Raw genomic sequence first — 144,179 nt, forward strand, 5'->3', positions numbered from 1 at the left:
TAAGTTTATAGAAACAGAAAGAATGGTAGTTGCCAGGGGCTGGGGACAGAGGAATGGGAAGTTGTTTAATGGGCATAATTTCAGTTTCAAAGTAAGGAGAAAGATTGGTTGCACCACAATACGGATATGCTTAATACTACTGTATACCTAAAAATGATTAAGGTGGCAAATTTTATGTGTTTCACCATAATTTTTAAATTTAAACTGAATTAAAAAATAGGTGCCCAAGGTGCAGACTGACTAGGAAGCTCACTCTCCATTGTTAAGGAATTTGTGGCATAGTTTAGAGTCATGTTCCATGTGTTTGGATGTTTGGACCAGATCTCCATTTCAGCTTTGGAAATAGAGTCAGGGTCCCCGGCCACAGGCACTTTGTGCTGCTTCCAGGAAAGTTCTCTAACATTCCTGGAAGGAAGGATGGGACTCTCATTCAATTGTCCTATTCCTTGTTCTCCCCAAGTCTTCCTTATTAAGACATAGCCCTCTACAGGAAGTTTTATTTGTTTTGTTTTGTTTTTTAAGGGAAGAAGGGGATCTCTCTTTCTCTTTCTTGAAATGTGACCTGTAGTTCTTTATGGTAGATTGGTTTTTTTTTCATCACGGAGCTTCTCTGTCCCCATATTCCCACGGAGGGTTTCCTCTCTTTTGGAGGATATTAGGGCCAGTGTGAACAGTAAGATTCCATAAAGAATGTCATTCTCTTTGCCTGGTTTCTGCTCCTGTGCTATACCTTTCCTGTTCATCAGTATTCACACCTTCATTCTTCATCCAGATTACTACAGTTTGCTGTAAGTAATTGTAAAAGAAATGAAACAGTGAGTCATCTAGTCCAATGGGACAGTGTGTAAACACATGAGGAATTCATCTATTTAATGTCTTCTTTCAATTTGGTATAATTATTGCTGAAAAAATTTCATGACTGTTAGAACTCATGAAGACAATATATGTTAGAACCTCTTTACTGCAATTGACCTGCCAATAGTGCAAGTTGCCCAAGAACTCTATATGCAGATGGCATTGAAGTAAGAGCATTCTTTTTGGAACTGAGCCCTTAACTGATACTTAGTTCCTGATCACAAAGTATCTGTTCCTGATAGTTAGTGGCAGAATTGAATTGTAAGACACATGGTCAGTGTTAGAGAATTGAGGCTGGTTATTGGAAAGCCACGTATTTTTTCACTCTTTGATTAATGCAGTAGCCTCCAAGTCCACTACAGTCCTCTCAGGTTTCGTAATTCACAGAACTCAGGAAAGAGCTATATTTTATTTATTATAAACTATAGTTTATAATAAACTATAGTCATAAGTACAGTTTGTTGAAATTATAAACTACATGTGGAAGATGAACATCTAGGTGAAGGGGTATATATAGAAAGGAGAGGAGAAAGGGTGCATAGTTTCCAAGCTCTCTGTGGGCACACCACCATCCAGCACATCCCTGTGTCCACTAACCTGGAAGTTCCCTGAACCCTATTCAGGGTTTTATGTAGGGTTTCATTACATAAGCACACCTGATTAAGTCATTAGCTACTGGTGATTAAACTTAATCACTATTGCCTCTCCCATCTCTGGAAGTTAGTGTGGGAGATGGGTGAAAGTTCTAACCCTCCAACTATTATAAGAGTTGATTTCTGTGGCTACCAGTTGCCATCTTAAAGCTATCTAGAGGCTTCACCATGAGTCACATAATTAGCATAAACTCTGGTACGGTCAAAAGGGTCTCTTTATGGACAACAAAAGAGTCTTATCACTCAGAAATCTCCAAGGTATTTAGAAGCTCTGTACTAGGAAAAAGATCAAATAGATGTTTTCTAGTTATATCACAGGCTACCCCCTGGTCTTTGATCATGGATCCCTGATGGCAAAAAAACAAAACAAAACAAAAAAAAAAACACATATCTGAGCAACCTATGAAAAGTAGATGTGGGACAGGACCCCTCATAGCATAAGAATCATACCTGCCTGAACAACATTTGGAGAAGTCAGTGTAGGATAGGGGAGGAGCTTCTAACTCAGTTTCTTAATACTTCTATGACTATCACTATCAGTATTATTACCAACAATGAAAGTATAAGACAATATTGCATTATGGTAGATGTAACCTGGCACATTACTAGAGCCTCATTCAGCCATCAGTAATTCCACTAGTCCACATTATATTGTATGGAAATGTCTCCCAGAATGAAGTCACTCTGGTTTGTAAGCTTCCGTTTTTCCTGTCTGATTCCAAAAGTAGGAGTGGTCTCAGAAACAGACAGCTTCACCCTTTCAGGTATCTGGTATAATTGAAAAAAAAAAAGTATTTCTTGCTCTGAACCTGTTTCCAGGTGTATTATTGGCTTCCTCCATTTCCTATTCATTCCTTTACTCTCATCTACTATTCCACTTTCTTTCCATTTGTACCCTGACTTTCCCCCTTTTGGTAGGCACATCAGTTTCAGTCACTGTGCTGGACTAGACTGCAGACAGAAACATTAGTTTGGCAAATACCTCCTCCTTAGTCCATGTCCATTCACATAGAGTAGGGTTACATAGCTATAGGAGTAGTGGACAATTTTTATTGTTAGGCAGTGTATCTGCATATAATGTTAATCAGGCCCTCAGCAATGCTGATGTGAAGTTTCAAAGTTTCTTGTGTAGGAATAATCCTTCTAACACTTGCAGTTGCATCCCTGGTCCTGTAACCTTTAAATAGGAAAAATAAAGTTGAATAATGTGGGAAAGAAAGAAATATAAGTCATCTTCCTTGTGGGAAAAATTGCAGTCGTAAAAGCATTGCCCCCCACTCCCTCTCAGAATATCTCCCAGTATATCTACCTATTGAGGACACTCCCTCAGCCATTCTTGAGTGTGAACACATACTTTTGAAGACATGTAAGGCAGCCCTTCTTGTCTTTATCTTCTGTTTTATACAAGCCATGTTTCAATTATCTGTGCAATTCTCTATTCAAATATTACTATAAGACTGTCTGTCTCTATTCATTGTGCTGTAAAGTATGTTCCTTGGCTGAATAAATGCCAACTTGGTATTCCAAACTGGTGCAAGATCTCCTCCAGTTCTTTTATAGCATTCTGAGCATTTGCATCTATCATTTGGTAAGAAAAGCCCAGTCCTTTTAGTGTCTATACCTGCCTAGACCCACTGATAAGGGTTAGAAATGTAGCTCAGTGGCAGAGCACTTGCTTTGCGTGCAGGAGGTCCTGGGTTTGATCCCCAGCATCAGGAGGAAAAAAAAGGCCTATTGGTAGCCACAATCAGTCCCACTTAACAGCTGTATTCTGGGCCTTCTCTCAGGAAACTGGCCACATAGCCATCTTCAGTCTTGGTCTCTCTTGTTGACAGGACAATTTTTAGCAGTATTTTGTGCCTGAGAAGAACAAGAGGAATAGATCTAAATTTAACTCATTTCTGCAATGCTTACATATCCCACTTCATTTGGGTCATTTCATAGACCCAGGTGGCCACATCAAGCAAGCACATAGTGATATTCACCGGTAAATTCCAGTTACCTTCTGAACCGATAAGTGGGTTTTTTCTTTTTTCTTTTTTTTTTTTTTTTAAGAAAAGGGTCTTATTATGTTTCCTAGGCTGGTCTCAAACTCCTGAGCTCAAGTGATTCCCCCTGCCTTAGCCTCCCAAGTAGGGACTACAGGTGTGCACCACCATACCCAGCTTAAAAATGGGTTCTTTTTATGAGCATCAAATATATATTTTAATATATCTCAAAAATCCCAAATGGTGATTTTCATATGGGTATCCCTTTGGTAGACCAGTTTTCTATTTATTCTTCTCTGCCTGACCCTATGGCTGGGCCACTGGTTACCATTCAAGATTCAGCAAAACCCTAAATGTAGAGGCTTTAAAAAAAAATCATTGTTCAATTCTTCTATCACTGCTAGGAAAATGGCATGTAATTCAGCCCACCAAGTTGTTTGTTTTTACTTTCTTTGAATAAGGTGATGATCTTCCAAACAGTTCACCTTGGAACTGCTATTCATAATTAAGCAACTCTTTGCTGGTCAGTTGAGATCTGTTTAGAGGGCACTAGCTATAGAATATAACCTGGCAGCATTTCATGATATAACAAACTCAGTCATAGGGGAAGAGTCTTTGTTCATAAGTCCACTGAGTAACTCTACATCCCTTCAGGAGAATATTCCTATTGTGACACAATAAGAAATATATATGTGGTCTCTGCCCCCAGTTGCTGACAGTAACTAACATGTGAGAAATGCTAGAAGCATCTTTTGTGCTAATATTTGGTCTTTGACCTTGGTTCCTGACACAATGCTCCTAAATACTTGGAATTTTCTGGGTGATGAATGACCTTTGCTCTAATGAAGTAACTCTTGGTAAGCTTCTGATAGCTTTGGGAAGAGCAGTCACCAGAAGGATCAATCCATGATTAGAACCTTGGTACTTCCTCCAGGAAGGAAAAAGGGTCTATAGATTATCAGTTGTGCTTATGTCATGAAGATTCCATAAGAATGCAGGAAAGATGGCACACCCCAACTCCACAAAAGCACAGAAGTTTCTGTACTCAGGACCCATATGGACCTTCCCTATATATTTCTTCAAGTGCTTGCTCATCTGTATCCTTCATAATATTCTTTATAACAAATGTGTGTTCTTGATTTCCATAAACCATCATAGATTATTCAACCTGATAGGGAGTTGTGGGAATCCCCAATTTGTCACCAAGTCTGACAGAAGTGTGTGTAAACCTAGGGATCTACAGCCACAAGTTGTTGGCAGTCTTGTGGAAACAAGCTCTTTATAGCTCTTAATCTGTGAAGTTTGCACTAACTCCAGAAAATGTCATAATTGAATTGTAGGACACCCACTTGGTATCTGAAGAATTGAGTGGGAAATTTCCCTCATATTTGGTAGCAGAATGTTGAATGTAGAGAAAACAAAGTCTGCTTTTCCATTTATCTGGACATTTCCATCTCCCTTTTCTTATGGAACTCTTCTGGGCACTGTCCTTTCCATTATCACATTCCTTCAACATTACCCAACACATCAGCATTACTTCAGGTTTCAAGATTATTTTGTATTTAAAAATTGTTTAGCAGTGGTAACATATCCATAACATGAATTTCACAATCTTAACCATTTTTAAGTATTCAGTTTAGTAGTGGTGTTGTACAACTAATCCTCAAAACTTTTTCATTCTACAAAAATGAAACTCTATAATCATTACCAGTCCCACTAGCTTCTGGCAGCCACTATTTTCTGTTTCTATGAGTTAAGCTTATGCCACAGGTAACAAAATTATTCTGCAATTGTGTTTTTGTGACTTGCGTATTTCACTTAGCACAATGTCCTTAAGATTTAACAACATTGTAGATGTGTCAGAATTTTCTTCTTCTTAAGGGTGAATTGTATGTGCATGCCAGGTTTTTAAATCCACTTATCAGTAGACACTTTGTTTGCTTTCACTTTTTGGCTACTGTGAGTAATGCTGGTATGAACACAGAATACAAATATCTGAGACCCTGGTTTCAAATCTTTTGGTTATATGTCCATAAATGGGATCATATGTAATTCTATTTCTAATTTTTTGAAGAACTGCCATGCCATTTCCATAGTGGCCACTTCATTTTACATTTCTACCAACAATACACAAAGGTTACACAGGGTTACTTTAATAGTAACCCTGATAATGGGTGTGAAGTGATGATTATCAAACTTTCCCAGCGCTGTTTCAATTAATTTTCAACTAACTACCTCAAGTGCAAATTCCCTAGTCCAAAATTCCAGTAGTTATTGCTGGGGGTGCCTGCAGGCTTTTGTCACGTGCCCTAATCTGTTAGTTACCGTGAACTCCCATGAGACACAAATGGCTTGCTTGAAAACTGTCCTAAGAGAATTCACCAAACTTTAGTCTGGCTTCCACCCATACTAGACCTTGTCTGTAAAGGTAACTCAAGTCCTTACTCCAGGTTCAAGAAAACATATTACCCAAATTGCAAAATGTATGCTTCAACCCATGCTGTCAAACTATTTTCAGTAATTTCCTACTTAACCCCCTCCTGTATTTTAACATTTCCCACAGTCCCTTTAGTCTTTTTCTCTTTTTTGGTTTCCTTCTCATTTCCCCATAGCACTTTTATTGTTCTTCAATAAACTTTTAAAAATCTGATTGGAGGTATAGCTCAAGTGGTAGAATGCTTCATTTACAAGCATGAAGCCTTAAGTTCAAACCGCAGTCCCACAAAAACAAAAAACCTTTGTTTTTGAGCTCAGTTTATATTAAGTGTATACTTAAATCTTTCTTGCCACCTTTAACAAGTGTTGAGTGCTGGGACTCAGATCTAGGTCAGAACCATTACTGGACCCATGGATGTGACAGCTGGATGCCTCAGCAAGCCTTCTATCCCTGGGCTTCTTTGCCCATTTGAGAATCTGATAGTAAGTTCAACTCCTAATGCAGTGCTCCTTTTGAGTGCACTCGTAAAGTTAGAATAAAGTCATAAGCTATTTTGTTGAGTACAGTTAGATTATGTAAGGTACCACTAGTTTTGAATATGGGAACTAATCCTTCCTCTCAAACCTGGAAGACTATACTCTTTCCCACTATAGCCCTAATATTATCTATTCATTCTCACAAGCAAAATTTATAATGATGACTATTGAATTGTAATGGCCTTCTAGAGCATTCCCAAACTGGTCTACCCAAGAGGAACCCTGGAACAAGAGATGAAAAATTTCAGATACACAATGGTCCCTTTACTTTGCCTGATAAGAGGAAGCCTATAAGTAGCTCAATCTCTGGCCTATTTCTCCCTCCTAAGAGTTCAAGGAAGTATGAAAGATCTAAACCTCTAATTGCTAGGTTGACTTCTCAGGTAATAAGTTCCCATTCTGAAGCTATCCAAGGGACTCCAGAAGTCAGGGGCCCGATAAGAAATATATTGAGGTCAGGGCCAAAAGGACTTTTCTGACTGATTAGATGGGAGGTGGGCATTGTGAGAGCTTGAGGAAACAAGAATCACTCCCCAAAGTGGAATCGGCTCATATGTTCATCAAAAGGAATACAGAAAAAAATCATGGAAAAGTCATACAAAGAACATTAAAATATTAGATAAAAAAAGAGTATATACCACTGATTATGGATAAATCTCAGAAATATGCTGAATGACATAAGCAAAAAACAGTTCATTCTGTAGGATTACATTTATATAAAGTTTAAGAACTTGTAAGCATACCTCCTTATAATTCACAGGTCAAAGAAGAAATAATGAAAATGATAAAATGTTAGGAACAGAACAATGAAAACCCCATATATAATAGCATAGGACATGCTGTTAACCAGTATACAGAAATAAGTTTTAATCTTGGATTTAGCAGTTATAAAATTTTTTAAAAAAATTTTTTATTAGGATATATTCATAGTGACAATTCCAATTAGACTTATCTTGTACATTATTTACATTGACCCCATTGACTCTCTCCCCCTCAATCCCCTCCCCACCTCACTTATAGCAATTGTAAGTTTCTTAGTTCTGTTTCATATAGGTATGTGAAGTCCAGCTACCATATACTGTCACCTTAATCTCCTTCCTTCATCCTCCCCCCCCCACAGTATTATCCCCTCACAGTGTTTCTATTTTACATCTTGGTTTTTGTTATTAATATTTAAGTTGATGTTCAAAGGGGTGTCTCAATGTATGCCCACAGTGGGTATACTTTACTTTGCTCTGTTCAACCCCTTCCGTTACTTTCCTTACCATCTACCCCTCATTTTTCAACAAAGAAATACTTAAAAAATTTTTTTAATGTGCTAAGTCTAAAAAATGTGCTCTGTCTAAAAAATCAGAATATAATACAAACTGTAAAGAATAGGGAAAAAGAAATTAAAGACAATAGTAGCAAATAAAATAAAAACAGATGATCAGAAAAGCTGAAAACTGGTTGTTCACAAAAGAACAGGAAGATAAAATAAAACCAAGAAAAGGGGAAGGAAAAAGGAGGGGGAGAGCAGAGAAGAGAGAGAGAAAGAGAAAGGGGGTTGGGGGGAGAGAAGAAAGAGAGAGAGGGAGGGAAGGAAGGAAGGATGGATGGAAGGAAGGTGAGAGACACAAAACCAGGACACAGGTATAAATAAAATAAATTTAAAATTTTAAACGAAAATGTCTGCCTTCTTAGAAAAGAGTATCTTACAAAAACCAGAGGAAATAAAAAAAATGTGGCTAGACTCAAAACGAAAATAAATTGATTCACTAGTTAAATGTACTCAAAACACCAGCCCAGATGGTGCTATAGACAAAAATCTTTTCAGCTCAGTATGGGAAAAAATTAAATAGGCAAATACTCTTTATGCTTAGACATGTAAAATTTCTATGAGAAAACTACAGTCATCAGTGTTTTCTGTTGTTGCGGTACTGGGATTTGAACTCAGGGCTTTCACCTTGAGCCACTCCGCCAGCCCTTTTTTGTGATGGGTTTTTTCGAGATAGGGTCTCAGGAACTATTTGTCTGGGCTGGCTTTGAACAGAGATCGTACTGATTGCTGCCTCCTGAGTAGCTGGGATCACAGGCGTGAGCCGCCAGCACCCGGTCATTCATCAGTTTTTTAGAAAAGAATACATCCTAAACAGGTGGGTTTACCTTGAAAAAAATCATGTTTTAGTAATAACATTCCGTTATTGTAATCCATCAGATGAACTGATGTGATGCACTTAACATTAACATCCGTTCATGCATGCTAAAGTTAAAACCAACCTCATAAAAATGCATTTTCACTTTCAACTTTTCGCACTGCCATAAACCAGCAAAACACATAGGAATACACATCTATACGCACACAAACTTGCCACGATTAACTTTTCACCCTAATAGTCTTTTAAAAATTTATACATTTTTTTCTTAACACGCGTTATAGTAAAGAAAAACTGGATTTAGATGTTAGATCTCGCTTATCTCTCCCCTTCTTTCCATTCGCAGCGCTCAAGGGGCGGGAATGGAGTTAAATCGCTCGGCCGGGAAGCTTGGGTTTGCCAGCAGCGCTCAAGTGCTCTGCGCTTCTGCCTTTATTTTGTCTAAAAGGCGACTTCCGTGCTCCACCTCTATTTTAAAAGGGAGTTTGAATACAACGTTATGAACCCCCTAACCCGCTAAAGGATGAAAAACTAGAGAAAATGGGACAGAAGTAAAAAACAATAACGCGTTCCAACAACGGTTGCCCGATTCTGGCTGCAGCGATCAGCACCCTCCTCACCTCAACATCCCCAGCGAACTCTTCTCCTCCTTTGGCAAGTGCAAAAAAAAAAAAAAAAAGAATTATATATATATTTCTACTGAACTTTACGTCCAAACATCGTTCTTAACCTTTTAAACCATTACTTATTTCGTTTTTCCATTACTCATTTTTCTGTTTGAGAACAGTTTGCGTAGCCAGCATTGGAGCTTTTGTCCGCCGTCCAGGTTTTGTTAGCGGCAGCGCTTCCAGCGCACGTTAAGGCGGTGTCAGGTTACGCGGTGAGAGTCCAGAACTGCGGCGGTCCCCAAACCGACTTTGCCGACGGCGACCGCGCCGCGGGTCGCCAACCAATCACAGCGGGTGTGGCTGCGGGCGGCGGGGCGCCCCGGAGGCCCCGCAGGAAGCGTTCGGCCTGCGCTAGGGGGCGCCGCGGTTCCAGACGCTGCGACGCGACGCCCGACCGGTAGGAGGCGCCCTCGGCGAGCAGTCTCGCAAGCCGAACACACCGCTTCTCCGCCGTCACCGACAGACCGACAGACCGTCCGACCGAGCCACCGCCGACATGGTTGAAGCCGATCGTCCCGGGAAGCTCTTCATCGGGGGGCTCAACCCCGAAACCGACGAGAAAGCCCTCGAGACGGCGTTTGGCAAGTATGGTCGCATCACCGAGGTGCTCCTGATGAAAGACCGAGAAACGTCCAAGTCCCGGGGCTTCGCGTTCGTCACCTTCGAGAGCCCCGCAGACGCCAAGGCCGCCGCCCGCGACATGAACGGCAAGTCCCTGGATGGTAAGGCCATCAAGGTGGCCCAGGCCACCAAGCCGGCATTCGAGAGCAGCCGGCGCGGGCCGCCGCTGCCCCGCAGCCGCGGTCGCCCGAGAGGCCTGCGTGGGTCTCGCGGGGGAGGCGGCGGCGGCCCGCGGCGACCCCCGTCCCAGGGCGGGTCCACCGACGATGGCAGCTACGTGGGGGATTTCGACCTGCGGCCCTCCCGGGCCCCGATGCCCCTGAAGCGCGGGCCGCCGCGTAGGGCCGGGCCTCCGCCCAAGAGGGCCGCGCCGTCGGGCCCGGCGCGCAGCGGAGGCGCGGGGATGCGGGGGCGAGACGGCTATGCGGGCCCGCCGCGCCGGGAGCCGCCGCCCCCGCGCCGCGACCCCTACCTGGGCCCGCGGGAGGAGGGCTACTCGCCCCGCGACAGCTATTCGAGCCGCGACTACCTGGGCGCCCGCGATCCCCGCGATTTTGCGCCCTCGCCCCGAGAGTACGCTTATCGCGACTACGGCCACTCCAGCGCGCGGGACGACTGTCCGTCCAGAGGCTACTGCGACCGCGACGGCTACGGGGGGCGCGACCGCGACTACGCGGATCACCCAAGCGGAGGCTCCTATCGCGACCCCTTCGAGAGCTACGGGGACCCGCGCGGCGCCGGTCCGGCCCGGGGCCCCCCGCCATCCTATGGCGGTGGCCGCTACGACGACTATCGCGGCTGCTCGCCCGAAGCCTATGGCGGCGGCCGCGACGGCTATGGGGGCGGCCGTGGCGACCGCTACTCGGGGGGCCGAAACCGGTCCTTGGAGAGGGGGTGCCCGCCCCCGCGCGATTCCTACAGCCGGTCCGGCCGCCGGGAGCCCCCCCGGGGCGGAGGCCGCCTGGGGAGCCGCTCGGAGAGAGGGGGCGGCCGGAGCCGCTACTGAGCGGACAGGCTTGGGACAAAGTCGCCTTGAGAGAAGCGGATGGAGAGAGGGGTCTGTGTGGTGGCTGCCCAAGGACTGGCGCACAGAAGAGTTGTTCTTAACCGTTTAAGAATTGCCTGTTAACTTCCTCTCCGTTTTTATGCTTTTGGGAGGAAAAAAAGTTAAAACTCGTTTAATTTCATTTTGGAATTGTTAAAAAGTTTCTTTCAACAAGCTCGTGTTTAAAGTATGACTTGAACCTGCGTACTAGTCTTCTTGTATTCTGAAATAGAAATTCTCCTAAAGGCTTCCCTTCTAAACTGTCCTGACAGCCAACCACCAGTGGCTTACATCTATAATCCTAGCTACTCAGGAGGCAGAGATCAGGAGGACCGCGCTTCAAAGCCAGCCAGGGCAAATAGTTCTCTAGACTCTTATCTCGAAAATACCCAACACATAGAAGGGCTGGTGGAGTGGCTCAAGTAGTAGAGCACCTCCCTACCAAGTGTGAGGCCCAGAGTTCAACCACCACCACCAAAAAAAAAAAATTGTCCTACAGATGAGGCAGACAGTTCTTCCACAAACATCTGCCTTCCTAACGTGGAAAATGGATCATTCTTCCCATTCAAACCAACTAGAGTTTTGGGAGAAGAGTGGGCGGGATTGGTGTGTGCTACTCAATTTCAGGATTTCCAGGGTGCCTTTCAATCTGAATCTCGGTATTCTCAGTATTAAAAAACTACCCAGCAACAACAAAAATCACTTAGATGCTTCTGTAAAGAAAGTTCTAGTCAGTCTAAAAAAGCAAATGGATAATGCTGGCCTTTTCGGGGTTTTTGGCCATTTTTTGGGAGGAGATCTGCAGAATCTCCTGTCCCCATCCCCAAATATTATATATGATTTGATCAACGAAGGAATACAAAATTAAATGTTTGGCCAACCAACCACAAGCTGGAAAACAAAACAAAAAAACCTCAAAACATCAGTTGATAGCATTTCCTTTCACCACTAGCAAGTTATTAAGAAACAAGTAGAAAATAATGCCGGTGGTGGATTTGGGGATCATTTGGGAGTGACTTCCATTCCAACTCCAAGATACTGGTTCTGGTGGAAAAAAGTTGGGCTTCTTCACTTGGGGTGGAGGAATTCACATGTGAGCAGCAGCTCAGGAGCAAAGGTCAGACAATCCCTGAAAAAACATCTGAAGATGTCAAACTGGTGTGAAGGGGCATGGTCTTCTGTCCACAAAGGCAAGTGGTTGGGTTGAGTTCAGGGGGGAGCAGGGTTTGAGCGGAGGACGTTCATAGCTGCTGCTTCCAACATGCTTCAGGAGGGACATAACAGTCTCCTCTTTTTGCCCCAAACTTAGGGCAAGAAATACCTTTTCCCGTCAGAATCTGGAATTGCCTTGTTTATCTAAGAGAAAGGTGTAGAACCTATGTGCAGTGTAATAGTTGCTGGAGAAAACATAAACACCTGAACAACAACAAAAAGTACTTAGAGATCTGAATGCAGCACTCTTAACATACATAATTCAAAAAACATGGTTTTTGTGACAAAACAAAGTAGATGAATTAAAGGATAGGCCACACTAGTGGCCCAGAAGATCAAATTGAAGAAATAAATTTTTATAATTGAGGAATGAATCTAGCAAAAAATGCTTAAGACTTTTATGGGAAAAATTAATTTTAATTAAAGGACATAAAAGAAGAACTAAATCAATGGAAATTGAGATGATTGTTCATGGTTGAGAAGACTTTGTTGTAACTATTCTCAACCTCACCAAATTTGGAAAAGCAATATGACTTCAAATGAAGTTTGTTTTTTTTTTTCATACAGTTCCCCTCCCCTCTTTCCTATTATTGATCGGTGATGGAATATTAAATAACAGATTTGAAACCAACCACAAAACAATAGCTTCATTTAACTACCAAGAAATTATTAAGAAACAGGTATTTTCTAAAAGACAATAATGGAAGATATAGCTAATCCTAAAGTTTACATGGTGGAATAAAGAGCAAGAAGAATCAAAGCAAAACAGAGAAACAATTAGGAGTCACCCTATCAGATATCAAGATTTATTATAAACTCTAATAATCTAATCTGTATAATAATATCAACAGACAAGGATAGATCAGTAGACTAAAATTGTGAGCCTAGAAATAGGCCCACTTATAGATGAAAACATGTGTGACAGAATGTGTAAAAGTCAAGGGTGAAGTAATGGACTTTAAAAAAATAGCTTGTCTCTTTGCAAAAAGATAAAATGAGATTCTTAGCACATGCAAAAATACGTCTAGGTGGTTTCAGAGCATAAAGAGGAAAGTTTTTGAAACTTTCTTTAGAAGAAAATAAAGAAGAAATGCATTCACCACACTGAGGTAGAGAATTCCTTTTTAAGATGTAAAAAGCACAAACCTTGAAGGAAAATGTTGACAAACATTTCCATGTTAAGATGTGATTAAAAGATACTATTAAAATGAAATGTCAGATAAATTGGACGAATATATTTACATTCCAAAAGAATGTTTAGAAATCAATAAGAAAGGAAAATATACCAAGAAAAAAAGCGGGTGAGAGAAAGAACTCATACCTTCCTGGTAGGTGTATGAATTGATACAATCACTTTGGAATAATTTTGACAATGTCTAGTAAAATTGGAGGGTGCATACCTTATGACCCAGAAATTTCATTTCACGAACAGGACCTATGGCTGGTGGAATGCCGCAAGTGGTAAGAGTGCCTGCCTGCAAATGTGAGGCCCTGAGTTCAAACCCTAGTGCCTCAAAACAACAACAAAAAACCAGGACCTATAGAGACTTGCACATATACACAAGGAGATAGGCACAAATTGGTCTTCATAGCACTGTAAATATTAAAAAAGTATAAACAGCCCAACAGGAGTGGATCCATTGAGGTTAATGAAGTTCAATATAGAAGCTTAATGTGAATCAACCAGATCAGCATGTTATCAACATGGGTAAGTATCAAAATATTTGGTAAAAAAAAAAAAAACACATTGCATAAATACAGTGAAGAAGAACAAAAATATGATTGTAGCAATATACAAAATCAAAATATATTTAGCATGAGGAGGAAAGCAAGGAGATGGGATAAGGAGGAGTGGGTTTTAGCTGAATCTAATATTGTATTTCTTTAAAAGTGACAGATCTTAAGCAAAAATGACAGTTTTTAGTGGTCTTTATATTGGTAATTCTTATTCTATAAATTCAAAATATTTCATAATAGAAATTTTAATTTGAAAAAAAGCTTAACACAGCACCTGGCATGTAATAGTCACTCAAAAATGTTTATTATTCTGAAGATCAGATACAGCACTGATCTTGACAATGATTTTCCCTCCTAGCTTTGTTCTCTCATGAATGTAGGAAATGCTTTACTTTATTTGACTCAATTTCTAGAACTTTTCCACCCCAGACTGTATTTACATCTAGCTTAACATAACCTCAATGGTATAATTTGCATATCTGAGAACCAAAGACTAGTAACTAGGAAGTTGCAGTTTTTCTCTTTGATGCTTAATTTGGAAGCATAATAGTAATGAAAAACTTAGTAGAGTTAATATTAAGGCTCTTTCTGCTTAATAATATCAAAGCTATTGAAAACTTTAAATAAGGTGTAAACATTTGGAAATAAAAGACTTACTGAAATTTAATGAGCTCAAGAGATTGTAGTTTCTTTCCTGCAAATTAAAACTTGTGGGAAAATATGAAAGTGATCTACTAAATTGAGAACTCTTCTTTATAATCACTTTTATATCTGGTGTTTCCTAGGACTTGCCCACTGAGTAAATTTTAGCATTTTGTATCTCAACCAAAATCTTCACATTTTCTATTTTGAGCCTTTCTCAGCCTACTCCTGAGATCCCATCTCCTCCTTATTTCTTCCCACTCGATGATGGTTCCAAGAGCAATTCAAACCCTCCATGGGCAACTGACAAAATTACTGAGGTATTTCCCCACTAGGTGAAACTTAAACATATTTTATTTTTGATTACAATGGAATCCTACCGTGGCTCCTGGGCTATCTAAAGAGAACCTGAGGAAGATAGAATTCTTTTTTTCCAAAAGAGCAATAGTTCCCTTCCTTGCTTTGCCTCAGGCTAGGTGAGATGGAGACTTTCTTGGCTGTATTCCTCTTAAGTGGAGCCTCATTATGTGGTTTCAATACCTTTTAGCTTCTTCTTTAAAGGCAATTTCTTTCTTTTCCTCCTCAGAATGTTCCTCTGTAGGGGCAGTTGCTTGGTTTCTCATAACTCTTTCCTCTGTGTGGCATTTTTAAGAACTCACCAAGGAGAATCCAGGCTGTGTTGCTTTTGCTGTACACATCTTCCCAAATCTACTAGTTTTGTTTGCAGTTAAGTTGATTCTGAAGTGCATTTCTTTTATAGTGCAACTTCTAAGAATGAGTTAAAAATGATTCTGAGTCTAAATATTTGTAAGTAACATTGAACATGGTTATCCAGTGTAAAAAAGTAACTTTAGAGGAACTGCAGAGTAATGACCTTATTGAATACATCCCACTATCATATTTATTGAAATTTTCAAGTAGAGTAAAAAATATGAGGACCTAGTATGAAATTTTTAGAGAACAACAGGAGAACTAGTACAGCTTCCCTGTTTTGTTTGGAGGCTGCTTGTTTACTAGATAGTAAATCATTTGCCCTATGTAAAAATACTTATTCTGTTATTTATGTTGCTTAGGAAATTTTTATATTTATACTCTTATATTCAGTTTTTTCATATGCTAAATAATGATAAATTATTTCATAAGACTTAATAAAGTTTAAGTAAGATGATGCATATAAAGTACCCAGCACAGTGCTCCAGAATTTATCATTTCAATTCCCATTTCCGTACTAGAAGTCTTCAGAAAAGTTCAACTTGAGAGGCTTATTGTATTTACTAAAACTGTACTCAGCTTGAAATCTTAGAGTCAGATGGGAGTCTTTGAAACTACTACTTATTTTCTGCTGTCTCTGCTTTTCCCACCCCTTGACAGCAAGGGAAATAAAAAAACTTTCATCAGCAGGGTCTTAACCAGTCTGAAGTGAGTCCATTCTTAAGTAGTCTGAAGTGTCATTATCATGGCATGATTCTTTCAAATATAGTAGTGTTTGAAGTTATTATTCTTTGGCATCATTGGCTTAGACCCAACTAGTACAGGGCCTGGGTTTTAGAAAGTGTGGCTATTATTGTTTACAATTTACTCAGGGCCTGGTACACCTAGGGAAGTCCCTGAGTTACAGTAGAATGTGATTTAAAATAATATGAGATCTGGTAGAGCTTAATTCAAATCATGTATCCACTGTTATTGCTTTCTGCTTTGTGTATCTTACCTATAAAATAGGGACAAGAATGCCCACTTCATGCATTTGTCCATTCATCTGTTTACTCATTGAGTCTAAGTTTGAACAAATATTTGTGTAGTTCCCACCAGGTGTCAAGTACTCTGTTACTATCATGCCATCAATGCAAACAGCAAAGTAGCACACACACTTGTTTACTAGATTCACATTCACTAAGGCAGATTCACAGAGACAGAGCAGTAGCAATTGCTATTTTGTAAGTAATCTAAGGGAATGCACAGAGATTTAGCAGGATTGAGAGAAGAGCTCATACATTTGAACTGTGGGCTTTTGAGTTGTATAATATGGAAAGTGCCAGCTCCTACTCTGGAACAATTAGGGATTAGAGCAATATAGCATCATGTTATGGTGAAGTTCTAGCTATAACCCTCTGTCACTCAATACCCACAGTTAGGGATTGGAAGGAGTTACAGCCTTGGCAATAACATTACCGGTACTTCAGACCATTTAAAAATGAAGACACTGAGCCTCTTGGTGGAGGTTTTTGGCCAGCCTACCTTTTGAGACCCAGAGTAGGCAGAGGGAGTACAATGTAAATTAGGGCTGTGAAGAAGGTATTACTGTTAATAACACATGTTCTAAGGTGTTGGGGAAGTGAGGTCAAAGTGTTGCAATTGAAGCTGTATGACATAGCAAACTTGTGGCAGGGTTTGCTACACAAGCATTTATGATTGGGAGCACCCTACCATATCTGTGGGGGCAACTGGTCCAGGTAGTGCAGTTGACCATGAATGATTACCTTAAAAAACAGGTCTAACTGGTTTCTAGTGAACTTTGCAAAAGCCAATCCTTTTCTGGGAGGCCAAATTGCTCGGGATTAGTTTTGGGTAAGTTCATCCTTACCTCTTATTTAAGCAATGGAGGCATATTTTAAACAAAAGTAGACATTATTAATCCTCAAATGGATTATTCTTCAAAAAGAAAGATAGACTTTGGTTAAATTATCATACAAAAATGTAAAATTTTAACTTATAGTTAACTATGAATGAGTACTCTAAGATATGGTAGTAACGGTTTAATACAGGACATCGAAGAATGCAACCTTAAGGAAGTGATCTATATGAAGGATGAGTTAAGTACTAGATTACTATTAATGAGAATATATAAAAATGTAGCACATAGCAAGCTCTCGTTGAATGAAGACTTTTTATTGCTATTCTCTTGACATCAAGATAGTTTTTGCTGAGAATCTATATAGGTGAGGATATAGGAATGCAGGTGACTTACTAACAGATATTAATTCAAGAGCATACTTTGATGTTGATTTCCAGGAAAGTGAAAATGAGGAATGCCAAAATACAAAGCAACAAATAAGAATATGAATCAGTTTAAGGTCAAACTTACACAAAAAAGGGAGTAGGTAAAGTGTAGAAGCTAGGAAGACATCATATGGTTGGGTTAATGACCTACAATGAACTGTGAGTATAGCAATGACCCCTTTAAAGCCTCAGAGCCAGATGCACAGAGAAAATCACTTTTTAATTTTCTGGTACTAAAGTTTGAACTCAGGACCTTGCAATTGCTAAGCGGGTGCTCTACCACTTGAGCCGTGTACCGCCCCTCCAAGCCCTTTTGTTCAGAACCAGACTCAAACTATGATCCTCCTACTTACAGCCTTCTAAGTAGCTAAGATCACAAGTGTGTGTCACCTCACCTGGCTTGTTGCTTGAGATAGGGTCTCGTTAACTCTTTCCCCTTGCTGGCTTCAAACCAAAACTCTTTCCTCTATCTCTATATCCCTTATAGTTGAGATTTTTAAGCAGGAAGCACTGCACCTGGTGAGAAAGTCATTTTCTGAAGGTGTCAGTGCTATTTAAACCTGAGATGAGCTAGACATTCTTTATCCTAAGGCACCCACGGTTTTGTGTGGGTAACAATTGCTTTGCATCAAACTACCTGAATAACACACACACACACACACACACACACACACACACACACACACACACACACACACACACAAATGCTATGAAATAGACATGGGCAATGTGTTAGTGAATGAATTAATTCCAATTAGGGAAAGAGTTTCCAGAGAATGTGAAATTTGAGACTTTTCCCTGAAACCAGGAAGCTCCTCTGTAGTGCCTGTTACCTATTTAAACACATCTAGATTTGCTTATTTCTATTTGTAGTTAATTTTAGAAAAGTCCTCATCTTTGTGGGTTTTATTTCGTATCTTTGCTAACTTAGAACTCATTGCCAGTTGGAAGCCTTTGAAATGTCTGAAGACTGGAGCGGTGATCTGAGGTGAACTTAATTATAGTATTCCTGGAACCTGAAAGATGGACAAGAGAGGCAGAGATCTATCTCATATATAATAAGGCTGACATTATTTTGCTCTAAATTGCCAGAGTGGCTTAAGAATCTGAGAGGCAGTGTGGAGCCAAAAGTGCTTCCTGACAGTGACCAAAGTTATCCTATGAAAATAGTCCCACTAGATGTCACCAAAAGCTTAAACATTGCAGCTACAGGTTTCCTTCCTGTCCCTGCACCCTAGGACTTGGGCTCCATGGCCTGGGGCTTTGGGCTAGTAGGGTGTGTTGTGTTTTCCTTCTGGATATGAGGAGAATGAAATAGAAATAACTGGAAATCTTCTAATCAGATGCTGAGCATTTTTGTCAGTTGGAAATACAGAAGCATATGTGAGCACACCTAAGTATTCAAATTGATAGGGAAAGATAGATAACTTGTGCTGATTGAATTGGCTAACACTTTGAAAAGCATATGAAATAGTAGTCATATATATAATCTTATTATATACTAAAATGAGTTCCAAGTGCATTAAATTTTTTCTTAGGTAAGATTTTAATTTATTTAAACAATTGTGGCAAAATAAATATAACAAAATATACCATCTTAAATGGACAACTTCAGTGGCATTAAGTAACATTCACATTGTTGTGCTACCACAATTCATCCTGCACAACTGTGGATTAACCTTTTAAATGTAAAAAATACAAATAACGAAAAGTTTAGAATATTCAGATGTGTTTTTATATAATCAAGTTTGGGAAAACTTTTCTAAACCCAGCAAAAATATCAAAACTTTCATATTGATAACATTTAATTTCTATCTTTAGATAAACAAGTTGATTAATTATTATATGCATGAATGATTTATTACCTGCTCATCTCCATATAGCTATAGAACTGTGGTCCCTGTTTCTTTGCTGGCTATCAGCCAGGGCTGCTCTCAGTTTATAGAAATTTGCAGTTCCTTGCCACATGTCTCTCAAGCCTTTCACAATATGGCAGCTTACTTCTTCAAAGCCAGTTAGAGCGAATCTTCTTTCCAGGCTGTTAATGCAGTCTTACATATCATCCTGTACCAACACAATCACTTTTGTTATATAATATAACTCTTTCAAGGGAGTACACATCCCATGGATGTTTATCATATGAAAAAAACCATGAAATATGCATTAGAAGATGATATTAAAACTTTGGATAAGAATAGGGATTTTGTGGATATTTGTTACGTAAGGCATAGATTATCATTTTACTCTGTTTTTTAAATAAAGTATAAATTCACATAGGCACATTATCACTCTAAAGAAGCTGTTCAGTTTTTTAAAAAGTGGTTATATACTTGGGATAACTAACAAAATATTAGTGGAAATTAGGTAGTCACTTAGTATGCTTAGCCTAATCTTCAAACTCAAAAATAAGGGGTTCAAAGGGTTTAGTATAATAATTGACTTAACAGATTCCAGGTTTTATTTCAGGTTCTAATGCTAGTAATAGAAATAACTAATATTTATGAGTGATTGCTTTGAGCAGACAATGAGATAATATACCTAATTTAGTATGTACCATTTTTATATCCATATTACAGATAAGAAGACTTAGGCCTAGAGAAGGTAAGTAATTTTCTCAGGGTTCAAATAATAGAAATTTTGTAGAGTAATGATTTTAATCTGACTAATTGACCTCTAGAGTATGAGGTTTTAGTTCACTATTCTGCCTAAAAGTCATCTGTGCTAGACAAGCCATAGTATAAGAGCCCAGCTCTCTATTTTATGATGTCAGTCCAAGTGAGTCAGTTCTCACCCTGAAGTTCTAGGGAAAACTCATTCTGGGAGTATTCTTTTCCTATTAATAAGCATTTATGTTTTAGAATTACAGAGAAACATTTAATAAGAAGTATATTAAAATTAGTATGTATATTAAGAAAGATAAAACCCACACAATACCTAGTTTTACCCAATGCATTAATATCCTTTAATAATTCACACTTTTTGCTTCCTACATGGAAACAATAATGGGTGGGGTAAGAAGATATCTTGGAATCTTGGATAGCTGCTATAGCATTCTTTGTTGGGTCTGACCTATTCTTAATGACTTTTATCATTAACTTCTTTATAGTTATCACCTTATCCATCATCCCTGACAGCTGTTTTGAACTGAGAAATATCGTGGTGAATCTTGAAGTGGTACTGGTAGGTATGTTTAAAAACATAGTGTTTCTTAATAGGATAATGAAACCCATTAAGATTGTTTGAAGTGGGGGATAAGAAAATAATGGAGTGAATTTGATCAAAGTACATTGTATGCATGAATGGAAATATCACAATGAAACTCTTTTGTACAATTAATATATGTTAGTGAGAGAGGGGGGATATTGTTTCTGATTATCAAATCCAGAGTCAAGTTCAGCTTTGTTAGAGTCTGGGGGCATACAAATTTCATGTAGTCTGCTTTCTGGTAACAGTTGTCTGGATGTAATTTAAAGTTAAATTCTTCTCAGTGGTCCATATTTGAATTCAACTATGCCATCATTTTAGTCTTCCAACTATAGAACTTTATAGGCATCTTTAACTCTTGACTTCTATCTGGTATGAAATTGTAAGCTATTGAGATATCCTAAACTTCTTCATTGCATGATAGCATATTTGTATGTCGCTATCTTATTTTTCAAGTAACATCTAGATACATAATAGGATGTTGTCTCTAGTCTTGAGTTTGTGCCAGGGAACTCAATCATTACATCATTATTGTTTCTGTGTTTTTATCTCATTACCGAGGCCATGCATAGACAGTGTATGATTTTTGGGGGGCTGTAAATGTAGCTCAATTGGTAAATTGCTTGCCAAGTATGCATGAAAGCCCTGGGTTTAATCACTAGCAGTGCAAGAGAATACATATGTATGTATATATATATATACATACATATATCCTTTTATTCAGTCTGGAAATTGTTACAAGCTTTTGTCTCCAGACCTTATTCTGTATTTGAGTGGGATTTTATAATTTTCTACAGTAGATACCATAATGGATAAATGCCTCTACCCAAACTAGAGACCTGGAGATATTTCTATAGCATTTTCAATTGGGGGGAGACCTTCTTGGGATAGTAATCACTCTGGGCATTTAACTGTGGGAATACAATTCCACTTTTCAACAGAATCTTTTCTCAGGTTCAAATTTTGTTTTTTCTTCCCTTTTCCTTTTTGGCAGTACTGGGGTTTGAACTCAGTACCTCATTACTGGTTAGGCAGGCACTCTACCACTTGAGCCACACCTTCAGCCTCAATTCCACTTTTCAGATGCTCAGTGGTTTCCAAGAAAATGTCCAACTCACCAAGGTAGAATGAAGGGGCCAGGGCTTTTGACAGGGAGTCTATATGTGCTATGGTTATCTTTAGTCTTTTGTTCACTCATTTAGTAAAGGTTAGTTCAACACTTATTGCCTGAGCATGATCCAGAGGTTGAAGTACAGATATGAAATACTAATTGTGGTCTCTACCTCTTAGTATTTAGTATTTATTTAGTTTGTTTCTTAGCCCAGTGGGAAAGAAAAACACAAACTAGCAATTGCAATTCTACTCACACACAAGAGTACAAATGAAAACACTTCACATTGGCAGCAAAAACAAGTTTTTTCCTCTGTAATAGAAGAAAAATTGAAAACTAAAAATGAACCTAAAAAGAAGGCAGAAGTGATGTAGGATCTTGAAAAAGCTGTTGTGTTTCCTCTTTTATGTGTAGTGAAATCTTTTTGACATGGAACTCCAAAAACACATTGTAACAGTGAGTTGAAAAAGCAGTCATAAATATTATGAACATTTTGATATACTAAAATTACAAACTAAGAAGATTAGTTTTCACCAAATGGATTTATGGCCTCAGTAATAACATTGCTCTATCTTTATTATTTCCACTGGAGTAAACAATCCACATGTAACTAATATATTTGGATTAAATATCTGTGCTTCATTTGTTTTGGGAAGGATTAGCAACAAAGCTCAATTTATGAACCTTGGGGGAGGGGTATGCTTTTCAGAAACACTTACCTGGTTTTATACTCCTACATTTTATGAACAACCATGCTTTTAGGCCCACAATGATACCCAGGAGAGATGGATTTAACCAGGCCTCAGCTCTGTAAGGGTACAAGTGCTGACTAACTGGAATAATATCTGTAAAATTATCAGTGGAGCAGTATCCAGTCTAGGGCTAGCACTGTGACAGCAAACACTCTTTCTGGCACTGTGTAAGGTCAGGAAGTGTTCCCTCCTCATCATTTTGGATGGCTCTTTCCCTGGCCTCAGATTGTTTCTGACATAGATCAGTACTTGGCTGTAAGTATGCTAGGTGGATCCTCTGCAGAAGTGAAGTTTTTGTGTAGCCTCTTCTCTCTAGGATGCTGGCATGCATATAGTGGTAGTCTTCCTCCCTCTGGAGTCTTGTCTCTGTCCTCAACACAAGCCTGTGTTCCTCCTCCCTGACTTCAGTAAAATAGACATTTTAATAGAAAAATATGCATTTTAGAAATAGATTCCATAATAAATAAGATGTATAGTGTAATAATTGTGTAAATATGATAAATCTATGAAAATTTAAATCTATGAATTCTCTAAAACACATTTTGTTTGAATTTTAAATAGACTAAATCATAGGAGAATATTTTGGAAGATGGACAGTTTCTAAGTTCATTTTACAAACCAGTATAAAGTTGCTGCCAAAACTTGACAAAGATATAAAAACATGAAAATTATAAATGCTTTTTAGCCATGAATAGATGAAAATATATTCTCAAAAACAATGAGTTGAACCATGCAGCATATTTAGAGTATCATATTATGAAAAACAGGAATGTTGTTTTATAGAATCTATAATATAATCTTTTATATAAGTAGACCAAAAGAGAAAAAACCACATAACCATCTCCAAAGACTTCCACGAAGCATTAATAAAAATTAGCATATATTTTTGACCCAAACTCTTAGTAAACCAAAAATACAACAAAGCAAAATGTGTCTGTCTCAAGGTATTGGTCCATAGCATTCTTAATAGTAAAACAGAAAGAATTTGATTGAAGTAAGAAATACTGGTCTAAAATGTTAGCAAATGAAAGAGGCTAATTAAAAAGGAATTAAAGGAGGAGATGAAATTTAATTATTTGCTGACAACCTGATTACTCATTGATTTACTTGTTTAAAAGTAAGAAAGGATTCATACTGTCATTGTGAAGTATGAAGCATTTTTTTTACCTCCCTGATTTTTCAAACAGAGAATTCCTCCATTTTCCCTTTGCAGTTTTGAAGGAAATCAAACTTTTATAATTTATTGTTTTGTGTTTGGCAGCTTCTCTATCAAAAATAACTAGTGACAGTTGCATTCAATTCCATTAGGATATTTTATAATTTTCTATGCTAAGTTTTGTTTGTTTTCAATGGTTCCTGCCATTTTTTTTTTTACCATCTTCTCTTTTATTAAGTTTTAGATTTTTAAAATTTCATTTTGTGGTCAGATAAAGTGGTTAAATAATATAAAATATTGTATTTATCCATGTGGTAACTTTAAAATTTTTCTTTTTCTTTTAACATATTAGTTGTCTTCTCCATATCTAGTGACCACTATTCTGTTGTGTATTTCTACAAGGTTGACTCATTGGTTTCCCTACATAAGTAAGAATGTGTGGTATTTGTCTTTCTGGTTTTTTTCACTCAACATAATGAACTCCAGTTCCATCCATGTTTCTGTAAATGACAGGAATTCATTCTTTTTTATGGTTGAGTAGTAGTCTATTGTGTAAATATACTACATTTTCTTTATCCATTCATCCGTTAAAGGGCATCTGGATTGATTCCATTTTGGCTGTTGTGAATAGTGCTACAATAAACATGGAATGCAAATATCTTTTTCATAAAAAGATTTCATTTCTTTATGGGTACATACCAAGTAGTGGAATTGCAGATCATATGGTAGTTCTGTTTTTAGTCTTTTGAGGAGTCTCCATACTGTTTTCCACAGTGGCTGTTCTAAGTTACATTCTCATGATAACTTTTAAGAATAGAAATATGGTTGATAGATTTTCTGAGTTCTCATATAGTTGGGCATGTCTCTCAGTGGATTCTCAGGTGAATGTTTACAACCAGATAGAAAATGTTGGTATGTCCATTGTTTTCAACATTCTATAACCAATACCAATTTGTCTTCTAGCATGTTTAATTATGGAGCAGAAATCTGAGACCAGCAGACTGTATTCTTCCTTTGTTGTTTACTTTTTTCTTTTTCCTCAAATGCCGGTAGAATTTATATTTTAATCCTTAAAATTTATGAGTTTTATGAAGACATTCCCTTTAAAAATTGCATTTGCTTGTGAATAAATGCATTTCACCTTGAAAATTCAAGCAGTTCTTTATTCCCAGGCATGTCTTTAACTTCTTTGATTTTGATTTTCTTCTGTTGGTTCCTCTTTTAGGAATGTTTTTAACATCAAGTTTTCATATTCTTGATTTATCTTCAAAATCTCTAATATTTTCTTTCATTGGACTATATTGAGCCATTTTCTTAGAATGTTAATGTTTTTTGTGTGTGGGGGGGTTGTTGAACTTAGGGCCTTGGGCTTGCTAGATAGGTGCTCTATCACTTGAGCTATATTCAGCCCTCTTTGCATTAGGTAGTTTTCAATTAGGGTCTTGCCATTTATTTCCAGGCCAGTTGCATCACTGTACTCCTATTTATGCTTCCCAAGTAGCTGGGATGAAAGGTGTGTTCCATTGTGCCCAACTCTTACTGATTGAGATGGGGTCTCACAAACTTTATGCCCAGACTTGCCTTGAACCTCAGTTGGCTTATCGCTACCTCCCAAGTAGGTAGAATTACAGGCATGAGCTGCTATGCCTGGCAGAAGTTTAGTTTTTCTTGAACTTGTGTTCAGTTTGTTATCTCACTTTTTTTCTCATGGGAAATCTGTTATTTGCTGACTCCATTAAAAAAATTCAACAATAATACTTTCCAGACTTTGGAAAATGTCTCCTGATCTTATATTGTGCTTTTATCATAATTATCTATTCTAGTTTTTATTTTTTTGAGGTGCTAGAGTTTGAACTCAGGGCCTATATCTTGAGCCACTCCACCAGCCCCTTTTTTATGATGGCTTTTTTCAAGATAGGGTCTCAAGAACTATTTTCCCAGGCTGGCTTTGAACTGTGAGCCTCCTGATCTCTATATCCTGAGTAGCTAGGATTATAAGAATGAGCCAGTGGCACCTAGCTTTATTCTAGTTTTATAACACATAATGACCCTCCAAAATCTTGTTGAGTGTGTGACTTGTAGATTTTCTAATGAGTTTTCTTTTATGGCACTAAGTCAGTTCCTTTGGGGTGGCCAGTGGGAGGGACATTGCTTGGAGTTGTCAGCACCATGCCTTTTTCACTGAATACGCTGTAGTTCACTTTTCTTTTCTGTTTTTTTTTATTGTTGTTGTCACTGTCATTGTATCTACTGAGGGATAGCTTAGTTTTATCTGTAGGGAAGCAAGTTAACTTTTGTCAAGAACTGTGTTGGTTCTTTTTAAATACTTAAAATCACTGACAAACAATAGGAGATAGTTTAGAATTTTTCGAGTTTTAAATTGCTATTTTAGAAATCCAGAAATCTACAAAGAAAATTAAAACTACAGGGGCTGCCAGAGTAGGAAGTGTTATTTTGGAGCTCAAAGCTAGGTTTCCACATTTATTGTGACAATTCAAGTTAGCAGGCCATGCACTCTGCCTTTTCTTTCTCTTCCTCTCCTGTCATCTGTCTCCTCTTAGTATTTTTTTTGGTATTGGTTTATTTTTAATTTTTAAAATGTCTCATGTAACAGTATAAAATTATTTGTACAATTTAGAGAAAAAGTATAATATGAGTAATCACTAACTAGATCAGCCTAACGAAATCTCCTATTACCTCTCCCCAGCCACAACTTCTCTCACGCTACTGGAGGTACCACTTTCCTGACTTTTGGGACTTGAACTCAGGGCCTAGCACTTGGTAGGCAAGCACTCACTCCACCACTGAGCCATGCCCCAACTCATTTTGCTTTTCGTTTATTTTTCAGATAGGGTTGTACACTTTTGTCCAGATCAGTCTCAGACTATGAAACTTCTACCTTTGCCTTCCCAGCAACTGGGATTGAAGCACGAGTTTGTAATCCCAGCTTCTTTTTGAGATAGGGTCTTGCTGACTTTTCACCTGGGCTGGCCTTGAATCACAGTCCTACTGTCTGCTCCCAAGCAGCTGGGATTTCAGGCGTGGTCATCGCACCCAGCTGTTTTTCTTTATATTTTTATAACCTAACTATATTCTTAAATAATCTATAGTTTTACCAGATTTTATAATTTTATATGAAAGAAATTATATCATATGCATTTTTTGTGACTTTCTTCTTTGGACCAATACTGCATTTGTGAGATTTATCCCTTTTTCCTTTTTTGAATAACAGTTTTATTAAAAATAGTTATTCAGTTGACTCTTGTGTATTTTAGGAAGACAATCATAGTTTGTGAAATACCCCTTTTTGTCTCTCTTTTATTGTATTTGTATTTCTGTTTAGAGTTTTCTTTCCTGAAAAAGGGCACGAATCAAAATTTTTACTAGTAGCAGTGATGTTAAGAATCTTCACTAACTTTACCACAGTGTTTAGCAGGATTACCACTAGTGGTTCTGGGGTTTGAACTCAGGGCCTTGCGCTTGCTAGGCAGGTGCTCCACCACCTGAGCCACTCCACCAAGCCATTTACTTTATTCTTAGTTTGCTAAAAAGTAGTGTTTTTTTTTTTAAATTGTTTTAGCCAGGAATAGTTGTTGAACATTAACAATTGCTTATGGGACATTTATAATCAGGTCATATGTTATCCTTTAAGTTGACATTGTAGAAATTTCTTCAGATAAACCTTCAGAACTTGATGTATTATTTTTAATGTTTTACTAATATTGATTTATGTTGTTTTCATCTGCTGTCTTTTAAAAGACTAATCTGCACTTTGGTTTTTTGTTTTTTTCCTTTTCTAATTTAGGTGTTAGGTCATGTTAACTGTACAATGCTTCTTTTCCACTGTGAATTGCTTGCATATTACATGATAATTTCCATGCAATACTTCAAAGACTCAATAGACAAATTACTAGAATATGAGGATTAAGCAATATTGCTGGATATTAACTTACAGAAATATGTACCATACTTCCTAATGGGCAATTGTTAGTTCTAGAAAATAAAAAATGAGATAACAGTAGAGTAATACCAAGAAACATAAATTATATGGAAAACAACCTAACAAAGTCTTCTCAAGACCCTTCAGTAGAACAATAATAAAAGCTATATGAGGACCTAAAGAAACTTCATATGCCTTAACATTGTGGATGTCCAAACTTTCTTCAAGGTAACCCATAAATGAAATAAAATTTTAACAGACTTTTTAAGGAACTCAACATATATAGTCTCTATATGTATATGTATAATATACATTAATATCTTCTCAGGTTTTTATTTTTTAATAAAAACTGTAAAAAATAATGAGTTTCATTATGACATTTTCTTACATGTATACAATGTACTTTGATCATATTCACTTCCCCATCACCCTCTCTTGTCTTCCTCCCTCCTCTTTTGGTCCTCCTTGTAAACAGTCCCCCCTTTATGGTCATGTCTTTTTTTTGTTTGTTTTTAGATATAGCTTCCACATGTGAAATAAAACATGTTAGATTTGTCTTTCTGAATCTGGTTTATTTTGCTTAATATGATGATCTCATGCAAATTTACTCTAATTTCATTCTTCTTTATAATTTCACTCTTCTTTATAGCTGAATAATACTTTATTATGGATATATACCATGATTTCTTCATTCACCCATCCATTGATGGGAACCTAGGCTGATTCCATAACTTGGCCTTTGTGAATAGTGCCACAATGAACTTGGATATGCAGATACCTCTATTGGATGCTGACTTTAATTCTTTTGAGTATATGCCCAGGAATGGGACTGCAGGATTATATGGTACTTGTTTGTATTTTTAATTTTCTGAGGAACCTCCATGCTGATTTCTTTTTTTTCCTTTATTGTTGTGCTGGGTGGGGGTACATTGTGGCATTTACAAAGGTTCTTACAATGTATCAAATATAGCATACTTGAATTCACCCCTTATACCTCTCTCCTTCATTCTCCTTCCTCAATTCCTGGAACAGTTTCAACAAGTATCATTTTTGCATTTACATACATGTTCACATATTATTTACACCATATTCATCCTTCTGTCCTCTTTCCCTGCCACCTTTTCACCGGTAACAACCCCCACTCCCAAGCAGAAGCTGTTCTGCTCTCCTGTTCTCTGATTTTGTAGAAGAAAAAAGATCAAAAATAAAAAAAAAAAAAACATGGTGGCTTTGCTAGTTTGAGATAAAGATAGCTACACAAGAAGTTTCCTTGTGTTGTTTCCATGCATATATGTATTACAACCCAACTGGTTCATCTCCTCTAATCCTCTTCATTCCCCCTAGTCTCCTTCTCATGGTGTCCCCAGTTTCAGATTTCTATATTCATTCTGTACAGAGAGCACATCAACCACATTCAAGTTTTTAGTTTCCTTCCCTTGCCCTATTCCTCCTGTATGAGACCTTTCCTTACTGTAACCATGTCACATAATATTACTACATTTGCTTTAAGTCTATATTTAGCACATGAGAGAGAACTTGTATCTTTTGGCCTTCTGAGCCCGACTAACTTTACATACGATGAACTGTAAATAAACAAGCCAGCCAGAGAAGGCAGGAGTGGCGGCACCCGCCCGGCAACCCTGGAGAGGGGAAATCTTATAACAGTGGCTTTCATGTGGAAAGCTCCACTGGAGAGTGGGGGAGGGCCACTCTCATGCAAAAAAGATGGCGATTGTAAAAGGTGGGTAGGGCTGTATAGTGGAGAAAACAAAAGGGATATGCATCCAGGAGAACTCTAAATAAACAAAGCCTGCAGCAGCAGCTGGCTGACAGTAGGAGGCAGGTGAGCCGCAGCCTCAGATAGACATTCACAAAGCTGTCTCCAGACTCCTCTTTTCTTTTTTTTTCTCTTCCTTTGATGAGACAACAACACTGGATGCTCAAGGACTAACTAAAACTGTATTGCATTTGAACTTGGGATTTTGTTTGTTTGTTTTTGTTTTTTTCCCTTTTGATGAGAAAATGACAGAACTACTTCACAGACACTGAGAAAGTCTTCAGGACTGGAGACTGAAGGACTAACACCAAAATTATTAAGACTGAACTTTATTGTGTTTGAACTTGTGCTTTCTTTGTCTTTTCATTTTCATTATCCTCTCTCTGTCTCTCTAAAGCCTGTTTAGCTTACTGTTGATTAGTATACTATCTCTCCATGTTTATTTCTTTGGCTCTGTTTTTTGTTTGTTTGGTTGGTTGGTTGGTTGGGTTTTTTTGTTTGTTTGTTTTGTTTTGTTTTTCCCTTTTCCTTTACCTTCTTTGCTTTCCCTCTCTTCTCACCCTTCCATTTTAGATATCACCATTGTTATTATTACAAGCTAGACAATACTGAATTACACACAGTATAGGAACAGTAAAAATAGCAAGGGCAATGATGGGAAGATGGAAAAAGGGGGAAATCATTTTCCCCACCAATAATAAATTAGTACAGGAACCAGAGGGAAATGAAGAAATCAGATACCCATTGATGAAATAAAAGAGGAAATTAAAAGGTTCCTGGAACTCAATGAAAATGAAAACACAACCTACCGGAACCTATGGAACAGGGGAAAGGCAGTCCTGAGAGGAAAGTTTATAGCCATGAGTGCATATATTAAAAAGACTGAGAGATCTCAAACCAATGACTTAATGCTACATCTCAAACTCCTAGAAAAACAAGAACAAGCAAACCCCAAAATAAACAGAAGGAGAGAAATAATAAAAATAAGAGCTGAAATCAATGAAATAGAAACCAAAAAAAACCATACAAAGAATTAATGAAACAAAAAGTTGGTTCTTTGAAAAAATAAACAAGATCAATAGACTCCTGGCAAACCTGACTAAAACGAGGAGAGAAAAAACTCAAATCAGTAAAATCAGGAATGCAAAAGGGGAGATAACAATAAACACCATGGAAGTCCAGGAAATCATCAGAGACTACTTTGAGAACCTATATTCAAATAAATTTGAAGATCTTGAAGAAATGGACATATTTCTAGATACTTATGATCATCCAAAACTGAACTGAGAGGACATTAATCACCTGAATAGATCTATAACACAAAACGAAATTGAAGCAGCAATCAAGAGTCTCCCAAAAAAGAAAAGTCCAGGACCTGATGGATTCTCTGCTGAATTCTATCAGATCTTTAAGGAAGAACTAATACCAACCCTCCTTAAACTGTTCCACAAAATAAAAAGGGAAGGAGAACTGACTAACACATTTTATGAAGCCAGTATTACACTCATCCCAAAACCAGAAAAAGACACCTCTAAAAAGAACTATAGGGCAATCTCCTTAATGAACATTGATGCAAAAGTCCTTAATAAAATAATGGCAAACCAAATTCAACAACACATCAAAAAGATCATTCACCACGACTAAGTAGGTTTCATCCCAAGAACGCAGGGGTGGTCCAACACATGAAAATCAATAAATGTAATAAACCACATTAACAGAAGCAAAGATAAAAACCACTTGATCATCTCAATAGATTCAGAAAAAGCCTTTGATAAGATCCAACACCATTTCATGATAAAAGGTATAAGAAAACTAGGAATAGAAGGAAAATACCTCAACATTATAAAAGCTATATAGACAAACCTACAGCCAGCATTATACTTAATGGTGAAAAACTGAAATTATTCCCTCTAAAATCAGGAATGAGACAAGGATGCCCACTATCTCCACTCCTATTCAACATAGTACTGGAATTCCTAGCCAGAGCAATTAGGCAAGAAGAAGGAATAAAAGGAATACAAATAGGTAAAGATACTGTCAAAACATCCCTATTTGCAGACGATATGATCCGATACCTTAAAGACCAAAAAAAAACTACTCAAAAGCTCCTAGACACCCATCAACAGCTATAGCAAGGTAGCAGGATATAAAATCAACATAGAAAAATCATTAGCATTTCTATATGCTAATAATGAGCAAACTGAGAAAGAATATATGAAAACAATACCATTTACAATACCCTCAAAAAAATAAATACCTAGGTGTAAACTTAACAAAGAATATGAATGACCTCTACAAAGAAAACTATAAACTTCTGAAGAAAGAGATTGAGGAAGACTATAGAAAGTGGAGAGATCTCCCATGCTCATAGATTGGTAGAATCAACATAGTAAAAATGTCTATACTCCCAAAAGTAATCTACATTTTTAATGCAATTCCCATCAAAATCCCAATGACATTCATCAATGTCTACCATTAAATTTGTATGGAAACACAGGCGGCCACGAATAGCCAAGGCAATACTCAGTCAAAAGAACAATGCTGGAGGTATCACGATACCTGACTTCAAACTATATTACAAAGCAACAGCAATAAAAACAGCATGGTACTGGCACAAAAACAGACATGAACACTAGTACAACAGACTAGAAGACCAGGATATGAAGCCACACAACTATAACCAACTTATCTTTGACAGAGGCACTAAAAATATATGAGAGAGAAAAGACAGCCTCTTCAACAAAAACTGCTGGGAAAACTGGTTAGCAGTCTGCAAAAAACTAAAACTACATCCATGTTTATCACCCTATACCAATATTAACTCAAAATGGATCAAGGATCTTAATATCAGACCCCAAACTCTAAAGTTGATACAGGAAAGAGTAGGAATACTTTGGAACTAATAGGTATATGCAAAGACTTTCTCAGTGGAACCCCAGCAGCACAGCAACTAAGAGATAGCATAGATAAATGGGACTTTATAAAACTAAAAAGCTTCTGCTCAACAAAAGAAATGGTCTCTAAACTGAAGAGACCATCCACACAGTGGGAGAAAATATTTGCCAGCTACACATCAGACAAAGGACTGATAACCAGAATATACAGGGAACTCAAAAAACTAAATTCTCCCAAAATTAATGAACCAATAAAGAAATGGGCAAGTGAACTAAACAGAACTATCTCAAAAGAAGAAATTCAAATGGCCAAAAACATGAAAAAATGCTCACCATCTCTATCAAAAAAGGAAATGCAAATTAAAACTACACTAAGATTCCACCTCACCCCTGTTAGAATAGCCATCATCAGCAACACCACTAACAACAGGTGTTGGCAAGGATATGGGGAAAAAGGAACCATTTTACACTACTGGTGGGAATGTAAACTAGTACAACCACTCAGAAAAAATGTGGAGAAGTCTTAAAAATCTAAACATAGATCTACCATATGATCCAGCAATACCACTCCTGGGGATATACCCAAAAGAATGTGACACAGGTTACTCCAGAGGCACCTGCACACCCATGTTTATTGCAGCACTATTCACAATAGCCAAGTTATGGAAACAGCCAAGATGACCCACTACTGACGAATGGATTAAGAAAATGTGGTATTTATACACAATGGAATTTTATGCAGCCATGAAGGAAGTATGAAATGCTATCATTCGCAAGTAAATGGATGGAACTGGGGAACATAATTCTGAGTGAGGTTAGCCTGGCCCAAAAGACCAAAAATCGTATGTTCTTCCTCATATTCGGACTTTAGATCAAGGGCAAACACAGCAAGGGGACTGGACTTTGATCACATGATAAAGCGAGAGCATACAAGGGAGATATGAGGATAGGTAAGACACCCAAAAAACTAGATAGCATTTGTTGCCCTCAATGCAGGGAAACTAATGCAGATACTTTAAAGTGACAGACGCCAATAGGAGAATGGGACCAGGAACTAGAGAAAAGGTTAGTTTGAGAAGAATTAATTTAGAAGGTAATACACATGCACAGGAAATCAATGCGAGTTAAGTCCCTGTATAGCTATCCTTATCTCAACTAGCAAAAACCCTTGGTTCTTCCTATTATTGCTTATATTCTCTCTTCAACAAAATTAGAGATAAGGGCAAAATAGTTTCTGCCTCTTAGTGAGGGGGTGGGGGAAGTAGGAGGGGGCGAGGGGAAGGGGGGAGAAATGACCCAAACATTGTATGCATATATGAATAAAAGAAAAAAATAAATTTTTAAAAAATGGATTGTTTCATGAAGGCCTAGAGCAAAAGAGATTTTTGTGTCTAATGGTTGTTTTACCTTATCCTAAATGTAAAGTTAAAAAAAGAAAATTAGAGCTGGGCACCAATGACTCACATCTGTAATCCTAGCTACTTGGGAGGCTGAGATGGGGAGGATCATGATTTAAGACCAGCCCAGAAAAATAGTTCACAAGACCCCATCTCCAAAATGACCAAAGCAAAATGGACTGGTTGTGTGGCTCATGTGATAGAGCACCTGCTTTGCAAGCTCAAAGCCCTGAGTTCAAATCCCAGCCCCACCCCGCAAAAATAATATTTCTCTGCATAATGTCAACAGTCATGTATGACTGAAATTTATGTGATTCTTAAACTGAATTTTATAGATGCAATGACATCAGGTAGATATATCCTAATTAACTCACCATAAAATCAACAAAATTATTGAAGATGTTAACCCTGGATGAGGTCATTGGATCAGTGGGCCTTCCTTTTCTCTACTAGACTGTTGTTAGAGATGACATGTCTGTCATTAGCCATCTACAATGCACAGACAGCTGTAGTCTTGCTACACATACAATGATTGTCCAAATATTCCCAAATTCCTTCTGGGATGAGCAAAAATAATGGATTCAATGAGCTCCCTTGAACAAGATACTCATAAAGCACTATAAAAAGGAAGATTTTATCACTATTAAAGGCAAAATGCAAGGTTTTTGTGAAACCACAGAGAAGACACCTCTGATGGCAGACTTGGAAAGATCTCCCGTGCAGGTGTTGTTGTTTATTTTTTTTCAGGTAGACCATGATATATTGACGTATGTATTGCTGTGGTACAACAATGAGGAATTCCTAAGAACAAAGAAATGTTTGAGTTGCAGCCACTGTCTGCTCTAGCCACTTTTTGACAACTCTTCTCTGCTTCTAGGTAAGGGACAGGAATTAGTAAAATGACCAGGTTCTTAAGCAATCACACCAAACATAAATCAGAAAACATTGTTATGCAGTTCCGTAGAAGCCTGTGGGGCACATGATTAATGAACAAAGCACTGGAACAAATAGCAAAATCTCTAAAATTATTCCAGCCAGCTCTATCCTTTAGTAGCTGTTTCTATATATTAAAATTATTTGGCTGCTTCCCAGTCTCCTTCCTTCTTTGGTTTTTAAGAGTGTATTAAAAACCACAGCATTGCGTTGAAGGCAGTCTTAGTTTCAGTGATTCGTAACTGGTCACCTATGCTAATAATGTAGAGAGGCTGAGCACTACAAGAAGTTTTACAAGTTTATAAGGCAAAGACTGAAGAACTCCTAGTGGCAGAGGGTACTTGGGCAAGTGTTTTGAAGCCTAAGCCTCAAGTTTTTAATTGATGACGCAGAGGCATCTCAACAGCAGTTCCAGTGTGAAGTCAAGAAGTAGCACATCCATTAACAAATGAGAGCCATCAGGTACACACCTTGGGTCACACATTGGTTTCTTGTTAAGACTGATGAAGTAGGGCAAAAAAAACCATGTTGAACGCCATGTCACTTACTTTCTTCACTTTTCTTGTGGAAGGTAACAAATGCGCCCACGTGTTGTTCTACATCTTTAATAAAAATGCTCCATTTATTTAGAATCTCTAAGAAAAGAAGTTTCATGTACTGACATTTTATAAGAACCTCTGTGGGGTCCAGATCCAGTGCAGCTTGCCCTCTAGAGAAAGCAAGGATGCCCAAAAACAACAACAACAACAACAAAAAATACCAGTGGAGAAGAACTAATCCAAAGGTCACTGTAAATTGCTAAGGAAGGGAGGACAGGTCACAGTATGGTTACATCCATATCTCCACATCCAAGAAGCATCCAATGGGCTGCCATGCCAGTAGACGCTTCAGAGCAGCAACTGGAATGAGTTCATAATTAATGAGAGCAAGAAATATCCTCTTTCTCAGGGATGAATTTTCATGGATGTGAATCAAGAACATTCACCTGGGATTTGTGTGTCAAGTCATGAAGAGGTCTCCCATTTCTGCTTTCCTTTACCTTGTGTGTTTGGACTAAAATAGCCAGGATTTTCTGATTTGAGGCAAAATATATCTGTTTCTACACACCTTAAAGCACACAAAGTCTACCAGTTTCTTCTTTAGGAAGACTGGATGAGGGTGAATTGGAATTTGGTCACATAAGAGGAACCCACCAAGTTTACCTGCATGATCTGGCTGCATGAATGCTGTTATAGACATGTGGGGAAACAGAGCCAAGGAATCACAATGAGTCCCTCGGAGGTGGATGGTGTTTCCTTGAAAATAAACTCCATGCATGTCGGTGTCCGTGCCCATTCCAATCAAATGCCAAGAAACCCTGTCATTTTTGCACATGCTCAGGCCTGGCTGGTTGCCATATATATAGCCATTGATAGCTGAGTAGAAGGGAGAAGACAGTCAGAGCCACTGTAATTAGGCAGACATACTGAAACACACTATCATGCTGGGAGATTACCAGCGTGTTCGGGGAGGAGATTTCAAGTATGTGCACTGTGTACAGAATATCCTCGTTATTAGAGAATAAATGCTACTAGGGAAATAGGTCAATGAATGTAAAAGAGTGACCAAAATTATGAATAATAAAATATATTAAAATTGTAAATTTTAACACATATGCAAGGACATTAATTCTAAGTATAAATAGGGAATAAGTTAGATTGTTTTCATGCACAATTTTTCTGATAGAATTATTTCATGGTACCATGTGAGGCCCTGTCTCTTTGACTTTGTTGGTTTTTTTTCCTCTCACCCCATGAAAGCAAGACTGAAGTTAGAACTTAGTTTATAATTAATGTGCAACTTGAACTCAGCTACATTATTTTCCCTGAATGTTGCTTTTAAAAATGACATATTAAAATGAATTTCACACTGGCACATCAGATTGGTGCTGAATTTGATGTGGTCCATCTAGTTGTTTTATATCTTCTATATAAGGGCCTCTGATGATAAATTTCTTTCACAATTTGGCTTCCCAACTAAGAAAGTACTACGTTTTTTCATTTCTAGCTTAATTTCTCTTTTTTACAGTCTATTAAGAAGTTCAGAAACAAATTCTATCCAGACATAGCAAAGCTTTTCTTAGAAGGTGATATTAAATGCATTGCTCCCTGCTTTCTACTGGTCCAAGAGGTGGCTCTTGGAACTGAGCATCAGGGACCATGAAAATCTATGATCTGGTTGCTGTGGGTCACTTGTAACCTTGAACTTTTTGGACTTTCTCAGTTGGGAGAGAGTTTGGGGCTATGTTTTATTCTTCTGCAATGTTTTACAAGGCAGTAAATAGGTGCTATGTTTAGTTTTTAAACATGCAGTTTTGCACCTGTTACCTTACAACACTTGCTTTAGTACTTTTGTCCAACATACTGTTTCACAGACACTGAGTTTGGCTTCTTGCTCAGAATTCTGCCACCTTAGGTAATTGTCCAAGACCAACTATCCTTTTAGTCACAACCAATTACTAGGTGGCTTATGATTGTAACACTTGACATAAAGAGAGACAGGGAGAGAGAATTAAGTACTTCCAAATGAAGATCTGGGATCGGAATGGCTAGTATTTTGACAAATTAAGAGCAGTCACTCATACTACTTAATCCGTGATACTTTGCTGTGTAAGATTATTTCCTATTATCTCTTGGTTTATCAGACTGGATGTTATGAAAATCCCAAGGGAGGTATTTGTCAGTAATTTTCTACGTTTCTGATGTACTGTGATTTTGCTACTTCAAATTTTGTTTTGTTTCATTTAAGGCTGATAAAGTGTTTTGAAAGTAAAAATTAAGTTTCCCAACATCTCTGGGAGATACTCCGTGAACCTGAAAATAGAAATAACTTACTTTGTGACCAAGAGCAATACCCAGGAAACCAAAATTAAAATAGTTAAGATATCACAAACATTTTACAAGCAACACAAAGGGGAAACTATTTAACATACCATGCATTCTGTTGGATTTCACGAACTCTTTCTCTTCCTTGTCAACACTGGAGGGACGCCAAATAAACTTCTGAATGTTTTCATCAAAATACCCACTCAGATTCTCATCAAAGACTGTGAACAATAGGTAAAATTCCTTGTCTATTCCTTTCTACAGAGAAGAAAGAAACATACATAAAAAACTTGAAGGAATTCATAGCACTGTTGCACTTTCAAAGTTCATACAAAGTAAATCACATTTCCATGTAGAACTCTGAAGATTCCAGAATCAAAGTAAGACACAGCAGAATGAGACCCACAGAGTCCCAGCTATAGCAAACAGAAATGCTATAATCCAGGGTGGGGTTTAGTTACTTTGGAAATTTAAATCGTAAGTTAAAAAATAATATCCTCATTATGAAGTCAATTTCAAGAGGAAGAGACATTGATCCTATAACTGACTCTTCATCACTAGCTAACCTCTAGCCAAATTGCTGGTCCCTCCCACATACAACACTGACAACAACTTGGTGGCATTGATGACCTACCTGTGTCCCATCAGCATTGAGAACACCCTTTTTATGGACTAGCAAAGGTCCCACAAGGCCAGCACTGGTGTCCTCGATTGCCTTAACTGCCGAGAAGTAAAGGTAGGTCAAACAAGAGGCATCATCATCCGTTGGGCTGACACTTACAGGTACTGTCCACCTGTATGTGAAGGTTTCACCTGGCTTAACATGTGCCCCTGGTTTCAGAAATCCTGAGGAAACAAGTGAATTTGTTACTGAAAGCAACATCCCAGTCTTGTCAGACTAGGTCTCCAGCCCTGGCCTGCTCTCTGATGCTGACACATTTTGCAGAAGGAAATTGTCTTCTCATACATATTCCACCAGTGGAGGCCACTGCTGTTGTATGAGATAGAAGCTGAAATCAAAGGATTAATTGTAGATTGTACAACTAGCAGCATTAGCAAATGTTAAGAGTGATAGTACTCCATTCAACAATTAAATGCAAGTCCAATAAGATATCATTGAGTGCCTTTTATGTGAAATGTATTATACTTAGTCCTGCAGAAAATACTCCCAAGAGTTAAATAAGAACCCTATCTTTAAAGAGTTTCAAATCTGGGAGACTGGGAGCTTGAACAAGCAAATAATCTAAATAACTACAAGACAGAGGAGGGAAGTGAATGTCCAAGGTTACAAAGCTGTTAATAGCAAATCCGGATATAAGCTCAGGTCTGTCTGACTTAGAAAACTGCAATTAATTCTCATTTTGTATTACCAAAGAACATATTGAATCTCTCTTACTGGAGAAGGCCACAGATTCTTTTTGCATCATGCCCTATGCTTTGCAAAAAATGCGCCCAATATGTTTTCTTACTGATCAAAGTTTTCTTTATTGACCAAAGTCAATTATGCTCCCAAAAAGGATACATCAAGAAACCCTTTTGAACACTGACTCTGTAATTAATAATGAAAGACAGGACTGTAAAATAGGTACAGGTGGGGGTGGGGGGATACTTATGGGAGGAAGGAGGTGAGGAGGAGATGAAGGTGTGGGATATTGTTGATGGGCTGCATATACATATGGGAAATAGAACAATGAAACCTCTTGCAATTGCTTTAAGTGGGGAGGGAATGAGTTTGAGGTGGAGCAATGTTGGGGGTGATCTAACCAATGTACAATGTAAGCCTATTCAGAATTGTCCAAAGAATACTCCTTATACAACAAATATATCCCAATAAAAATGAAAAAAATAAGTTTTCTGAGCTGAAAAATGAAGACAGACATTTTGGCTGGGCCTGGTATTCTTTCTGCATTCTGCCCCAACCCACATACACACACACAGTCATTCTGAGCTTTTTGACTGAGGAAGAGAACACAGGTACAGGAGGCACTGCAACAGGAGAGTATGAGAATGGGCCTGGGGAGTGAGAATTGTCCTTCCATTTCTTCCTTCTCCTTTCCCTTGCCATTACCACAAGGCATAATCCTGACTGGGCCTGGCCTCACACTAGGGCTTGAGGAAGGATCTCAGCTGGCCGTGATGTCCAGTGCAGCAATGGAGATAGGTACAGAAGAACCAGGAGTTTCCCAAGAGCAGCATCATGAAAGAAAGGATAGTTCCTGCCGCCAAAAGCCAAAGCTTCCACTCCTGTGCAGAGAGAAGTTATGCTCCCTGCTCTGTGAGGGAGAGAGGCTGTATATGGTCGTCAGCCAACAATACAGATCTTTTTAAAATTATCATGTTCTTGTTGTACTGGGGATACATTGTGACATTTACAAAAGTGCTTACAATGTATCTTAGTTAAATTCACCCCCTTTATCATTCTCCTTTATATCATTTATATCATTCTCCTCACCCATTCTGAGAACAGTTTCAACAGGTCTCATTTTTCCATTTTCATAATGAGTACATGTTTCCACCATATTCACCATTCTACACCCTTTCCTTATATCCTCCCCATCCCACTGAAACCAACCTCCAGACAGGACCTATTTTACCTTCCTGTTCTTTGTTTTTTTAAAAAAAAGATGTTTTTGTTTGTTTAAGATGCTATCCAGGATGTTTCATTGTGACATTTCCATGTATATATGTATTATAACCTGAATTGGTTCATCTCCTCCATTTTTCTCCTTTTCACCTTAGTCCCCTTCTTATAGTGATTTCAACAGGTTTAAAAATTCTATATTCATTTTGTATAGAAAGTTCATCAACCATATTCACCTTCTTTACTTCCGTCTTTTACCCTCCCTCTTCTGTTAGTGACCTCCCCTTAGCATGACCTGTGTTTCATTCTTGTCCTTCATCGTTTAGTTATCTGTTCATTGTTCACTGGGATTTTGCCTTGATATTATACCTGTACATGCATTGTACTTAAGTCAGTGTAACCCCCACCACTGCTCTTCCTTACCCTTTTCCCCTATCCTGTGTTGTTTAACAGTTTTCAGTGTTTCCTTGTGTCTTGTTCCTACACAGATGTGATGTACTTCATTATTGTTGATATCTTTGTTTCCTTCTTTTCCTCCTCCCCTGGTCTCCTCTACCAGTGTCTCAGTTTTGGATATGTGCTCTGTATTTATGTGTATATATACATTTAGTATATGTATATATTTTACATATACATACATATTACATATATATGTGTGTAAAAGGTTGCTTATAATTGTATTGGGCCTAGATTCCACACCTGAGAGAAAGCATAAGACCTTTGGCTTGCTGAACCTGGCTAACTTCACTTAAGATGATGTTCTCCAGTTCCATCCATTTACCTGCAAATGACAAAATTTTATTCTTCTTTATGGCTGAATAAAATCCCATTGCATATAAATACCATATTTCCTTAATGTAATCATCATTTATGGGGCATCTTGGCTATCTCCATAGCTTAGCTATTTTGAATAATGCTGCAATAAATATAGGTGGTGCAGGTGTCTTTATTATTACCTGACATATATTTCTTTGAATATATTCTTAGGAGTGCTGATTGCTAGGATCATATGGCAGTTCTATTTTTAGTTTTTTGAGGAGCCTTCATACTGTTTTCCACAGTGGTTATAATAATTTACATTCCCACCAACAGTGTATGAGGGTTCCTTTTTCCCCACATCCTCGCCAACATTTATTGTTGTTTGAGCTCTTGATGATAGTCATTCTAACAAGAGTGAGGTGGGGTCTTTATGTGGTTTTGATTTCCGTTTCACTTGTGGCCAGGAATGTTGATTTTTAGCCATTTGGACTTCTTCCTTCAAAAGAGCTCTTTTCAGTTCATTTGCCCATTTCTTCATTGGGTCATTGATTTTTTTGGAGTTTAGTTTATTGAACTCCCTGTATATTCTGGCTATCAATCCCTTGTCAGATGTATAGCTGGCAAAATTCTTGTCCCATTCTGTGGGCTGCCTCTTCAATCTGGTGACCATTTCCTTTGTTGTACAGAACATTTTAAATTTCATATAATCCCATTTGTCAATCTTTTCTCTTAGTTGGCGAGCCATTTGAGTTCTATTTAGGAAGTCATTACCTTACGCCTATTAATTCCAGTGTATTTCCTACACTAGCTTCAAGGTTTTGAGTCTTATGTTAAGATACCTAATCCACTTTGTGTTGACATTTGTATAGAATGAGAGACAAGGATTTAGTTTCAGCTTTTTGCATGCAGATATAGTTTTCCCAGCAACATTTGTTGTCTTTTCTCCATCTTATGTTTTGTGTGCCTTCGTCAAAAATCAGGTGGGTGTAGTTGTGTGGATTCTATTCTGTTCCATCAGTCTTGATGTCTGTTTCTGTGCCAGTACCATGCTGTTTTTATTGCTATGGCCCCATAGAATAGTTTGAAGTCGGGTATTGTGATACTTCCAGCATTGCTCTTTTTGCTCAGTATTGCTTGGATATTTGCAATCTTTTGTGCTTACAAATGGACTTTAGGGTTGAATTTTTCAATCTCTGTGATGAATGTCATTGGAATTTTGATAGGGATTGCATTGAACATGTGGATTGATTCTGGTAGTATAGCACTTTTCACAATGTTGATTCACAATATTAATTCCATGTGCATCTTCTGTAGTCTTCTTCAATTTCTTTCTTCAATGGCTTATAGTTTTCATTATAGAGATCTTTCACTTCCTTTATTAAATTAATTCCTAAATATTTTATTTTTTGTAAATGGAATTGCTTTCCTGTATTCAGTCTGTTCATTGTTTGCAAATAGAAAGGCTACTGATTTTTGTAAATTGATTTTATATCCTGCTACTTTGCTGAAAGTATACTAAATAAATATGTGATGGTAGTATACAGAGCAAAGACTATGTGTAAGATTTAACAAAATCTTGTTAACAAAACATTGGAAATGAGGTTTTCCCCTCAGCTGTCACCAGCAGAATCTTGTGCAACTTGCAGCAGAAAGGCTCTCCATTTTAGAGAAGTGGAAGTAGTCACTTTGAGTTTACTACTTTGCTGAGGGGAAAGGAAAGAATTAACCTATCCTAAGAACCTGCTATGGGCCTGATCCTTTCTGCATTCTTTCTATCCCTTTCCAAAGCCCTATGAAGTGCATGCTATTCAGGAAGTTAAAATAATTGATCACATTCTCAGAGTTGGGAAGGGAAACCACCAGGACTTGAACCTGTCTAGTTTTTAGTCTTTTCCTCACTCATCCTCTTCCCTTCCTAAGCTCAGGCTGAGACTTACCATCTATATTTGGGGCTGCATCAGATGCTTTATCATAGAGCACACCATGGAGCAAAATGCTGTAGGCTTTGTCAGCTTTGTTGGCAAAGGTCACCAGCAGGGTATCACCCACCTCTGCTTTGATAACTGGACCTGTAAATTTTGAAATGGGAGAGAAGTGGATGAAAAGAGACAAAAAGAAGTAAATAGGAGCAGAAGTATCATTGCATCAAAATGTGTACTCCCAGGTGAAATATCTTCCCCTCCAAAATATAAGGATGGTTTTACTGCACCAAGAATTTCAAGATGGACTTCTGTCCCAGAGGGTCTCTTTCTTCGAGTAAAAGTTGCATCAACATACTCCACATAATGAGCTTTCCAACACTGTCCTCCTATTCTGTTTTCCCCTTGTGTGAAGTAGACTGCAGCATCACTGTGAAAGACAGGAGCCTAGCTGAGAATAATCCTAACACATCCATAAATACATTAATTATGGAGTCTCATCTTGTTATCTATCCCACTTACCCCCTGAAGTCCCCAGCTTCAACAAAGATCCCAAGGGAGAGTCAACCAGCCTTAAATGTCTGCAGAAGCTGGATAGGGCTCAAGATCATTTCTCTCATGGCCATTATACCTCTTTCCCCAGAGTTCAGCAACCAAAGAAGTCACAGGTAAACTCCTTACTTACCAATATTGGAGTCCCAGAATGGTGTCCTACAAAGTAATAAAGAGCTAACTTGTTTCTTTGTAGAAAAAGCATTCCTCTATCACTTGCTGATGTCAATATGAATAAGCTCTGCATACAGTAAGTTGTTGGTTTTTTTTTTTTCCCTCCCTGGTGTGGGGTTTTAACTCAAAGTTTTACATCTGCTAGGCAGGTTTTCTACCACACAAGACTTGACCCCCCCCCCCAGCCCTTTTCACTTTAGTTATTTTTCAGGTAGTGTTTCACTTTTCTTGACTGGGCTGGCCTAGACTTATACTCCTATTTTATACTTCCTGTGCAGCTGGGATGACAGGTATACACCACCATGCCCAGCTTTTTCATTGCGATGCACTCTCACTAACTTTTTTGCCCTGGCAGGCCTGGAACCAAATTTCTCCTGATCTCTACTTCCCAAGAAGCTAGGATTACAGGTGTGAGCCTCCACTCCTGGTATAGCAAGCTTTTTTATATCTGGAATGATTAAGGAATGGAATGTCTAGTGAATCAAATAGTTTAATTAATGGAGGCTTATAAGCCATATACATGAAGTAACAAATTTTAAAGATGTAAACTATAATAACATAACATATGACTAATACTATCTCTCTACTGTCTTATTTCCACCAATGGTAAGTTCACTCTTGTAATCACACAGACTGTCTTTCTGCTCTATTTCCATCTCATTCACCATTACATTGTAAATTTTTTGTACTCTTCCTTTTCAGCACTCTTTCTACATCTTTTCTTTTCCTCACTTTTCAATACTACAACTCCAGTTGGTACCCTTATCACCTGGGTTTAGAACATTGGGACTGTACAATTAGCACAATCTACACCCTCTATCTCACACTGGCTCAATTTAATTTCTTTTCCCAGAATAAACACTACTACAACATTATTATCTGCAATGGTCATGGTCATTGTCATTTACCTGTCCCCAAATTTTCAATTGTTTCCAATTGCCAATCAAACAAGGTTCAAAAGCATTAAAGGACTCTTCAATTGAAACCCAGTTCATCCCAATCCTCAACCTATTGCTCTGTGCAAGTCCTCATTCCCTATGCAAGTGCTCCACTCAATCATTCTGACCTGAACAATCTCTCTGATATAACAGGAGCTTTGCATTAACCCCTGCATCCAATATTTCACTCTCTTTACTATTCACTTCCATAAATTTTGTCACTCTTGAAGATTCTGCTTCAATTCCTCTTCCCTGGCTATCTTTGCTATCTCTGAAGACCCAGAGAATTCACTGACTCTTACTCATAACTTGTAAAGTTATTTCTCTCTCCTGTGCACAGTTAATTTCTCTACATAGGGGCAGGAACAATGTCCTAGACATCTTTGTATCCCTCATGCTAGCTAATGCATTCTGTTTTCATATATCACATTAAATATCAGTTGAATATAGTCTAATCTTTTATATTTCAGAAGGCACTTCAGAATTCTAGAAGGCATCATTTTAAAATCTAGTTCTCACACTGACCAATAATGAAAGTTGACTTCAAAGAGTTTTTCATATATGGTTCCCACAAGTTCTCTAGGAAAGGTTCAAGTGCTTTACTTTGGTGGAAGAATGTATGTATATATGTATTATGTATGTATGAAATGAAGAACGTATGAAATGAAGAAACTAAGTGTGTCTTATTGTTGATCACAAATACAGTTTAGAAAGGATCCTGGGAAAAGAGTGATCATTTTTAGTATCCCATTGTTTCATGCACTCATAGACATCATAGTATGTGATTACTTAAACAACAACATTACACTCATCAGAGCAGGGCCCAGAGTACCAGTGAGGTCACAGGGAAAGTCAACAGCATGCCTCTCTAGAGAGGGTCTTAGAAATACCAGGGTGCTTACCTGCGAGAGGCATCTAAGGGAAGACCGATGAATTTATCATAACCTAAAGGACCATAATCCCAAAGAATTTTTTCAGCTGCTATAAAGTAGCGCCTCTGCTGCCCATTCATCTTGGGGTGAAGAATGTCACTTTTGCAGTTACCAACATTGTATTGCCCCAGCATGCCAGCTGCAGAACCACAAACCAGGGAGTAAATGAAACCACAGGAAAAGATCAACAGATTTGTCTTCATGAACATTTAAGACTTTTATACAGAAAATTGTCTATAACAAAGTTACAAACAAAAGATCAGCTGTGGGGAGGAAGAAATTTTGTAGCATATATGACAAAGGATTTATATGTGAATCACTTGGGTTGCAGCTCATTGGTGTGGTGCTTGCATGAGGCCATGAGTTCAATCCCCAGCATCATCGGGAGGGCAAAAGGAGAGGGCACAGGGGAGGGGAATTATGATAAAAGTATTTTATGTCCATGTATGAAAATAGAATAATGAAATCTATTAAAATTGTAAAAAGGTGGGGCTAAGAATAAGTAATAATGGGGCAAACCTGATCAAAGTACATTACATGCATGTATGGAAATATTACAATGAAACCTTTGTGCAATCAATACATACTAATTAAAAATCAGTAACAAGAAGAAAAAAGGTACATCTCTAATAGAAAATTAACAAGGAACATAAATGGATTATTCACAAAAGAAATAATATTAGCCAATAAACAAATGAAAAGTATTTCAACCTTAATACCTTAATTACAGCCAAACAGAACTGCTATTCATTGATCAGATGACTGATAAAAACTACAAAGGATTAACAATTCTCAGTGTTGTCAGATAAGTGGAGGGAGGGGTATGCTTACACATGTGGGTGGAACAGTAATAAGTTCTTTAAAAAATTTGAGCAGTGTGTGTCCACAGCTGTAAAAAACTTGGACTCTGATCCAGGAATTCCAAATCTACTTTTCCTAAGGAAATGTTCAGATGGAAGTGCAAGCATATATATAAACTGTTTAGAATAGCAAAAAATGGAGAAAAATTGTTAAGCAATAGATGTTGGGTAAATAATGTGGACACTGGAATCATTAACAGTACTTCGATATCACTGTCATGATATTGTTCTGATATATTAAGGAGTGGGAGAAGTAAGCACAGAGCAGTATTAACAGACTGGTTTTATAAATGACATACTTATATATAAAGGTGTGGGAAACAGTGAAGGAGCTTACTCATGAAAATACGATGCCAACATCTCTAAATGTGATTATTGATTTTTAAAATCAAATTAGACATTTTCTAACTTTTATGACTTTTTTCTGAGGATATACAGTTCAGGAAGCACATTAACTTATGTTCACAAACCACTGACCAAACTCGGCAACTTAATAGTCTCAAATGGTTGCTATTGTCTTGTTTTTAAATCTAGATATGGAATTCCTAGTCAAAAAATTTCTTCCTAAATTTATCAGCATGAGGCCCCTTAAGAACAGGAGCCTTGTTTTGTTCATCCTTGTCATCTCAAACTCATATTTGGGACATAACTGACCAACTTCTGAGCTGAATTTAGTTTAACTGGAATAACCCAGCTGACTAATGCTAAGATTGGTTGCATAAGGTTGATAGGAATAAGAATGTGTTATTGAAGATCCCTGAACAGTTGGATCGCTGTATGTGAGTGACTGTGTATAGTTAGAGATATCCAAATTTAATCAGACATTATTTGTCCTGTGTCAATCTCACTGGTACATTTTTTTCTCTCCCTGCTTTTCTCCCATCTTAGATCTGACACTTTATATGTCATATAATGCTGCCGATGCTTCTTAGCTAGCATTTTCCCCACAGAATCCTTTCTGCACACATACGTCTTATTTATTTTTCCAAACCACTATACTGATTATGGTATGCCACTAGTGTGCCAAGGGATCTAAGACTCACAAATGCCTTTTAGACACAGTCACGCCTCCTTAGCTTAACCAGTCTTTCCACCAACACACATTTCAGACTTCAGTATGTTTTCAAAGAGGAATAATCCACTGAGGGCTGAAAACATGAGGGCCCAGTCTGCCTCCTTAGGCTTCTCCCTCATCACTCCTCTGGGATGAACCTTATGGTCCAGCTAAGTAAGGACCTATTCTGTGCAGTCTTAAAGAACCAGGACTGAGTTATTCAACAGGCATTTAAGTCAAGACATGTATCTCACCCATCTTTCGTGGGCATGAAGAATGCTATATATCAATGAATTTTTTCTTAAAACAAGGAAGAACATTCTAATAGAGCAGTCTAGAGAAGAGCTAAGCTGATACAATTACTCACATGAAATTCAAAAACTGGATGGAGAATTGACGCTGACTATCTAAACAGACTTTTCCAGTGCTAAAATTTTATTCTATATACAGTTACCCAAAGAGAACATGTGCTTTTCTCAATTTACATTTCTTCCTCTGCCTGGAAACCTTTCTTCCTTCTTTTCTTCATCTATTCAAATCCTACTCACATTTTAAGGTCCAGTTTAGGATTCAACTCCTCAGGAAGCCCCAGATCCTCTATAGTAGTGAGTATAATGTCCACAGAAAATTGATCTCATGCCTGCATTTTACTCATTTTGTGTCTACTAGATTGTTGGCTCTTTGAAGGTGTCATCATTTTTTTAATCTTCCCATTTTGTTCATAGGGACATGATTAACAAATATCTGTGGGCAATATACCAACTAAAAGAATGTTCTGTTTTCCTATATATTTAATTAAGCATCATATATATACCAAACAGCAAGCAATGAACAAGCACCAGTGACTGGTATAATTGTGCCATTCTAAGCAGCTCCACACTGGTCTTTGTTCTTTATACCTTGTAGATGGTCACTGACTCGGCAGGTTATCATCCATTTTCCAGAATTCTCAACTATCATTTCTGCCGTGAGGAAGGTAGCTGGGAACAGGCTGACAACATCAGTCCCATGCCCTCTGCTGATGAAGGTGTTACCATAAAAATAGATGGAATGGATGTCTATCTCATTCCCCATTCCAAACAGATGCCAGGACACAGATTCACCAACACACATTTCAGGATCAGGAAAGTTTCCAAAAAGGAATCCATTGAGGGCTAAAAACAGAAACACACTAGGGGCAATGACTCTCCTACAGAGGTGAACAGGACCAAAACATTGGTAATACTGGAAAACCAAAGGAGATCATTGGTTATAATGTTTTTTTGGAGATATTCCAGCTCTTAAAAAGTAGTATGGACAGAAAGGAAATAAAAACTTTGACTTGGTTTTATTTATTTATTTATTTTTGAGACAAAAACACTCAGTAGAAGTAAAGATCAAGCCAGACATGTTGCTACATATCTGTAATCCCAGCACTCAGGTGGTTGAAGCAGGAGGACCACAAGTTCCAGATGAGCCTTGGCTATACTACATAGTAAGACCCCCATCTCAAAAAAGCAAACAAACTAAACTAAAAGAAGGAGAGGGAGAAGGATGGAGAGGGAAAGGGGAAAGAGGAGGACAAAAGGGAAGAGAAGAGGGAGGAGGAGGAAAAAGAGGAGATTGGCACACATTGAGAGCTGCATGTGAGCATAATTTTAAGGTCAGAAGAAGATCGAGTGCTGCTCACACTTCCAGGATGTCTCAGTCAGCTCCCATCCTATTCCTTTATTTGTATATCTACGGTCCACACCAGATCTGTGTTCCTCAGAACTGGAAACTGTCTTGCTCATCTAATGGCTATCAGGATGTAGCAGAAAAGCTGGACTATAGTATCCACTTAATTTAATGACAGACGCATGCAGCAGAATGATAAAAGAAAGGGTCTAATTTGAGGGCACTATGAGAGATGTTTATATTTTGTTAACTTAAAAAGTAAAACGATAAAACAGTTTTTACTAGATGTTGCCAGGACTCCTTCCCTTTCTTATATGATTTCATGACAACATTCAGGCTGACTCAGTAAAGATGATTCTGAGATAGACAAGCAAAAAACGAATGAACTGGGAGGTTTACATTAAAGATTTCCTTTTTGTCCACTAGAACTATCTAGGAAAAAAGTGGAAAGAGACCACTTAATCCCCACATCCTAAAATGCTACATTAAACCCCACTCTGCAAAACTGGCACGCTAAGTTTTCTGTTTCAATTGTCAGTGTAACTATAGAGATTTCACTATTTTGTACAGATGCAAGGTCTGGTGTACAACGGATGTTCAATAAGTGTTGTTGGTTTAAAGAATGTCTGGGAACACAACATAACAAACTCACAAGTATGTACTGAAACCCTACTTGTATAGTTTGGTATTACAACCTTGCGCATCGTACTCAGTTTGGCTTGTCCTCTCTCAGATTTGTTTAGGTTCCAGCATGTGTTATGCTTTATTTATAACTTAGTGACAACAGTCACTAAGTTATACATCTTGCAAAACCAGGTTCAACATGCCTCCCTCATAGTACCTTATGCCATGGTATAAAAACATGGCACGTATTTGAGAGCATGAGAGATACTCACCATGCATTTTGTTGCTTCTCTGAAATACAGCATCATCTTTGTCTACTGAATCTGGATCAGTGCAGAAATGTCTGATATTTTCATCAAAGTACCAGCTTTGATTCTCATCCACGAGAGTAAACATTATAATGAACTCTCTATCCACATCAGTCCTTGTCTCTGAATATCTGTTTAGCATACCTATTGGGCACATTCAAGAGACTAGATTAAAAAGTTCAAGGTGAACTAAATCAAAGTGATCTTTCCTTTCTGCCAATGATGTTGGGCAGGCCTGAAATTTGTCAAGAACACAAATATATATAGACAATCCATAACTCACAATATAAAGCAGCAGAGGGCTTTGATGGAAATGACAGAACTATCGAAAAGCAAAGTCATAAAACAGAAATTTTCACAAGTGCAGACCTGGAAAACCTGGCCATTCCTCAAGGGAGTAGATTTTATTGACAGCACAGACACACTAAATCAGTTAAAAGTGAGTAAAAAGAAACTAATTAGGTAAAATAACGAAGCAAAAGCAACCCCTAATAATTTTACTAAAATTTTCACTTTCCTACATATAGTGTTAAGGAATGCTATGTTATAAAACATAAATGATGTGTGTTTCAGAATGCTGGTATGATTCTTAAACAAAATGTGAATTATTAAGCCCCCAATATGGTGTCAGATTGATACCACATTACAAGAACTTTCCTAATCCTAAAGAAAGTTTAGAGGACACATATTCTGTATGGAGTATGGAACGAAGGAAGGAAACACACTACACACTAGTTACCTGAGAATAGACTCCTGAGGACTGGGAGTTGCCTTACCTTCCTTACACACCAGCAAGGGTCCAATTAGCCCAGAGCAGATATCCCTAGGGGCATCGATGTGCGAATGGTACACCCAGGTCAGGCAGTTGGCATCTGCAGGAGCAGGTGCATATTCCTCTGTCACTGGCCAGACATAGGTATAGTTTTTGCCAGGAGGAACCTGTCATCATCCTTGTTCCTGCCAGATGTTCCATCTGGGTATAAGGCTCCTTCCAAGAAAAAAATATAATATAATTAAAACACTGAGATCTCATGCTACAGTGGAGAAATCCAAAGTTTCAGAGTCAAACATTAATGAACGTAAGTGTACTTTGCTGTGGGACTCAAGGCAAAGTTAATTGAAATGTCCTGTTTCCCATAATTAAAACTGGAATGTTGATATCTACCCCACAGGGACATGAGAACTGAATGAGGCAATGTATATAGAGTGATTCACACAGAAACAAGGTCTTTTTTCCCCATTCAGTAACAGAATCAGGTTCTTAAGTTCTCATAATAAAGGCTCTTTCTGATAAGCTGACCACACAAATCAAGAGAATTTCAATTCACCTTACTTGACATTATCTCAAGAAGGGAGAAAGAAACTGCAGAAGAATAACAAGCACTTCTTGGGGACTCATTAAATTTTCAGCACCCATGGGGATCTCATCAGAGACAGACAGGAAGGTTAAGGCATTCTTCCTGCTTCCAGGGGATTTTAAAGTTCTGTGGAGGCAGACCATGATATGCATTATGAATACATGGGAGGACAGAAGAATAAAGCAGAGTGGTTTGTGGAATGTAATTTTGGGTCAAGATATAAAGGATATCCAAGAGGAGATGTGTACTGTACAAGGTGGAAAGTCTACCGCAGAGTGGGTAGGGAAAGTGGGCGGAGCACTCCCACAGTCTCTTTCATAACCTAAGAGTCTTATGCAAGGTTTTTCAATTAAGAAAAATTACTGCTAGAAATAGCGTGAAAACCACCTAAATAGAAGGCAGGTGACCAATCTGTGCATATTATAATTATAAGAAGCTTCAAAATGGAAGTAGGATTTGAGGGTTCTCAAAGAATGGGGAAGAGTTACACTTAATAAAAAGAAGGCAAAAGGGACTAGAGGGAGGTGATCATGGATACACTCCAGGTCCATTCGCCATTCATTCTCTCTCACATTTGCCACTCATTCATTCATTTGACAGCATGAATTGAATATAGGACCCATGCTAATGAATGAGGTAGGCATTAGGAATACAAAATCAAATAAGACAGTAAGTGCCAGGGTAGCTGAGGTAAGCCTAAGCAAAGATATGACCAAAAATCTAAAATTACCTTTTTAACAAATTCTACTCTGAAAACATAATTTGATGATTAGAGAAGGATTTCAGAAGAAAACAATAGTTAAGCTACTACCGTCTGCCAAGTATAGTGGTCATTTTGTATATATTACCACATTTACTCTTTAAAGCAACTCAATATGGTAGGTATTAATATTCAATTCACAGAATAACAGGCTAGCATGTGGCTGAGCCAGATTAGAATCTATTTATGCCTGACTTATCTTCAAAATTATTGAGAATAGGGCTGGGATGTAGCTCGGTGGTACAGCGCTTGCCTAGCATGCGTGAGGCCCTGGGTTCGATCCCAGCACCAAAAAAGAAAAGACAAAAAAAAAAAAACCTCTCCCCAAAATTATTGCGAATAGAGTGTATGGACCATTTGTATACTCGTTGACCTAACTTACTTCTTTTAGATATTAACTTTTAATAACTTTTATTCAAAAAAGAATATAAATAATTTCCCACATTAAGCTCACATGCTACATAATACCTCAAGTAAGAAATACCAGTATAAAGTCAGAGAAAACATAAATGTAAGAGACAGGAATCATTTCAATGATTAAATCCCTTCTATATTAACTGTAGCTCTGAATTTCTGGTAATATTTAGGTTATATTGTTAGATATAAGGTTAATATTTACTAAGTTAATATAATTGGGTTAATAGTTTCTTAGTCCATAAAAATAAACTTACCAATTCCTTGAGAGGAACTTTTTGCTAATGCTAAGTTCTAAGAGTATTTTCAAAAATATTATTATATACACATTATTTAATACTATGATTTATATATTCGGTGTTTTTGAGAATAATTTCTAAAAATGCAAAAGCATTCTTCTAAAAATATTTTGACATTGTCTCTGAATGCAAGGTGAGAATATTTTTATTCAAAATTAAACTAATACTGGTTTTGCTGCTTTCTAACTTGATAAATGATGTTACTTGATAGAGGAAAACAAAGGAGAAATCCAGAAGGCTACCTTCTATCTGTAAAATTCAAACAACATTTTTTAAAAAAATCCTTATGCTATCTGAACTCTAGCAGCATTTGATATTTTAAGTTCCCTCTGTCCCTAAATAATTCCTGTGACATCTCCCTGTCCTCTGGGCCACTCTTCTGCAGTTTGGTTTTCTAGTTCTTTCTCCGCTATCTGCTGTCCATTGTGAGAAATCCTCAAGGTAACAATGTTGGCTCCTTCCTTCCATGCCCAGTGCCTCCTTCCTGCTTGACGGCACAGTCACTACAGTGCCACCAATCAGTCTCACACCCATGGCTCCCACTTTTATCTTCACTCTCCTCTCTGAGCTTTGTGCTGATACCTGTCTTTTTGCATTTACACTTGAAAATACCAAATGATTTGAATTGCCACCTTTTCCAGGAGCATTACCTCTCTCCTCTACCAAGCCTGGTCCTCAACCACTGTCTCCTCTCTAGCTGAAAGGCACCACCAGTATTCAATGCCACAGTCAGAAATAAAGACAAAATTCTTATCTTCCTCTTCTTCTTCTTTCCTAATTTCCACACCACCAAAAGCCCTGTTCTTGCTTTTCCTCAAATTCATCCATTTCTGTCCATCACCACATAGACCACGTCTTGCTTCTTCTCAAATTCTTCCATTTCTGTCCATTACCACCATCTTAGCCCTCATCAAAACCGCAATCATCTCTCACATGAGCTTTCTCAGTAACCTCCCAGCTAGCTTCCCTGCTTCTCTTGCCTCTCTGATCCATTTTCCACCAAAATTTATCCTTTCAAATCTCAAATCCAATTTTATTTTTCCCTATTAAAATCATTCCATGGCTTCTTATCAGTGTAGAGATCAAAGTCAAAAGCATTTAATGTGGATTTCAACATGCAACAGTAGCTGGCTCAAGCAATCTTGAACTCCCTGGACTAGATCAGTTTTCTAAATTTCATTCCCACAGAGAGAAGGGCATCAGTCAACAGTCACACTCACAGCCACTGAAATTAGACTGCCTAGAATCAAATCCTATCTCATTGCTTATTAGCAAGGTTACCTGACAATTTCCTTCTTTTCTACGAGTCTTAGCTTCTTATGTATAAGATGATGATAATTACAATATCTACCTCATAGATTTGTGAAGACTTATATGATATAGTATCTATAAAGCACTGTCACAGTGCCTGGAATATAGTAACAATTCAATAAACATTGCCTATTATTTACTGATAGCACTGCCTTAAGTTTTTAATTATATATGAAATTTTTAACTACATACACACACATATATATAGGCACACACCTATATATCGTGTACGTAATTACTTGATCAATTTACATCTCCTGTGTTAGTAAATTCCATGAAAGCAAGTACCAAGTGTCTTCATGCTCATAATTGTACCCATAGAATCTACCTTGGTGCCTGGTACAGTGGGTACTCAATATACATCTGTTGAATAAAATAATAAATGAGTCATTATCTTATACTATCCTTATTCATAGCCCAGTGAATAAATGTATGACTTGGAAGCTTCTGAATAGATAGATAGATAGATGATAGACAGATGATAGATAGACAGATGATAGATAGATGATAGATAGATAGATAGATAGATAGATAGATAGATAGAGATAGAGGCTGAGGACTGGGAATTAGGGGACTTGACTTGAAGCTTCAATTGATAGAACTCATTTTACTACTTTGATTATATAATAGAAATCAATACAAATAGCAGTTGTTCTAGAGATTTTTTACTGAGTTGGCTTTGGAAATCATTGATACTTATTGTTGAAATGAGCCCCATACAAATTCTTGGTACTGTTTTTCAAGATGAAGAATATCATTTGAGAATATTAAGAAAAAGTGATTTGGGGTAGATAGCTTATTAAGTTGTTATGAAAGCTATTCCAAGAAAGAAGTTTGATGAAGGTTTTAAACAATAGTAACTTTAGAAATCTAAGACAATAAGGCACTATTCAGTGGTTGTATATGTTCCAGGATATGTGAGCTTTTAAGAATTGTAATATACAAGGCTGTGGATGTAGGTCAATAGTAATGTGCTTGCCTAGTACACCCAGGCCCTGAATTTGATCCCCATACACACACACACACACACACACACACACACACAGTAAGTAAAAATTTCTACCCATCAGATTTGAGAATTTTGAGCATTTAATGGTTTGGGAAGAAATAAGCTGACTCACAAACAAATGACAGAAGAGTAAGATATGCAAAAATTTTAAGGACAACTTGTCAATTCCTATTCAAAAAAGGTATATGAAATAACCAGAAATGTTACTCTTAAGAATTTGTGTGATACCACTTTTAAATTCTTGCATTTTAGTCAGAAGCTACCATTTTTATGGATGTTAGCAGTTTATCGACCTGATATTTGTGAATGGTCTGTTTGGGAAGGTAAAATTATGTAATGCAGTTCTCAAAACAGGAGCACTGTTAATAAAAATTTCCTTTTCTCTTTTTTTTTAACTGTGTGATGCTCCTCAAATTAATGGCAATTTATGGCAAATTAATGCTGCTGAATTTCCAAAGTGTACCATTTTTTACTATGCTTTAAATAAATAGAAAATAATTCTGCTACTGATCTTCAATTTTGCCATTCATGCTTTTATATTCCACTCAAGATTCCACTTTGCAAGTGTGAGAGTGTCTAAGTTTTGAATGGTACATGCCATTTCTGGAAAATGTATATGGAAGCTAACTATTGCTTTGTACAAATGATGACCCCCTTGTTCTAAGAAGAAATGCATCTAGGAGCAGTTGTTTGGCAATGTAGGAAGCAAGCACTAGCTTGCTTTTTATTGGCATTTTTAAAATGGTTAATGTAAGCAAAGCTGAACTGTAAATCTTCATTCAGGGATATGTATTAAGATTATGGAAGGTGTATAAACTATTGGTGGGGAGAAAGTGGGTTTCGTTAGGTTAATCTTCTATGACCCTATGATCCACTCTTTCCTTGAAGGATTTTGAAAAGTGGAAATATCAGTTTGTTGCATTTCCCCTGTTGTTTTTAAAGGAACAAATCCCAAGTCCTACAAATGGCTTGTACTGGACTTTTATGATTGAATTAAAGATTGTTAAACATGAAGAAAGGAATTTATCTGAGAAACACACTTGAAAATGCTTTTCAAAATATATAATGTGGAAATAACCTAAATAATAATTATGTATCTGTGCAGAAAGTACAGAACAGCATTATAGCTTAATCCCCTCTATGTAAATGAACAAAGAAATACATGTTCATAGACATAAACACTCACATGTGGTAATATTTGTATAGGAAAACTTCTAAGAAAGATTGATTACATGAGAAAATTGTTCAAATTAAATAAGAAATTTTTATGTATGGAATTGTTTGCCTTTGGTGTAAGAGATGAAAGAAAGTGGCCTTTTCTTTTTTATGTCTCTCTGAATCTTAATAATTTCTAACCATATTTATATACTACTTTTTCTTTTTTACCTTGAACTAATTTAAACGAGGAAATCAGATTGCATGTCATTTCCCCCTTCTTTATTCTTTTCTAAAATTTAAAAACCAATCAAATTTATTTTAAGATAGTCCAGCCAGGTGTTGGTGTCTCACGCCTGTAATCCTAGCTACTCAGGAGGCAGAGATCAGGAGAATTACGGGCTGAAGCCATCCCAGGCAAATAGTTCCATGAGACCCTATCTCAAAAATACCTAACACAAAAAGGACTAGTGAAGTGGTTCAAAGTGAAGGCCCTGAGTTCAAGCCCCAGTACCCCCCCAAAAAAAAACCAGTCCTGATACTTAAACATATTTCTTGTAGAATTCAAGAAAATGCTAGTTAATGATAATTAAATGAAAAAAATATAGAGAAATCTCACAGTGACCATACAGTAGCTGCTCAGTTAATGTCAGTCCCTTTCACTCATCCACTTCTGCGTTCTATTCTCTTCTCTTCGGTGTAGCCAACTGATAGAGCACTTACCCTAACATGCACAAGGCCCTGGGTTCAATCCCCAGTGCAGCAACAATTAAACAAAAAACTGTGAAACTGAATACTATAAATTTTTTAACAACTCACTTCACTACTCTGGAAATTGAATAAAGTGTCCAACGTTTGTGTTTGAGAAACCACTGAACATGGCTAAGAGCAGGATTTTATGGCATTCCTGCCTAGGGTTGTTCCTGTCCCACCTTTCCCCTACCCTCAGTTTGAGGGGCAAGGTGGTTTGGCCAAAATGGTCTGGAACAAGGTCTAGCCATTTTGTTGCCATGGTTAAAGGAGGAACATTTGCTTTGTGGTGAACATTGCCTGCGCACTGCAATGTTATTGTAGAAGTGATGATCTTCAGGGTAAGGGACCAGGAAGGAGCAATAGTTTGGTCCTGTTAGCCTGAAGTCATAGCAATGGTTGGAGCAAGAGTATTCCTGGCTGAGGCTGTGTGCATCCAGAGGAGAGAGAAAGGGTCCAGCAGAAAGTAAAAGTGAAGGAAGGCAGATGAAAACAGCTAAATTTTGCATGCATTCTCTCCCTATCCACAGATCCACTGACAGAAAACAGAAGACTTACTGGCTCAAAATTCTTAAGCACAATCTCTATACATCATCATTTGCTCACCACTGAGCTAAGCACAGATAAGAATATCCCCCTCAAAAGTTTATAGCCATGAGTGCATATATTAAAAAGACTGAAAGATCCCAAATCAATGACCTAATGATACATCTCAAACTCCTAGAAAAACAAGAACAAGCAAATGCCAAAACAAATAGATGGAGAGAAATAATAAAAATAAGAGCTGAAATCAATGAAATAGAAACCAAAAAAAACCATACAAAGAATTAATAAAACAAAAAGTTGGTTCTTTAAAAAAAAAAAAAAACAAGATCGATAGACCCCTGGCAAACCTGACTAATATGAGGAGAGAAAAAACCCAAATTAGTAGAATCAGGAATGCAAAAGGGGAGATAACAACAAACACCATGGAAGTCCAGGAAATCATCAGAGACTACTTTAAGAACCTATATTCAAATAAATTTGAAAATCTTAAAGAAATGGACAGATTTCTAGATACATATGATCATCCAAAACTGAATAAGAGGAAATTAATCACCTGAATAGACCTATAACACAAAATGAAATTGAAGCAGCAATCAAGAGTCTCCCCTAAAAGAAAAGTCCAGGACCTGATGGATTCTCTGCTGAATTCTATCAGACCTTTAAAGAAGAACTGATACCAACCCTCCTTAAACTGTTCCACGAAATAGAAAGGGAAGGAAAACTGCCAAACACATTTTATGAAGCTAGTATTACACTTATCCCAAAACCAGGCAAAGACACCTCCAAAAAGGAGAACTATAGGCCAATCTCCTTAATGAACATTGATGCAAAAATCCTCAACAAAATAATGGCAAACCAAATTCAACAACACATCGAAAAGATTATTCATCACGACCAAGTAGGCTTCATCCCAGGAATGCAGGGGTGGTTCAACATACGAAAATCAATAAATGTAATAAACCACATTAATAGAAGCAAAGACAAAAACCACTTGATCATCTCAATAGATGCAGAAAAAGCCTTTGATAAGATCCAACATCATTTCATGATAAAAGCTCTAAGAAAACTAGGAATAGAAGGAAAATACCTCAACATTATAAAAGCTATATATGACAAACCTACAGCCAGCATTATACGTAACGGAGAAAAACTGAAACCATTCCCTCTAAAATCAGGAACCAGACAAGGATGCTCACTATCTCCACTCCTATTCAACATAGTACTGGAATTCCTAGCCAGAGCAATTAGGCAAGAAGAAGGAATAAAAGGAATACAAATAGGTAAAGAAACTGTCAAAATATCCCTATTTGCAGACGACATGATCCTATACCTTAAAGGCCCAAAAAATTCTACTCAGAAGCTTCTAGACATCATCAATAGCTATAGCAAGGTAGCAGGATATAAAATCAACATAGAAAAATCATTAGCATTTCTATACACTAACAATGAGCAAACGGAAAAAGAATGTATGAAAACAATTCCATTTACAATAGCCTCAAAAAAAACCAACTACCTAGGAGTAAACCTAACAAAAGATGTGAAAGACCTCTACAAGGAAAACTATACACTTCTGAAGAAAGAGAATGAGGAAGACTATAGAAAGTGGAGAGATCTCCCATGCTCATGGATTGGTAGAATCAACATAGTAAAAATGTCTATATTCCCAAAAGTAATCTACATGTTTAATGCAATTCCCATCAAAATTCCAATGACATTCATTAAAGAGATTGAAAAATCTACTGTTAAATTTATATGGAAACACAAGAGGCCACGAATAGCCAAGGCAATACTCAGTCAAAAGAACAATGCAGGAGGTATCACAATACCTGACTTCAAACTATATTACAAAGCAATAACAATAAAAACAGCATGGTACTGGCACAAAAACAGACATGAACACCAGTGGAACAAAAGAGAGGACCCAGATATGAAGCCACACAACTACAACCAACTTGTCTTTGACAAAGGAGCTAAAAATATACAATGGAGAAATAGCAGCCTCTTCAACAAAAACTGCTGGGAAAACTGGTTAGCAGTCTGCAAAAAACTGAAACTAGATCCATGTATATCACCCTATACCAATATTAACTCAAAATGGATCCAGGATCTTAATATCAGACCCTAAACTCAAAAGTTGATAAAGGAAAGAGTAGGAACTACTCTGGAGTTAGTAGGTATAGGTAAGAACTTTCTCAACGAAACCCCAGCAGCACAGCAACTAAGATAGCATAGATAAATGGGATCTCATAAAGCTAAAAAGCTTCTGTTCATCAAAAGAAATGGTCTCTAAACTGAAGAGAACACCCACAGAGTGGGAGAAAATATTTGCCAGCTATACATCAGACAAAGGAATGATAACCAGACTATATAGGGAACTTAAAAAACTAAATTCTCCCAAAACTAATGAACCAATAAAGAAATGGGCAAGTGAACTAAACAGAACTTTCTCAAAAGAAGAAATTCAAATGGCCAAAAAAACACATGAAAAAATGCTCACCATGTCTAGCAATAAAGGAAATGCAAATTAAAACCACACTAAGATTATACCTCACCCCTGTTAGAATAGCCATCATCAGCAACACCACCAACAACAGGTGTTGGCGAGGATGCGGTAAGAAAGGAACCCTCTTACACTGTTGGTGGGAATGTAGACTAGTACAACCACTCTGGAAAAAAATTTGGAGGCTACTTAAAAAGCTGGACATCAATCTACCATTTGATCCAGCAATACCACTCTTGGGGATACACCCAAAAGACTGTGACACAGGTTACTCCAGAGGCACCTGCACACCCATGTTTACTGCGGCACTATTCACAATAGCCAAGTTATGGAAACAGCCAAGATGCCCCAACACTGATGAATGGATCAAGAAAATGTGGTATCTATACACGATGGAATTTTATGCAGCCATGAAGAAGAACGAAATGTTATCATTCGCTGGTAAATGGATGGAATTGGAGAACATCATTCTGAGTGAGGTTAGCATGGCCCAAAAGACCAAAAATCGTATTTTCTCCCTCATATGCGGACATTAGATCAAGGGCAAACACAACAAGGGGATTGGACTTTAAGCACATGATAAAAGCGAGAGCACACAAGGGAGGGGTGAGGATAGGTAAGACACCTAAAAAATTAGCTAGCATTTGTTGCCCTCAACACAGAGAAACTAAAGCAGATACCTTAAAAGCAACTGAGGCCAATAGGAGAAGGGGACCAGGAACTAAAGAAAAGGTTAGATCAAAAAGAATTTATCTAGAAGGTAACACACATGCACTGGAAATTAATGTGAGTCAATTCCCAGTATAGCTATCTTTATCTCAACTAGCAAAAACCCTTGTTCCTTCCTATTATTGCTTCTACTCTCTCTTCAATAAATTAGAGATAAGGGCAAAATAGTTTCTGCTGGGTATTGAGGGGGTGGGGGGGAGATGGAGGGGATGGAGTGGGTGGTAATGGAGGGGGTTGGGGCAGGGGGTGAAATGACCCAAGCATTGTATGCACATATGAATAATAAAACAATAAAAATAAAAAATAAATAAATAAAATAAAATTTGGAGTTATGACATTTAAAAGTGCAATAAATGAAATAAAATACTAAGGAGCTTTACAACAGAGTCAAATGGCAAAATAATCAGTGAACTAGAATATAGATCGATAGAAATTATCCTACCTAAATAGACAGAAAAACTTGAAGGAACTGTGGGACAACACATGTCTTAAAACATGTTTAACAACTGTCCACAGGAAGAGAGGAGAGCAAAAAGGGAATGAAAAAATATGTGAAGAAATAATGGCCAAAATTTGATGGACAACATTAATGTACACATGAAGGAAGCCTAGTGAACTACAATTTAATAAATACATAGATATCCACAAATAGATTTAGCTTTGGCAAACTTTGAAAAGAAGAGATAATATTGAAACCTGAAACAGAAAAACAAACAAACAAAAAATTCATCACATACAAGAAACCATCAACATGATTAATGGTTGACGTGCCATTGGAACATTGGAGACCCAAAGACAATGGGATAATATACTCAGCGTGTTGGAGGAGAAATGTCAGCCATGAACACTATATCCAGAAAATTATCCTTCAAAAATAAAAGCAAGATAAAGACATTCTAAGTAAATAAAATTAGCAAGTGTTTTGCTGGCCAACTTTCCTTCCAAAGAATATTAAAGTCCTCCAGAATAAAAGGAAATGATACCAGAAAGTAAGTTGGATCCACAGGAAGAAATGAAAAGTACTAGAAATGGTAAATACAAGAGTTAATATAAAATGTTCTATAAACACATTTTTCCTTACTTCTCTTAACTTCTTTAAAAGTCATAAGAAAGTATAAAGCACTAAGTATAACACTGTCTATCTCACAAAGGAGTACCTTAAAAGCAACTGAGGCCAACTGGAGAAGGGGACCAGGAACTAGAGAAAAGGTCAGATCAAAAAGAATTAACCTAGAAGGTAACACACATGCACAGGAAATCAATGCGAGTCAACTCCCTGTATAGCTATCCTTTATCTCAACTAGCAAAAACCCTTGTTCCTTCCTATTATTGCTTCTACGCTCTCTTCAACAAAATTAGAGATAAGGGCAAAATAGTTTCTGTCGGGTATTGAGGGGGTGCGGGGGAGAGGGAGGGGGTGGAGTGGGTGATAAGGGAGGGGTTGGAGTGGGTGGAAAGGAGGGGGTGGGGGCAAGGGGGAGAAATGACCCAAGCATTGTATGCACATATGAATAATAAAACAATAAAAATTTAAAAAAGAGCTTTATTGGAGCAAAGCTTATATATTTTACCAGAATTTAATTGGTAAAAATATGAACTATATTATGGTAAGTGAAGATGCCTATTACAATTCCTAGACCAAATAAGGAAAGAATATGTAAGTTTCAAAAAATCAGCAGAACAATTAAAATAGCACACTAAAAATATAAGAAGGCAGTAAAGAAGGACCAGAGGAACAAAAAAGACAGAAGCATAAAGGACGATAATTAGTCAAATGACAAATGTAAATCCAAATAGAAGTATGTTAAATTGAACAGTCTAAAGACTCAATCAAGCTGGGTCCAGTGACTCATGTCTATAATCCTAGGCTCATGGGAGGCTGAGATCAGGAGGATGGCTGTTTGAGCCCAGCCCAGACAAATAATTCTAGAGACACCCTCTCTAAAATAATCAGAACAAAATGGAATGGAGGCATGGCTCAAGCAGTAGCACACCTGTTCTTCAAGCACATAGCCCTGAGTTCAAACTCCGGTACCACCAGAAAAAAAAAGCAACAACCAACTACAATAATTACAGATTTCCATTCCTCATTTTCAATTGTTGATAAAAGCTAGACAGAAAATCAGGAAGGATCCAGAGGACTTGAACAACACTGTGAACCTAGTCTACCAAACTGACATCAGAACATTTCACCCAATCACTTCAGAACTTCAGAATAAACCTTCTTTACAAGAGCACATAGGCCATTCTCCAGGATAGACATAAAATCAGCCTCAACAAATTTAACAGGATTGATATTTACATTTAATTTAATTACAATAGAATTAAATTAGATATCATCTACAGAAAGAAATCTTGGAAATCATCCAAATATTTGCAAGTAAAACAACACATGCCTAATAACCCATGAGTCAAAGAAGAAACCACAAGGGCAATTGTAAAACAGTTGGCATGAATTAAAATGAAGATAAAACATGTCAAAACCTATGAGATGCAAGTAAAACAATGAAGTCACATCTTCCAGCACCTACAATAGAAGTAAGAAGAGTCTCAGATCAATAAGCTTTCACTTGGTGGTACTGGGGTTTGAAATTGGGGCCTCACACTTGCTAGGCAGGCACTCTACAACCCAACCCACTCCCCCAGCCCTCGAGATAGGGTCTCATGAACTACTGGCCCAAGTTGGCTTGGAACACTGATCCTCCTGATCTCTGCCTTCTGAGTAGCTAGGATTACAGGTGTGGGCCACTGGTATCCAGCAATAAACTTTAAGAAACTAGAAAAGTGTCTACTTTAAGAAACTAGAAAAAGAAGAGGAAACAACTACAAATCAAACAGAATAAAGAAAAAAATGATAGTGATTGGAGCATAAATCAATGAAAGAAAATATTAAAATATATAAAATAGATGGAAACATAGTTTGTTCTTTGTAAAGATCAACAAAATTGAAAAACCTTTGTCTAGACTAAGCAAGCAAGAACGAGAAGGTGCACAAATCACCAAAGTCAGGGACAAAAGAGGGGATGTAATTAACAATATAAAAATCAAACAGTGCCTAAGGGAGTATTAGAAACAAATTAGTGTCACAATGTTAGACAATAGAGATGAAACTGACAAATTACTAGGCGCGTTTTCTTAAAAAACTGACTCAAAAAGGAAAACTTTCTAGTTCATTCTATGAGGGAAGAGTAACAACTTTAGATCAAGACATCACAAAAAAACTACAAATATTCCATATGAATGTAGACATAAAAATTCTTAGCAAAATGTTAGCAAATCAAATCCAGAAACATTAAAAAAGTATCATACACCATGACCAAGTGAGATTTATCCCATTATTTCAATGTTGCAAACCAATTAATTTAATATAACATACAAATAGATTTGTGCATAAATTCATGATCAGCTCAATGGAGGCAGAAACACATTCAACAAGATCCAGTAATTAAGTAAAAACTCTCACAAGGGCGGGTGGAGTGGCTCAAGTGATAAGAGCGCCTGCCTGGTAAGGTGAGGCCCTGAGATCAAACTCCAGTGCACCACAAAAAAAAAAAAAAAAAAAAGAAAAGAAAAGAAAAACTCTCAACAAACCAGAAATTAAAGGCAATGTCCTCAATCTGGTAGAAGGTAACTAAGAAAACACCAACTCATGTCATAATTAATGGAGGAAATCCAAATGCTTTCTTTCCAAAACTAAGAATAAGACAAGGATGTCCGCTCTTTCCACTATGATTAGGTATTGCCTGAAGGTTCTAACCAGAATAGCAAGACAAAAGAAAATATTTTAAAGTATACAGATTGGTAAGGGAAAAGTAAAAGCGTCTTTATTAAAGATGACTCTATGCATAGAAAATCCCAAGGAATCCACTAAACACCCACTAGTAAACAAGGTTAACAAGACAGTAAGATAGGAGATCAACACTCAAAATAAACTATATTTTTATATACTAGCAACAAAAACTCCAAAAATGAAATAAAAAAGGCTAACTTTGAAACACACGTAACAAAAAACGCAAATCGTAAACATTAAAACTAAGGCACGGCCGCCAAGGGAGGAGGAAGGGGGCGGCGGGGGCGAGGCGAGGTGTGGGCGGGGGAAAGGGGTTTGGGCGCGGGGACGGGGGCCGCGGGTGTGGAGGGCGGGAGAGGAGGCGCCCGAACGCCACAAGAGCATCACGGGGCCGTGCGACCTGGTGTGGCGGCTGCTGCACGCGCCGCTCCGCCCGCACCGCACGCTCAGCTCCCGGCTCCGCGTCCGCTGCGGCGCCTGGAACCCGCTCTGGCGGCGCTGCTGTGGCGCCGCCTCCGCTGCGGTCCTAGCGCCGCTCGGCTTCACGCTCCGCAAACCGCCGGCCGTCGGCAGGAACCGTGGTCACCAGCGGCAGCCTCGCGGGGTCCGGGTCCCGCTGCCGCCCACCCGCGGCTGCGCTGGCGCGCGGACGGTTGTTCCCTGCAGAAGCTGCCTGGGCGCAGGGGCCTGATCGTCACCGAGCAGGAGCAGGAGCCCAGCTTCTCGGACATCGCCAGCCTCGTGGTGTGGTGTATGGCGTGGGGATCTCCTACGTTAGCGTCTACGACCACCAAGGTATTTTCAAAAAAAATAATTCTAGACTGATGGATGAAATTTTAAACCAACAGCAGGAACTTTGGGGCCTGGATTGTTCCAAATACTCAACAGAGTTTGCAAATAGTAATGACAAAGATGATCAAGTTTTAAATTGCCATTCAGCAGTAAAGGTGCTGTCCGCAGAAGATGGAAAAGCAGATATTGTGAGAGCTGCTCAGGACTTTTGCCAGTTAGTAGCCCAGCAGCACAAGGAATCAGCAGATTTGGATGTAGATATGTTAGACAATTTACTTCGTTCAAATGGTTTTCCTGATCCTGATTTAGTATTGAAGTTTGGTCCTGTGGACAGCACATTAGGCTTTCTTCCTTGGCAAATCAGATTGACTGAAATTATCTCTTTGCCTTCCCACCTAAACATCAGTTATGAGACTTTTTCTCTGCCCTTCGTCAGTATGCAGCCTGTGAACAGCGTTTGGGAACGTAACGATCACTGGTTGTGTAATTTGATTTCAGGCTTTAGAGAAAAGGACCCAAGTGACTCTGATGTTTACAAAGCACCCATGAAACCCTGTACACACTTTATTCATATTCCTCATAATTTATCAGCAAACAAAAAGTGTCTTACTTGAGAGTGACTGAGAGAGAGAGAGAGAGAGAGAGAGAGAGAGAGAGTGTGTGCATGTGTGTATATGAAAATAAACTTACAAATGTGGGGACAATTGGAAAATGCAGTACATAAACCTATAACTTGGAGCAATTAGCAGCAATGTTTTAGGAGCTGAGATTTCAGACTTAAAGGCTTCAACTCTACTACTTCCCTGTTTTTGTGGGGAGTGGAGGGAGTGATTAGAGCTGTTTGGGGAGGGGAATACTTTCTGTAGGTTTTCCCCAAAAGCAAGAAACATAAAATGTTAAGTTTAGATTAAGAACTAAAAAGCTATCAGGTGCCTCTGAAAGTGGCTGAGTCCTTTTATGATACCATCCAATTTTTAAAACCCCGTTTTATAAATAAGCACTGAGGCCTGGAATTATAAGGCAAGCAAATTCTCCTCCCTTATTATGAAAAATCTACACTGGCCCTATTTTTTTTTCTAAACTTTTGGTAAAGACGTAATGAGAATACTTTGATTTGGGCTCAAGTGGGAGACTTCTAATGACGATTTTATATTTGAAGAGCTCCACACTCAGCATATCTCAATGCTCAAAAAGCCCAACTAAAAGAATCCAAACCAAAATCAGCCAACTTAGCCTTAACACACACTTCTTTTCTTTTTTTGAATATTGTTAATCAATATAAACAATGTATATAGAATTTCCTTTTCTGAGAACCTGATTATCTGTCATTTTATTCTCTTGTGTGAATTGGGCATTTCATACATTTATCTAATTTATTGTTATTGGCATATATTAAATTGTTCATTCTACTTCCACACATGCACATAATGTACTTTGATTGTATTCACCCCTCTATGACCCTTTCTTATGGGTGACTCTGCCAACAGGGGGCAGGTTCCACTCTATTCCAATCTGTGTTGCTGTGTATGTCCACACAGCAATGCAGAAGTGGCCCCGCTGACTAATACAGCAATACCATATTTGTCATGGAAATCAGGTGGTCTTTTCTGGTGGCTCTGCCTTGCCATTGTTTGCTGAATTCTTTGAACTTGGAGATGAGTTAGTGCATTTTTGGCCAAGGGAAACCATTGCGAAGCTGAAGCTAGAACTATAGCAACTTTAGCTGGTGGTTTGGTGCAAACTCACCCCCCAGGGAGTTATTTCAGTTTTCTTGAATTTGTTGAGACTTTTTATGTGTCCTAAAATATGATCTATTTTGGAGAAAGTTCCACGAGCTATAGAAAAAATATGTATTGCCTGGTTGTTGGGTGAATACTCTGTAGACATCTATTATGTCCATTCAGCTAACCTGTGCAGAAGCGCTGATGTTTCTTTGTTGATCTTTCGTCTGGATGACCTATCTATCGGTGACAGTGGGGTACTCAGGTGTCCCACTATCATCACTGTGTTCGGGTCTATCTGTGCTCTTAGGCCCTTTAGAGTTTTTTAATGAAGATGGTTACCCCTATGTTTGGTGCACATATGTGAAGAATTGATATTTCCTCTTAATGAAATGTTCCTTTCATTAATACGAAGTGACCTTCATTGTCTCTTCTGACTGATTTTAGTCTGAAGTCTACCTTGTCAGATATGAGTATAGCTACTCCAGTCATTTATGGGGTCTATTTTTAGTTCTTTATATGTTCTGGAATATCAATTTCCTGTCAGATGAACATCTGACAAAGATTTTTCTCCTGTTCTATATACTGTTTCTTCATTCTGTTGATTGCTTTTTTTTTTTGCTGTACAAAAGCTTTTTGATTTGATACAGTCCCATTTGTCAGTTCTTGCTGTTATTTCCTAAGCTATTAGAGTCCTACTCAGAAAGTCATTGCCTATGCCTGCATCTTGAAGTATTTCCCCTGTATTTTCCTGTAGTATTTTCTAACTTTCAGGCCTGACATTAAAGTCTTTGATGCATTTTGAATTTGTTTTTGTGCAGGGTGAAATCTAGTTTCAGTCTCTTGTGTGTAGATATCCAGTTTTCTTAGCATCATTTGTTAAAGAGTCTGTCTTTCTTCAATGTGTGTTTCTGGCATTCTATAAAGAAGTAAATGTCAGTATATGTTTGTACTTATTCCTGGGTCTTCTATTTCATTGGTCTATGTGTCTGTTTTTGTGCTAGTACCATGCTGTTTTTGTTTCTATGACTCTGTAGTATAATTTGAAGTCAGGTATTGTGATACCTCCAGCATTGCTCTTCTTACTCAGGATAGCTTTGGCTGTTTAAGGTCTTTTATGTTTCCATATGAATTTTAGGATTCTATTTTTCAATTTATGTGAATAATGACATGGAATTTTGATGGAGATTTTATTGAATTGTATAATCACTTTTGGTAATATGGCCAATTTCACATTTACTCTGCTGATACATGAACATGGGCGGTCTTTCCATCTTGTAGTGTCTTCTTTAGTTTCTTTCTTTGGTACTTTATAGTTTTCATTGTAAGATGTCTTTAACATCTCTGGCTATGTTTTGCCTAGGAATTTTTTTTTTAGGCTATTGTGCATAGAATTACATTCCTGACTTCCTTTTCAGTGAGTTCATCATTGGTGTGTATAGACAAGCTACTGATTTTTGTATGTTGGTTTTGTATCCTGCTACTTTGTTGAACATGTGCATCAGATCTTCAAGTCTTCTACTGAATTCTTTAGAATCTTTTAAGTGTAAGATTATATTATCTGCAAACAGAGATAGTTTTACTTCTTCCTATACTATTTGTATCTCTTTTGTTTCTTTTGCTTGCCTTATCATTCTGGCTAAGGATTCAAGCACTAATGGAATAAGAGTGATGATAGTGGACACCCTTGTCCCATTTTGGACATTAGAGGAAATGCTTTCAGTTTTTCCCCATTTTGTATAATGCTGGTTATACATTTGTCACATATATAGGCTTTATTATATCGAAACATTAACCTTCTGTTCCTAGTTTCTATAGAGCTTTACCATAAGAGGTATTGAATTGTGACAAGGCTAGTTCTACATCTATTCAAATGATTATGTGACTTTTGTCCTTGCTTCTGAATTACATGTATTCTGTATTATTTGCTGTATCATGTTTACCAATTTGTGTATGTTAAACCATCTTGCATTCCAGGAATTAAGACAACTTGATCATGATGTATGATCTTCTTCATGTGCTGCTGAGTCCCATTTGTAGGTGTTTTATTTTGCATTTTTGCATTTATATTCATCAAGAAAATTGATGTAGCCTTCCACTATTATTGTGTTGGAGTTTATGGGTGCTTTTATGTCTAATAGTGCTTGTTTTATGAAATTGAGTGTGTTGACACTTGATGCATTTATGTTTACAATTGGATATGTCCTCTTCATGGATTGCTCCCTTTAGAAGTGACCTTCTTTGTCTCTTCTGACTGATTTTGATTTAGAGTCTGCTTTTTCAGGTATAAGAATAGCTACTCCTGCTTGCTTTCAGGCTCCATTTGCTTGGAATATCTTTTTCCCACCTTTCACTTTAACACATGCCTGTTTCCTTCCAGTCAATTTTACTTTAAATAAAGTGAAAAAAACCAAATTGCTTGGATTTCAATGAAGTCATCAAAGTTGTGTACAATGAACGTCAATTATTTACACACTCAGCAAGTCTTAAATCTGCCCCATGAAACATTAACTTTTGTTCTGTGCTATCCTGAAGACTTGCACATTTTATTTAGATAATTTAACATTTTAATGATGTGTGTTATCTACGATGTAGCAATTCTTTGGTACTATTTTTATAGGATCTCAATTATCCTACAGGCTCACCATTTCCCCAAGAGGAGCTTTTGTTCTGTTTTAGATGTTCACATAAATTAAAAATCTTTAACAAATATTAATATGAAGGGAGGTGACACAGAATGAAACATATACAGTCTAGTTACCCCTCTGTGTATTTAGAAATTACTTCCTTCTTCAAAGTATTTGCACCAGAAAGCTCAGTCTGTCCTGCTTAATAATCAGTATTACAGGTTTAAATCATCAGAACCTTGGCAAGACCTTAATATTTCAAAATAATTAACAACTACTTCTAGGGGCAAGTGATGTTACTGAGTTATGACAAATTTATTATCATGAGGGAAGACAAGTATAGACAACCTTTTTAAAAATGTCCCAACCACTGCTTCTCAATATAGAAAGATTAAAACTACATGTGGTTTATCATACAACAAATGTATATTTATCCCCTCAAATTTCCCTAATTACTTTCATTAGAAGAGAATTTTTAAGGAAAGGACTTAGCACTTTACAGCATTTAGTTTTCCTATAAAATACTCAGTATCTTAAATATACTTCTTTTTTCTTGTAATGCCAACACTGGCGTCACAGTTTGTAGGACTTAGAGGAAGACAACCTACCCAAAGCTAGTCTAAACAATGCCTTTGACAGAATAACAAGTATTCAAGTTTAAAACTAGAGCCCTACCTTTAAACTAGGGTGTTAATGAGGACTTCCTCATAACAGCCTTTATCAATGACACCATGACATATTTTCTGCATTTTCCACTATGTAAGAACTAAAAATAAAAAAAAACTGGTGTTCTGTTAGAGCCAGAAGTGGTCTCTGTATCTGGGCCATCATCTGACTGGTGACTATAACAAGGAGATTGAGCTAGGAGGCACATGAGGTAGTACTGTGAGCATCAGAATTGTAACATTTGAGTTCTTTCTATAGTCTACTGATCTGGCTGCTTACTGTCCTGCTTCCAAATAGACTTTTCACCTTCTCTGATTTCAATGTAGTCTTTAAACTGGGCCCTGCCCTTGCATTTATCACATGATTCCAGGTTTTTGTTTTGTTTTCTGCTGTTTTTTTCTTTTTTGTTTTGTTTTGTTTTATGTTGTTTTTGATCCCACTGACAACTTCTGTCACCTTCACCAGCAGGACACAGTCATTGCCTCTCCCGAACAAATTTCATGCAATCTAAAATGGATCTGGAAGTCCTTTTCATAACATTTATGGTAAGTGAATCAAGAACTGGAGGACTTGGCAAATTCAGCATCTTTCTATACTTCTCTGTATATTTTGTTTTGAAGGCCAAATATATTTTCCTTTGGGCAGTAGTGACACCAGATGTCTCATAATAGTAATCTGTGACATGAAGAGCTGTTTCTGTTTTCCTTCTTCCAAGATGTGAGGAGTCACGCCAACCATATGGAGGGAATCAGAGGGTCCGTATAGGAGCACTTAGGGAAAACAGCCGAGTGAATAGATAATTTCAGGGCTGGAGGTGTATCTCAGTGGCAGGGCACTCATCTAGCATGTGTGAGGCCAGTTCTGAAGGCTGGGGAATCCAAGATTAGAGTGCAGCATGGCTGACCCACGTGAGGGCTCTCTTTTGGACTACAGACTGCAGACTTCTCCCATGCAGAGCTCTTGCTGAGCACTGGAGCCCCACCACAGATCCAGTGACAGATCACAGTGAGAGCACTGTGCCAGGGTTGATCAATTCTTCAGGATCCTTTCTTAGCAACACTGCAAGGCATGTTCTAACTCTCCTGCTATCTCTAGACTTAGCCTGCTACATTTGCCTCTATGCTGTCCTGGAAATAAATGATTGATATTATTACTATAAGTTATTAGTAGGACATATTTTATATACTAAATACTTGTAATCATTACTAATGATAGTAAACTTGACTAATTGTTTCATAAGAATCCTTATAGGGTAATGAATTTGTCCGTGTGCCCTCAAGAAATAAAAATTGAGTTTTCCAGGGATAGTATGTTTATAATTAGTAAAATTTTAAAGTAAATAAGAGAATCTATGCTCTATTGCTTTCATCATGTAGTTCTTACCTCTCCTAGGTTTTATGTTCTCACAAGACCTAGGTTCCCTCTAATGGTCATATTTGTTTACAAATGAGTTCCTAGAAATCAAGTTCACCCAGAAATCAAGTGTGACCTGCCACCTGGGGGACAAGAAGAGGGCATGACCTCTCAAATGCAGGGCCTCCTTTTACCCAGGAGTACTAGAATTTAAAAAGTCAAAGTGCAATCCAAATTCCTCTTGACTAATCTTTGGGAAAGTAGCCAAAAGAAATCATAAAACATGCATTAATGATGATTCAATAACTTCATGGCTGCAATGACGAGACTTTCATACTTCACTCTTCTTGATCCAGAAGAATAAAAGTTACATATGAACACTAGATTGATCTGGCACCAGAGGTGAGCGATAACCTGCAGTTCATCTAATTCAATGGTACACTTAATTTTCTGTTCCCTTTACACATCCTGCCAAAGGAACATGTCTCCCAGCCCCACTGGGCTCAACCATGAGAGTCCCATCTCACAGTTCACGGGCAAAGCTGGAGAAGAAGGCCCCATCATCTGTTCTTTTCTGAGGCACTATATATTTTTCCTTAATTTCTTATTTAATTAATTATCTAGTTTAGTAAAAGAAGATTATTATATATATATGTGTATTTTGTACACTGGGGAGTACATTATGATATTTACAAAAGTTCTTACAGTGTATCATAGTTGAATTCACCCCACCATCATTCTCCTTTAAAACAGAGCCAGACCTGGTGGAAGTCTAGAATCCCAGCACTCAGGAGGCTGAGACAGATGGATCACAAGTTCAAGGCAAGCCTGAGCAAGATCCTATCTCAAAAAAAAATCCAAAACAGTGACTGATAAGAGCAAAATTATTATTATTATTTTGCAGTACTGGAGTTTAAACTCAGGTCCTTATACTTGCTAGCCAGGCATTCTACCACTTGAGCCAAGTCTCCAGCCTTTTTTGCTTTTGTTATTTTTTGAATAAAGTCTCCTGATCTTATCTCCACCTCCTGAATAGCTGGGATTACAAGTGTGCCTATTGCACCCCATTACAAAATTGCTATTTCTGAAGTATTGCATTTCCAGTGTTGATTCTGAAAGTGACCCAACAGAACTGCTATTCAAATATGAAGAACTATACATGTGTTTATCTCTGCTTCCTCCTGGGAACTCCCTCTAAAAATATAGTAAAATAAATTAAAAATTCAAAAGAAGCAGAGATGAAATCACAGAGTATGTCAATGTCAATGTATGTGGGAGAGATGGAAAGCAAAACGGGTTATGGGAGTCACTTGAAAGGGAGATAGCTGAACTCTATAAAGACCTATGGTGGACACCAATGTGAATCTCACAGAGCCTGACCACACACCATGATGAGGCTCAGGAAGTAGAGTCATCTGGTTTGAATGATGAGGATGAAGGAAGACCTGAAAACACCTAGTGGATCCAGCATTCCATAGGACATTGCAACCACCTGGCAGACAAGAGTAAAGAGAGGATGGAGGATCACACATGTGGTGTTCTTGTGGGCCATGCCTGGAGGAGCAGGCTCTACTGGAGGAGTTTAGTCACAGGCCCATACCTTCCCATAAGGGAGGCTGGGAAAGGTAGTCTAGCTTTGTGTCCAGGAGGAAAAAAGAACTCTTGCAAAGTTCTGGCAGTGATTACACCACTTGCATGTTCACTACTCCGTCTCAGTACTCTAGTGTGGGCTGCTCACTGAATTCTAGAATCATGAAGCATTACTGCTCAGATAGCTTACTCTTGGGTGTTTAATCATAATATCATAGGACTGGGTGGAGGCTCAAGTGGTAGAGCACTTCTGCCTAGCAAATGAGAGACCGTGAGTTCAAACCTCAGTGTGACAAAAGAAAAAGAAAGATGCATTGGTTATAAAAAAAAAGCACCCATCCCCCAGTCACCCTGATAAAATCTTTTTTTAAATATTAATTGTTTTATTATTCATATGTGCATACAATGCTTGGGTCATTTCTCCCCCCTGCCCCCACCACCTCCCTTACCACCCACTCCGCCCCCTCCCTCTCCCCCCACCCCCTCAATACCCAGCAGAAACTATTTTGCCCTTATCTCTAATTTTGTTGTAGAGAGAGTATAAGCAATAATAGGAAGGACCAAGGGTTTTTGCTGGTTGAGATAAGGATAGCTATACAGGGCATTGACTCGCATTGATTTCCTGTGCGTGTGTGTGTTACCTTCTAGGTTAATTCTTTTTGATCTAACCTTTTCTCTAGTTCCTGGTCCCCTTTTCCTATTGGCCTCAGTTGATTTTAAAGTATCTGCTTTAGTTTATCTGCGTTAAGGGCAACAAATGCTAGCTAATTTTTTTAGGTGTCTTACCTATCCTCACCCCTCCCTTGTGTGCTAAAGCTTTTATCATGTGCTCAAAGTCCAATCCCCTTGTTGTGTTTGCCCTTGATCTAATGTCCGCATATAAGGAAGAACATATGATTTTTGGTCTTTAGGACCAGGCTAACCTCACTCAGAATGATGTTCTCCAATTTTATCCATTTACCAGCGAATGATAACATTTCATTCTTCTTCATGGCTGCATAAAATTCCATTGTGTATAGATACCACATTTTCTTAATCCATTCGTCAGTGGTGGGGCATCTTGGCTGTTTCCATAATTTGGCTATTGTGAATAGGGCTGCAATAAACATGGGTGTGCAGGTGCCTCTGGAGTAACCTGTGTCACAGTCTTTTGGGTATATCCCCAAGAGTGGTATTGCTGGATCAAATGGTAGATTGATGTCCAGCTTTTTAAGTAGCCTCCAATTTTTTTTCCAGAGTGGTTGTACTAGTTTACATTCCCACCAACAGTGTAAGAGGGTTCCTTTCTTACCGCATCCTCGCCAACACCTGTTGTTGGTGGTGTTGCTAATGATGGCTATTCTAACAGGGGTGAGGTGGAATCTTGGTGTGGTTTTAATTTGCATTTCCTTTATTGCTAGAGATGGTGAGCATTTTTTCATGTGTTTTTTGGCCATTTGAATTTCTTCTTTTGAGAAAGTTCTGTTTAGTTCACTTGCCCATTTCTTTATTGGTTCATTAGTTTTGGGAGAATTTATTTTTTTAAGTTCCCTATATAGTCTGGTTATCATTCCTTTGTCTGATGTGTAGCTGACAAATATTTTCTCCCACTCTGTGGGTGTTCTCTTCAGTTTAGAGACCATTTCTTTTGATGAACAGAAGCTTTTTAGCTTTATGAGGTCCCATTTATCTATGCTATCTCTTAGTTGTTGTGCTGCTGGGGTTCCATTGAGAAAGTTCTTACCTATACCTACTAACTCCAGAGTATTTCCTACTCTTTCCTGCATCAACTTTAGAGTTTGGGGTCTGATATTAAGATCCTTGATCCATTTTGAGTTAATATTGGCATAGGGTGATATACATGGATCTAGTTTCAGTTTTTTGCAGACTGTTAACCAGATTTCCCAGCAGTTTTTGTTGAAGAGGCTGCTTTTTCTCCATCATATATTTGTAGTGCCTTTGTCAAAGACAAGTTGGTTATAGCTGTGTGGCTTCATATCTGGGTCCTCTCTTCTGTTCCACTGGTCTTCATGTCTGTTTTTGTGCCAGTACCATGCTGTTTTTATTGTTATTGCTTTGTAATATAGTTTGAAGTCAGGTATTGTGATACCTCTTCAGCATTGTTCTTTTGACTGAGTATTGCCTTGGCTATTTGTGGCCTCTTGTGTTTCCATATAAATTTAACAGTAGATTTTTCAATCTCTTTAATGAATGTCATTGGAATTTTGATGGGAATTGCATTAAACATGTAGATTACTTTTGGGAATATAGACATTTTTACTATGTTGATTCTACCAATCCATGAGCATGGGAGATCTCTCCACTTTCTATAGTCTTCCTCAATCTCTTTCTTCAGAAGTTTATAGTTTTCCTTGTAGAGGTCCCTTCACATCTTTTGTTAGGTTTACACCTAGGTATTTGATTTTTTTGAGGCTATTGTAAATGGAATTGTTTTTATACATTCTTTTTCAGTTTGTTCATTATTAGTGTATAGAAATGGTAATGATTTTTCTATGTTGATTTTATGTCCTGCTACCTTGTTGTAGCTATTGATGATGTCTAGAAGCTTCTGAGTAGAGTTTTTTGGGTCTTTAAGGTATAGGATCATGTCATCTGCAAATAGGGATATTTTGACAGTTTCTTTACCTATTTGTATTCCTTTTATTCCTTCTTCTTGCCTAATTGCTCTGGCTAGGAATTCCAGTACTATGTTGAATAGGAGTGGAGCTAGTGGGCATCCTTGTCTGGTTCCTGATTTTAGAGGGAATGGTTTCAGTTTTTCTCTGTTAAGTATAATGCTGGCTGTAGGTTTGTCATATATAGCTTTTATAATGTTGAGGTACTTTCCTTCTATTCCTAGTTTTCTTAGAGCTTTTTTCATGAAATGATGTTGGATATTATCAAAGGCTTTTTCTGCATCTATTGAGATGATCAAGTGGCTTTTGTCTTTGCTTCTGTTATCGTGGTTTATTACGTTTATTGATTTTTGTATGTTGAACCACCCCTGCATTCCTGGGATGAAGCCTACTTGGTCGTGGTGAATAATATTTTTGATGTGTTGTTGAATTTGGTTTGCCATTATTTTGTTGAGGATTTTTGCATCAATGTTCATTAAGGAGATTGGCCTATTGTTCTCCTTTTTGGAGGTGTCTTTGCCTGGTTTTGGGATAAGTGTAATATTGGCTTCATAAAATGTGTTAGGCAGTTTTCCTTCCCTTTCTGTTTCATGGAACAGTTTAAGGAGGGTTGGTATCAGTTCTTCTTTAAAGGTCTGATAGAATTTATCAGAGAATCCATCAGGTTCTGGACTTTTCTTTTAGGGGAGACTCTTGATTGCTGCTTCAATTTCATTTTGTGTTATAGGTCTATTCAGGTGATTAATTTCCTCTTGGTTCAGTTTTGGATGATCATATGTGTCTAGAAATCTGTCCATTTCTTTAAGATTTTCAAATTTATTTGAATATAGGTTCTCAAAGTAGTCTCTGATGATTTCCTGGACTTCCATGGTGTTTGTTGTTATCTCCCCTTTAACATTCCTGATTCTACTAATTTGGGTTTTTTCTCTCCTCATTTTAGTGAGGTTTGCCAGGGGTCTGTTTAAATGTGGGCTTGGGGACTTAGCCCAAGTGATAGAGCATCTGCCTAGAAAGCACAAGCCCTGAGTTGAAACCTCAGCACAGCAAAATAATGATAATAATAGCAATAATAATTTAAATGCTATGTCCAGAAATTCAGAACAAAATAGAGGCATTAGGTTAAAGGAGTGACTTCAAACCTGGTGCAGTTTTTTCATAATCAAGGCACTTGCAACAAAACCGACTGTGATTTTATGCAGAAGGGCTTTAGTCAGAATTGTTCAAAGGGAGCAGGCTGCCACAGAGCCCAGGCTTTCCTGCTGTTGGCCCTGTCTGCCATTTCATCAGCAAATACCAATTGTATGCTTCAGGGAGGGGACAGGACAGTCCTTCCCTTTGCATCATAACCACTTGGACTTTATCTTTTCTTCCCACCAGCTCCAGAGATCAGTGGTGGCCTCAGGAGAAAAGCAGTTACAAGTGGAGTACTGCATCAGCAAAAGGTAAGAAGGGCCCTTCTTTGCAGAGGACCTGCCTGCTGCCTCACTCAGGTTTGGGGCACAGCTGACTGCCTGGTTAGCAAGGGCTATCAGTGATGGTCGAAGATGCTGTTAGAGAACCTGTAGTTAATGTCTATACCTTCTCTCTGTCTCTGTCTCCCTCTGTCTCTCTCTCTATCTTTTTTTTAAAACAGGGTCTTGCTATGTTGCCCAGGCTGGCCTTGAGCTCTCAATCCTCCTGTCTCTGCCTCCTGAGTGCTAGGATTATAGGCATGTACCACCAAGTCTGACACATACATTCCTTTCTAAGAGGGAGAAGTTTCCACTCCCATCACCCCAGTCTTCCATGGATTGTTATATCATCTGAGGAATTAACTAATTAATTAATTAGAGAAAGACTTGAAAAAACTCAAAACCAGAACATAAGCATCTAGTTGTTCTCCTAACCAGAACTGCTCTTCCAAAGATTACAGTCCTCTCACATTCAGAATTTGACTTCCGTAAAGTCCACCCACTTCCTGACTCATATGCAAAGCATGACTTGACAAGGCCCAGGCAAGAGGGAGGCATGAACTCCCTGGACATGACAGCTGGGCCAGAAGATTAGTTCCTTGTGAGCACCTGGCTTTATCCTTTCTCTCCATCCCTGACTCCCCGCCCCCCTCCCTGCCAGCCTTTTGCTTGCGTGGTGAGGACAGGACTGGGGAGATAGTGAAGGAGAACTGTCCATCAAAGCCATGGGAGACAGCGTCTCTATCCCTGGGGAGAGGCCAGATCTGATGGGGTTGGTCTGGGTCATCTGGGAAGTGTGGTGAGAGAGGAAAGCTTTGATTCAGAATCATTTTAGCTGACGTTATTTGGTCTGGTAAAGTTGGGGATCTTTCATATTGGGAGTTTTTCTGTAAATTTGGGGAGGTCTATATAACCTCAGCTTTATTGTTTTTTTTCTAACCTTTCTGAAATTCTAGTGTGATAGAGAAAAGTCAACCTTCTATTTAGATGCGTGCTTTTAGGGAGTAAGCAGTTTCTTCAGTTTTCAGATCAAACTACCTCCTCCTTCTCCCCTCATATCACTCCTCAGTCCTTTGACTTTTGGTTCTGTCCTCATAACTTCACTGGAAATGGTCTCTCAAAATGTCACCAGGGGCTTAGTGCTATACAGGTACATGCCTGTATAGCACTCAGGAGATGGAGGCAGAGGATTGCAAGTTCGAGGCCAACTTGAGCTACAGAACAAGTTCAAAGCCAGTGTGGGTTATATAGTAAGACCTTGTCTCAATAAAAGCAAAACAAATAAACAAAAGGTCACCAGGGAACTCTGATATGCCAGGTCATTTTCTTGCTCACGTGCCTCCACTGACTATCCATTACCACGTCCTAGGCTATTTTCTGTTGCAATAACTGAATACCACAGGATGGGTAATTTATAAAGAACAGAGGTTCATTTAGCTTATGGTTCTGCAGGCTGGGAAGTTTAAGAGCCCCTGGTCAGGGCCTTCTTCCTGCATCATAACATGGCAGAAAGCATTGCATGGAGAGACAGAGAGTGAGTGTGCTAGTTCAGGTCTCTCTTCTTAGAAAGCTGCTGATGACAGTATGGCAGCCTCATTTCCCCCCAGATCCATTAACATATGAATTTGGGGATGAAGTTTCCAACACGTGGACTTCTGAGGACACATTTAAACAATAAAGAAAAATTCAGATTCCTCCCTTGGGCTCCTCATCTTTCCACCTCATGCACTGAGCCTACTCTTCCAGAACTTTCTCCCATTACTTCTGTCACAGACCAGATGCATCAGCATTTGCACATGTTATTTATTGCCACACCCCTATGTTTGTGCTTGGCTGTTTAGGCCCAAATACTCCTGCCTCTTCCATCATTGAAATTTTTACCCTTCAAAATTTTGCTTAAATGTTGCCATCTTACCTCAGTGTCCGGCAGAATTCACTTCTCCTTCCTATGTGCTCCTCAGCACTGTCAAGTCTATTTTTCATTTTTTCACTCTAATATTTACTTAGTTATATTTGTGTTTCTTCTCCCACGTAGTCCATGAGCATTGCCTTGGATGTCTTTGCGAACTAGTAAGTTGCATGTACTCCATGCGGAGGAATGAACAAATGAACCCATCACTTAAACAGAAAAGAAGTGGTCTTCTGCTAGCAGACCCGGCCTCTCTTCCCTCAGAGGCTCATGGTCTTCCCAGGAGGGCCAATGGCTTTATTTGGGGAATACATCCTCATTTCCCAGAGACCTCATTTCTGACTCCAAAGTTTCCACTTCAGGAATTCAGGAAGAAACTGGGCTGTGCTCTGGCCTTTGACTGTTCTGGTTTGCACAGAGTGGAGCCAAGGAGCAGAGAATCTCCTGGGTTTCACAGTGATCAGTAATGTATGCTTACAAACATCTCCATAAGCGTTTCTCTTACAATTTTCACAAGGCTGTGACTTAGATCTTATCGTCGCTCCCATTTTATAGATGAGTACACTGACCCTTAGATTAGAGGTTAAGTACCTGACAGGACTAGTCTTACTTCTTTACCTCCCTCCCACCCTCCTTCCTTCCTTCCTTCTTTCTTTCTTTCTTTTTTTTTTTTTTTTCCTTTTGAGACAGGTTCTCACTGTGCTGCCCAGTCTGGCTCCAAACTCCTGAGCTCAAGTGATCCTCCTGCAGCCTCCTCCCAGGTAGCTGGGGTCCAAGTGTGCATGCTGAAATTTAATTACTTCACATCTCAAGCTTACTCCATTGCACTTGCCTCCCTCTGCTGCAGACAGCTTTAGAACATAGCAGTTTTAGGGTCATTGAGTCATGAGCCGGTGTGCTGTGAACTTCCACTCTGTAGCCTCAGCATCTAGCACAGGCCTCACAGTTAGTGGACCTTGGAGAAGGTTGAGTAAATGAATGTGTGACTGTTGACACAGAGGACCAGGTGGACTAGGCACACCAGACGTGAGTGATGAGGGATTCATGGCTGCCTGCCTCCTCCCTCTTTTCCTCCCTTCCTTCCTCTGACAGTTGACATGACTCATTTGTTCGTTTGTTCGTTCATTCATTCATTCATTCATGCACAGACATCAGGTAGTCATTTCTCACGTCAAATCACTTATGCACCAATCTGTGTTTTAGTGCCTGGCTGAAGGACACCGTTGACCCAATACTGGGGACCCTTGACCACCGCATTGCTGTCATCACAGGCCTTGATGTCCAGTCTCCCCATGCAGAGTATCTCCAGGTGGTGAACTACGGGATCGGAGGACACTATGAGCCCCACTTCGACCATGCAACGGTAACCATGGGGTCTCCTAGGTAGAGGGCCAGTGCGTTGTTTATTTCTCTGAGGCAAAACTGTTACAGGTTTCTCAGGGAAACTAAGGGAACCCTAGCACAAAGGTTCTTATTCTAGGAATATCTGAAAGCTTTGCTTTCAGCCGATTGCTGCTGCTTTATCTTCCTATCTGCCACATCTCCCCCTCCAGAATTTGCTAGTGGGGGAAGAATGTGCCTGTGATGGAATTACCTCTCCCACTTCACTTTGCGGATGTACCAGTAAGGATTGTCCTCCCCTCAGTTCCTCTCCTTTCTTCATGATCTCAACTGCCCACTTTTGTTGACAATACCAAATTTTGTTTTTTGTAAAAAGACCCTACCAAGAAGGTGGACAGAATCAAAGCACAATAGATGCATGTAGGGAAACATCACAGGGAAACTCATTAAGTCATACAGTTAATGTGCCTTAATAATTATAATAAAAATGAGAAAAGGACTTGCGGTATATAGATAGGCACAAACATACAAAAAGATGCTCAACACCAAGAATCAGAAAAGAAAAAAGACCTCCCCAAAATTGATAGGTTCAGTCCCAACTTTATCAAAACTGCAAAAGGCTTATTATTTTTTTTTTTTAGAAATTAACAAGCTGATCCTAAAATGAATATGGAAATGCAAAGGATCTAGAACAGCCAAACAATTTTGAAAGAGAATTACAAACTTGGAGAACACAAACTCCCTAATCTCAAAGCTTAGTATAGAGCTAAGAGAATCAAAGCAGTATAATACTGATCCAAGGATAGACGTGTAGATTGATGGAACAGAATGGAGAATCCAGAAATAAATTCACATGTTGGTGGTCAGTTGTTTTGTTGACAAAGTGCCAGGGAAATTTAGTGAAGAAAATATGGTCTTTTCAACAAATGGTTCTGGAACAATTCGATAATCTACTTGTAAAATAATGGCAATAACTGTACAACCATTTCTCATGCCATTTATGACAAATAATGCAAAATAGATCATAGACCTAAATGTAAAATACAAAACTATAAAACTTCTGGAAGAAAACAAGTAGAAAAATATTTTTTTAGTAATGGGGCTTGAACTCAGGGCCTCACACTTGGTAGGCAAGCCCTCTGTCTCTTGAACCACCCCTCCAGTCCTTTTTAGTGTTTTTCAGATAGAGTCTTGTGTTTTTGCCCAGGTGGCCTCAGACTGAGATCCTCCTACCTTTGCCTCTGGAGTAGCTGGGATTACAGTTGTGCACCATTCCACCCTGTTGATTTTTGAGATAAAATCTCATTGACTTTTTACCTGGGCTGCCTCCAACTTCAATCCTCCTGTTTCTACTTCCCAAGTAGCTGGGATTATAAGTGTGTACCACAACAGCCAGCCAAGAGAAATTCTTTATGACCACAGGTTAGTGTCTTATTAGATAAGACACCAAAACATAATCCATAAATGAAGAAAATGTAATAAATTGGACCTCATCAGAATTTAAATCCTTTGCTTGTCAAAAACACCATTAGAAAATGAAAATCTGTCTCAGATTTCAGCACTGAGGCTGAGGTAGGAGGACCTCCAGCTCAAGGGCAGCCTGGGCTACATTTGTAAATCATACATTAAAGGACTATATGAATAAAAAAATACATAAAAGGACTTATATCCAAAGCAGATGTACAACTTTTATAACTCAGTAATATGACAAACAAGTCAGATATTTTTAAATGGGAAAAAGATTGTTTGATTAAGCACTTGAAAGAAGATAAATAGGTGGCAAATAAGCAAATGAAAAGACTCAACATCTTCAGGGAAATGCAAATTAAAACTGCAATGAAATAGCATGGCGCTTCTGTTAGAACAGCGAAACTAAAAACGGTGGAGCATACCAAACGTTGCTGAAGAGAGGGAGAAACTGAACCTCTCAGACACTACTGAGGAATGTAAAATAGTACAGCCATGTTGGAAAAGAGTTTGGCAATTTCTTACAAAGTTAAAGCTATAACTACGTATGATCCAGCCATTTTGATCCCAGGTATTTTACTCAAGAGAAAAGAAAATATACTGCCTATGCAAAAACTTGCACATGCTGGTGGAGTGGCTCAAGTGGTAGAGCACCTGCCTAGCAAGTGTGAGGCCCTGAGTTCAAACCCCAGTACCACCAAAAAAAAAAAAGGCAAAATATTTGCACATGAATGTTTATAGTAGCTTTATTTGTAATACCTAAGATTTAGAAAGAGCCCAATCCCATCCACAGGTGAATGGACAAGTTTTGACACATCTGCACAATGGAATACTTACTACTCAGCGGTGTGGACTGCTGCTACACCTAATGACATAGACGTATTGTCACACATTAATGTGCTGGTCCACTTGCATACAGTCTGCAAGCGAAAGGAGCCAGGGACAAAAGTCTAACTACTTTATGATTCTATTTATAGGCAAAACTATAGAGATAAAAAGTAGATAAATGGGTTGCCCAGGATTGTACAGGTATTGACTACAAACTAGAACAAAGGAACTTATCGAACAGATGGAAATGTTCTAAAACTGGACTGTAGGGATGGTAGAACTTTGCTGAAATTCATCAAATTGTACACTTATGATGGGCAAATTTTGTGGTATGGAAATTATATTTCAGATTGTCGCACAACAAAAAAGAAAATAGTGTATCTCTCTGAAAAATAGTTGGAAGTCCAATCTTATGATTTGATATAATTTTAACAGAAAAATTATGTATAATATTTTATACATTAATGTATTTGTTCCATAAAGAACACAAAGGTTTAATATAGCGCTTTCACTACTAACAAGTAGTTCTGTTTGATTAGTACACAATTCATTATTTGTGTATCTAATAAATTAGTGCCTAATAAAGAAGTATACTGAATACTTGTCAGCAAAATTCAGCATATACTCCACTCGGTGTATCAGGGCTATACCATATCCCTTCTTGTACTAATGGTGGGATCGTGGCTGTCACTCTTGTGCCATCTGCATAAAACAATGATGTGTTCTATTTTTGTCTCAGTCGCCAAGCAGCCCCCTCTACAGGATGAAGTCTGGGAACCGAGTTGCTACATTTATGATCTATGTGAGTCTTGCTGTGGACGGACCAAGCTTCTTACTTCCTGACTACTTATGTCTCTTTTATTTAATGGTTTTCAAAGCAATTTCAAATATTGATTTAATCTGGTACTGAGCGTGAAAATCTCTAGGAATTTTGTGAATTTCAGAGAGTGTCGTTAGGCACTGTAGGACACATAAAGGAACACAGGCCAGGCTTTCCAACCTCAAACAGCTTACAGTGTGCAGGCATGAATATGACCTTGCTGTCAGCAGTGGGTTATGATGGGAAGTGGGGTTACTTTGAAGGCCAAGAGACAGGAAGAGGATACAAGAGTTTCTCTCTGAGATCCTACAACCTAGTCAGTGTTGAAAAGCATGGACCTGTAAGTTTTGCTGTGGAGCTAGGACAGAAAGAAATGAGGCAGCTCAGACTGAAGGACAGGGACACCTACCAAGAAATTCAGTATGTCCCTCTGATACATAATGAAAGCTCTCTTCCTATCACCCCAAAAAATCTTCAGTAAAATCTCCACTATACTCCCTTAAAGAAAATAATGAAACAATAAATTGGCCTCCTCTCTTGATTCCTGGCCTGGTTCTACAGGATGTGTTCCCAGTCTTTATTGTCTCACCTGTCCCTTTCACTTCAGGTCACATGAGTTTATTTCCTTCTCCACAAACAAGCTATAATTCCAGTCATCTGTCACTTAGGAGAGATTATTAGAAGCACTCACTTACTAGAAGAGATTTAATTACTGTTAACTGAAGGATAAACATGGCAACATGAGGGCTCTGAATAACGACCAAAGATGAAGCCCTGGTTTCAGGCTCACTAGAGTGGCAGACACCACCCCCCACCCAGGGCTTCCTCTTCTCTCAGGGCTGGATCTGGTCTGTTCAGTACACCAAGAAATGACAGTCGGAGGCCAGTGTTCTATGTCATCTCTATGCCAGCAGGTCCAATGCGAATCTCTAAGTGGCTCAGTTTTGTGCTTCCTACAGAACTGGAGGCTGTCATTTACAATTGTGTCTGGCCTCCTGGTGGCCATTCTGATAGGCATAGAGGGATCGCTGAAGTCAGGTGTCTAGGCAGGGAGCACATTTCAGATCTGCCATTGGTTGCATCACCGGTCAGCCAAGTTAACAAGAGGTCACACGAAGTAAAGAATGTAGCTATCAACTACAAAATACAAGTATCTAGGAGCACAATATATTTCTGTTTATCCCCCAGTGTCTCCTATGACTGGTTCCCTGGTTACAGGGTCCAGTTACTACAGCAAAGGCAGGATGGGAACTCAGTAAAGAACATATATGTAGGCTGCCGGGCGCTGGTGGCTCACACCTGTAATCCTAGCTACTCAGGAGGCAGAGATCAGGAGGCAGATTACAGTTTGAGGCCAGCCTGGGCAAATGAAAAAACCCTTCACAAAAAAAGGCTGGCAGAGTGGCTCAAGGTGGAGGCCCTGAGCTCAAAACCCCAGTACTGCACGCGCGCGCACACACACACACACACACACACACACACGAACATGCACGTACGTTTGGTTTTTAAGCATTTGAGACACTGTGGAATGGAATGCACTTGATTTAGGAGTCAGTCAGCTTCATTTGCTACAAATTTCATCAATTATTTGAGCTCATTTTCTTGCCCTACACTTCCTCACAGGGTTGTCATGAAGATCTGATGAGATAATGAAGGGCGATGAAACTCTGGAAAGTTTCAACTTTTTGTTCCTATCATTGTGTCCCACCAAGCAAGTAAAGGACCCCATCAGGGGGAATCGGTGTCATGGTACCTAGGAAGTGCTTGGTGATGTCTAATTCTTTCATTTTCAGGTTGCATAAAGACCATCAAAGATTTCTAAAGGCAACTGTTGAAGTTTGTTTGAAACAAATGATATTGTAGGGAGAAAATAATCTTTAAGAGGTGCAGAGAATTGAGTTGAAATCAGGTTAGTGGTTTTCAGACTGGACATAAGATCCAGTCCTCGTATGAAATAGTGAGAGGTTCTCAGAGGGAGGATTCTCTTCCTCCCACCGTCACAGCCATGCCTTCCTCATGAGCTCCATGGCATGCTGAGTCAGATACTCTTTTTAATTTGTTAGTGAGTCATTCCTTTCCATTACATTGTAAAACCACAGGGAAAGGATTGCAGGATTACGCAACAGGAAGAGGGGGCTTAGAAGAAAACCATCCAGTTTCTTATTGACCAAAACCATCACTGCCTTCTCCAGGTTCTGAATCCCCAAGTCAGTTCACTTCCCTCTAACCAATGCCAACAACCTAACTCCTGTAGTTTTTGCTCTAAAACACAAGTGGGTATGGTTTTATTGCCACAAGATTAAACATGAACCTTCTGGTAGTGGGGTAAAACTAGTTCTTCCTTGTCATAGTCTGGTGAGAAAATAACTTAGCAGTATGTATCAAAAGTATTAAATTTATGCACACCCTTATGACCTAATAATACTAACACTAGGGCTCCTTCCTCTGAAAACAAAGGAAATGCAAAAATAATTTCCTTCATTAAGATGTTCAGCACAGTGTTGTTTATAATAGTAAATATTGGGAAATGACCTAAATGTTCAACAGTGTAGCATGACAGCTTTGAGCAGGCACTCTAGCCAGATCGCACTGGCTTGGCTCAAATCTGGCTTTGTCATGGAAGAGTTAATGTGACCTTTTGTAAAGCAGTTAATCTCTCTAGTCTTGATTTTCCCATTTTTAAAATGTGAGTGATAACAATCTTAATTCACAGGATTTTTGTGAGGCGTGGGTGAGATAATATGTTTGTAAGGACTACATAAATGTCTACTATAAGTGCCAAATATTACTCATTAAATTCCAGTGATTACTGTGTAAACTAAAAATGTTTTTTTCTGGATTGTAAGATGATGTGTGATACTACTTTTTAATATGTTCCTATGTTTTAAAAATCCATATGGCTATTATGTATTTCTTTGACAACCAGAAAAAAACTTCATATTAAGAAAACATCCAAAACCCAATAATATTCCCACAGTGAAAGTCCTGAGCTTAGAGGGGACCTGAGTGATCTGGGGAACCTGCCATCAGGTGCACTGAGCTGTTCCTTTGATGCCGGTCTTTCAAAACAAATCGTTGTAGTCTAAACTTGTTTCCAAGTCATAAGTCATGAACCATTAGTTGGTAGTGAGATTGATTAGATGTGGTCAGCATTTTAGAAAACTGAACTAAAATAGAACAAAATGAAATAGGAAACATCAGGGATAGCTCATGTAGGAAAAATGTCTTATGAAAGGGCTGTGTGTGGGTGTGTGTGTGCTGGATTATGATGTGAAATGTATTTCTCTATGAGGGTCTCAATTAGAGTTTGAATCTACTTATTGTTGCCCTTGATAAAGATGTTAGCAGGAAGGAAGAAGAAAGAAGGAATTCCAAAATCTTGTCCTGAAGGCAAGGCACCAGTGCCATGGTGGAGGCTCTCTGAATTCTGAAGTTGGATGATTGTCTTTTAAGTATTGCTCCCAGAGTTTAAATAGGGGAGCATAGGAGGGAGTCTATGCAGAAATGACCTCAGACAACAGGTTTATGAGCACCTGACAGAGTAGGGACAGCAGCAGCTATTTTAACTCTGGCTTCTTCCTCCTGCACTGTAGCTGAGCTCGGTGGAAGCTGGAGGAGCCACGGCCTTCATCTATGCCAACTTTAGCATGCCTGTGGTTAAGGTGAGTGGGGCCCAGTCCCAGAAGATGGGGCTTATGCATGGAACTAACTCCCTACCCTTCACACTATCTGCTCATGAGCTGATACCTGGGAGAGGGGATAAAAAAGAGGTTACAAGTAGATGATGACATGCTTGTCTTCGCTGTTACAACAGAGCTTTTCAAAGGTAAGATCTCTGATACGCCTTCGGCTCCTCCACAGCAGCTAGTTCCCACAGCATCAGTTCCATCCACACTGAAAGCTAGGGCACTGAGGGTATAGAGAAAGACCCAGAACCTTTTCCACAGGGCCTCACTGAGAATAACAGTCAGTAACTATGCACCACAGGAAGAGCTATGGAAAAAACAGATCAGAAGAGAACCATGTGACAAGCAATGTGTTTAATGCATGAGTATTTCCCACAAGTTTCAGATCAGTCAAACTCCTGACAGCCCTTACTTAGTTCAGGAACGAAAGGCAGAGGAATAAGAAAGATCATGCCTATAAAGCACTTAGCACAGTGCCTGGCACATCCTAAGCATCCAATAAGCAAACACCATTGTCTGTGAGGGCCTAGGGGTTTGGCGTCTCGTCTAGGTTTGGAAACACAGGCTTCATTACCTTGGGTTTGGTCTTGTCTAATGGCCAAATTTAAAGTAAATCTATAGGAAGTAGATAGGACCAAAAAAAGCAGTGCACAGCAGGGGACGAACACAGAGGATTTGCAGTTAGAACACCTTGGCTTGAGTCTAAACTTTGCTCCCTAGTACCATGATTTCAAGGCCCCAAGTGTCAACTTGTTTGCTTGGACTGAAGGAGGACTATGATGATGCCGGCTCTCTAGGGGTTGGCAGCAAGTGCTTAAAGGAGCAAAAGCTGCTGAACTAGCAACGTACTCAGTTGTGTGAGGATTATCTTGTTCCAACTCATGGGTACCGCTGGGCATCTGTCCTAAGGGATCCCATGACACCCAAGCTCACCTTTCTTCTAGCACTCATTGCACTTATCCTGTCCTGGTCTCCTTTATGTCTGTCTCTCTTGAGCTCTCAACAGCAGAACTGGATATGATTTGGCTGCATGGCCAGGACCTGGAGCAGAGCAGGCCCTCAGTCAGTGAGCTATGCCTGCGTGAGTGAATAGCCACTTATGTCATCTGTGCCATTTTATGTGTGCTTTGCCCTGAACTGCGTGGAAAGTTTTGTTGAATGGCTTACATGCTTTGTCCTTAGTCACGCACTTCCCAAGAGAAGACATTCTAGACTGAGTCTCACCAGGGCTGGGCCTTCTTGTTTTCAGAACGCAGCACTGTTTTGGTGGAATCTGCATAGGAATGGTGAGGGAGATGACGACACACTTCATGCTGGCTGTCCTGTCCTAGTGGGAGATAAGTGGGGTAAGGCCTGCCCTTCTAGGTGAAGAAATGCAGTGAGGGGTGCAGAGAAAAGTGAAATCAGGAGTAGGTGGGAAACAGAACAGCTCTCCCCCCTCCCGCCCCGCCCCGCATTCCGAAGGCTTCATTGTAATGCTGTTACATTGATCACATCATCAACGGAGTTCCCACAACAGTTTGGGAGCCCATGAAGAGCCAGGGTCCTATCATAGAGCAGGTGTCCTGACCTGACCAGAGAGGCCTTGACTCCTGGGCACAGCAGATGTTGTTCTGCTCCAAGGAGAGAACCAGAGATCCCCCACTGCTGCCATCTAGTGCCTCTCCAGTAGGAGGCGGTCCAATAAGGAAGCGATGGATAAGCAGCTGATGAACGTGACTGTGGTGTGTGTGTGTGCGTGTCCATCCCAGAGCACTTAGCTCTGAAGACAGAGGGGAAGTGGAAGAGGACTCATGCTGAGATGGATGCTGCCAGTTTGAAAATTAGTTTACAGTCGATGTCATCTAGAAAATCTCCAAGAGGTATTTAACTTTGTTAGAAGAAATAGCATGTAGTCCACAGTGGGGTCAGGACTAGGCCAGGCAAATGAGCGGCTGGGTGCCGGAGTTTAGAAGGTGCTCACTCCCCACCTCATCCCCAGCAAGTGAGGGAGCCTGAGCAAGCGGGTGCCCAGCCCTGGAGCCGGCCACCAGCTGACCCCTGCTCTCTCCCCTCTCCCAGTGGCCAGCAAGTGGATCCACGAATATGGACAGGAATTCCGCAGACCCTGTAGCTCCAGGTCTGAAGACTGAAGTGTTGGCGGGGAGCAGCTGTGAAATCCTGGGGCCAGGGAAGGAGAGGAGGGAGAGAACCACTTCCTGGAAGAAGGCCCTGTCAGCATTGCTCCTTGCAAATGGGAGGCAGAGAGTTCTTTACCAGGCCCCCTGAGGATTATTTACATTTTCATCTGCTCCGAGAGTCAAGTCAGAGTAGAATAGACAATTCAAAGGAGGGGCGGTAGGTCTGAGAGAAGTTTCTGGAGCTTAGACACTCTGTTGGAAGTAGAACTTATTGGCAGTCTCTGGGTTTGGTCAATGGGGTTTTGCCACTTTGATATTCGACAACAGGGACCCAGTAGTGGCAGTGAGGACACCTGCAGGAGGGGCTAGCTCAGCCCCCGTGACTTTAAGCCCTTCTCCCTCCTGACTTCCACTGCACCCGGGGCAGTGATCATGTCTGTGCCCCACAGTACATCACATGAAGATTTTTTTAAAATAAAAATAACCTTTTTCTTTTTATATGATCATTTTTTAACACAGTCATTAAAAATGTTTACTAATCCTTTCCCCACTCAGAATATGCTTACATTGTAACGTTGGGTGGAAAGTAGATTATAACATTTTATTAGTTGTGTTCTCTCAGTCTGACTCACCTCCTGCTCCCCGCTCAGCTCACCACATTCCAGCTGCTGACATTCTCTTTGCTCCTCAGAGTCACTGTGTTCCACACTCCCACCTCTCAGGCCTTCTCATTGGCTGTCCTCCCTGTCCCCACAGCCCAGCTCTGTTCCTTCCACTCTTTGCTCAGTGTCCCTTTAGAGGGGCCTTCCCTGTCCACCTACCTTCCCGCCACTTTGTATTATTAACTGATTTCATTCATTTTCTTCTTGACACACACCTGAATTGAAATGACTCCATTCCTTTGTTGTCTTCCTTGCAGGTGAGTGCTCTGGGGTGCCCACTACTTTGTAAATGCCTCTATTACAACCCCCAGTGCAATGAATTTCAACATTTGTTTATTTGCCAGGCTGCTTGCACTAGTCCTGTGCTCAGAGTCCTGGTGGAATTCCCAGAGGGTCTGTTTCAAGTAAGTAGGCATTCAGCGTTTTTGCAAAGGCATCCTTTGAGTTGCATTGTGGATGGGAATTTGTACAGAGTCTAATGAGGAATCTTTCCCAGCAGTAGGAGGAGAGCTGTGGCTGCAGCAATAGGTCACAGTGATATTTGAGCGCTGGTGCCAAGGTAACCCTGAGGCTACTGGGATGTGGGGTGTGTCTTGCTGACAAAGAATCCACACAGTGAAAGGACTGGGTGGTTACACTGATGTTGACTTTGCCCCTTTCCTCCGTGGGATCCCCACAGCTCAGCTTCCTAGAGCTCAGTGGCCCCTAGAAAGGGCTCCTGCATTCTGATATCCAGCTTCCCCAAGCATTGCCAAGCATGGTCACATCCCTGAGTGTGCCAGGATTCTGGAAATTTTCCTAAATGACTTACCTACCCAACCCGCCTCCTCCAGCTCCAGAGGAATGGGCCTGAGATACAACACTACTGCGTGCAGCAAAACTGCTTCCCTTTCTTCTGAGTCCAGACTACTCAGAATGACAGGACGTATGAGCCAATCATAGCAATACCATGCATGTGAGCTTACTGAGATGGCACTGCTTCAAGGATTTCATGCATTAGTTATGGACCCCAAGGGGTGGAAGCAGTTATTATCCCCACTTTATACACAAGGTGACAGAGCAAGGACCCAAGGTCCCACAGTCTGCCTTGAAACTTGTGCACTCAACACATACGCTTTAACAGTGTCTGAGGTGCCGCAATTATCAAACAACTTAACCAGGTAACTGAAACCCAGGAGCATGTGATTGCAGACTAAGCAACAGCTGCTTATTGAGCACTTTCCAGGAGCAGGCCCAGGGCTCAGCTGGGGTTGGGGGTACGGAGGGGTTCAGGGCACAGTCCTTGGGAGCTAAGCCAGTAGGAGGATGAGACAAAAATGTTTCGTAAGTTGCAGCATTGAAGCACAGCAAGAAAATGTTTCATGCAAGAAAATATGAATTATCACTCAGAGGAAGGGAGTCACTGATTTGGGGTAATCTATTTTCTGCTACTACAACAAAATACTTGAGGCTGGTTATTTTATAAAGAACAGGCTTACTTAGCTCCCAGTTCTGGGGGCTCAAGGGCATGGCAATAGCATCAGCTAGGACCTGCTGAAGGCCTGATGGAAGATGATATCATTATGGCAGGAGTGTGCATAGGGAGAGATCACAGGGCGAGGCAGGAAGTCAAAGAGAAATTCAGGGCTCAGGCTTGCTCTTTTGTACCACCACTCTCTGGAGAACCAACCAGGGTCCCACAAGAACTACAGAAATTCCTTCCAAGGTCACCCTCAGTGACCTACTTACTTCCTACTAGGTTTCACCTCTTAAAGGTCCCATCACGTCATAGTGTCACCACACTGGGGACTGAGCTTCCAAGGCATGAATCCTTGGTGACACACTCAAACTATAGCACTGAGCAAGCCTCATTTGTTTATTCTAATTGCACTAACTGAGTGCCTACTCAGTGCCAGGCCTTTGCTGGCATTCGGTATAGAGAGGGTAACTAGACATTTACCTTATCAGACCCTCAAACCATCACAGGACCATGTAGCGGTGAGTGGAGATCTGATGAGAGGGCACTGGGACCCAACAGGCTTCATGGGAAGGGAGGAGGGCTGTGAGCAAGTCTTGAAGATGGGAGGCTCCACAGAGGTCAGGAAGGAGGGCCAGGCTAGGCCTGCGATAGGGGGACCGCCTGTCCCCTGAACTATGAATGATAACACCTTACTTCTGGCCAGGATATTGGTTTTCCAAACCCCTTTTCACTCCTTCTCCTGAACCTCACCTGCCTAGGGAGGAAAGCAGAGCAAGTGCTGTGGAAAGTGAGGTCTGATGGTCAGCAACTCACCAGGGTGACACAGCAGAGCCGGGGCAAGACACCTCCCCCTTGGTGTCCCTCCCCAGCGTCCTTCCCACTTAGTGCTTTCAAAGCCAAGTCCCTCCACCACACCACAGCTAAAGTAACAAGGCCTCATTCTTTTATGTTTGCACCAGTCTCCATGTCCTCTGAAAGTCTGACTAGTCCAGTAGAAAGTGGTGTGTGGCTTCAGGGTCCCACCAGGGCGTAGTGGGTAGGTAACTAATTCTAAATAGGACTAAATGCTAAGAGGCAGCTCAGGTAGTGTTTGTCCAGCATCCCCAAGGCCCTGAGCTGGATCCCCAACACTGCGGGGTGGGGTGGGAGGTGAGACTGACTATGGCTTGGGCATTGCTTGTTTATAATTTTGTTTTTCCTGCCTTGCACTATTCTAACAGCCTTGTCCAACCTGGACTCTTGGCCTTTCACTGCACATCCCTTGCAAGACTCACTCCAGTTACTAGTCTTTACATTCATGACTGTTATCATTAGTGATCCTGTCATCTTTTACTATAGACCAGACACTATGCTAAGAACTTAGGAGTACTTATTTCCTTTTTCACAATGCAATAAGCACTAGTATGTCTGTTATACATGAAATTGAGGCAGAGAAAGTAAAACTGGCCTGAGGTCACATAGCTATAAAGTAGCAAAATTTAGATCTGTCACCAAAGATAGGCAGCCCTCCCTTGCCTGTATCCTGTTATCTTTGCTCACATTGTAATGTCTTTTGGAGTCAAAAATTTTAAGGAGCAGCCTGCAACATCTTACCAGTGTTGAAGAGGTCTATCCAGTGTGCCTCTGCTGCCTACTGGCCAAGAACCTGTCACATGGAGATATTTGTCAAATACACGAATGAATCATTTTAGTTCCACAAACACACCTTGCTGGGTGCTTCATGAGAATCCAAATAAGTGAGGTGGCCCACTCATTGTCCTTGAGACAAAAGTCACTCATCCCCAAATGTTAGAACAGGGAAGGGGACATGATGGAGAGGAAAGCTGCAGTGCTCTTCCTAAGGGTTGTGGGGCCAGAGAGGGCTGAGAGGGCTTCTCTGCTGGAGCCCCAGGAGCACAATGTGTGCCAGTAGGGGGAAAAGGGCAGGGCCACCCCGCCCATCTCCCTTTACACACAGGGGGCAGAGAAAGTTGTCTGGGAGAAGGAAGCAATAGGGTGTTGACTCTGGGAACTCCTGTCCAGCAACACCAAGAGCAGCACAAACTACCCTTTCATGGCACCACTCAAAAGAGTGCCCTGTTTGGGGACCTGGCTAAAGCCAGGAAAAGCCAAAGGAGCCTGTGTGTAGGGGTGGATGGGGAGAGAGGGACATTTGTTGCAGTTGCTGTGTACACAGCAGATCTATGAAATCAGTTAAAAGTAGGGGAGGGGGTAAACATTCGTGCCACTCTGCTAGTTCTGCAATGCCCCATGTCATTCCCAAGCATTATTATCCCTTTTGGCACAGGAGGAAAGTGGGACTCAAAAGAATGATTTCCCTGAGCAGAGCCAGAATCTTGGAGCTAGGAAGGTTCCTCCACCTCCAGCCCCCGACCAGTGATTTCCAGACTTTCTCTTTCTTGTTTTGAAATCCTGTTTTCCCCATTCGGGAACAAGAGCCAGTCTTTTTCCCTCATTGTCCTCATGCTGCATCCTCTAGATTCACTTTCTGGTACAGGATCCCTCTCATTCAGTACCTGATCTGCCTCTTCCCCTATGGTTTGAGTGACAGGAGGGCTTTCCAGTCCCTGTAAGGGATGCATTTGCATTTGAAATAGGAATCTTGGTGAAATAAAGCATTCTCTCAAAAGAATGAAGGGCTATAGATGAATTCTAGGCACCAGGATAGCTGGGTCAGTGTTTTTGGCCAAGGGTTTCAGGGCATGATTCAGAGGTGCAGAGACAACTTTACAGGTACCCTGCTTAAAGTTCACCACACTTTCAGAAGAGGCACAGCTATAAGACATAACCACCAGGTTCCTGCTCATCTGCTTGTCACCTATAGCCACCTCCCCTGGCCAGAAGGGGGAAGTGACTTGTCCATAATTCCAGTGTATCAGAGCCAAGGTGCCCTGGTTTAGAGGCCTGAGCTCTTTCCAAAGCCCCATAGATGTTTCTGGGAACAGGAGCACAGTGGGTAAATGCTGGCAGAAACCCTCTATGAGCACTGTCATTCATTCGACTAAGTCCCACCGATGGTGCCTCTGTGCCACGTCTTTGCTGCAGGTGGAGATTTTACGATGACTGACTCTCCATTACTGAGCTCCTAGAAAAACCCCGCCCCCCAACAATCATTGAAATCATTGTGAGAATATTGACATATGTGAAAATAGTGAAGAGAAACAACATCCAGGCTGGCATGGTGGCTCATGCCTGTAATTCCAGCTACTCCAGAGACAGAGATTTGGAAGATCATGGTTCAAGGTCAGCTTGGGCAAAAACTGGAGACCCTATTCCAAAACTAATGAAAGCAAAAATAGCTGGGGTCATGACTCAAGTAGAGCACCCACCTAACAAGCAAGAAGTCAAGTTCAAACCCCATACCACCAAAACAAACAAAAAGAGAAACAAAATTCTACAGAAGTCACAAGAGACACGGTTGTATCTTCATGTGATGGGGCCCATGCGACATTTAATTTGAACCTTTAATGATAAGACGTGTGTCTGTGTTATGCAGGTGTGGGAATTTCTTGGCGTGAATCACTGGTGTGTGGCTCCTGAGATTAACATTTCTCCAACTCTATATTATTTATTTTTGTCGGTACTAGGGATTGAACTCAAGGCTAGGCAGGTTCTCTACCATTTGACCCATGACCTCAGCCCTTTTTGCTTTTAGTTTGTTTTTCAGATAGGGTCTTGTGCTTTTGCCTAGCCTGGCCTTGAACTGTGATGGTCCTGATATCTGCCTCCCAAATGGCTGGGGTTACAGGCATGCACCACCATGCATGGCTCTCTGGCTTGTTTTCTCAGATAGGGTCTTGATAACTTTTTGCCTGAGCTGGCCTTAAACTGCAGTCCTCATATGTCTACCTCCTGAGTAGCTGGGATTACAGCCATGAGCCACCACCCAGCCCCTTCCAGCTCTTAAACAATCCAAACCATTTCTTTTGATAAACCTACAATTTTCTTTAGTCCTGGAAATTCAGGTATGTCACCATATGAGAGATTTTATCTAAATGTATGTTTTACAATGTTTTTGAAAAACAGGCTTTTCCCTAATGAGCAAATAAAAAATTATATCAAGTAAGAATTACCCCATGATGCGCTCCAGGTTCTGGGGCACCAGAATCTGTTTTTGACTCTTGCTGTAAAACAGAGTTCGCCCTGGAGGAAAAAGGTCATCCTGCTGCCTCTCCTTCGTCAATTCTTTGGGAGCCCCCCCAGTGCCTGGGGCTACAGATCTCCTTCCCTTTCCAGCTTCTCAGCCCTTCTGTCTCTTATGATTGTAGATGCGGCAGGCAGAGCAGGCCCCAGTGCCCAAGCCAGTAGCACCAGCCCGTATGTCCAACTCTTCAACTCTGAAGCCCTTGGTGGGTGCTCTGCCCAAGGTCACCACATTCACTCTCCCTCCACATCACTGTCTTGGAATGCAAAAATTAGAGAAACACAATGACATACCACTTCGCACTTGGTAGATAATTTTAATAGGAAAGTAACAAGTATTTTTGGAGAGGTTTGTAGAAATTGGAGTTCTCATGCATTGCTGGTGGGAATACAAGAGTGCAGTCACTATGGAAGCCTGTTTGCAGTTTCTCAAAAAAATAAGACCTAGTGTAGGGTGCAGTGGTTCACACCTGTAATCCTAGCTACTAAAGAGGTAGAGATCAGAAGGATAGTGGTTTAAGGACAGCCCAGGCAAACATTTAGCAAGACCCTATCTCAACCAACAAAAAAGCTGGGTGTGTGGTGCTTGCCTGTCATCACAGCTAAGCAGGAAGCAAAAACAGGAGGATCACAGTCCAGGAAGGTTTGGACCTAAAAGCAAGACACTATTCAAAAACTAACTAAAGCAAAAAGGGCTGGCGATGTGGCTCAAGTGGCAGAGCGCCTGCCTAGCAAGCAAAAGCAAGGCTTGAAATTCAAACCCCAATACCGCAAAAAAGAAAAACAAAAGTAAACATAAAATTACCACATGGCCCGGTAGGTTTCACTCCTAGGTATATCTGTCTGGTAGGATGGAAGCAGTCTCTTGAACAGGAATCTGTACACAGTGACATTACTCACAGTAGCCAAAAGGTGGAAGCAATCCAAGAATCATAAAATATGATATATGTATACAATGGAGTAATAGTCAACTATGAAAAGGAATGGAGTTTTGATATATGCTGCAACATGGATGGACATTGCAAACATGCTCAGTGAAATAGCCAGGCATGGAGCATAATCGCATGATTATACTGCTAAGACGTATCTAGAATTGGCAAATTCAAAGACACACAAAGCTGAATAGAGGTTCTCAGGAATGGAGGGGTGAGGAGGAAGAGGAAATTACTGTTTAATGGGTACCACAGCATTGATCATGTTACTTATATCCTACAGAACTGTACTTTTTTTGTGTGGTACTGGGGCTTGAACTCAGGGCCTACACCTTGAGCTCTCCACCAGCCCTTTTATGTGATGGTTTTTTTTTTTTTTTTTTTTTGAGATAGGGTGTCATGAACAAATTGGCCAGGGCTGGCTTCAAACTTTGATCTTCCTGATCTCTGCCTCCTTAGTAGCTACTTTTACAGGCGTGAGGCACCGGCACCCAGCAGGAATTATATGTTTTTACATGATCAAAATAATAAGCATTATGTTTTATATATTTTTAATTTTTTTGGTGGGACTGGGATTTGAACTCAGGGCTTTGTGCTTGCAAAGCAGGTGCCCTATTGCTGGAGTCTCACCTTCAGCTCACTTTGCTGTTGTTATTTTGGAGTTGGGGGGATCTCAAAAACTATTTGCCTGGGGTTGGCCTCAAACCTCCATCCTCACAATCTCATCCTCCCAAGTAGCTACGATTACAGCATAAGCCTCTGGTGCCTGGCTTTTTTTTTTTTTTTTTTTTTTTTTACATATTTTACCAGTAACCTGCCCCCTCCACCCCCCCAAAAAAATTCCTCCTCCTGAGCTAGAGAAGGATTTAAGAGTACTGTGCAGCACTGGGCCCCAAGTGCACGCCAACTTCAACTAACTGCTTAAAAGCAGCACCACTAAATAGGGCTAGGAAAAGGAAGCTAATGGGCCTTGGATTGATGGGATAAGTAGAGGGACATATGGCCTTGGATCAGAGGCTTTTGCTTTAGTTTCCCATTTGAATTCCCAATCAGGATAAATACTCCTCTTGTCTTAGCACCGTGGCATTTACTGTTTTTCCTTTACTCAGGAAGCATGTTTCCTGCACTTCAAACACATACGTTTCACTTAACCCTAACAATACCTTGTGAATTAAGCATTATCACTCTTTTTAGAATGATGAACTAGAAGTTCTGAAAGTGATGTGCCCAAGGTCACCTGGCTGGTAAGAAGCAGGCTGCACTGCACTGGGAGTGTGTCTCCTGTCACCAGGCCCCAGTCTTCTATGTACCTGCCTTACTCCCCTCTCTCCCCCCACCCATCTCTCTGGCGTGGCTAGGGACTGACAGGCACACACTGGTCTGGAAGTCACGGCCTGTGCTCTAGTCCAGATGGTTCTGCTGGGTGGCCTTGGGAAAATCTCTGTCAAAACTGCCCTTCCACGATCTATAGGATGTTGCTGTTGACCTGCCTGCCCTGCCAAGTTTGAAAGTGAAATGCTTTATAAATGGCACATCTATAGTGTCGGTTATCTTAAGCTTACTCCTGATCACTCATCAATAAGTGGCATGAACATCAATCATTGGGAAAAACCTTTGTCCCTCCACTCAGTTAACTACTCAGGTCATCCACTTGGAAGGCCAACCACTTGACCATGCTCAGGTTCCACCTGGCTACAGGCTGGAGTTTTTTTTTTTTCATTTTTCTTTTATTATTCATATGTGCATACAAGGCTTGGTTCATTTCTCCCCCCAGCCCCCACCCCCTCCCTTACCACCCACTCCACCCCCTCCCTCTCCCCTCCCCCAATACCCAGCAGAAACTATTTTGCCCTTATTTCTAATTTTGTTGTAGAGAGAGTATAAGCAATAATAGGAAGGAACAAGGGTTTTTGCTGGTTGAGATAAGGATAGCTATACAGGGCATTGACTCACATTGATTTCCTGTGCGTGGGTGTTACTTTCTAGGTTAATTCTTTTTGATCTAACCTTTTCTCTAGTACCTGTTCCCCTTTTCCTATTGGCCTCAGTTGCTTTAAGGTATCTGCTTTAGTTTCTCTGCGTTAAGGGCAACAAATGCTAGCTAGTTTTTTAGGTGTCTTACCTATCCTCACCCCTCCCTTGTGTGCTCTTGCTTTTATCATGTGCTCATAGTCCAATCCCCTTGTTATGTTTGCCCTTGATCTAATGTCCACATATGAAGGAGAACATACGATTTTTGGTCTTTTGGGCCAGGCTGACCTCACTCAGAATGATGTTCTCCAATTCCATCCATTTACCAGTGAATGATAACATTTCATTCTTCTTCATGGCTGCATAAAATTACATTGTGTATGGATACCACATTTTCTTAATCCATTCATCAGTGGTGGGGCATCTTGGCTGTTTCCATAACTTGGCTATTGTGAATAGTGCCGCAATAAACATGGATGTGCAGGTCAGGCTGGAGTTTTTTTAGCAAACAGCTGAGAGAGGAAGCCAGCACAAGGAATAATGATGCCCAGGAGTTTCCTTAACTAGCTGAGCCCTGTACCCACAGGAGAGTGTATTGACTCTGGCTGCTGACAGGTGACTGGCTGAAGCAGGACAAGAGGTGGCTCCAAGACCGCAAACAAAACTGTGCAGGAATGAGTAGGACTGCCTTATTTCCCTCTGCTGCTATTACGGGCTTTCTCCTTGTGTTTCCCTTGTTAAAGTCTAAGTTTAACTCCCGACCCCCAGGACTAATGGCAGACCCCACAAGCCAACTTAATGGTCTTTGACTCCTCTCTCCAAATACAGCTTCTGCCTTGTTCACTCTATCTCCAAAATAACTGAGACCACCCCTTTCTCTCACCTTTGTGGGCTCTGTCATAGTTTAATATACCCTTGTCTTTACCTGGACTCTAGTGCCCATCAACCCATGCATACAGGTTACCACGTGACTTTCCTTAAAAACAAAACAAAACAAAACCAAAAACCTGATCCTGTTACATCCCTGACTACTGTAACTTCTGGAAACCCATTCTTCCCTCTCAAGGCCTTTATGCTCCAACTCTTGCATCTCCTCTCCTGCTCATCTCCTGTCTCAGCCTATTATCCAGCCATAGTAATCTTCTTACCAGTTCTGAACTAACTCTCAAGTCTCCAAGGCTTGTCTCTGCTGTTCCCTCTATGCAAAATGAACTATCTTCACCAGTTCAAGGTTCAACTTGAATGCTACTTCTGCAAAACCTTCCCAATCCTTTTCCAAAGAGGTTGTTTCTCCCATAACCTTTATAACACTTTGGTCACTATTTCTATAACGGTCTCATTAGACTGTAAGGTTTTGTTTTGTGTTTTCTGGTACTGGGGATTGAACTCAGGGCCTTGTGCCTGCTAGTCTCCAGCCCTTTTGTTTTTGGTTTGCTTTTCCGATAGGGTCTTACTGAGTTTTGCTTGGGCCAGCCTCAGATGGAGCTCCTCCTACCTCTGCCTCTTGAGTAGCTAGGATCACACCATGATTCTAGCTTGGTATGTCCCACCATGCCAAGCGTGTTTCTGAAATAGGGTCGCATTTTGTCTGGGCCAGCTGTGAACCACCATCTATGATCTTCCTATCACTACTTCCCAAGTAACTGGAATTACAGACATGCCCACCATACCCAAACCTTATTAATTTAATTTTAAGGGACTCATTATTTACCTCTCCAATATCTCAATAGATGCTTGGCACAGAAGAGGTGCTCACATTTGCTTAATCAGTGAGTCATGAGTACTCATTAGAGATTCATAAGTGAACTCGAGAATGGTCCCTTTCTTCTGCCTTGGTGTAGCCGGCACTTTTAGAATCAGAATGCATAGGTGCTGTCATCTTAGTCATGGCCGTGGACAAGTCATTTCACTTCTCTCAACTTTGGACACTTATCACATATACAAAAGATGAGTGGAGAAAGTGCTTTAGTACAGCATTTCACACAAAGCTCAATTAACTTTTTTTTTTTTGGTGGTACTGGGGTTTTAACTCAGGACTTTGCTAGGTAAGCACTCTATCACTTGAGCCACACCTCACTCTTTTTGCTTTATTTTTCAAATACAGTCTTGCACTTTTGCCTGGGCTGGTCTGGGACTGCAATCCTACCACCTCAGCATCTTGAGTAGCTGGGATTATAGGCATTAACCACCATGCCCAGTCTCAATGAATGTTTAACTCATCCTTAGGTTTCTTCCATCAAGCCTATAGGACTAATTTTCCTGGTCACCTTTTTCCTGCTCTTTGTTTTTGGCAGTACTGGGGTTTGAACTCAGGGCTCTACCAATTGACCCATGCTCCCAATCCCTTCTCCTACCCAATCCCTTCTCCTACCCTTTTAAGTCAGGTTTCTGGGTCCAAATGACTTCTGCCAAGGGCCTCTTGAATCATTCAGGAGGTAGTGTGATGCAGAAACAATCTAAGTTTCAACTCTGACACTGTCATTTTGGAGATGAATTTGGATCTGCTTTCTACCTGAAACTCTTATGTAGGGTTTCTCTGAGGATTAAATATGTAAGTAAATTGGATGACACTCAAAACTCAATAATTATGACTTGTCTGGTGAACAAAAAGTACCAGAAATGCCCCTGAAAGCCATGTAAGTGATCATATTGCCCCCCAGTGGACAAGGGAACACACAGCACAAAGCCACTCCAAAAGACGGAGTCAACTCTCTCCTGTGAGCAAGTGCTAGGGAGCACACTTTACATGGAAATATTCAGGGCACATCTAGACCAGAACTACATTGAGATTAACATACTTGTTTGATGCAGATCAACTCTGACTCAATAGTTTTGGATTGGGGGCAAAATCTGTAATAGGCCTCCAACGTGATACTGATGATAATCCCTCATAGGTCATTCTGAGTAAAGGTCTGTAACATAGCTGTGACATAACAGGAACTATTTATTAAGTGTTTGCCACATGCTAGTTAGCAAGAGCACTGGCTGGCCTATTTTAATGTACATAGTCCTGCAGCTTGTGGCAGGTTAGGTGCTATTTATCTCCATTTTCCAGATGATAAAATGCCAGCACAGAAAGTAGACTGCTTCATCACACAGCCAGTGAGGAGTAAGCCTTGGGTTCTAGTTTAGGTAGCCTGACTCAGAGTCTACTAGGAGACTCCAGTGTGCAGTATGACCTAAGGGGCTGGGGAGAGGCTGCAGCAGGAAACCAGCAAGAGTACTGAAGTGACTTAGGTGAGAGAGAGGTTTTAGGGTAGGAAGGAAAAGGAGGACATGATACAGAGAATAAACAGGACTTGGTGGCAGACTGGATATGGGGATAAGAAAGGGAATAGTCTCTCAAAGGGGGGAGGGGATGTTTTCTAGGTGTCTGGTTTGAACAACTGGAGACTTGGTTGTACTTACCCCTAATTGACCTATGAAACACAAGAGCAAGAACAAGTTTCAGGAAGAAGGTGAGGTCAGTTTAAGAAATGGTCAATATGAAGTGGCTCTTGGTCACCTGGGAGAGACATGAGGATGTAGGCGGACCTACATGTCTAGAGCTCGGGAGATGATCTGGGCTGTGGATAAAGCTTGGGTGTCGGTATCAGTGAAGCTACCCATGAGTGACTGAGGTCACACAGGCAAACTGCCCTATTCTTGGCCAATGGAGGTGATGGGACTGGATTATCGGTTCCCTGGATTACAGTGAAGACTGATTCTGTCCATTCCACTGGCGTCAGATCTGGGGGAGCAGGCAGAACATAAGTGACTGATGGCCTACAGGGCAAGAGGTTTTTGGAGTTCTGTGATAACTAAGTCTAATTTATCTGCCCTCCTGCCCATTGATCAGCAAAAATAAGGACAAATCCATAGAATAAAGGTTGGGAGATATTTATTTTCTTTAAACAAAATCATAAATAACAAAGAAACAAAGTAGGTCCCAGACTCTGGACCATGCAGCAGGACAGGGATAGGAAGTTGTTGGGGTGAAAGGTGGAAGGGGCTACACATCACCTAAGACAGTCACAGAAAGAGGGGCTTCAGGAGACTCCCCCTCCCTGCCCTTGGAAATGGTGTGCCTGGGCAGCAGGAGGAGGCCGCAGTGCTGTGATGAGGCAGCTGGACGAAGGCAAAGACTGGGGCAACTTGGTTGTAATGTTTTTATGTAGAGTGACATGAAATCACAAACGGCAACGAGAAGCTGTGGGTCTAGAAGAGGCAAGCGGGTACTCTGCGCACCTCCAGGGAACAACTATGAAAATGGTCAAATTTGATTATTAAAAACTATTCCAGAGGCGTTAGCCTGTGGCTTGTGCATGGGCTGTATTTAACCTGGGTTGCTCTGTGGCAAGCAAGGGCTCAAGAGGCCCCTGGAGCAGCCTGGCCTCAGCCCAGGACAGGTGCCCAGACATGTGGGAGAACAGCGGCTCACCCAGATGGGAGGCCAGGTGTTTGGGCTGTCTAGACCTAGTTTTCAGGCTGGTCTCTTGTGGTGCTTGGCCTCTCTGGGTCTTCCGATCCTGGAAGAATAAGACTGGGATAAAAAGGTACCTGACAGGTGTTTTATTTGAATGGGAAAAATAAGGACCACTGTGTACACTGTCCATCCCCTGAGGAGGGCAAGACTGTGCCAAGAGCAATCTCAAGGAATGGAGGTCCCTGAGCCTGGAGAGACATTTGTAACCAGGTGCACTGCCTGACAGCAGGAGTCAGAACCCAGAGTGGTAGTTCTGGAGGCTTTACCCTAGGCAAGGCAGGGAGAACAGGCAGGGACTACCCCTTTACAGGTTAGGGGTAAGAGCTGGAGACCCTGAAGTAGGCAGACCCATGTTGGACAAGGGCCCTGGAAAACAATGCTTTTGGCAGGTGTACACAAAAGGGTTTGTGCATCTGGGGACGCCCATCTACAAGGAGCCGGTGGCTGGGCAGGAAGGTGAGGAGGAGACAGCAGCATCACAGTGGCCTCTGGTGCGACGTATTTACAACAGAGCTCAATGTATAGGGAGGGGAAGACGGCAGGTCACTAACAGCCAGGAAACACACTGTCAAGAGTAGAAAAGAGAAGGGAAAACAAATTTAAGCTCCCCTCCTCGTCCAGCTTATCCTGTCTCTTCTAGGAAGTGCTTCCTAATGACCACCAAGGCCCCTGCTGGTCTGTCCCATCTCTTCACAGCTCTACCCAGATCCAGACAGAGGGTCTGCTCTCAGTGTATAGCTCATTTGACCAAAGCTCCAAATGGTTCAGGGAACCCAATCAAACACTGTTTATTAAGAGAAATTAAGTCTTCATTGATGATTTCTGGGATCCATCAAGGGTCATTTGCTAGAGGGATGGTACAGCATAAGAGTGTCACTTTTGTGGTTCACTGTACCAGGCTCCTGTCATCATCTCTGTTGTCCATTCTGATCTTCTAGGCCTAGTGTTCAGAGTTGTCTAAGGCAGAAAACATTTCTTCTTCAAACTCTAATGAGGGTGGTGAGCAAGTTCTCTTGAATCCTCACCAAAATCAGAAAAGAGGCTGTCCAGTGCCAAGAGTGACACCTCATTTGATTTACTGGCTCTCTGAAGAGCAAGAGCCTTCTGCAACACAGACTAGGAGCTCAGGAGGCAGGCCAGGACTGCTTGGTTTGGGTCTACATGCCTCTCCTTTCTCCTCAACAAAGAGCCCAACTACTCAGATGTATCCCTAATCAGATGAAGAGCTTCCTAGGATGAGAGGCCTGGTCTACTTTCTTGCTAAAGACCAGTGGTTTTCTCACTTTTGCTTCCCTTGAGACACCTGGAAACGTTTTTGGTTGATAGAACTATGTGTAGGAGGTTCTATTGGCATTTTGTAGGTAGATGCCAGGGATATGGTTAAACATCCTACAGTGCACATGACAGACGCCTTCCCCCCCAAAACAAAGAATTACCCACCCTAAAATGTCAACAGTGCTGAGATGAGAACACTGTTCTACATTTCCACACAAACTCCATGTCTTGCCCAGCTCTGCTCAGAAGGAGGCAAGACCTCTCTGGATAAGGAATGATTGCTATCCCAGCCAGCCACCTCAGAGAAGGAACATCTCAAGAAGAAACGTACATTGCAGTGGGGGTGGAAGACAAGGCATGACTGCACCGCAGCCAATGCCCCACTGGACCAGAGCACACACAATTGGGGTGACTTTGTAGAAACACACACCAGGCTCTGTGGTGAGGAGGAGGAATACAGGCTTTGTGATCCAGACTAGGCAGGGCTCAGGCAGAAACAGTCACAGGCTTGCAAATACCTGAGCTTAGGATAGACCAGCACTTCTGGGCTCTTATACCCTTGTACATCCTTACGACTGGAATCCACCAATGGGCTCAGCAAACCTGTGCCGGATCAGGAAAGTGGCAACAGCTTCAGCTACCTGAAAAGGAAGAGATATTCCAGGCCTTATGAAGTGATGGTGCTTAGCTTTGGAAGTCCTGTGGGCTTCAGTTGGAAGATTAGGCTCCCTCGTGTCCTCTTAAATCCCCTCAGTGTAGGTAGCTTGAAATCAAAAGGACATAGGCTAGAAGACTCCTCCCTTCCATCCTAGTGATAGCTCCAGAGAGGTCAAGAGGAATGAGGGCTTATTTACCCCATTACAAAATGGACTGGTGGAGTGGTTTAAGCAATAATAGCACCTGCCTAGCAAGCATGAGGCCCTGAGTTTAAACTCCAATGCACCAAAAAAAAAAAAAAAGAAGTTACAGAATACCCCTTTCCCATAGGAGTCCATATTAATTTCTAACTATGAATTTAGGGTACAGCTTCTACCCTCAATCATCCTTCTTCCATCTGGTTTTAGGAGTAATGAAGAAGCAGAGCTTAAGATCTTAACTTTAGGGTCCTGGGATGAAATAGCAGGGTGCCAGCAGCTCAACCCAGACAAACAAAACTAACACCATAGGCAGTTGCCAGGAAGGAGCTTGGGAAGCTGGTGGAATTGCATAGGCCTCTAGCAGCTGCTGCAGGTAACGTGGGCTGAGACTTGGGCTTTGCCAGCTATGGTACTCACACAGTTGCTGTTTTACAGTCATTAAGCACCACATTCACCTTGTCAGGGGCGTCCTCATGCACTGCATGGCCACACTGAGGTAAAACCTGCATCTGGAATTTCCCTGGAGAGGAGACAAAGCCAGACAAGCTCAGAGACTAAAGAGTCCTCTCCATACCATCTCTGCAGTCTCACAGGTCACTTTGGGAGCCCAAGACCTTCCCCCGCAAAACTCTGGTTCTAATTACCAAAATTTTGAGGAGGATATTAACACTTGTAACTTGTCATTTCCATAAACAGGCAGGAATTACTGTTTGCTTTGTATCCCTAACAGGACCCAACACAGGGCTGGGGCACTGAAGAGGTGCTTAGTAGTCTTGGATAAATGAATGAATGACTAGAGCCAAAACTTGTAACTCCAATCCCTCTGGTCTTTCTATTAGACCAGCCTCTTTGGAACTGTGGAAATAAGTAATTGGGAGAATTCCTACATACTAATAACTCTGTGCTGGGTACACATAAAGTAACACGATCAGAATAATCCTCAATTATTCTATGAGGTGGGATTATTTCTAAACTCTCCCAATTCACAGACCTAAACTATTGCCTAATTTTTTTACCCAAACTGTATCATGAACAATTGGTGGGTTTCTAAGATCTCATAACAAATTCAGCTGATTTGAACTTAGTGCTGGGAAAGCTGTAGAATCTATGCAGACTTAGCCTTTTCCCTTTATTCTATGTTATAACTCCCAACCTAGTCAATTACTCTCTATACCTATGGTATACATTATTCAACAGCAAGGTGGTCTTGGCAGAGACCACACTGAAGAATTAGGAGGGCATCTAATAAGTATATTAGCTATAATATGCTTGCTGGACACAATGAAAGGCATTGTTTGTCAGATTCTTACTTAACCCAAACCTTCTCATTTGAATCTCATATACTTGTACTGAGATATATCGCTATCTACACTTTATAGATGGAAAACCCAGGATTAAAGAAGTTGGCAATTCATTTAAGCCACACAATCAGTAATAGTGATTCAACCCCAGGACTGTGATTCCTAGGCTGGTTGGTGATCAACACCGATTTAAAATGCTATTCCAATCAAGGTCAATTGCTTTCAGAGAGTCTCAGGGACCTTGTCAGTTTTCTATCTCCCCAGCAGCAAGCATAGGTCTTGCTCAGAAAATGTGGCTTAGGAAAGTTTTGCTTGAATTGAATTTTAGCACATCATATCTATGCCCAGAGTGACCACCAACAGTGCTATTAAGGTCACAGCCCCAGCTCATGGTCCTGCCCCAGGTCTCAGAAAGCAAAAGACACATGAGTCTGGGAACAGAATTTTATAAGCCATTCAACAGTCTTTGAAGAACTATTATGAGGGAATAGAGTTATTTTCTGTGTGGATGACTTGAGAAAAGCTAAAGGAACAGTTTGAGAGACATCCAAGCAGAGTTTGATGGGCCAGGACTAGAGCTCAAGAAACAGGGGTAAGTAGGACATTTAGCTTTGGAAGTAATCAGGGTTTAAATGGAAGCCATAAAATCATCCAGGGAAACTAAGTAGAAAAGAAAGAAGGTCAAGAACAAAATTTGCTTAAGCCTGAAACCTTCATCTCAGAATTGGCACCAGTTCTTCCATAACCCCCAAAGCTGTGATGCCTGCTGACTTCACCTTCACCAAGTCTTTCACTCAGACTAAAGCAAGAAACTCTAGAAAGTTGGTCCCACTGTCATATGGCCCACATGTGCATAGTACTTAATGTGTCTCTTTCCTACTCATTATACCTCATAATCCCTTTAAGGCTAGCATTGATTTTTCTCATTTTATACAACAAGACTCAAGCTGAGGGGGGTCAAGTAACTTGCCCAGGGTAAAAAAATTAGTAGAAAAACAATATTCAAAACCCATTTCTTCCAACTTTGGAGCCCTTGCTTTTACCACCTCACTATGCTATCTTCTAAACAGATTTTTTTACCCTGGTATCTGGATTATTTTGGATATTTCCCTTTCCTAAAAAAATTCTAACAATGTGAACATCTCTGTTCACATTAAATACCTACATAATATTTTATGGTTTTAAAACACACTGACTCATTTTAACCCTTATAATTGAGACATAGGCAGTTATAATTCTCATTTTTAGTTGAAGAAAAAAAGACAATCACTGTTCCAAAAGGGAAATATTGCCTATAATCATGGTGAGTCAGGAGGAGAGGAGGATGTCAAACATATGTTTGACTCTAAAGTTCATGCTCTCTCAATTATACCTAACCATTTACATTACTGCCTGTTTCTTTGCCCCAGAAAAGGGTCCAAGGCATATATCCAGAGGAGTGTAAATCGATATATTAGGAGAGATAATTGCATATCTATGTTTATTGTAGTTCTGTTCACAATAACTAAACCGTGGAATCAGCTGAGGAGTCCAACAATTATACATAATACAATACTACTCAGCCATAAAGAAAAATGAAATTATGTCATTTGCTGGGAAATGGACAGAACTGGAGAACATGATGTTGAATGAGATAAGCCAAGCTCAAAAAGCCAAGTATCACATGTTTTCACTCATTTGTGAATTCTGGACCTAAAATGATGATAATGGGACATGAATGCAAAAGGTGGATGGTCTGGGAAGCATATGGGAGCGGGAGAGAGAAGGAAAGGATACTGAGGGGTGAAGAGGATCAAATATGCTACATATGTATATATGAAGACAGCATAATGAAATCCACTACACACTTTGAAAAAGGAAGAAAGTAGAGAATGGGAATACAATGAATGGGGTAAATGTGTTCAAAAAGTACATTGTATGCATGTATGGAATCACTACAATGAAATCCTCTTGTATTATTAATGTATGCTAATTCAAAAATATAATAAAACTATTTTAAAAATAAAATTAGCAAAAGAAAGAAAGAAAGAAAGAAAAGGGTACAATTTCTGGATAACTTACCCTGCATCTGGCCAATCATCAGATCTTTATCCAACCTATCAACACCTAGAGCAAAACAAGAGAATCTGTAAGTAGCTCACTAGGAAATGCCCTGTGAAATAGATTTTACTATTCAAACACTAAATAAAACTGTTACAAAGCTGTAAACATGGCGACATTCTCAATTCATGTTAACGCCAATCCGAACTCCCAGAGTTTGCAGTCATGTGCTCATTTAAAGATGAGGTTTTACTGTTTTGAGTCTCAGAACATTCAGAATATTCTTATCCTACTGAATATAGTGTTAGGAGGAAGATTTGGGCCATCCTGTTTGGATGCTTATGCTTAGTTAGGTTAGGGATTGGATATGGAGAGGTAAAGGGTACAGATGAGTGAGGATATTACTTTACTTTGGAAGTCACTACCCAGTTGGCTAGCAGTTTTAATGAGGTGACCTCCAGAAGATAATATACTCACACTAGATGGATTGAACTATGTCCCCCAAAATTCATATTGAAGTCCGAACCCCGAATGGGACTGTATTTAAAGACAGGGCCTATGAGGAGGTAACTATGGCTAAATGATGTGATAGGATTAGTGTCCTTATGAGAGACACCAGAGAGCTGGGTCTTGCTTCCTCTTGGCCATGTGAGAGTACAGACAGAAGGCAGCTATCTACAAACCAGGAAGAGATCTCTTCCCCAAATTCAATCTTACTGGTAGTCTGATCTTAGACTTTCAGCCTCCAGAACTGAGAAAATGTGCATCTGTTGTTCAAACCATCCAATCCATGGTATTTTGTTATGGCAGCCAAGTTGGCTAATACACACACATACACTTACCAGCCAAGAGCAGCAATTTAGGAATAGGACAACTAAGAAAGAGATTGGATAAGCCTCGGAACCAGTCATCCCAGTATTTTTCTGTTTTTGCCAGTTCAATTCTCCAGGAATATGGATGGTCTTTCTTGGTCTGCAGGAATAAGACTCAGGGATTACCCTGAGTCTCCAAGGGTAATCCCTGAAGGAACAAGATAAAAACTAGGTTCCTGGAGAAAGGAAAGGAAAAGAAACTAGCACTTATTAAGGACCTACTATATCTAGGACATTTTAATATACATTTAATCCTATGAACAGTCTTGTGTAGATTGTATTTCCATTTTTAGACAATTACAAGTTTTCTTTTCATTCTTACTAGTTTTCTTTCCCTCCTTCCTTTTCTTTCTTTCTTTCTTTTTTTTTTTAAAGAAAAAAAAGATTTTGGGTCTCACTGAGTTGAGGTCCAGGCTGGGCAAACAACTAGGCTCAAGCAATTCCTCTTGCCTCAACCACCCAAGTAGCAGGGACTACAAGTGTGTACCACACCACCCAGATACTTCTGTTATGTTTAGGAAACTTTATTAGGATCAGGAAAGTAGCTGGGCACTGGTGGCTCATGCCTGTAACCCTAGCTGCTCAGGAGGCAACGATCAGGAGGATCGTGGTTCCAGCTAGCCCAGAGAAATAATTCGCAAAACTGTATCTCAAAAATACCCAACACAAAAAAGGGCTGGCAGAGTGGGTCATGTGGCAGGCATGAGGCTCTGCGTTCAAACTCTAGTACCACCAAAAAAGAAAGAAACAAACAAACATAAAAAATTGCAGGGGCTAAGATAGACCTTTTCTTATACCCAGTTGGAAAAAAGGGAAAGATCACGTTATGGTATACAAAATGCTTATGGTATAATATTAAGTGAAAGAAGCAGAATACAATGTATCGTCTAAATCAGAATTGCTACTGGACAAATGTGGTATACATATGGGAAAAATATGGATGGAAAAGTTGAAAATAGCTTTATTTGTGGGTGGAGTACTTTTTTCTCACATTTTGATTCATGATAATGATATAATGCCCCTACAATAGTAATTCTAAGAAGGAGGTATTATATAAATATGAAAAAGTATCAATGAAAAAAATGTCATGTTATATCTTGATAGTTGGAAAGAGGATGGGCACACAATATGCAAATATTAAGTGAACAATAGATGATTCTCTACACTTTTCTGCATTGTTGAAATAGGTAAAATATTACAATGGAAATAAATCATTGGTGTACTACATCAACCACATCATAAAAATCTACACGTGAACATGGGACAGTGATGTATTGTGTTAAAAATTTGTGATTAAGTTGTCTCCACTACCCAAAATAATCTATAGATTCAATCCCTATCAAAATTCCAATGACATTTTAAAAAGATGTCTTTAAGATCTTAAAATCATATGCAATCTCTTTTTAAAAAATCATATGTAATCTCATGAGATCCTGAATAACCAAGTATTTTCAAGAAAAGGAACAAAATTAGAGGACTCACACTCTGATTTCAAAACCACTACAAAGCTGCAGTAATTAAGTTTAGTACTGGCATAAAAACAAACAGACCAAGGGAATAGGATAGAGAGCCCAGAAATAAACACTCAGATATATGGTCAAATGATCTTAGACAAGAGTGTCAAAAAGACCACCCAAATGGGAAAGGACAGCCTCTTCAACAAATAGTGTTGAGATAAATAAACAAATACATATCCATATGCAAAAGAATGTAGATATACAGATGAATGGTAAGTATATTAAAGAATTTGACATCAATAGTCATTAGGGAAATTTAGATCAAAACCACAATCAGAGCTGGATGTGGAGGCACACTCCCATCAGTACCTGGAAAACTGAGGCAGAAGGATCTTCAGTTCGAGGACAGCCTGGACTATACAGCAATACCCTGTCTCAAAACAAAACAAAAACCAAAACCACCCACTAGGATGGCTTAGCATCAGAGAGTTACAAAACAGTGTTGTTAATTACAGAAGCTTCATATACTACAGATGGGAATGTAAAGTGTTGCAACTCTTCGGAAAATAGTTCTTCAAAAGTTACACATAACTCCACTCTTAGGTATATACCCAAGAAAAAGAAAAGCCTGTATGTCCACATAAAAAGTTGCAAACAAATGTTTGTAGTGTTACTTACAATGGAAAAGAAGTGGAAAAACCCCAAATATTCATTAACTGATGAACGGACAAAAAATACAGCATATCCATATAAAACGGCTAAAGACGTAAAAAGAAACAAAATACTAATAAATGCTACAACATGCTTGAAAACTTTGCACTTAGGTAAAAGAGGCCAGTCATCAAAGACCACACATTATGTAATTCCATTTATATTTAATGTCCAGATTGAGCGAATCTTTGTAAAGACAGAAAATAGATTAGTGATTGCCTGGGGCTAGGAGAGAAGTGGCTGCTAACAGACGCTCATTACTTAATGCACTTCAGTTTGCCCTGTAAGCACAACTGCTGGGGCTTATAAAACCATGTAATGGTATTTATTTAAGAAGTGCAAAGAAAAAATGAGTTGGAATTAAAAATCGAGGCTCTGGGTATGTTTTAGTTCTAACTCTTATGTGTGACCACGGGAAGTATCTGTATCTGAGGGATAAAAGGGTGTTTATACCAATTTTTTGCTTGCTTTTTAAAATAAAGTGCCTGTATTTGTGTTCTCCATATTTTAGAGTACAATCTCATTCAGTACATTTAGTTTTATAAGTCATGAAGCCAAATCTTTGATGGGCTATATCAGAGGCACAAAGTCTAGAATGTGTATATTCACAATGGTGTACATTTTGTGCCTTGAATGTGTATTGGGAAACCTGAACAGTTCCCACTATCTTCATAAAAATTTTATATGTATTTATGAAGATGATTCAGTATTGTAGTAAATCTTGGGCATGGACTAATTTTGCACCTCTTCATACTCGTATTCTGCACAATCTGTATATATCACATCAAATTTAGAGGTATGACCTTAAATTTAACTTTTAAAAACTGGTGATAATATCTACAATGCAGAGCTAAAATGAGAATTAGAGATGATAAGTGTGAAGTGCTCATATAGTTCCTGGCACATAAAAGGTAAAAAGTAATTGTATCAGACTCTCAAATCTACTAAATAAATACTTGCTTGGCCAACTTGGGCAAGTCTCTTTATTTCTGAGCCTCAGTTACTACACTGAAATATGGAAGAAAATCTCCCCTTATCTCACAAGACATTGGGAGGACCAACTAGATCATGCATTATTTATACCTTTAGAAACCATAAAGAGGCACAAAGCATTATTCTGATCATTAATCTTCATTAAATTGAAAATACTGTTTATGAAAAGTGTACTCTCTAAATGCAAAGAAGTATGTGGTTATCCCAAGTCTATTACCTGCCATTAGTAAGATGTTTATAAGCCATCCTGGAAAGTCTGCTGCTCAGAAACACTGAACATTTCAAAAAAAAAAGCACTCCTTTCCACTACTATCTTCAAACCAGTTTTTCAGCCAGCATGCACTACTTACACAAACAGGACCTAAATGCTGAGGGAAATTCATACAGAAAATCAGTTTCTGCCCTTAAAATACATACTTTGTTTTGCTTAGGATAGAATTTTTGCATAAATGGAGGACAACATAAGTCTGTATTCCAGGAATGACTAGCAAAAGACATAGCATCTGTGAATGTGGTTTATGAAAATCACTTCTGAGACTTCGTAGACACAACTTAAAGAAGGAGACTGGAAATTGAGGTGCTGAACAACTCTTAAGTAACTGGATCCAAAGAGCTTCCAAGTTGATGAACACATCAAAGTGCCAGGAGGATGGTGTGCTGAAGAGAGAATGGAAAACTCCTTCCCCCACATGCCTTGCCCTATTAATTTCTTCCATTTTTCTGTTCCTAAGTTGTACCCTTTATAATAAGCTTGTAAACACAAGTAAAGTGTTTTCCTGAGTTCTGTGAGCCATTGTAGCAAATTTTTAAACATGAGGAGTTGGTCATGAGAACTCTACATTATTGGTCTATGGACGATTGTTAGGAAGTATGGGTAGCCAGAACTTGTGATTAGCACCTGAAGTTGGAGAAGTCTTGTGGGAATGAGTCCTTTAACTTGAAAGATCTGAGGCTAACTCTGGATTGATAGTATCAGGATTAAACTGAATAACTGAATACTCAATTTGTGGCTAAAAAAGTGGAGAATTGTTTGGTGTTGGGAAAGACACCACATATTTGTTGTCAAGAGAAAAAAATCTCATAGGTGTATCTTAGAATGTCTGGCACATAATAGATACTCAGCAAATATTTATTAAATAAATGATTTTATTTTGCCCATTAGCTCATTAAGACCTTATTTAAATTTTTACATGAGCTATGTTACGAGTGGAGCAACTAGATATATAACTTCCTAACTGTTATTAATAAAACATTTAGTTAATTTAGAATACTTAGTAAACATTTCTAAATTTTATTAGAAATTAAACTATTTCTAAATTTTTCCTTTTGTTTTTAAGATTATTTTTTTTTGTTTCTTTTTTTTTTCATTTTTCTTTTATTATTCATATGTGCATACAAGGCTTGGTTCATTTCTCCCCCCTGCCCCCACCCCCTCCCTTACCACCCACTCCACCCCCTCCCTCTCCCCCCAACCCCCTCAATACCCAGCAGAAACTATTTTGCCCTTATTTCTAATTTTGTGTTTTTAAGATTAAAATGAATGTTTAAGTTGTATTTTTGGGGGACTGGTGGAATGGCTCAAGTGGTAGCATGCCTGCCTAACAAGCGTGAAGCCCTGAGTTCAAACTCTAGTACTGCCAAAAAATAAAATAAATAAAGTTGTAATTTTTTTAAACAAAGTATGGTCAAAGAGTTGGGATTCTGTGAGTGGTCCTGCCTCTAACTTTAGACTTCAAAGTTGGCCCCTTTAATCCACAGAATTGCATTTCAGTGATCCATTTACTTGTGATAGAGTTAGGGTTTAGTGTGCTTTTACAAGAGGAATTTCCAAGTTATTGCGCTTCTTGTTTGGGTATCTCAGAGCGTTCATTACCTGATGTTTATCTTTATCTTCCATATACATCTGTACCTGTACCTGTAGCATCTTTTTAAAATTTTAAAAAGAAAAAAGCATTTTACTATTGGTAGGCCTGGCACATTATCCAATACTGAATACTCTTCAAATGTTGCCAAATATAGACCTGTCTAGAATAAGCTTGGCCAGAAAAAGATGTCCTGGAGTGGCTCCCAAATGTACTCCTAGGGTGACCTCTATAAGACTCTAAGACAAACTGTGATCTTGACCTGAACCCTTTAAAACCTGTGAGGGGTTAGGAGAGGAAGTACTAGATGTTTGGCACCAGTGAGTGGCCAGGTACTAGATAGGACTTTCCTAAATGTAAATGCATTCACATGTGTATAGTCACAAGTATGGTCACAAGCATGAAACATCATGCCTTTATCAGTTATTTATATATGAACTTAACATATTAATATAAGTTAATGCAAAAACTGAACTATAATTTGACATCCATATAAATATCTTTTCTCATTTAGTTTTTTTCAGTAAGCATATCTAGTTCCTTCCCTGTTAGTACAGTACCCTTAAAATTTGTTTTTTTCTATTTAATCATATTTCTATATGTATAGCATTTTCAATTCTGTGTAATTTTTAATTACTTAAAAATAGGACATACATACACAGATGCAAAAGGTATTTGACTATGTACTGTCTCAGTTGTTTTCCTATAACTATTTTAGTTTCTCTATCCAGAGGAACTGTTGTTTTGTATATATTTCCACAGATATTTAATGTGCCCCTAAATGTAAATAGTAGTATACTATCCTGTCACTGTTTTGCCCTTTGCTTTTTTCTCATTTAAAATAGTTTTATCAGTTTATATATAGAACTGCTCCATTGTCTATGCAAGAGCTGGATAATATTTTACTGAATTGGTATGCCACATTAATTAGCTAGTCTTATTGATGGCCATTTATGTTCCTTTTTTCCTTCTTTTTTTCTGGCAGTACTGGATTTGAACTCAGGGCCTCACACTTGCTAGGCAGGCCACTGTACCATTCTAGCCACTCAACCAGCCCTCCTTTTTTTGTTACTATAATCTGGATAGTGTATCTAGTGCACAATCTTCACACACATGCTAAGTGATCTCTATGGGATCAATTCTTTGAAATGGGATTATTGAGTCAGGTTTTACACATCTAAAATTTTGATATGTGTTGCTAACTTGCCCTCCAGAGAAGGGGCACCAATTTATTTATCAAGAAAAGTCCCCTCTCCCAAATTATTTTTTCAAAACATTTTTACTAGCATATATTAATTGTACAGGTATTTCCATATATGCTTACAATATACCTCAGTTAGGCTCATCCCCACCATCATTGTCCCCCATCCCCTACCCCCTACTTAAAATGACTTTGGCAGGTTTCCTTGTTCTATTTTCATGCAAATATATAAAGTACATTGACCATATTTCCCCTCCTTTAATCTCTCCATCCCCCTCCCCCCCACTACTAACCATCATCTAATAGGACCTGTTTACGTTCCTGTCCTTCATTACTTAAGCATATTTTCATTGCTCAGTGGGGTTTTGCCATGGTGCCTCACCTGTGACCATATTGTACTTTAATCAGATTAACTAACCCTCTATTATTACTTCCTTCCCCTTTCCCTCCCACCCCCTTCTGCTCAACAGCTCTCAGTGCAACTCATTATGCCTTCTTCCTACACAGATGCAATGGATTTCAATATTATTCACTCTGCTGTTTTCTTTTCTTCTCCCTCCTCCCCCTCCCCTAGTCCCCTCAGTCTCACTGTGTGTACATATGTATATACATATACATACATATATATACATGTATGTATATATATATATATGAGATTGTGTTTGCATGTGTGCATATGTTTATCTTTTTGGATCTATCTTCCACATATGAGAGAAAACATATAACCTTTGTCTTTCTGAACCTGGCTTACTCTGCTTAACATAATGATCTCCAGTTCCATCCATTTACCTGTAAATAACATAATTTTGTTTTCTTTTTTTTTTTTTATTATTGTACTGGGGGCACGTTGTGACATTTACAAAAGTTCTTACAATATATCATAGTTGAATTCACACCCTCAATCACTCTCCTTTATCCCCATTCCTGGAATAGTTTTATCAGTTTATATATAGAACTGCTCCATTGTCTATGCAAGAGCTGGATAATATTTTACTGAATTGATATGCCACATTAATTAGCTAGTCTTACTTTTCCCTTTATACACCTATGAACATAACATTTTCATCATACTCACCTTCCTACACCCTTTCCTATGCCCTCCCGCTTCCCACTGGTACAAACGCCCAAGACAGGTCATGTTTTGCCTTAATCTTTTTTTAATGTTTTTGTTTAAAAAATGACATTTTTATTTGTTTCAGATAGTTAATACTGGGTGTTTCCTTATGATAGTTGCATGTATGTATGTATTATAGCCCAAATTGGTTCTTCCCCATTGATATGTTTCTAAATGTCCATGTGTTGTATATCATAAAATATAAATGACATCATGTTAGTCAGCTTTCTTTCACTGTCACTAAAACCTGAGAGAGTGTAGGGTGGAAAAGTTTATTTTCCTCACAATTTTGATGTTTCAGTTCAAGGTCAGGTGATCTGTGGTGAGACAGGGCATCATGGAAAAATCATGTGTCAATTAAAGACCCTCACCCCGTGGTACCTGCAGTAGGTAAGGAGAGAATGCCTGTTCTTTCCAAAGCGATGCTTTCCTGAAACAGTAGAAGCTGAGAGCCTATAAATATTCATGGGGGAAAGCACTTTGAAGACAGCACAATACTGAGTGTGCTGAATTCAAGCATTACCAGTGTAAGGTCATAGTTCAAGAAGGAAAGACGGCAACAGGACTGCTTCAGGGGCACTTACCTACCTAATTTCATTTTTATTATTGCTAAATAACCCATTGTGTATGTATGTATATGTATATATCTTCATCTCTATATCTATCTATCTATCAATCAATCACATTTTCTTAATCAATTCATCCGTTGTAGGGCATCTGGGCTGTTTCTGTAGCTTGGGTATTGTGAATAGTGCAGCACTAAACATGGGTATGCAGGTGTCTCTTTTGTATACTGACTTGTATTTCTTTGGATATATGCCCAGGAGTAGTATTGCTGGATCCTATGATAGGTCTGTTTTTAGTTTTTTGAAGAACTTCCATGCTGCTTTCCATACTAATTTACATTCACATCAACAGTGTATATGGGTTCCTTTCCCCCACATCTTTGTCAGCATTCTTTGTTGTTTGTGTTCTTGATGATAGCCATTCGGACTGGAGTGATGTGAAATATTAATGTACTTTGTGTTGCATTTCCTTTATGGCCAGGGATATTGAGCATTTCTTTCTTCATTTATTTATTGGCCATTTGTACTTCTTCCTTTGAAAATTGTCTATTCAGTTCATTTGTCCATTTCTTCATTGGGTCATTGGTTCTTTGAGAGTTTAGTTTTTTATTTTCTTTGAGCTCCCTATAAATTCTGGTTTTAAATTCCTCCAGTACTAGCTCTCCAGTGGCACTCCAGTTTACTCATCTCTACAGTGGTAATAATAATACTGCCAGTGAGAATGCTGAAATGAACAGTCTCATATGTATAAATATTTTGTTCATGTGAAGAGAAATTATTGCCATGGATTGAAAAATCCATAGACCAAAAGGTATGTATAGTTTAAAATTTGATATGTTCCTACAAAATCACTATGAAAAGACCACCTTGATTTACAGCCTCACTAACTATATGATGGTGCCATGTATGCTCTACACATAAAAAATACAGTCAAGTTTTGCTACTCTTATGCTTTTTTTTTTTTTTTTGCAGTACTGGGGTTTGAACTCAGGGCCTACACCTTGAGCCACTCCACCAGCCCTTTTTTGTGATGGGTTTTTTTCCAGAAAGGGTCTCACTGAACTATTTGCCTGGGCTGGCTTCAAACCATGATCCTCCTGCTCTCTGCCTCCTAAGTAGCTAAGATTACAGGCGTGAGCCACTGGTGTCGGCTCTTATTTTCAAACGTTGACCTTCTCCATCTAAGTCTCTTTTACCTCTCTCAATTTTGGTGATATCTTAGACATTAGAATAATATGTTTGTAACTGAGATACTGTTACTGTTTAGAATTTCCTGTAAATAGCTATTCATATTTTTATGTAGGCTGTGTGTTAGTGTGTGCCACTTATAAAACATAAACTCCTTGAGTCTAGGAAATGTGTGTGTATGTGTGTGTGTGTGTGTGTGTGTGTGTGTGTATAAACATCCATCAATTTTAAGAAGATTAAATTTTGAGTTAGAATTTTCACGTCTTCTCATTAGTTTGGTTATGTACTTTAATTTCCATTATAATCAGAAAACTTTTGTTTAAATTATGTAGTAGTGTTTTATGTCTTTAATTTCCATTATAATCAGAAAACTTTTGTTTAAATTATGTAGTAGTGTTTTATGTCTTAAGTTTAAGTTTATGTCTTATGTTTTAAGTACAAATGCACTCTAATATTTAGCACCTTTTAGGTGCCCTGGTTTATAATTCTGAATGTTCGTTATTATTGTGTAGACTGTAGATGTATAAGGTGTAAATAGTACAAACTCAGTCCACACTAACCTTGAGACAGAAGTTGTGTTTCACCCTTTTTTTCTTTTTTTTATTATTCATATGTGTATACAAGGCTTGGGTCATTTCTCCCCCCCTGCCCCCACCCCCTCCCTTACCACCCACTCCGCCCCCTCCCTCTCCCCCCTACCCCCTCAATACCCAGCAGAAACTATTTTGCCCTTATTTCTAATTTTGTTGTAGAGAGAGTATAAGCAATAATAGGAAGGAAAAAGGGTTTTTGCTGGTTGAGATAAGGATAGCTATACAGGGCATTGACTCACATTGATTTCCTGTGCGTGGGTGTTACCTTCTAGGTTAATTCTTTTTGATCTAACCTTTTCTCTAGTACCTGTTCCCCTTTTCCTATTGGCCTCAGTTGCTTTAAGGTATCTGCTTTAGTTTCTCTGCGTTAAGGGCAACAAATGCTAGCTAGTTTTTTAGGTGTCTTACCTATCCTCCTCCCTCCCTTGTGTGCTCTCGCTTTTATCATGTGCTCATAGTCCAATCCCCTTGTTGTGTTTGCCCTTGATCTAATGTCCACATATGAGGGAGAACATACGATTTTTGGTTTTTTGAGCCAGGCTAACCTCACTCAGAATGATGTTCTCCAATTCCATCCATTTACCAGCGAATGATAACATTTCGTTCTTCTTTATGGCTGCATAAAATTCCACTGTGTATAGATACCATATTTTCTTGATCCATTCATCAGTGGTGGGGCATCTTGGCTGTTTCCATAACTTGGCTATTGTGAATAGTGCCGTAATAAACATGGGTGTGCAGGTGCCTCTGGAGTAACCTGTGTCACAGTCTTTTGGGTATATCCCCAAGAGTGGTATTGCTGGATCAAATGGTAGATCAATGTTTAGCTTTTTAAGTAGCCTCCAAATTTTTTTCCAGAGTGGTTGTACTAGTTTACATTCCCACCAACAGTGTAAGAGGGTTCCTTTTTCCCCGCATCCTCGCCAACACCTGTTGGTGGTGGTGTTGCTGATGATGGCTATTCTAACAGGGGTGAGGTGGAATCTTAGTGTGGTTTTAATTTGCATTTCCTTTATTGCTAGAGATGGTGAGCATTTTTTCATGTGTTTTTTGGCCATTTGAATTTCTTCTTTTGAGAAAGTTCTGTTTAGTTCACTTGCCCATTTCTTTATTGGTTCATTAGTTTTGGGAGAATTTAGTTTTTTAAGTTCCCTGTATATTCTGGTTATCAGTCCTTTGTCTGATGTGTAGCTGGCAAATATTTTCTCCCACTCTGTGGGTGTTCTCTTCAGTTTAGAGACCATTTCTTTTGATGAACAGAAGCTTTTTAGTTTTATGAGGTCCCATTTATCTATGCTATCTCTTAGTTGCTGTGCTGCTGGGGTTTCATTTCACCCTTTTTTTCTTAATATTTGATTCTCCAAAATAGAAAATTCCACTTAAGTTTTATTTTTATTATAATTTCATGTCTGTTTGAAATCTGCTACTCTTTATGTATGTATGTATGTATTTGTTGGTGCCGGGGGCTAACCAAGGCCTTGCATACATAAGCACGCACTATATCACTGAGCTACACCCCGTCCCCAAATCTGCCACTCTTTTGTGAAGCATTGTTTTTAGCCATAGATATCCTTAAGACTTATAAGTTAAAGTTCATGCTAATGAAATACAGAATTCTAAAATATGGGTGTTGGTATGCCTTGCCTCTCAAGCCGTGTTTGGATTTTAAGAAAATTCAACATGACACACTTGACACCTAAGACCTTCTTTTGGTCAACTCATGCTGTAGGTAAGTTGAATGGTTTTCTGTGTTTTTAAAGAATAGTAAGGTTTATCTGTTTATTTTGATTTGCAGAGGCATAGGTAGTATGTTTTCCTGGCATTTATCTAGTAGCTTCCATATATCTTTTTAAATTTAGTGTAGATTCTCATTAAATTGGTGTCTTTTTTACTAAGAAGTTTATTTTGGATCCACAGCTCTTAACTTTATCAAATTATTGAAAAATATTTCAATATGCTATTTTTAAATGGTATAAAAAATCACTCTTTGGAGGCTGGTTCCTTTGGGGACTCAGAAAATGGCAAATACTGTTTTTATACTACATAATAATTAAAGTAAATAGCACTGTGGAATCTGTAGTGAATATAGAAACCTTGTGATAGATCCATATTGGGCCCTCAGAAGGGTTTGATATTAAAACTCTGTGATCCCAATTAAGTTTTAGCTTTTTTTATTTTTAAATAAATACCCAAACAAAAGAGCAGATTGAAAATCTGTTACGGAATGGGATGAACAAGGAGTTGCGAGATCGTCTTTGTTGCAGAATGACTTTTGGGACTGCAGGACTTCGATCTGCCATGGGGACAGGGTTTTGCTATATTAATGACCTTACAGTAATACAGTCAACACAGGTAAGTATTACAAACTATTATATGTGTACTTTTTCTCACTGCAATGTTTTGCTTTCAAAAAATATAACAAAAAAAGGCATTTTGTCTGGGAAGGTACATTCATAAGTAAAAAGTGTAGAACAAGTTCTGACCTTTGGTCTTGCCTAAGACTTATCTTCAAGGTCATAGATTATCTTTCTGATTAAGTGTTATTTTGGTTAAAATTGTCAACTTCTTGACAATGTTACTTTGCATTTGAAACCAAAAAATGAATATTGACATGTCAAATTAGTACAAAGAAACAAACTTAGAAAAAAGATGATTACTCATCTTGGCATATGGCTATTTATAAAGTTAACCAGAGTATTTAGAAAATTTAGCTGAAAATATTTCACTTAAACATAGTTTTCTATATCTATTTGAGAGTTGCCATTTGTATAATATGATGCAATTTATTGTATTTTTCTCTATCTTAATGCAATATATTTTAGAAACAAATTGCTTCTCTTCCCAGTGAGTCGTCCTCACCACTTGAAGGAACTGCACTTTTGAGGCCAATAATACATTTAGTATAGTGGAGATAATTCTGGATTATAGACTACCTCAGTGGTCATAATTCTAACTGAACTCCCAAATAGTAAATCCTCTTTAACCTTGTTTTGAAAGAATTCTGTAAAGCCAAGGGCTAAGACAGGGGATGATGAAGAAGGGACTGCAAGATGGCTGGATAGGTAGGATATGTGCCACCTTCCCTACTGCCTCCCCATCTGCTTTCTAGTCCTCAGCCAGAAATGCTTTTCATGCAGTTTTTTGGGGGGTGGTGCTCAGGACCTTGTGCTTGCTAAGCAGGCATTCTACCACTTGATCCATGCCCTCAGCCCCTAAGTTTATATTTTTATTTATGTATAAGATTTCATTATAAGCAAAACCAAATGGAATCTGATTCTTAAACCCCAGCTCTTTTCAAACTCTAGATATTAAGGGATAAGATAAGATCGGTTCTCACAGCAGAGAATAATACAGGACTGTGTAAGGTTTTAGGACAGTGTGTTCATTAGAAATAAGTTGATGCTAGCCCATTTGGGCTATATTAATCTCTCTTTCTCTGTTTCTCAATTTCTCATAGTGAGAAAAATAGTGGGAAAAATAATTATAGTTGAAAGACCTATGAACTACAAGTCACTGGGGCCTCATTTGGTGCTGCTACTTAGTTAGCAGTGCCTACCACATAGTAGGTCTTCAGTAAATCAGAATAACTTAGTTTTAGTTGAATGCATGGCCTTGGGCAAGTCATTACATGGAGCTGCAACCTTTCTCTGCTACCTCTTTCTTAAGAAATATGCAGCTATCTTAAGAATATTCCAATGAAGGACTGTATTGTTGATTTAAAGCGTTTGTCATAAATAGGTCAAATCATTTGGTTAGCTTGGATCTTATGATTTAGCATGGGTGGAAGATGTTCAAAATTCTGTTCTCTAGAGCCTCGAAGCAAGAAATAATTTCCTTGAGCTCTCCTAACAATTTTTTTTAAATCTTACTGATTCTCATGTCTCATCTTTTTTTCCCTCATGATTCATATATTGTATTGGATTCAGTGGTTACTAAATTGATATTTCTATAGTATTAAATATTTCCCAAAATCTAGGAAATGTTTGTCATTGCACATTTGTGGATGGAGCATTATTGCTCCCCCATTTCAAAGCATGGGCATAAAGGCAGAAACCAGTTCCCCAGGAGACAATAAACTGCACACCTGCAAAAATAAGAGATTTTAAAGTTACAAAATACAAGCATTGAAGCTGGGAACATAGCTCAGTGGTAGAGTTTTTCTAGCATGCTTGAGGCCCTGGGTTAATCCCCAGCACAGAACAAAAAGGAGAAAGAGTGAAGATGCAAACATTCACTAGGAACTAATCTTCTACATTTATTTGCTTCAGGGAAAACATTCAGGGAATGTTTTTCAGACTTCAAGCAGAGAGGCTTCGTTGTTGGGTATGACACTCAGGGTCAAGTAACTAGCAGCTGCAGCAGCCAGAGGTATAATGTTAATTGTTTCAAAGATTAAATTGGAATGGAATAAAACATTTACAATTCTTGTGTTTGCTAGTAGTAGGATTTATGAAATAGACATTCAAATAGAAATATGATTGCATGCTAATGTTTATTTTAGAGTCAAAATAGAAGAAAAAATATTTCAAAGATAAGCTTTAGATTTTACAGAAAGAGGACTAGGGCATGGCTCAATTGGTAGAGCACCTGCCTAGTAAGTGTGAGGCCCTGAGTTCAAACCCCATTACCACCAAAAAATTACAGAAAAAGGTATAACATAGAACATTTGGAATTATGTCACAGCTTGTATTATAATTTTAGTATTTTTGCTAAAGGTACTGAGTAGGAGTAATTATGTAGCTTGCGTTGTTTTATCATAATCTTTTTATTTAGTTTTAGGGTATTTTCATAAATTGATAGTCATGATATATTGATATATTTTCAGAGGGTAATTGCACATATTTATTTTATTTCACTTTCTTCCACTTTTGTTTCCTTTGCAGATTTTATTTCTTAGTTAAAAAGCCATCAAAATATGTTTGAAAGGCAAAGAATTGTAATGTTATTTCTGTTCATTGTAATGTCATTTCTGCTAAGCTCCTTTTAATTTTTTCGGGGTTTTTGTTAGTTTGTTTTTTGTTTTGTTTTTGGTATATGTGGTGCTAGGGATGAACCCATGGCCTTGCACATGCTTAGCAGGTGCTGTATCATTGAGCTGCACCCTTTTTATGAAAAGTCTTATTTATTTAATATTTTCAAGTTGGCACATACAGCTTAAATAATCAGTGACTATAAGAATTGGTTGTCAGGTATGGTGTCACATGTCTATAACCCCAGCACAAAGGAGGCTGAGGCAGGAGGATCATGAGTTAGAGGCCAGCCTAGGTTATATAGCAAGACCCTGTCTCAAAAAAAAAAAGAAGTGGTATGTGGTGTGTAAAGATACTATATATTCAGAGTAATTGCAATACGAAACATTTATTATGTGGAAGATTGATTTTTTTAAAATTATAGTTAACTAAGGACTAAGTTACATTCTTTTTTTCAGGCTTGCTAAACTCACTGCTGCAGTCTTGCTGGCTAAAGATGTTCCTGTTTACCTTTTTTCAAGATATGTTCCTACACCTTTTGTAGTAAGTGTATTGTGTTAGTGATGATTCAGTTTGCTGGGCTTGAAAAATTTTCTAAGATCAACTAAGATTCGAATCTTTATTGTGCATATGGTTCTGTATTGAGTGATATTTGGAACCAAATGAAGGAAAACAAATTTTACTTTGAGTTTATCTTCAGCTCAACATTTGTTGAACTACCTAAGAACTTGATCTATGAAAGTTGACAAGTCATGGGTGGACTCTTCTTTCAGAAATTGATTTATTAGGCAGATAAAAATGATTACACATAGATTTGAACACACTGTTAACAAGTTTGACCTGGGTTGTGTGCATAAAAAATCCTATATTCAGTGATGCTAGTATATACTTTATTACTAAGCACAATTACAAAGGATGTCTCAACAAATGCCAAAGAACTGCTTATCGAGCCATATCCCTGGACCCCAATGAAATAAAATTAGAAATAAAAAGTCCAGAAACCTGTGTTTAAAATTTTATAAGCACAGTCATAAGTAATTCCTTGATTAAGGAAGATACCATAATGAAGAATGAGAACGTGTAGGCAATCCTTGCTTTGAATGGTGGTGCAGGGCCACAAAGGCAGTGCTGCAGTATTTGTGAACACCCTTTTTGTCCCTTTTGAGAATGAGGAGCATTCCTTGATCTTTTATGAATAAGATCTTTAAGAGTACTGTTTTGCCTTATTGCTTAATGGAGTGAAATAAAGCAGACAGAGACTGAGGAAAAAGACAGTTATGCAAGCTAAAACTATGCAAAGTGAACTTATAATCAATGGGCAAAATTACAGTCATATCTTGACAAAACATTAAAAATACCCTTACTCTTGGTTAAAAACGTATAGGGAAAGAGAAAAATGATAAAGCTAGTATTTGTTAGTACATTATAATTTAAAGCATTAGAAACACTAAGAACTAAAGTGTTTTCTTTGTTAAAAATTTTATGAAGTTGGCTAGTTCCGTAAAATGATAGTGGATGCATCAAAACTGATGAGAAACAACCAACCAAACAAAAAAACCCCTGAATCACCTATAATTACTAAATAAATTGAGTTGTTAGTTTTAAAATATTCTCAAATTTTTATAGATAAGTTTTACCAAATATTTGAAGAATAGATAATGTCTCTATAGACTGTTCTAGTGATTTATTGGCAATATATTAAGCAGCTCAAATAATTGAATTGCTTTAAAAAAGAAAGAAAAAGAAAAAAGTGGTATCAATAAATAATAAAAAACAGGGAGGATCTAGAAATCTAGATCATCTCTGTAAGATTCTGCCATCAAGTTGCCAGTTCCGAGCATCATCAATCCCAGTGTGTTGGCTTTTCTCTTATTGCAGGTAGATTCGCTCTAGCTGGTAAGGAAGGTGTTTTTAGCAATCCCAGATTCACACCTTTTTATTACTATGACTGATCAGGCTTGGGTTATGAGATAGTTTCTGAATCATATCAAGGGAATGTACTACTATGGTGAGACCTGGGTCATGTTCATCCACTTTAACCTCTGTGGGCCAGAGAGTAGTAAGATGTGGTAGTAGAAGCAGTAGGGGAGACATTCTAGGATGACAAACAGTAGCCACTACAGATAAAAAGGAAAATCAAACCTGAGAATTAACTGTGGGAGAGAGGATAGTGAGTTGACCCTTATGTGACATGGAGGCCACAGAATATATAGAAAAATCTTCAAATTAGAAGACAAAAGTGTTCTACTTTTGAATCTTCTACCTAATGATTTATAATGTTGGATAAACCTCATTGTAAAATATGATGGATTAAGTGATTTATAAATTTACTTTCAACTTCAATACTTTATGACTGTTTTCACCATTCATTTCTCCAGGGTCTGGTTGAGTGTCTGGCATATAGTATGTGTTCATTAATATTGTTAAATGAACAAAAGAATAAGAACTGTTTATACTACTAAGCTAAAGGAAAGTTGGGGAAAAGCAATTCAGTCTAAATATAATTAGATGGTTGTTGAGCCACATATTTTAGAAATGGACCCTATCCAACAAGTGGGGAATTGAGGTTTTAGGTCATTTATACCATAATATCTTCTGTTACTTAGTCAGGTTAGTCTCATGTCAAATATATAAGTAGCTAGGAAGCACAGTGGGATGATAATTGCTATTATTTTTTCAGCCACATGCAGTCCAGGAGCTCAAAGCAGTTGCAGGTGTGATGATCACTGCATCTCACAACCGTAAGGAAGACAACGGGTACAAGGTAAACCTTGGACTCCTGACCTTCACTTATTTTATAGCTCTTATTTTATTTGAATAATGTATGCTAATTATGTTTTCTACACTTGGAGCAAAGTCAGACATTGGGAACAAAAAGATAAAAACATTGAGGCCAGCCTTCACAGAATGGAGTACTCCCTAAAGGCTCTTACTACTTCTCAATGTGTATAATTACACAGGTCTCTTCTTTGGTCTTTTGCCTTTTATTTTTCCTTGATTCCTCTTTCATTATCCCAAATATATCTTCTGTATGATTTCAGAAATAAGGTTATAACATTGTACCAAAAAATGTGAAGAATGAATGAGAATTTGTAGAAAGAAAGTTGGATAGTTCCTTGACCTCACTCCTTCTGTCCAGGCTCCCCAAGGGCCACAGGATCCATTTACTGTGTCAGCCTCCATGGCAGGAAGCACAGTGGTGAAGGATGAAAATTACTGTGGCTCTATAGGGGCAAATAGAAGACATGTAGCACATTATCAAGCAGGTGTTTGGGGCTTCTGAATGATGAGCCCATATTCATGGATTTGTTTTCTTCTTGTATGGAAAGACTCAAGACACACTGAGGTCTTTTTTAACTTAGAAAAAAGCTTTAATACTAATCTAAAATTTGGGGCCTGACTAGCTAAGTGAGTAGTGTTGCCATTTACAGGCATAGGGAATAAGCATAAGTAGTTTAGTTTGAACTTCATATGAAGTTTGAAGTTTGCATGGGTTGATCAGGTAGCAGTGTGTTATGGGCAGTTAGATGTGTAGATCTGTCACTCGGGAGACATGTGAGCTGAAGTTATAGATTTTGAAGTGACCACACATACTACAACATGTAAAAACATTTGGAAGTCCTTGACTTGGATGCATAGCCAAGAGGTAGTACAGAGTGGAAAGAAAAGAAATCACAAATGAGTCCCTAGGCAATTTTAACTTTAAAGGAAAGGAAATTTAAGAAAAAAAGAGGACCTAGAGATAAGAGAAAGTCTAGAGGAGATTGGCATCATTAAAAACCAAAGAGATTAGGAAAGTTGTAAGAAGTTAGAGGTCAACTGTCAAAGAGCGCTAAGAACACAGATGCCTTCTCTGAACGTCAGCTTCCTGTATACGACCACCTACTACATATTCATTGGGGTGTCTAACAGACATTTTAAAGTTAGTGTTTTTGAAACATAGGTCTTGATTCCCCACAACCTGCTGTATATACACCTAAAAATAGTCTTCCCATCTCTGTAAATTAATCCTACCCACCCAAACAAAAACCACTTATTAGACAAGTGCTCTACCACTTGAACAACATTCCCAGCCCTTTTTGCTTTTAATTATTTTTCAGATAGGGTCTCGCATTAGGCCTCAGTCTATGATCTTCCTACCTCTTCCTTCTGACAACTAGAATTACAGGCATGAGACACCATGCTTAGCCTCAGAAACCATTCCTAATTGCCCCCTTTCCCTAACATTAATCTACTAACAAATTCTAGAAGCTCTGTATCTAAAACACACATTGAATGTATTTACCTCTGCCTGTATGTCTACTGTTACCATTGTAAACCATTGTTGTCCTTTGTCTGAACTACCGCATCCTAGCTGGTCTCTCCCCTGCTTCCATTGTTGTTCCCTGCAATCTGTGCTCCATAAGGCAGCTAGATGATCTTTTAAAATATAAATAGGTCAAGACAGGTGTGGTAGTTACCGCATGTAGTCCCAGCCACTTGAGAGGTTGAGGTGGGAGGCCTACTTGAGCCCAGGAGTATAAAACCAGCCTGGGTAACATAGCAAGACCCTATCTCAAAAAAAATGTGTGTATGCATATTATATATACATATATATAAATTATACATACATATATAAAATTTATATATAAATATATAAAATGTTGATTTTTTATTGGTGTCATTTTTTATCTATAGATTAATTTAGAAAGCATTATATTTTTCTGTCTCTCTATTCAAGTATAGGATGTGTCTTTCTAGTCTTTCAAGACTTCTTTTAGATCTTTTGTTAGAATTTTAAAGATCTTTCACATCTCTTTAGGTTTATCCTTGAGTGAATTTTTTGTTTTTCTTTCTTTGTTTTTTCCCCCAGCCCCTGGATCCCCACCTATCCCCAGCCAAAGTGCTTCCTTATTCCCACAGATCACCCACCCATATACCCTCAAATCTACTTCTCTTGCAAATAACCAGTACAGTGCTCCTGAGCCTATTTTATTGCATGAAGTCTCTGCAGGGTTTTATTTTGTTTCATTATTGTTTGGGATTTTTCTTTTTGCAGTGTGCTGGGGATTAACCCAGGACCTCACAAGTGCTAGGCAAGCACTGTATACTCTACCCCAGCCCTCTGCAGGTTTTGTTTGTTTGTTTGTTTGTTTTTGCCTTTCCTTCAAGCATGCCTATCTCATGATGGTTGCTGTACCTCCAGGCATCAATCCACATGCAAGGCAGGAAGGGGGAAATACAGGATTTTTTCTTGTGTTTTATAATTTCTTTAAATAAATTTTCACTGTGAGCTTTTAGTACTTACGGAGAAAAATCTCGTTTTGTTTTGTGTGTGGGGGTGTGTAGAATGGGAGCATCTCTCCAGAGTAGGTTTGTTTGTTTATTCATGTCTGCTGGAACCTAAAGGGATTTACTGATTCAGAATAATTTCTGTGTTAGTGTATTAATTTTTATCCTAAAATAACTGAATGTAGGCTTTGAATTTGAATTTTTTTAATTACCCAGAATCCAAGAATAAACAAACATATTTCCTCGTTATCTCTCCATAGTAGCAAGAAGAACTGTTTCTATTTTGTATTTTCACTGATAGTGCAACATATCAAGAATCTCATTTTTATCCTAATTTCTGACTCCCTCCCTTGCGCATGGGCATTATAACCAGATAAACGAACAATTCCCCAACCCCAGGCAACCACAGTGTTAGCTCCACAGGTTTATCAATCTGATTTTTAATTCTTTCTATTTTCCCCACTGCGTGGAGTTTTCCCTTTCCTCTTATGAATTAAGCTACGTATTTAAAGTAATTTTTTTCTGTTTTATCTAGCATTTTGAGGTGTCTACAGAGCAAGATTTTTTAAAATATTTGTTTATTTTCAGTTGACACAATGATTATAAGTAAGATCAAGAAATTTTAAGTCATCTAGTTTACCATATTGTTGGCACAGACTTTAGTACACAGTACATACTCAAATGTATTTTTTATTCCTTCATTTGGGATGCATTAGCAAGGCTTCATGTCATATACATGGTAGAAGTTGGCATAATGTCCTCTAAGCAAAGTCACTTCTGACTTTGAGATCCTGTGAATTATTAGAATTACTTTTTTTTTTTTTGCTTTATTGGTAACTATTCCTAATGCCTTGTTGTTGATCAAACTACTTGACAAACTGAAAATTCACCGAAATGTATATGGCTAAATTAACATGTTAATTGGCTTTCCTGATACATACTTTATTTGGTGATAAATAAATTTTACTTTAATTTATAATGGAAGAATGATTTCTTCTAAGTCACATAATAGAACCAATTTATAACATTGCGTTTAATAGCATGAAGTTTTATGGGATAGTTCATGGTCTCTTACATTGTCTTTAGGATGTAGTTATAAATCTAAGAGTATGCTTGCACATTATTGGTATATGCATGTTGTATGACCATAATGATACCTGCTTATATTTGTGTGTATTGTTATTAAAGCAAGTTGAATATTAAATTCTAAAAAATGAAATAATAACTGGTTATTTGATTGATGAGTCCCTGTGAAGTCATTACCTTCAATATCTTTTGGTATTACTAAATTAGTCTCATGTTGATATTTTTACTTGATTAATTTGATGTGCTTCATAAGGCCGAAGATCACTACTGTAGCTAAGCAGATACATGACAAGCATTTAAAGTAATTATAGCTATATTTACCTATCATCTAGGTTTATTGGGAAACTGGTGCTCAAATCACATCTCCTCCTGATAAAGAGATTCTGAAATGTATAGAAGAATGTGTGGAATCCTGGAATGGTTCATGGAATGATAATTTAGTGGACACCAGTCCACTGAAGAAAGATCCACTGCAGGACATTTGCAGGAAATACATGGAAGATCTGAAAAAGATCTGTTTTTACAGGTATCCAAGTGGGAATGTAGAGTAGTATTACCTAAGGATAAAGTTAATAGGGAATAATAGGTGATGAAATATGTTCTCTAATCATCATATTTAAATTATAGCTAAATTAAACTACTCATAATAACCAAAAGTAGAAGTAACCCAGTGCCTTATCAACTGATCAATGGGTAAATAAAAAGTGACATATATCCATGCAATGGAATATTACTCAGCAGTAAAAAGAAAGGAAGTGTTGATACGTATTATAACAAGAATAAACATTGAGAACACATATTAAGTAACAGAAGTCACAGCCAGGCGCCAGGGGCTCATGCCTTTAATCCTAGGTACTTGGGAGGCCAAGATCGGGAGGATCATGGTTCAAGGCCAGCCCAGGCAAATAGTTTGAGAAACCCCATCTCCAAAATAACCAGAGCAAAATGGACTGGAGTGTGGCTTGAGTGGTAGAGTGCCTTCTTTGTGAGTATCTGCTTTGCAAGCTTGAAGCCCTGAGTTCAAACCCCATTCCCACCCAAAAACAAAAAAGTCACAAAGAGCCACATATTGTATGATTCCATTTATATGAAATGTTTAGAATGAACAAATCTGTGGAGACAGAAAATAGATTAGTAGTTGCCTATGGTTGGGAGGACTCAAAAGATTAGAGGTAGCAGATACGGGGTATAGAGTTTGGGGAGTAATGAGAATGTTCTAAAGATGATTGTGGTAATGGTTGAACAATTCTATGAATATAGAAATTATTATACACTTTAAGTGGGTGAATTGTACAGTATGTGAATTATCTCAGTAAATTATTTTTATTTATTTATTGCCTACCATTATACAAATGAGGGTCAATAAAACTATTAAACAGATTATTTTTAACTATATATATTTAATACTCTATGTCAGATCAAGAAATTTTCTTTAAGATTTTATTGTTTCTTAAGTATTTCCTAACTGTTCCATAAATAGCTACTACTGTTGCTGGGAAGAATTCTAGTTTACTGAATATATTTTCCCCACCCTCAAAATAGATTTTAGCTTTTTATCTAATTTATTTTCAAAAGTAAACCCATCAAGCTAGCAATTGTTTGCTTCTCCTTCCAAAATGCGAAGTGGGCTATAATGCTAGCTGAATGCTACTAGCTACAATTAATCTAAAGAGAATTTGATCTTTTTTTTTTCTTTTCTATCTTTTGTTCATTTATATTTTGCTTTTTAAAGAGTATATATGTGAAAGCAATTTCAACTTGCTTTTTTCTTTTTTTTTTTTTTTTTTTTCCTTTTTGTAGTACTGGGGCTTGAACTCAGGCCACTCCACCAGCCCCTTTTTTGTGATTGGGTTTTTCAAGATAGGATCTCTCAAACTGTTTTGTCCAGGCTGGCTCTGAACCACGATCCTCCTGATCTCTGCCTACTGAGTTGCAACTTGTTTTTTAAACTTAACATAGTATTGTTAGTTTCCTCCTGTGACATTAGATTTTTTTTGGAGGGGGGCAGACAGTACTAGGGTTTGAACTCAAGGCCTCAACCTTCCTAGGCAGGCACCTTACCGCTTGAGCCACTCTGCCAGCCCCTTAAGAGAAGATTTCAAGTGACTCTAAATTTAACTATACTTTCCTAGTGGGTTATACACTAAGTATAAAGAACCAACAAACCTTAAATTGTATTTGGTATCACTACTATTATTTGTAATAATGATAGTTTTATAGACATAAATGAATATATATATATATTTTAAAACAATGGATAGTTAATGTCAAAAAAGAACTAAGATTTTAGCAGAAAGGAAGCAAATGTAAAATTGAAAATAATTCTAAAGTTATAATTTTAAATTTATATTTGAAATAATAGTATGTACTCATGATTTATTTGCCTCTTTCTAAAATCCTAATTTGGTTACTAAAAAGGCTATGAGTATCCTTAAAGCACAGACTATGTGTGTGGGTTTCCAAATTAATTTAAATGAATTTATTATATCATTTCTTTTAGAACAATGCTATGTTTGTGTTTAGAGATATAAGCAAATTGTAAAGGAAGTCTGCCTACTCTTCCTTTCACATTTTCTCCATCCATAGGTGTAAATCCAAAGGGAAATATTTATGGCAGAAGAAAAACACTTGATTACAGCTAATGGCTGTCAGTATTAGAGCCAAGTATTTACAAGTGAAAGGAATGAGGGCCATGGCATTCATAATGGGATTTAAATGGATTTAGGACCTCAAGCTGAAACTGGAGCTTAATGAGAGAAGATTCCAGGGTTATAATGTTCACCCTGCAGACAGACTGTACACAGCTTTCACTTCAAAGACATGCCCTGCTCATCTCATAGTCTCTTGCCTCCTGGTTCTTGGGGGAGAAGATGCTTTGGTTGGCCCCTGAAGCTTGATGTGTCTACTACAGGCTACTGAGTGTGGGTTGAGATCCAGTTTATATCTTGCCTCAGAGGAAACCTACTGAAAACAGAGTAAAATATTTAATGTTTTTCTTAAAGAGAATTGGGGAAAAGAAATCATACTGGATAGACCGTCTTTGCTAGGGTTTTTATTAGTTTTAATGGCCTTTTTAAAAGTAAGAAGAAAGGACATGGATAAGGAATAAAATGACTCCCTTGGATGGGAAAGCCATACTTGTAACAGGTCCTTTACAGATCTTGGCTTCTAAACATTTCCCACCAAAAGGAACCAGGGACCCTTGGAAAAAGTGGTAATGAGCCTGGGATCTCTCTCTCTCTCTCTCTCTCTCTCTCTCTCTCTGCCATAAAGCAAGAAAGCTATCAAAGATACTGGGAGGATAGATGAGCCGACCTGAAGGGGCTCACACTGACCAGAGTTTGAGCAGTTGGCTATCAAAAAGAACAATCACTATAATGAATTAAGACATTAAACACAAAAATTGGTAGTAATACTAGAAAAGCTCTTCATTAGTCACCTTTGGGAGTTGCTAGACTGAAAATTATTCATTCTGAAATTTGATATATTCTGAATTTTCATTATGCAAATTGGTAGATGTTTGTTCCCCTTCATATGTTTTTGCCATGTGAACTGAATTTCAGAGTTAATTAAATAATTGTTGAACTGGTGGAGTGGCTCAAGTGGTATAGTGCCTGCCTAGCAAGTGTGAGACCCTAAGTTCAAACCCCAGTACTTCCTTAAAAAAATTGTTGAAGGAAAAAATATTTTTTAAAGGAAAATTCAACTTTTTTTTCTTTGCTGGGGATTGAACCCAGGGCTCATGCGTGCTAAGCATGCATGTGCTCTGAGCCACATTCCTGGCCCCAAAATTCCAACTATTAAATACACAATTTTATGACCTCAGTAATCATCTAAGCAATGATCAGTAAGGGCTACTAAGACTCATAAGTGAAAATCGATGGGAAATTTGATGATGGATGGATGAGGATGACAGGATGAATATTAATTTTATATCATTAAAAGTATGATTCACACTATGGGCCCCCACTTGTGAGTCAATAGAAAATATATGACACCTCTTCTTGCCTAAAGAATTGGAATTGAATGTAATGTTGCCTCAATATTCAACTACCTATTTACAAAAAATATGAGTTAGAGGAGCATGTTAATATTTTTTTAAAATATGTAATCTGCATACCCAAGATATGGAACAGTCTGCAGAGCAAATGATTTGGCTTATTAAATGACATAGGGATTGGAGAAGGAAGGAAGGAACATTTATAGGTTAAAAAAGACTTGAGAGACATAGCAACCAGACGTTGTGGACCTTGTTTAGGCCCTCCTGATTCAAGTAAACCGCTGTTAAAATATTTTTTACATAAATTTCTGGAGAAAATTTGAATACAGAGAAGATATTAGACAACATTAAGAAATTTATTAGATGTGGTAATGGTTATTATTATGGCTATGTTTTTAAATACTAAAGCATCTTATATAAAGTAATATGATGTCTTGAATAAATGAAACTAGACTGACAGAATGCTGAAAACATTGAAGCAAGATGTTGAGTATATCAGTGTTTGTTATTATCCATATGGCTATTTTGAAAAGTGTCATAATAAATTTTTAATTTTTTTTATAATACATTTATTGCAGGGAGTAGTTAGTAAATGTAAGGAAGGATATAGAAAGTTTGGCTATAGAAGAGAACAAAGAAATTGGACTGGAAGCTAATGGGGATGATGCCAGAGAGAGAGGGTAACTAATGTTCTTGAGAGGAGATGGGGGCCAGATGGAAGGACAGACCTATGAGAAGAATACTTCCTCATTGTTGTCGGATGGATGAAGGAAGAGATATGAATGGATGCCAGTGGGCTGTAGATTTGGTGTAGGAAACTTAGGAAGATCTCATCAGATGGCTTCTGTGTCTCAATGATGTAATTAAAGGAGAAGAGATATTACATCATTTTGGAGAGTAAAAAGTAAGCTTTTTGGATAACAATTTAGGGTTGCCTGACAATGTTGAGTGTCCATTGACAGTGAAGCTAGTCAATCTTTTTGTGAGATTTATTCTATTTACTCTAGCAATATTCAGCTAATTTTGGTGCAGGTCTAGAAAAGGTACATTATTGGGTTCAATATAGGTTGAGGCATTAGAGGGTCAGAGTAATCAAAGTGACATAAAAGGTGAAGGAAATTAGGTACTGCAATCTAAGCTGGTCATGAAAGAAGAAAGCAGGAGCTTTCTTCTTTTTCTTTCTTTTTTTCTTTTCTTTGCTGGAGAATGAGAAAGACCAGTTAGGAAGTTTTTGTGATGTTTCTAACAAGACCTATGATAGTGGCTTGGTTAGGGTAATGGCACGGCATATGGAGGGAAGCAAACCAGGTCAGGAAGTTGAACCACTAAGGGAATGCAGTTGAATTAAAAATCTTTTGAACAAGGCTGCTCAGTGTAGAGCAGTTGCTTAGCATGTGTGGGGCTCTGGGTTCTAATCCCTAGCACCACAAGAAATAAAAATCTCTTGATACTGTTAATATCACATTGTTTTTTAACTATCTTAGAACTCTAACCACTTTTTCTCAAAATTTAAGTGGTTTTTCTTGGTGGTGTTTTTTGCGGTACTGGGGCTTGAAGTCAGGGCCTTTACCTTGAGCCATTCACCAGCCCAATTTTTTGTTTTAGGGTTTTTCAAGATAGGGTCTCATGAACTATTTGCCCAGCTGTGATCCTTCTGATCTCTGCCTCCTGAGTAGCTGGGATTACAGGTGTGAGCCACCAGCACCCAGTTCTCATGTTTTTAAATATATCACAGGTAACAAGTTTTATGATAGTGATTGAATGGTGATTTTCCTTTACAAGGAATTAAACTCAAAGACCACCTTAAAATTTGTGCATACATCCTTTCATGGAGTTGAACATGACTATGTGCAGTTGGCTTTTCAAGTGTTTGGTTTTAAGCCTCCAATTCCAGTCCCAGAACAAAAAGATCCTAATCCAGACTTTTCTACTGTTAAATGCCCAAACCCTGAAGAAGGAGAATCTGTGCTGGCATTTTCTTCTAATATTTAAATTATTATTTATTTTTTAATGTTTAAATTATTGTTAGTTTATTAGCCATCAGAATAGACAGAGTTCATTGACAATTCAAAGATTACTTACATGCTCTATTTACCTACTTACATACTCCATGCAAATCACTGTAGTTTGCATCTTTTAAAATTGTATTGGAGCTGTAAGTTGTGTTTTGTTTGACAGCTCTATGGTGGGTGCCCTTGTTCTAGGCTTCTTATTCTAAATGTAGCCAATCTATATGCCTCTGAAATTCTTAGCACTGATGTAGTACCTACTTTGGAGAATACTAACATTGTGTAGGTTGTTCAGTATAATCTAGCTTTTTGGGTTACTATTTCAGGAACTTTCTCTGAGACTAGCAGAGAAAGAAAATGCCCGGATTGTGCTAGCCACAGATCCTGATGCAGATCGACTGGCAGTGGCAGAACTTCAGGAGAAGTAAGTAGCTTGAGTATGAAGCTTTAGCTTCGAAAAGCAGTTTTTGATTTTAAGTCTTACAGATTCATTGAAAATAGTAAAAATATAAGAAAAGAACATAAATCTTATCTAAACCAAAGATAACCACCTAAACTGGTATTTTGACATTTCCTTTCTATCTTTTTTCTACTCAAAGATGTACTCATTTTTATAAAATTGTGAAAATACATCCCAACTATTTTCCATGTCAGTTGTACTATGAGCATTTTTCTCTGTCTTTATACATTGTTTGAAAATATTAATTGTAAAAATAGCACAGTATTAACAATAGATTGCTTTATCAGTTTTATAATTTCCTAATCTTGATCCTCTGGATTGCTGTGTATTTTTGTCATTGTGATGTGGCAGATGTCTTTGCATAGCCTTAAATGTTCATCATAATTTTTCTCATTAAGTAGAAGAATAAAAGTAACAATGCAGTAATTTTCTAAAAGACATTGTAACCATTCTTGCCCTAAAGGTCACCTCTGGTCAATTAGAAAAGAAGTAGTAGTAAATATTTTCTCAAAAAGCTATTTTCTAACAGCTTTTTGGATTTTCCTGTCTGAAAGATAGTAATTTGAAGGTCTTAAGGTCAAGAGGTTTAAATGAGAAGCTACAAAGGTCTTGACTTTGAATGTTCATTCTCTCTACAGTGATTGTTGGAAAGTTTTCACAGGCAATGAGTTGGCTGCTTTGTTTGGATGGTGGATGTTTGATTGCTGGAGGAAGAATAGATCAAGAAACGCTGATGTGAAGAATGTTTATATGTTAGCCACTACTGTCTCTTCTAAAATTTTGAAGGCAATTGCACTTAAAGAAGGATTTCATTTTGAAGTAAGAATAGGTCATATCTGTTATACATGTATGTATATATGCTATTTCTAAACCTATTTCTGTAAAGACATCTCAACCAAAACCAATTTTATTTATAATCCTTCCATTTTTCTATTCTGCTTACATTTGCTTAGTGTTTTGGATAATTTGAACACTCTGATACAAATTCTTTCAGTATGTGAATCTCTAAGATAAAATATTCCTTAAAAATTACAGTAACAATTCTTAGTCCATACGACAGTATCTGGTTTTTAGACTGGGAAAATCTGACTCTTGGTGACCTCATCAGTAACACAGACTCCACTCCAAAAACTTTTAGATATCATTAACCCTTTGTGTAGAATCTTCAAGCACAGTATGAAGATTTATTACTTTAAGTGGACTTCTAAGTTGCAAATTAAGAGCTAATGATTCTATACGCCCCCCCCCAAAAAAAAAAAACCAAGTAGCAACTCTCTCTCAGCCTAGATCGTTAACCTTCGTGAACTTCAGCAGTTAGTGGTCATATTTACAATTACTTGAACTAATGTCAATTAAGGTGTTTTCCTCTGCTATATTTGCCAAATATTCAGTGCAAGTGTCACCTCTGTGCATTTTTCTTAAGCTATAGTCAGCCTCCATATCTTAGTACTAATTGGAAAAATAAAAGAAAATTGTACTTATTTTTATGACATAGAGCTTTCAATATTAACCTTTCAAAAACACAAATAGCAAAATGGAAATTTTATTTGGGCCTAAGATTCTGAGTTATAATAATGTTAATGCTTTCCTTGTTTATAGCAAGAAAAATATATCATGAGCAGAAAGCAGAAAAAAGAACATTATTCTAAAGACCAATATTATAAATTTGTTTGTTTTTGTTGGGGTATTGTTGGCTTTTTTTGTTTTTAGTTGTTGATGAGGAGGTAGAAAAGTGAGTTAGGAAACTTATGTTAGTGATGGTATGCTCTAGAATTAATTGCCTCATGCTCTTTCTGTTGACTAGAACAGGACATGTCTTTAAAGTGAACAGTAGCTCACATGAAAAACCCTCAAATCTAATTACTAAAGAAGGCCTTAGTAACTGTCTTGGTGACTTTATTTAGTCCACAGCATTAAGGACAGATATATTCGGTTCAACCCTATGTATTGATAATTTTATATTACTAAAAGTGTAAGGGCTTTTGATTACTTGGGGGAGACTAAACCATAAAGACACTCATATTAGTGGTTATTGTGCAGCTTAAAGGACAGTTTCAAGGAAGCAGTATAATTGAACCCTGCTTCTGTGTCTTGTATGTGTACCATCTTGGGAAAATTTACTTAACTTCTCAGCCTCTATTATAATGACAGTGTTTTGAGCCTTAGAAAAGATAATTATGTAAAGCACCTATTATAATACTTAATAAATTGTAGATGATCATAATATGTGTATGCATTTTACTTTGTAAGTATATTTATCACCACTTACATTGGATTGTATTTGGTATAAATCACCTATTTCTGTGCCAGCAGTTATGGCCCTATGTGACTATATGTCTACCACAAAGATCAATATCTTTGTGGACTAAGAACCATAACAGATGATCACTATGCAAGTGTTATGTGCACTTAGTAATAGGCTTTTCTCTAACATGTGTTTATGAGAAAGTCACTTAACTAGAGTGGCTTCCTCTGCATTTCAGGAAACATTACCAGGCTTTAAATGGATTGGAAGCAGGATAAAAGACCTCCTGGAAAAGGGAAAAGAAGTCCTTTTTGCATTTGAAGAGTCTATTGGTAGGTAGTAAATATTGAAATCTTTTATTTTGATTGGGAACAATTTTTTTAATGTGGTAATTCTGTACAGAGGAATTTTTTCCTTCTGGTTTTAAAACCAGGAGTTGAGTTGTAAAAACTGCAGAAATATGTAGATGCATTTTCCATCATAAAAAAGAGCCTAAAGGTGCCCTAAATACATTCAGTATTGATGGGTTTCATCTATTATTAGGCTCTTGTGGGGGTTTTTTGTTTTGTTTTGTTTTTGGTGGTACTGGGTTTTGAACTCAGAGCCTTGTGCTTGCCAGGCAGGTGCTCTGCCACTTGGGCCACCCTTAGGCCTTTTTTGCTTTCTTTATTTTTTGAATAGGGACACACATTTATGTCCAGGCCAGCCTAGACCACAATCCTCCTGTTTATGCTTCCTGTATAGCTGGGAAGACAGGTGTGCACCACTGTGCCCAGCTTTTTATTGGTTGAGATGGGGGTCTGATAAGCTTTTTGCCCAGGCTGGCCTGGAACCACTGTTCTCCCAATCTCCGAACCCCAGGTAGCTAGGATTACAAGCATGCCACTGCACCTGACTTGGTGTTTTCTGTTATTTTCGGGTGTTTTGTTTTTGTTTTGTTTTGAGACAGGGTCTTATTATATAGCCCAGGCTAACCTTAAACTTGCCATCCTCCTGCCTCAGCCTCTTAAGTGCTGGGATTACATGCCCAGTTTACCACTGGGCTCTTAAATTCACTAGTCCTCTGAAGAAATGTAAAACTATTGAAATTGTAGGGTTACGTTTTCCCTTTTTCTTTTCTTTCTTTCTTTTTTTTTTTTTTTGGCAGTACTGAGGTTTGAACTCAGTGCAAGCCTTCAGCCTTGGTAGGCAAGTGCTCTATCACTTGAGCCACTCCACCAGTCCGCTTTCCCTTTTTCTAAAGATGTTTTTAATCCTTAGGTTTTCTGTGTGGAACCTCAGTTTTGGATAAAGATGGGGTGAGTGCGGCTGTTGTCATTGCTGAGATGGCCTCTTACCTGGAAACCAGTAATGTAACATTGAAGGAGCAACTAAGTAAAGTTTATGAAAAGTGAGTTCTGTTATAAATTTTGCATACTGTCTCTCTCTCTCTCTCTCTCTCTCTCTCTCTTTCTCAGTGCCTTTCTCTGTCTCTCTCTCTCTGGCCCTAAATTCTAAATTTGTTCAGGAGGAGCAGTCAGTTCATTTTTCTAAGTATTAAAATTGTCTGCATCAGGGACAACTGCTTTCTATAAATATTATAATAGACTTATCTTTAATATGTACATTTCTAAACAGTTACCTGAAATCTGACTTTAGCACTTTAAATCTTTGTGCAGATATGGTTATCACATGTCAAAAACTTCCTATTTCTTGTGTTATGATCCACCTACCATTAAAAATATATTTGAAAGGCTTCGCAATTTTGAGTCTCCAAAAGAATATCCAAAATTTTGTGGGAAATTTGCAATATTGCATATACGGGATGTTACCACTGGATATGACAGCAGCCAGCCTAATAAGCAATCAGTAAGTACCTCTTTTGTTTTTCAAGCAAGAAAGAAAATTTAATAGTTCATGTCACCAAAAAGTCTAGAGGTAGCACAGGTGGTACATAAGGCTCAATCCAGTTTCCTTGTGTTTACTAGTTTATTATAAAGGTTATGCTTTAGGAGCAGCCAGATGGAAGAGATGAATAGGACAAGGTAGTAGAGGTGGGGGGAGGGTAGAACCTCTATGCCCTATCTGGGCACACTACCCTCCCAGCAAGTCCATGTGGCCACCAGCCTAGAAGCTCCTGAAAATTCTTTATGTATGTATGTATGTATGTATGTATGTATGTATGTATGTGTTTGTTTGTTTGTTTGTTTATACTTGGGATTGAACCCAAAGTCTTGCACATGGTAGGCAAGCACTCTACCACTGGAGCTATGCTCCCAGCCCTTTTGTTTTTATTTTGTTTTCAAGACAGAGTTTCACACTACCTTCACCTGGGCTGGCCTCAAACTTGTAATTCTCCTACTTCTACCACCTGAATATCTAGTATTATAGTCATCCAGTAAAAGTACCTAGTTTTTAAGAAAAGCTTTTAACAGTTTATAATAATTCATATTATAGTAAAATAGTGTAACTTCAAGCCTGTGAGGTTCTTTTGAGTAAGACCCACTGTTTTTCTTGAGAGTAGTTTTTATTAAATGGACTAACTGGTCTCTCTGACTCTGACATTCACTTGTCACTCCCCAAATAATCACTTATACTACCCTAAGGCAAAAGGGAATGGGGTAGGGAAAGAGAGAAAGAAAAAGAGGGGAAGAATGTGAAATGATGTTTAATAATGTGGAAAATAAAGTCTAAACACTTACGTTTCACAGCCATGCATTTTTCTATTTTTCACTTCCCTTTCCAACCTTATTCCTTATACATGTAGCCAAACAGAACAACTTATAGTTTCTTACATACATGCACTTACATACATCTTTAACTTTTTTCAGTATTTTTGGTCAAGTTGTTTGCTTAGTTCACCTTTTCTCCCTACTGCAATAGGTTCATACCTCGCATTAAGACTTAAGGCAAGGGCTGAGGGTACAGTGCCATAGTAGAAACTTGCCTAGAATGTGTGAGGCAAAAAACACTTCAGGCAAATACTGCCTCTTCCACATGACCTCCAAGTCCCATAATCAGATACCTTCCTCGTGGGATTGCATTACATGTGTGTCATTTTTTTGTATTTATGCTATCATTGTATTGTATGTGGCAGGTCCATTTCTGATCTACCTTTATGTCTCTCAAAGTTCCTGCCTATATGGTAGGTGCTCAACAAATGTTTATACATGGTAGATTGCTTATCATATTAATTTCATTATTGTTACAATGATGATTATTAGCCTAAATTTCTCTTTGTAATGTTCTGATATTTTCTCAAAATTTTAATAGTGTATTTTGGGAAGTCTATAACTTCTTGTGTAAAATACTATATATATTCCATTTTTTGCAAATTCATCTAATCAACAAATATTGGTTCCCTGTTGTTGGTATTCTATATTTCTGTACACGTGCATGCATTTGTGTGTGTGTTTCTTTGTGGATTGCCTGAATAAAATCTTTAGCTCCTTTTTATTTCTCTAATGTTTCATGATGGTTTATTCCTCTTCATGCTCTTTGAATCTCATTTCATTAGTTAAGGTGCTTTTTCATCTCTTCTCCTTTAGTGTTTACAACAACTTTGTAAAGCATAGATGTTGTTATCACCAAGGGCACATGATAAATGTCAAAAACTTCCTGAATTTTCTCTTCTCTACATTTCAGAATTGATGTTCATCTGTCAGTTATCAAAACCCTACTGTGTCATAACCCAGGTGCACTAGGGATACATCCATGACAAAGGCATGGTTTATGCACTCAAGAAAGAGCTCAGGTGGAAATAGGCAACTAAACAACAATCACTTTACAAACTGTTAAATGCTAAGGGGCTTCATAGGGTGTCAGCGAAGAGCATAGGAAAGCCCTCTTACAGAGACTGTCCTAAGTGGAGTTGTCAGGTATCATTAGGAGTTTCCCTGATGCAGGAGAAGCAGAGAGTGATTCTGACAAAGGGAGCAGTAAGTGCAAGGTTTGGCAGTGGAAGGCATATCTCCTCAAGAGAACAACAAGTGGTTGTCTATAACTGCAGTTTGGGGTAAGAAGAAGAATAGCCGTGTGAGTGGGTTACAAAATGCAAATTTCCGGGTGGGAATATCAGTTACTAAGCTGTTTCAGAAGTCTTGGTGAGGAAGGGCAGCAGTCTGTCTGAATTTAATATAGTCACAATAATGATGGAGAGAATTGGACAAAGTTGAGTTAAAGATAGAATAGCAGTACAATGGTCTGTCTGTGAGTAAAAAAAGAGAAAGAAGAAGATCTGTTTCAAGCAGCTGGTTTATGATAGTGCACTGACTGAGAGAAGGACAGGACCAAGTCCTGGGACACCCGAGGGAACATACTGTTGTCATCCGCTCTGTCACAGTACAGTCCTATAAGCCATCGAGATACCTGAACAGGCTGACATGTAGACTAGGAAAAGAACTTGCATTGATCTATTTATTAAGTGTCAGTAAAGCTCCATTTGTTTTCGATGTTTTTAATTTTAAAAGGTAAATATACATTTAAAAAGGTAAAAGAAAATACAAGTATTTTTCTACATCTCTATTATCTTTAAGATCCACTAGGCTATATACAATTCCTCTTTGGAAAACCATTGAGAAACTGTGACAGTGCTTACCACTTAAACCACACCCTCAGACCTTTATTACTTTATTTTTTTAGGTAGAATCTCACATTTTTTGCCTGGGCTGACTTATACAACCTTTTACCTATGACTTTCTGTTTAGGACATGCCACCACACCCAGTTTACTGATTGAGATGGGTTCTCACTAACTTTTTGCCCAGTCTAGCCTCAAACCACAATCCTCCTGATCTCTGCCTCCTGAGTAGCTGGAATTATAGGTGTGAACCACTACAATGAGCCTTTTACTTTGTGACATAGGATCTCATTAACTTTGTCTGTTCTGGTCTCAAACTTGCAATCCAACTGCCTTGCCTCCTCAGTAGCAAAGGATACCTGCGTGTGCCACAACACCCAACTTGGAATTTGTACTTCTTG

General features: G+C 38.8%; 5 protein-coding genes and 1 pseudogene across 5 annotated transcripts in view; 3 read left to right on the plus strand and 3 right to left on the minus strand.

Moving 5' to 3' along the window:
• Positions 1–9,691: 9,691 nt before the first annotated feature.
• On the plus strand, positions 9,692–11,109 carry Rbmxl2 (RBMX like 2). Its single transcript, XM_020154116.2, has one exon. It carries the CDS (start codon positions 9,769–9,771, stop codon positions 10,897–10,899), a length of 1,131 nt encoding a protein of 376 aa, XP_020009705.1. The 5' UTR covers positions 9,692–9,768; the 3' UTR covers positions 10,900–11,109.
• A 22,503-nt stretch (positions 11,110–33,612) lies between these two features.
• Positions 33,613–51,251, minus strand: LOC109681955 (ferroxidase HEPHL1-like). Its single transcript, XM_074084874.1, is given in 11 exon segments — positions 33,613–36,105; positions 37,662–37,812; positions 38,189–38,400; positions 42,832–42,963; positions 43,104–43,243; positions 45,380–45,548; positions 48,223–48,477; positions 49,876–50,055; positions 50,688–50,852; positions 50,855–50,899; positions 51,245–51,251. Coding segments are annotated over 11 exon segments (1,818 nt in total). The 3' UTR covers positions 33,613–35,743.
• Positions 51,252–51,430: 179 nt separating this feature from the next.
• On the plus strand, positions 51,431–90,075 carry LOC141425978 (uncharacterized). The gene is made up of 8 exons (XM_074084895.1): positions 51,431–51,548; positions 64,780–65,327; positions 77,274–77,338; positions 80,460–80,619; positions 83,632–83,694; positions 87,306–87,374; positions 88,648–88,744; positions 89,460–90,075. The coding sequence occupies exons 1-8, from the start codon at positions 51,431–51,433 to the stop codon at positions 89,528–89,530; spliced, it is 1,191 nt and encodes a 396-aa protein (XP_073940996.1). The 3' UTR covers positions 89,531–90,075.
• On the minus strand, positions 70,265–72,252 carry LOC109681951 (SIN3-HDAC complex-associated factor pseudogene; annotated as a pseudogene).
• A 12,465-nt stretch (positions 90,076–102,540) lies between the features above and the next one.
• Positions 102,541–116,111, minus strand: LOC109679603 (protein phosphatase methylesterase 1-like). The gene is made up of 6 exons (XM_074041042.1): positions 116,102–116,111; positions 109,466–109,609; positions 108,645–108,689; positions 105,738–105,802; positions 104,999–105,066; positions 102,541–103,715 (listed from the first exon to the last, which is right to left on the minus strand). The coding sequence occupies exons 1-6, from the start codon at positions 116,109–116,111 to the stop codon at positions 103,697–103,699; spliced, it is 351 nt and encodes a 116-aa protein (XP_073897143.1). The 3' UTR covers positions 102,541–103,696.
• Positions 116,112–126,842: 10,731 nt separating this feature from the next.
• Positions 126,843–144,179, plus strand: part of LOC109680368 (glucose 1,6-bisphosphate synthase) — a 21,308-nt gene continuing 3,971 nt past the window's right edge. Inside the window, exons 1-8 of the mRNA XM_074084865.1 lie at positions 126,843–126,914; positions 130,840–131,049; positions 136,290–136,478; positions 136,843–136,940; positions 137,615–137,795; positions 139,460–139,553; positions 140,482–140,611; positions 140,880–141,069. Of these exons, the coding sequence (XP_073940966.1) occupies positions 126,870–126,914; positions 130,840–131,049; positions 136,290–136,478; positions 136,843–136,940; positions 137,615–137,795; positions 139,460–139,553; positions 140,482–140,611; positions 140,880–141,069 (1,137 nt within the window). The 5' untranslated portion in view covers positions 126,843–126,869. The remainder of the gene's footprint in view (positions 126,915–130,839; positions 131,050–136,289; positions 136,479–136,842; positions 136,941–137,614; positions 137,796–139,459; positions 139,554–140,481; positions 140,612–140,879; positions 141,070–144,179) is intronic.

The sequence above is a fragment of the Castor canadensis genome, chromosome 1, assembly GCF_047511655.1.
Source record: "Castor canadensis chromosome 1, mCasCan1.hap1v2, whole genome shotgun sequence".
Lineage (NCBI taxonomy): Eukaryota > Metazoa > Chordata > Mammalia > Rodentia > Castoridae > Castor > Castor canadensis.

Coding starts and splice junctions, on each gene's coding strand:
- LOC109679603 (XM_074041042.1), bottom strand. Junction 105,803..108,644: donor GATGATTGGCCAGATGCAGG/GTAAGTTATCCA, acceptor TCTCCTCTCCAG/GGAAATTCCAGATGCAGGTT. Junction 105,067..105,737: donor ATGAGGACGCCCCTGACAAG/GTGAATGTGGTG, acceptor CTTCCTTTTCAG/GTAGCTGAAGCTGTTGCCAC.
- LOC141425978 (XM_074084895.1), top strand. CDS start 51,431: ATGGGAGGACAGAAGAATAAAGCAGAGTGGTTTGTGGAATGTAATTTT. Junction 77,339..80,459: donor GAGTACTGCATCAGCAAAAG/GTAAGAAGGGCC, acceptor TCTGTGTTTTAG/TGCCTGGCTGAAGGACACCG. Junction 83,695..87,305: donor TTGCTACATTTATGATCTAT/GTGAGTCTTGCT, acceptor CCTGCACTGTAG/CTGAGCTCGGTGGAAGCTGG.
- Rbmxl2 (XM_020154116.2), top strand. CDS start 9,769: ATGGTTGAAGCCGATCGTCCCGGGAAGCTCTTCATCGGGGGGCTCAAC.